This window comes from Dipodomys merriami, unplaced genomic scaffold (genome assembly GCF_024711535.1).
Source record: "Dipodomys merriami isolate MVZ:Mamm:240054 unplaced genomic scaffold, mDipMer1.0.p SCAF_174, whole genome shotgun sequence".
Taxonomy (NCBI): domain Eukaryota; kingdom Metazoa; phylum Chordata; class Mammalia; order Rodentia; family Heteromyidae; genus Dipodomys; species Dipodomys merriami.
The window spans coordinates 308,995-444,883 of NW_027203093.1; the positions used below are offsets into that span (position 1 = coordinate 308,995).

A 135,889-nucleotide genomic window follows, 5' to 3' on the forward strand; every position below is an offset into this window, starting at 1 on the left:
CTGCCTGGCAAAAGTGAAGCCCTGAGATGAAGGGAATGAGAAGCCAGTGTACAGTATTATCATACAGAGAAGAGCTGTAATGGATGCCAAGGCATGGCGTGCGCATGGGGAGCAAGTTGGCAGAATACAAAAGGACAGGCACTTGCTTCAGAGCTCCAGGGAGGGGCGGCCGCGGGCACCTCTCAGGCGGGAGCCCGGCACGCCCCACGCAGTTCAGGGTCTAGCCAGGGCAAGCTAAGGCCTCACAGCAGGGCCCCGTGGCTCAGGCCTATAACCCAGGAGGCTGAGACCCGAGGATCACGGCTCAAAGCCAGCCTGAGCAGGAAAGTCCAATGAACCACAAAAAAGCTGGCTCAGGTAATAGCGCTCCAGACCTGGAGCAGAAAAGCCCGGCAAAAGCACAAGGCCCTGCTTTCAAGCTCCAGTGCTGGTATGCGGACACACGCACACAGAGTGGAGGCTACCTTTAAAAGGTCATCGTACCTGATTTAGACTACTAGAAGCTCCAATAACCAAGATGGTACAGGGCACGCCACCTGCGGGTGCGCAGAGCAGATCTTCCACCCAGGCCTGCACCACTGGCACAAAACCAAACCCCAGGACTGTTCTTAAGGGCCGTTGAATGTCAGCTGGTAACTAACTGCTGCAGTGTCCCCAGGAGGTGGGACAGAGAAGTGCAGTCCTCAAGGGAAGTCACGGGTCACAGGGTCAACCCAGCACACAGGGGCGTCTTTGCAACCTCAGTGCCAACCTTAGAACATGTTAAAGTGGCCGGGTGCCAAGGGCTCACGCCTATCATCCTATTTAGGGGACTGAGGACTGTGGTTCGAAGCCAACCCAGGCAGGAAAGTCCATGAGGCTCTTACTACCAGTTAACCACTCAGAAAACCAGAAGTGATGCTGTGGCTCAAGGGATAGAGTGCTTGTCTTGAGCCGAAGAGCTCAGGGATGGCACCCAGGCCCTGAGTTCAAGCGCCATGACCGACAAAAAAGTGCTAAACAGAAGGAAAAACTGCTTAGAGTTCATTGAGAAAACCGGAGGCCGCACAGCGTGCTCAGGACATGAGTGACTGCGGTCGCGCACATTGTGTGCTAGCGTGGAAAGCCCCTGGTACAATGAATAGACGCTGGTTTTTAAAGACACTGAAAAGGCTTTAGAGTAGGGGAGAGAAGAGGCTGGAAGGCGGCTGCCGGCTCAGAAGGGGCTGCAGATGAGGGCGATCGCTCTGGTGGAAGGCTCGGGCCGCCCCTGCGGGGGAGAGGGCTGGCTTCCTCCACGCCCCCGCCCCCCCCGCCTCACTGGACAGTCCCCCTCCCCTGTTCAGCCACAGCCATCCCAAAGCCCTCCTTGAGGTCGAGAAAGGAACAAAAATGCCATCAGATCCACGTCCCCCATGTTGGTTAAAGATTTCTTGTGCATCACATGGCTTTTGAGTGGCCCCCAGGCCCCCCCCCTCCCCGGCCAAATTGGCACACAAGGCCAACTCCAGCCGAGCGCCAGACGGCTGCCGGCCTGCTCGGGTCCGGTGGAGGTGAGCAGCGGTGAGCTCCGTGCCCCTCCTGCCCGCCCCCCAGTCAGAAACCGGTGCCCGCACCACTGAACAGGCCAGCCAGCAGCCGGCCCTCGGCTCAGCCGCTCACAGGCCATCCGGCAGCCCCAACTGGCGCCGTATTAGAATCCCATGTCAGGAGGGGCACAGGCCTGCAGGTGGTGGGCACACTGCCCAGGCCCTCATGACGCCCCCCCCCCCCCCGGCCGCTGTGAGCCCACTCCTGGTCAGCTTGGTTTCCAGGCATGAGGCCTACGGGCCGTTCGTCGGGGTCAGTCTGGGTCATGGCCTCTGGGCTGGCATGTGGCAGGTGGCAGCCGGGCCACTGCCTTTCTCAGTTCCCGGCACAAGCGTCTTCAGCCAGAGGCCGGCGGGGTGGGAGCGGGCCGGGCTGGCCGGAGCGCAGGCTGAGAAGCTGCCCGCGCCCAGCACACGCCGCCGCTCCTCGCACTCCAAACACAACCTCCCCACTGCCACCAGCGGCAGCCGTGACAAGACCAGACCAGAGAGCTGCCAAGGACAAAAACAGCCATTCTGCTTACACAGAAAATTCAAGTAATTTATTTAAAAAACTGCATTTCAGCTTGAAATATATGTGTATATATATGTGTATATATATATATATATATATGCTTTAGAATGACCATATTGCAGCATGATTCTCATGCATTGTAAAGTTCTATTTAAAAAACACCACGTGGAGGCAGCCGCCGTGTTCACCGGGGCAGCGGCTGCCGCCCGTGCTCTTCCCCTCAGAGCGCCGGCAGGCATGGACCGCCGGTCTCCAGATCCGGTCTCCGGGAAGAGCGGGCTCAAGCGTTGGGTGGGATGTGGTGCCTTGAACACGTTCCAGACAGCGGCAGCTTGTGACGGTTGCGCTTCCTGGAGCCTGAGGTTCACTCATTGGCTGAAGCCAGAAAACGCATGGCGCCAGGCCCTGGCTGGGCCGCGACCCAGACCCAGGCGGCTCTCAGGTGCACGTGCGCTCCAGCGGCCAGCCCGGGAGCCCGGGAGGAAGTCACAAGAGTTCAGATGGGGTCCAGTTCGGATGGGCCCCAGTGTGGCAGAAAGGGAGGCCCTGGCACCCTCGGGCACCCCTCAGAGGCCTCGCCCACCACACATTCGAGGTAGCCTGGAGGCAGGACTCGGGAGCCAGCGCCTGCCTGGAGCTCTGGGCTCTGGATTCCCAGCAAACGGTGTAGAGACAAATCAAAGTGCAACTGAGAGTCGGCGGTGACCAAACGGCTCCCCCGGGGCCTGGGGGGGGAGGTGGGACACTCACAGGCACGCACATGCGTGCACACACCCACACGCACACACCACGCACATTCTGTCCGTGCTTGCTGCTGCCCCTCCCTGGTTGTCTGGAGGTCGCCCTCGCACATGGTCCCTCGCTGCCCACAGCAGCCACGGGGAACTCGCCGGCTTTGGTGCGGCCGCCACAGGCCACCACACCCTCCGAGGAAGAGACGAGACGCTGTTCTTGTAATTAAACAGTTATGAAAAAGAAAACACTTCCCAAATAATCAGAGAAAAACTCTCCAAAAGCGGCAGCACAACTGTGCGTGCCAAGAGGCGCCAAGACCCCTGTGACCACGCCGCCGAGGCCGCGGCCGGCGCCCAGGGGACAGGCCACCAAGGACGGCGCAGGGTTTGCATTTTCAATGACAATTTCAGAAATTCAAAGGCTTATTTTTTCTAAATTGCTTACTGAGTATATTGTAAGCGTCTTACAATTTAAAAACATGCAGAATAATACACCTGCAGAATAGGAGTTGAAATTAAAAGATTTTTCAATTAAAAAAAGATTTCAAATGATTTTTTAATTGTGGAGAAAGTAATGAATGTGATACTTTGCCTAACAGCTCAAACCTACCCTACACCTACGGAGCCTGGCCTGCGCCGGAGAAGCCGCGCGCCCGCGTGGAGAGCCCCGCCGCCTCACACCACGGACTCGGTCTCCACGGGCCCGGGCAGGCCGTCTTTCCGCGACAGCTTCAGGACAGTGGGCTTCTCGCCGGCCCTGCGGCCACCCTCGCCGGCCGCCCGGGAGGACAGGCCTTTCTCCTCGTCCTTGGCGTCCTCCGACACTTTGGGATAGATCACCAGAAACGTGGCTGTGAGGAAGCCCAGGAAGGAGCCCACCGAGGCCACCATGGGGATAACACGGACCGTCCGCACGGCGTCCACCACGCCCCCCAGGGCCGAGGCCACCAGGATCTGCGAGACGTAGACCTGGCAGGAGAGGATGGCGCAGTCGATGCCAAACCCGCGCTTGGAGCTGCCAGGGCTGTGCTGGACGTACTGGAAGAGAAAGAGACAGGCGTGAAGGCCGGGAGGAGCAGCTGTGGAGGGGAGGAGCAGCTGTGGAGGGGAGGAGCAGCTGTGGAGGGGAGGAGCAGCTGTGGAGGGGAGGAGCAGCTGTGGAGGGGAGGAGCAGCTGTGGAGGGGAGGAGCAGAGGCAACTGCAGGGGGGGGGAGAGGGAGGGGGGCCCTCCAGGCACAGGCAGGGTGGCGGGCCCTGGTCTCCAGCAGGGGGCAGGCGAGCAACATGCTTTTGGTTTTGGTTCCATCTGGCCGTGAACCCAGGCAAGTGTGTGTGCCAGGCAGGCGCTAGACCCCTTGAGCCACACCTCCTCCTGCTTCTGAGTTCCTTCTTTTTAAAACAGGGTTTCACACATTTCTGCCCAGGCTGCCTGGACCGTTACCTTCCTGTTCACTCTTTCCACACTGCTGGGGTGATAAGCATGTGACACTGGGCCCCGATCTTTTTATTGGTCAAAACGGTGTCATCAACTCTCTCCTGCCCCCTGGCTAGCCTCAAATCATGATCCTCCTGTCTCTTCCATATGCATAGCGAGGATTACAGGTGTGAAGTACTGTACTTGCCCGGTTTGTGTTTTTTGAACAAGATACAAAAGAACACCAGCGCGGCCACCTCTGGTCTACAGAGACACCAGGCCTGGCTGGGCCTGCTACACAGGAGGCCGGTGCGAGAAGGTAGGCGAGCAAAGCGCGCGTACATGCACATGCTCTCGCACACAGTGCGCCCTCAGCACGGCAGGGGGTTTCCCACACCCTCACAGGATAAGCCCGGGAATAAACAGCAACACGCTAGCTGTGAGCTAACAGCGCACAGGGCACTTTCTCTAAGTACATACATGCTTAGCAACAGCCGTGATATCTGCTCCCCAAAGGGAGCCTCTGTTACCTCCAGGACTGGAAATCCTACCTAAGCACGCTCTCTGGCCGTGAGGAAAGCCTGACCATTGGAAAAGTCACTGTCAGAACTCATCGACAGACTTGTAAGTGATTCATGGTTCAAAATAGAGACCATGAAAAATCCCTTATTTTGCTGAGCCTAACACACATTTGCGGAGTGCAGCTAATGAGGTGCAAAGAGGAAAAATCATAGTTTTATATGCAACTACTAGGCTGAAAAACTCAAGAAACCTGAAAACAGCGAACCAATCCAGGAGCGCTGAGGTAGCCCCAGAAGGGGTGGATGAGGAAATATGCCAGACAGGACTAAGGGTTCCCAAACTACTCTGCACACAGTAGACAACCCTCAGGGAACGAATGCCCACAAAGCAAAGGATGACACGGGCTTGGGGCGTGGCCTGGAGCACCAGCCTTGAGAACAAGATGACACACGACAAGGTGTTACACTGGGCCGTAAGGAAATACTATGAGCAATTCCAAGTCATTAGTCTGAAAGTTCCCAAAGCCCCACCTGTCAGACCCAAGCCCGTCCCACTGCAGTGTAAGAGAGCCAGCAGGCAGAGGAGCCTGGGACCCGAGCCACTCAGGCAGAGATCAGGAGGATCGCAGTTCCAGGCCAGCCAACGGAAAAAGTTAGTGAGACCTTCATCTTTTTTTGCCTTTTTCTTTTTGCCAATCTCAGGGCTCGAACTCAGGGCCTGGGCACTGTTCCCAAGCTTCTTGCTCAAGGATAGCACCCTACCACTCGTGTCACAGCACCACTTCTGGCTTTTTCTGTGTATGTGGCACTGAGGAATTGAACCTAGGGCTTCATGCATGCAAGGCAAGCACTCTACCACTAAGCCACCTTCCCAGCCTGAGACCTCCTTCTTAACCAATAAGCTGGCGTGGCGGCATGTGGGAGGTACCTGGAGGAGAATCTAGGTCCAAGGCTGGTCCTGGGCAAAAAGCATGAAAAATAAAAAAATCTGAAAAATAACTACAGCAGAAAGGACGAGAGGGTGCGCCTTGCAAGCACTCGCATGCCTGTCCACCCAACTCCAGGTCCTGAGTTCAAATGCCGAAAATGCCAAAAGAAAAAAATAAAGCATTATGGATTACAAAGTAAGAAGTGAAACTGCGCCTCCTGCCTCCGTGCTGACCAGGGCTGTCCCTGCCTTCAGAGGCCTCATGCAGAGCCTGGGAGTCAGAGTGCTGGAGGCCGAGGCTCTGGTGGCCAAGGACGGCTCAGGCGGCGTCAGCTGCTAGGTTGGCAGGAGTGGACGGTGGAGGGGCATTCTGTGCCGGGCTAACCCTTAGGTGGGAGGTGCTGGGCCACAGGGGATCAGGCGCCAGCCCCGGGCCCGGGCCCGGGCCTGGGCAGCTGGCTCGGCTCCCCAACCCCACGGCGGGCTGGACGCACCTCTTTGATGTCATGGTAGTGGCCCAGCAGGGCATAGGGGCAGTAGGAGATGCTCATGGAGACGATGCCCATGGTACTGATGGTGACCATGGCCACGTAGACGTTGGGAAACATGGCCATCACGGCCGTGCCCACGGAGAAGCCCAGCGTCCCTAGCACGTAGATCACCCGGATGCTCAGGTCGTAGTTGTCCAGGTATTTCTGAAGCAGGGCTGCAGAGGGGCAACAGACAGTGAGCCACGGCTCCAGCCGGCTGGCACCCTGGCCTGGCCTTCTCCTTCCCTGGCATTGCTGCACTTTGGCCAAGCCGGATCTGCAGGGGCAAGTGCTCCCTCTTTTGATCTACTGTGAGGCGGGGCCCACGTCCACGCCAACATGGCTGCCAGGCTCCTGAGCCCTGGGGCTCCCAAGGGAGGCCACGCCCTGGCCGTTTCTGCAGCCCAGGACCTCCCTGGCCACCGGGGACCCGTCCCCCTCTCCTTGTGGGCGCCTCTGGCCTGGGCGCATCCTCTGGGCTCTGGGAATCCTTTATCAATGGGGTGGTGGTGACCCCCCTGGGCCTGGATGACTGCGGGCTTTCCGCCGGCCATTCCCCTACCCAGTCCAGTCAGGGCCACATCCTCCCTGCTGCCCAGGGTGGAAGTCCGCCAGCCTCCTTCAGGATAAGGGGCCAGCCCCTCCTGCGTGCCGAGACCCCCTGGCTGAGGCCCCTTTGCCCAGCCGAGCGGCAGCTGCAGACGGCGGGCCCGCCACTGCCCATGCTGGACAGGGCGCAGGGGCTCTCGAGACACCTGTTCCCTTGTCAGCCCGGGAAGTCAGGCCACTACCGATGCCCATCAACTGTGGGGTGCACGTTCCCACCTGCTGATGGCTTGGGCTGGGGTGTGGGCTCACGTGACCGGCACTTCTTACCTGAGCAAATAGCACCGGTAGCAGCATAAATGACCAGGCCCCAGCAGCCCATCTTCACCCCGGCGTTGTAGGCGTGCCAGGCGGTGGAGTTGGAGGAGGCCTGTTCCAGAAAGGGGTGGGTGTCAGCAGCACCGTTTGCGCCTGGAGCACAGGTTACTCCGTGCTGAGAGCCCAGTGAGCCGTTCGGAGGCGGCCAGCGTTCTAGTGCAAGAGTCAGCCCTGCGTCCCGTCCTCCCCTCCCGCCCGCACATGGCCTCCGCCTGCCCCAGGAGTCCTGGTCTCTTCTGACCCACGGCCCTCCTGCAGGTGGCGCATGGCACTGGGAGTTGCTACAGGATTCCAAGAGCATGGGAGGAACCGGCTGCACTGCCCCGCACCACTAACAACCAGCTCTTACCTCCATGGCTGGAGCGCTGTCCGGCCCGCTGCTCAGGGCCGCGGTGGTGAAAGTCCGGCTTCCACACCTGACCCCTTGGCTGTGCAGCGGGTGCCCTGGGGTGCATGGAGGCTGTGGAGCGGGTGTCCTGGGGTGTATGGAGGCTGTGCAGTGGGTGCCCTGGGGTGTATGGAGGCTGTGGAGCAGGTGCCCTGGGGTGTATGGAGGCTGTGCAGCGGGTGTCCTGGGGTGCATGGAGGCTGTGCAGCGGGTGTCCTGGGGTGTATGGAGGCTGTGCAGCGGGTGTCCTGGGGTGTATGGAGGCTGTGGAGCGGGTGCCCTGGGGTGTATGGAGGCTGTGGAGCAGGTGCCCTGGGGTGTATGGAGGCTGTGCAGTGGGTGCCCTGGGGTGTATGGAGGCTGTGCAGCGGGTGTCCTGGGGTGTATGGAGGCTGTGCAGCGGGTGTCCTGGGGTGTATGGAGGCTGTGCAGTGGCTGTCCTGGGGTGCATGGAGGCTGTGGAGCGGGTGTCCTGGGGTGTATGGAGGCTGTGGAGTGGGTGTCCTGGGGTGCATGGAGGCTGTGGAGCGGGTGTCCTGGGGTGCATGGAGGCTGTGGAGCGGGTGTCCTGGGGTGTATGGAGGCTGTGCAGCAGGTGTCCTGGGGTGCATGGAGGCTGTGGAGCGGGTGTCCTGTGGTGCATGGAGGCTGTGCAGCGGGCTGCCCTGGGGTGGGGGGCTCTAGAGAGGCTCCATCTGTGAAGGCCCGGGTGCTCCCAGCCCCCGGTGCCGCGGGGCCGTGCCAGCGCCGCCCTGGCCCAGCGCACTCACCTTGGGGTCCCCCTCGAAGATGACCTGGCCCATGAAGTCGGTGTAGAAGACGGCCTCGGCGATGACGGAGAACCAGGTGAGCAGGTGGCAGAGGCAGAGGCGGGTCAGCTCGCGGGGCATCTTGAGCATGGACAGCCACAGCAGGCGCACGGTGGTCTCGCCCTCGCCCTCCTCGCTCTCCGTGTCCCCGCTGGAGGTGGTGGCCCCGCTCTGGTGGCGGCGCCGGCAGCGCTGGCGCTGGCGCTGCTGCAGGTCGTACAGGTCGCTCATGCTGCGGGACGGCTTGATGAGCACCACCGCGTTGGCCCGCCGGTAGCGGTAGCAGTGGGAGCCGATCTTGCCGTAGTAGGAGAAGGTGCTGGAAGCTTGCCGGCGGAATGTGTGCCTGCGCCGCCTCACGGAGCCGCAGGTGGCCGAGGGCTTGGCGGCCACCCGGCTGTGGCTGCTGAGGGCCGGCCTCTGAGGGACGCCGCTCCCGTTGGGGACTTTAGCTTCATTCAAGTGACTGTCCAGCAGCGTGTCCTCCTCCCTGGACTCCCTGAGGAACGCGGACAGGCGGGGCAGCTTGGCCCTCAGGAGCTCCTGGCTGGTGCTGCGGGGGGTGCTGGGGTAGGAGGCGTCATGGAAGATGGAGGGCTCGATGTCGTGCAGGAAGGGCAGCTCGGGCTCCATGTCCAGCGTGGGGTCCGGCATGTGCAGCACCGAGTCGCTCTTGCTGCGCACGATGTCCACGTCCAGGCAGTCCAGGGAGAGCTCATGCTCGGACTGCACCTCGTCTGGGAACGGGGGGCTGCCGTCCTGCAGGCCCCCGCCCAGGGAGTTGAGGCGGGCGGCAGGGGTCAGAGCGCCGCTCAGCCGGGCTCCGGGCAGGGCGGGGGCCTCGGTGGTGCCGCGGTCCTGCTGCGGGCTGTACTGCTCCTCCTCGATGCTGAAGAGGTGCAGGGCCACCGACACTGTGAAGATGATGGCGGCGAAGAAGAAGAGCACCTGGTTCTGTGTCCGGAACCAGCTGCCCAGGAAGGTCTGTGTCCAGTCCAGTCCACCCAGCACGTAGCCGATGGCCCCGCCGAGGCCTGGAGGGAGAAGCAGCGGGTGAGCCGAGCAGGCCTTGTGGCTGGGGCAGCCATTCCCCCTCGGGCCCCGTGTGGAGGACGCCCCACCAACTCACCGGTCAGGACCCAGGCTTCGCTGTGCACCCAGAGCAAGAACCCCAGGGCTGAGTCCTGCCCCCCCCCCCCGCCCCCCCAATCCCCACTTTTTTTGTGTGTGTGTGTGTGTCCGGTCGTGGGGCCTGAACTCTGGGCCTGGGCGCTGTCCCTCAGCTCTTCAGCTCAAGGCTAGCGCTCTACCACTTGAGCCACAGCGCCACTTCCGGCTTTTTTCTTTTTGCTTATGTGATGCTGAGGAATCGAACCCAAGGCCTCAGGCATGCAAGGCAAGCACTCTACCACTGAGCCACCTTCCCAGCCCAATCCCCACTTGTTAAGAGCAAGCGAGTCCCAGGGCCGATGCAACTTGCCCGTGTGCCAATCCCGCCGTGTGCCAACACTGACCGGCTGAGACAGGGGTCAGCGCAGCGCCAGGTCTCAGCCCCCTGGAGAGCAATTCTGACGCTCCCTGTCCCGGACCCTTGGTCCCTTTGTCCTACTCGGTCTTGGTGGTTGGCGAGGGCTGGAAACCCAGGATCTGGAGGGGCTGTGCGGACTCAGCGTGCCCATACACACCCGCAGAGAAGGCGTGGATGTTGAGGGCCATGTCCTGCTCCTCGCTGTCCACCACATCCAGCAGGTAGGCGCGGATGGGCCCCTCGGTGGCATCGGCGCTGAAGTCCAGCACCACCACTCCCAGCACGGTGAGAACGATGCCGATGGGCTGCTGGGTGGGGACATCGCCCAGGGCCAGACCTGAACAGAATGAGGGGAAGGAGTCAGCCTGGCCATGCAGCACCGGGGAGAGAGGGCGGGAGCTGCAGGCTTCATGCAGACCTAGGAGAGTCCCATCAAATTCTCGCTGCCTGCCCAGCGCCCCCTCGCCCATCTGCTTTGAAGCGGGAAGGGGAGCTCCTTTGCAAACCCCTGCCAACTGAGGTCCTGCGGGTCCCAGGGAAAGGGGCAGCCCAGCCCAGCGGGTGCCCCCCGGGTAACTGCTGTGCACACGCAGTCCGTTGCTCAGGGGAGTCGGTCCTAAACCTCAGGATCAAGTATCCACGGCAGTGCCTGAGCAGCCTGGGCCGGGGCTCAGCTTACTGCCCGCACAAAGGGCCTGTAGCACTCACGCAAAGACGCGAGGTGGTGTGCATGGGGCAGACCCAGGACAAGGCCCAAAGGCCCCCCAACAATCAGACTGCACCTGACCCGTGAGGCCCCCAGGGTGGAGGGGTGAGGCGCTTGCTCCTTCACACTGAAGGGTTTTCTGGGTGCTCTCTGGAACACCCCGCTGTCCTGCTCGGGCGGCTGAGGGGGCAGAGCGCCAGGCTTTGTTTTTCCCCAGCTCGGATGGGCGCCTCAAGGCAAACATACTTTCCCACCCAGTCACTTCAATCCAAAACAAAACAACAGAGAAGCAAAACAACACAGGAGCACAGGAACCAGAAAAACAGCCCACAAACTCAGCTCCGGACGCGTTCAATACCACGCCTAAGAAAAGGAGAAAAAAAAACCAAAAAAAAAGGTAATTGCTGGAATGAAGCTGGAAACAGGACGCAGTGTCAGATACGTGCTGGAAACAGCAGCACAACAGGAAGCGTCTCCCTGTGAACAGGGGCGGGCGGGCTGGCTCGCTGGCTCGCAGTGGCCACAGGCGGCCAGGCGGGGGGACGCCTACCTATGGCGGAGCCGTTGAGGAAGAGCGCCACGCCGAAGAGCACGCCCACGCAGAGGGCGAGGATGAAGGGCCGCCGCCGGCCCCAGCTCAGGGTGCAGCGGTCACTGGCAGATCCGATGAGCGGGGTGAAGATGAGGCCGAGGATGGGGCTCAGGAACCAGGTGAGGCTGTAGTACTGCTCCGGGAGACCTGCGGGGACAGCGGGCACTAGCACGCACGGCCTTCCTCCCGGAAGCCACGCAACGCGGGGAGCCATGCCACCGTCGCCGCCGCGAGCAGGAGGCCCGGCCCGCAGTGCTGCACGCGGGGGAGAGGCACCCGATGCGTGTCGAGCTCAGGGCTGTGGCCCCAGTGCTGAGCCTTCCTCACTGCCGGGAGAGGCAGGGCGCCTGAAACTCGAGGTGCCACGCAACCTACCGCACGCCACAGGGGTAACTGGTGGTGGCCCCAGCATTTAAACCAGGGCAGGCAGAGTTCAAAGTCTTCCTTCCCTCACTCCGCAGGTGGCCTCCTTATGACACAAGCCCAATGCATCATGGGTAGGCTGGACAAAAGGTAAGAGCCGCAGAAGCTGCGTGGACAGCTGGCGTGAGAACCACCCCACTGTGCAGAGCAGCCGGGACGAGCGTGGGTGGCAGGGCGTTCCGACAGCGAGGGCTCGGGAAGGACCCGCTGCCACCGCTGGGTGCCGTCAGGCTGGCTGCTCAGGAGGCGGACTGCACTTCTGCGTGCTGACACATGGTTTGCTGAACATAAAGGCTCAGAGGCTGAGATCTGAGGGTCACGGTTCAAAGGCAGCCTGGACAAGAAAATCCAAGAGACTCTTTATCTCCAATTAACCACTAAAAGCCACAAGTGGTGCTGTGGCTCAAGTGGTAGAGCCTTAGCCTTGAGCAAAAGAACTCAGGGACAGCACCCAGGGCCTCAGTTCAAGCCCCAGGACCAGCACAAGGAACAACAAAAAGGCTCAGTGAATTCTGTACCTGTGGGTAGGGCAGGTGGGGAGGGAGATGGGGGAATGTGAAGGAGTGACATGGCCCGAAAAGCATCATATTCATAACCTGACTTCCGGAATGTAGCCGGTTTATATAACTCCTTAATAACACTTTTTTAAACCATGAAAAAAATTAAGGCCCAGGCCCCAGCACCTCATCAGGCTAGCATTTTACACCACTAAAGGCACTGAAAAAACAGTGCTATGTGGAACTGGAAGGAAAAACAACCTGTGGGAGGACATAGCACCGCGTGGAGGAAGCACCTTCCAAAACCACGGCTACACAGCCAGACCTCGAGGCGCACGCCCTGGCCGGGCAGGACAGGACAGGAGCGCGGCAGGACGGCCCAGGGCTCCCCCCGCAGTCAGCGCAGCGCTCTGCGGGCCCAGCTCCAGGCACCGGCACCACTGGCGATTTACCTGTGGCCCTCAGCACAAGCAGGTGTCCTCCCTCCGAGGGAGCTCCCGCTAAAGCTGTCCAGAGGGAGCAACCGCTGCAGGTGCGCTGCCCCCGGCCTTCCACACCCATAGGTGCTGGCTCTCCACAAGCCTCAGCCTCTGAGGGGCGGGTGGGCCCCGTAGCCCCCTCCTGAGTGGCCCTCCTCCCTCAGGGCCAGCCCCCTGCGGCCCAACTCCTGGTGGGGAGCAGGGAAGGTCCTGTTCTGCCCCAGCGCCCACCCAAACCCCAGCGCCGGTCCCCCCCCCCCACTTTCTGCCACCGAGGCTGCCTTCCTGGGTTGGTGGCGCTCCCACTGACCCTCCACCCAGAGAGGGTGACAGGTTTGCTTGTCCTGAAACGAACCCACAGACAATGGTGTCCAATGAGGGCTGGCCTCTCCCGCCCTGCTGGGCCAGACACTCTCCGAACGCAGCCTCTCCTTCGACAGCCCTGCCCGTCCTGCCCTTGCTGCCCACTAGCCCTGGTCTGGGTTAGCCGAGTCCAAGTCCAGTCCTACTGTAGCCCAACCTCAACTCTGGTGCCCCATGCTTGCCAGGCCCCGCCATACCAGAACCTCAGAGCCCAGGCCCCGCCAGGGTGTCTGCCATACCAGAACCTCAGAGCCCAGGCCCCGCCAGGGTGTCTGCCGCCGCGGCAGTCTGTGGTCCTGGCAGATGCGGAAGCCACCGCCACCACACTGTTGCCCGAGTCTTGCCCCAGTCTCACTTCTTCTGAAATCTTGTTCTTTACTGATCACTTCTACTGATTCTGAAGTCCACAGATTGCTCTGTCATCTTCAACCTGCTCATACCTCAATCTAGTTCACTTTTATCTCACAGTGAAATTGTGAAGAATTTCCATTAGTCTAGTTCTTTTATATTTTGCTTTTATTTCCTACTTTTTTCCTTCAGTGCTGGGGATGGAAGCCGAGACACCTGGCCCGGCCAGGTCATCACCGCACTGCTGAGCCACATCCCCTGATGTGCGTGCGTGCGTGTGCATGCGTGTGTATAGGACCTTACTATGTAGCAAAGCCTAGCACTCATGATCTGCTTCTATAAGTGCTAGCACTACAGGAGTGCACCACCACACCTGGCAGCATGCCTTGCTTTAGGTCCTGGAGTTCCTTCAGATGAGATTTGCTAATGCCCTCCACTGAGTGACCATCCTGAGGTCAGTCTCCTGGTGCCTTGTCGTGAGTAAAGGTCATACCATCGTTTCTTCCTTTCCTTTAGTGTCCAACAACGGAGGAGTACCAAATGAATGAGAAGCACTGGGAATGATGTATCAGAGGCTACCTTCTGCTCTTCCTTGGAGGGTCGCTTCTACTAGTGTTAGCCGTGCTGCCCGAGACCAGTCCATACCCATCTGCCTGAGACCAGTCCGTACCCATCTCAGGAGCCAGCCAGAGATAAGCAGTTTGGGAGTGCAGCTATCTATCAAGTCGTAGCTACCCTGTATGGCATCAAGAAGGAAATCTTGAGGCTGAAAGGTGTAATAAAAAACAGAACAGGATTCGGTGGCACATTCCTTTCACCTTGGCACTGAAGCAGGAATATCCCGAGTTTGAGACCAGTCTAGGCTACGTAAGGAAATCCGGTCTGGAGGCTGGGAGGGACAGAAGAGATGAGGGAAGGGAGGAGAGGAGGGCAGGGAGTCGGGGAGGGGAGAGAGGCCCCACATTTTAGGGTGCCAACTTTCTGCCCTGTTTGTTATCATGAAACCTGAAAAGAGAACACGTGTGTCTTGACACCCTGCTGTCCTTCACAAGGAGCAAACCCAGCGAGCCCCGCCCCGCGGTGTCCTCAGCGCTCTGCAGCGCTCCGCCTGCGCTCTAGTTTGGGCTGAGGGTGGAGCGCGAGGGGCAGGCGGGGCAAGCTTCTCACCGCTCAGCAAGATGGGAGGCTGGGGCAGGCACAGCGCAGTGCCTGTGCACCGACGCCCCGGCCCCCATTACCCACGGATGCTGGGCATCTTGTACACGCTCCAGTCTCACGTGACAGACATGTACCTGTTATGGCTCCCACTTCACAGTGGCAGAGGGGTGACAGCTAATTCAGATGACAACTAGTAGTGACAACTCCATGGGCGGAGCCCAGCTATCGCCTGCTATACCCCATGTGCCCTATGATGAATCTGCTGCCTGGGGAAGCCAGCTTCCCGCTCAGTCTCCTCCTTGCTACTGGCTCCATAGCCTACGGGAGGCGACAGTGGCAGTCCCAGGACTGGGGAGGATCCTGAGCTGGGGGAGTCATGGCTTCCTGCCCTTTACCTCACCTGCCCGGCAAACCCTTAGGAAGAGGTTTGAAACTTGCCACCAGCTGGGGCTTGGGGCTGGAAGAGACTCAGGGAGTGGCACGAGGCTGAGGGAAGAGGCCCGGGCAGGGGCTAACTCTGCATTGAGACCACCAAGGACACTCACGCCAGCTCCTGACCCAGTTCTCCTGGGCACCCAGCCTCGCCAGCTCACACACAGAGATGGCCCAGGCCAGCGCGCCCAGCGGCCGATGCCCACCATGAACACTGGCAGCCAGGTGTTAGCTGGTCACAGCTCTGAGCCCGTCCACAGGCGGCGCCTCACCTGGTGCGGTGCTGTACCGGGCGCCCAGCAGGGCCACACCACTGCACAGAGCCCGGGCGCCCAGCAGGACCACACCACTCACACAGAGCCCGGGCGCCCAGCAGGGCCACACCACTCGCACAGAGCCCGGGTGCCCAGCAGGGCCACACCACTCACACAGAGCCCGGGCGCCCAGCAGGGCCACACCACTCGCACAGAGTCCGGGCGCCCAGCAGGGGCTACACACACCACTGCACAGAGCCCGGGCGCCCAGCAGGGCCACACCACACGCACAGAGCCTGGGCGCCCAGCAGGGCCACACCACTCGCACAGAGCCCGGGCGCCCAGCAGGGCCACACCACACACACAGAGCCCGGGCGCCCAGCAGGGGCTACACACACCACTGCACAGAGCCCGGGCGCCCAGCAGGGCCACACCACACGCACAGAGTCCGGGCGCCCAGCAGGGGCCACACCACTGCACAGAGCCCTGGCAGCTGGGCCTGCTGTCCCCTTGCCTCCTCTCCCCACCCTTGACTCCCGCATCCCTGTCTTGGGCTTGGGACTCCGCTCTGCTGACGGCAGGTGCGAAGTACGTCCAACCTGAGGCCTGGTCCTACTGGAAGCCTGGACCCGAGACTACCAGTGGCTCCGTGTTGGGCCTCCTGATCTCACTCACCACCCGGGGCTGGGGTGACCTGCTCAAGCTACCTCGGTACTCCAGAGCCTTCCACAGCTCCTCGCGGTCAGATGCTGTGATTGCACTAATCTATGTGGCAGTACTGGGCTTTGAACTCAGGCTTCTGACCCTGAGGCCACCATCTTAGCCCCAACTTCCCAAGTCCCATGTCCTTGGAAGTCAGCAGCTCCAGTCTCATGCCATCCTTCCTACCCTGCCCTGGGCACTGGAAATCTACTCGGGCCCTGCCTGCTGCAGAGAGGACCCCAGGGAGGCCATGCAGCAGAGCCAGGCGAGGTGTAGATGGCTCACCCAAGGTCACCTGTGTCAACAAACTGAGTGGGCACACCTGCACTGACTGCTGCCACCCAAACGTGCCTTTACTTGGTGGGGCGGGGCCCACGCACAGCTTCAAACTGCCTGTGGCGCCCCTCGGCGCGATGAATGCCTGTAGTCCTAGCTAGCCAGGATCCTCATGGGTACCCACGGCTTCAGGCCAGCCCTGAAATCCCATCTCAAAAACAAACCCTGGCCGGGCACCTGTGGCTCACTCCTGTAATCCTTGCTATTCGGGAGGCTGAGATCTGAGGACTGCGGTTAGAAGGCACCCTGCGCAGGAAAGTCTGTGAGACTTCACCACCAGAAAGCCAGAAGTGGTGCTGTGGCTCCAAGTGGTAGAGACCAGAAGTGGTGCTGTGGTTAAGTGGTAGAGCACCAGCCTTGAGCCAAGAAAAAGATCAGGGGCAGCGCCCAGGCCCTGAGTTCAAGCCCCATGACCAACAACAAAAAAGCAAACCCTGCTGTGGACTTGCAACCAAGCGGTGGTAGTGGCCAACCTTGGCAGTGCCCCGTCAGGCGGTGCCCTGAGCGTGTCCTCTTCCAGGGTCACGTGCCCCCCCCCTCCCCGGTCTGGCTCCAGAGGCTGTGCCTGCCCCCTCCCCCCACGGTTGGGATAGGCCCAAGACCCGGCCACGCGAGCACCCATTCAACTCCTCTCCCTGGCAGCGCTGCGGGGTCGGGGGTAGCAACCACACAGAGCACTGCACACTCTGAGGTGCTGTCCTGCGACAGTGCGAGAAACAGCACGCTCAGCCACGCAGGCTGAGGCGAGCGGGCGCGGCCCAGGGCTCAGCCGCGCAGGCTGAGGACGAGGGCTGGGCCCAGGGCGCCCACAGCACCCGTGGGGCTTCGCGGCCCATTTGCTTCTCAGTCTGCCCAGAAGTTCCTTTAGGTGGCACAGTCCACCCCAGGAAATGAGCGTGCAGTGCTGGGCACCGGCACAGGGGGGGACTGGTGACAGTGCTTCGTTGTGAAATGTTGGCAAGACAAGCAAACACTTCCCCATCACGTCTCCAAAGTGTCGTCCCCCGCCCCCCCCCCCCCCCCCCACGGGCGAGCTGCCTGGGCGCAGACAGCCTGCTACACCCGCTGCTCCTGGGACACCCAGATCGGGCCATTCCCAGCAAAGCGCTAAACAAACACAACACTGGCCCTAGTAAATAATTTTTGTTTTTTTCCAGGCAAAAGTTGAACAACAATGGTGGGACCCGGAAGGCTCCCTGTTCACAGGAAACACTCGCTGTGTCACCACGCGTCCGCGGGCTGTGAGGTCACCTGACGTGCAGGCTCGGCCTCTATTCACAAGGGCATTTTTGATAAAGTGGTATTGAGGAGGAGGGGCAGGGGCTGGGAAAGCGGCCTATAAACGCTTAACAAAAGACCTGGGATGGGAATCGGAGCTCACATTCTTTCTTTCAATGGACAAAGCCAGCCATGTCTAGATATGTTTGTATTATGGGACAAAAATTCATGATAACAGAAACTCGTGAGAATGAGTTCTTCGTGGGAAATGCTGGTGTCCTTGAGTGACCTCTGCAGAGATCCACAAACTCTGCAGTGGGACTTGACTGTAGCCAGCTTGACCAAGCTGTGTCTGTGATGCCAGGGCAGGGCCGTCTCCCCCCGCAGCCCAGTGCATGTCTCCTGGCACTAGGTCTGAGGCGGTGATTGGAAGGGAAAGATGGCTCAGGTTCCTAGTTTTTCACTTTTGTTGTTGTTATTGGTTGTGGGGCTCGAACTCAAGGCCTGGGCGCTGTCCCACAGCTCTTCAGCTCAAGGCGAGCGCTCTACCCCTTGAGCCACAGCGCCATGTCCAGTTTTCTGGTGGTACATTGGAGATAAGAGTTTCATGGACTTTCCTGCCTGGGCTGACTTTGAACCTTGATCCTCAGATCTCAGTCTTCTGAGTAGCTAGGATGACAGGCATGAGCCATAGGCGCCCAGCTCCAAGTTTTTACTTTAAACTCCCACTTTCTGTGGGCTCAGTGGCCATCCTCATGCAAGGTCTTCTCAGGACTGAGGGACGGTGTGGCACCCCCCGGCCTGTCCTTCCATCACTACCATACTGAGCCTGTAGTGTCCTTCATCCAAACGGGGTCTCAGACTGTATGTCACGGTGGCTTGTGGCAGCGGTGCCGGGTGTTTGTGCAGCAGCTCTGGTTGACCCCGGGTCTCAAGCAGCCATAGCAGAAACCTGAGATGGCCTGGCAGGCTTCAGCCTCAGTGCCACCCCACCCGTGTCCACGGGCTTCAACACCTGCGCCCTGCCCCTCCCCCAGCTGTGGCACGATGCTGACCCCCCGCCCCCTTCCAGACACAGCAGCGACTCCCCCAGCACTGGCATGGCTGTCCCCATGGGTGACCCGCCCCCACCCATCTGCCCTCCTGAGAATGGAGGTGCCTGGTGTCCTGGGGGATGTTTCCACTAGGCTCTCAAAGTGTGCTGCGCCTCCGCTCCAGCGAGGGCCGGATGAGAAGCTCAGGAGACCTGCAGCAGCCACGGCTGGGCTTGTTCAAGGTCGCTATGCTGTGACCTTCCCTGACCTGTGGTAGCACCGCTGCGAACCATCTGTGTAAAACCAAGGAGGACACGCTGATAGCAGGAGACCCTGTGCCTGTGCGGCCCGGTTCGAATCCTGAGCGCTGCAGGAAGGCAGGGTGAGTACCCGAGAGGAGGGGCAGCCCCTGGGTGACTCGGGAGGGCCACTGACAGCAGCGGACCACACGTGAGGGGGACGCGGAACTGCTGGCAGAGGCCGGCCGGGCTCAGCTGAGAATGGGGAAACATTTGGGGCTCAGTCCCAGAGGAAGAGGAAGACAGGCAGGCACTGTCCCCTCCCCTGCCCGGCTCCTTCCTTTGTGAAGGAACAGAATACTTCTGCATCTCTCTGGACTGGAGGGCTCCCCAGCCAGCTCTACAACCTTTGCCCAGGGCTGGACAGTGCCCAGCACACGCCGCCCCTCAGCACTGGCCAGCTGTGCGGACTCTGGCCCCATCTGAGCTGTGGAGGGCTATGTTCTCGCTCGCTCCTTCCCCTCCCGGGGATCTGCCCAGGCCAACAAACGAGCCCCACGCTTGAGGCTGCCCCATCATCTCCACACCAGGCACGATGCCCAGCAACAGCGGGCAAACAGTAAGGCTGTGATGTAAGAATAGCGTATCTGATTCCTTGGGAAAAATGACTGGTGAACACTGCATTGTTTGTAAAATACAATGATCTGAAAGGCAAGGAAATCCACACTTCCCAATCCAAACAGCAACGTGCACAAGCGGCTGACCACGGTTTCCACAGCTTGGCCTTTCTCCACGAGCACTGCATCTGTGACCCCAGGTGGGTCTGCCCACCACCAGGGCCAAATGGTGAAAAAAGAAAAGCTATTGGTTAGAAGTGCGGGCACCACCAGAATACCAGGCCTCTCCGGGCTGGACGGCCCTCTGCTGCATGTGCTCACCCAGCCCTCACACCAGTGCAGTGGGGCAAAGATGTCTCTTAAGAGTTCTTTCTAAGGAGGAGGCTACAATGCTTGATAAGAAATGTAATCGTTATCTTGCCCATGTAAGTGTAACCCCTCTGTATGGTATTTTCACAGTAAAATATATAAATAAATTAAAAAAAAAAAAGAGTTCTTTCTAGCAGGGCGCTGGTGGCTCATGCCTGTAATTCTAGCTACTCAGGAGACTGGGGTCTGAGGATTGTGGTTCAAAGCCAGCCCGGGCAGGAAAGTCCATGAGACTCTTATCTCCAACAAACCACCAGAAAACCAGAAGTGGCGCTGTGGCTCAAGTGGTAGAGCACTCACCTTGAGCTGAAGAGCTGAGGGACAGTGCCCAGGCCTGAGTTCAAGCCCCACGACTGACAACAAAAAAACAAAAAGAGTTCTTCCTGCCAAGAAGGAAACTGTCTGGGCTAGCTCTGGGGTCTGCTTTTTCTTTTTTTCTCCATTCTTCCCCCCTCCCTTTATTTCTGAAATGAGGTTCATGTGACTCAGTGACAGAATGCTTTCCTGGTGCACATGAAGCCCTGATTTGATTCCCAGCACCACAAAGACAATGTGAGGTGGGGGTGGGTCCTCTCTGTTGCCCAGACTGGTCTTGAACTTCTAGATGCAAGCAATCCTCCCCAGACTCCTGAGAGGCTGGGACCATGCATGGTGTGTACCCAACCAAAAAACAGAGACAAAATCTGTTTTGGGGGAGCTTTGGGGCTGACACTCAGACCCTGTGCGTGCTAAGCATGTACTTGACAGCTGAGCTCACCCCAGCCCAGGCCTGGGTCATGGGTAAACAAACCAAAGGCTGTTTGGGTGCCTCCAGGCAAGACCAGATCAGTCCCCAGGTAGCCTAAGGCAGGGGCTCTAGGAAGGTGTGGGAGGCGCTGTCAGTACTGCACATACACCTCCAGCAGGGCCCCACCAGGCCCTAAGTGCTCAGCGCTCACAATGGAGCCACAGCATGTAAGTGTGCAAGTGCACACACCTACTGTTGGGGCCACTGCTTTCAGGCAATCATAGACATGTTTCTTAGTTCCCCCTTAAGGCCATCCATGTTTATGGAGAAAGAGAGAGAGAGACACAGACACAGTGAGAGAGAGAGAGAGAGAGAGAGAGAGAGAGAGAAGGGGAGAAGGGAGTGTTACTGGGGTGTAGCTCAAGGCCTTGCACTTGCTGGGCAGGTACTCTAAACTTAGCCATCTCCAGCGGCAGCAGGATAGTCACTTGCACGCGACCATCACCCAGGTGTCTGGAGCGCAATGGGGCATGGAGCTCCTCCCACCAAGGAGATGAGCCAGCTCTGGGCTCTGGTTCTGAAACAGCATGCAGAGTTCCGGTGTCCCCCAGCAGAAGGCTGCTCTGCTAGCCTGTAGGCACCCTGCTCCCAGCCAGCACCTCTCCCAAGTGAGCGTGCCTCATACTAGCCAGAACAGAAGTGGGGGTCCCCATAGGAGCAAAGGGTGGCACCAGGTTACCACACAGGAAGCTGCCACCGAGGGCCATTTGCAAGGTGATACAGCTTTGTTCCTCTACCCCCCCCCCCCCCCCAATAGAGAACAAATCTGACTTCTGCACTGGTAGGTCCCGGGACACCGCTGTCCAGTCCTGGGTGCTAGGGTCAGGACTTCGCAGAGGATGGAGCAGGTAGGATCCCACGCTAACCCAGCCTCATTCATGAGTCAAGCCGAGAGAACAAGAGGCAGGCTTTTCCTCTGTTATCTTTTTCCTTTTCCCTTAAGAGTACTTTCTGAGCCAAGAGGGAAACAATAAACGGGAGTAGGAGGCAGGACTTCTCCTTCCCAAGGGAAAACCATGACCTGGGAACAAAGTACGGGAGGGCACCCCACCGGCTGGCCTGGTGACTCAGCCAGGCTGGCTCTTCACAGGGACATTCCACAGGGCTTGGCAGCCTCCAAACCTTCATTAAAAATGACTGGACCCTTAAAGGTGGCAAAGGCAATCATGGCACTCACTGGACACTGTGTGAAAGTGAACTGTATAACTTGTGGGTTGGGGAGGTGGGGGAAAACCTGAGTGAAGGAAAGGGTGACATTGCCTAAAAAGCCATTTTCTTGTCACCTGACTAGTATATCACCTTTATAGTAACAATAACAAGATCCCATGCCCTGCTCTCCCCGCAGTGACCACATGTAAAGCACCTGCCACTAGCCACTGGAAGGTGGGTGGCAGACACACACACACGTGTGTTCTACAGACCTCGCAAGCCCAGTGCCTCTGCCTCTAGCTGCTTCCACAAGGGGTTGCCATGTACCAAGACCTTTGTCAGCCTGCAGCACTCCATGGGGCCCCATTGGCTCATCTCCCCTCCTCAGCAGTCTTACCACTGAGACTACTCTAGCCCTAAGCAAGGCAAACAAAACCCAACAAGAGGACGGGCTGCCTCTCTTCAAAACTTTGAGCCTGGAGCTGAGATTCCATATACCCTTAAAAGTCTTCCCCAAGTTAGATATGACAAATTATACAGGATTCTAGATACTCACACAGAGGGAGACCAAAGAGGATACTCTTAGGAGAGAATCACCAAGGCATGATGCTTAAGTACTTCTTCATATTTATATAAAATATACATACTGAAATGAACTCTAAGATATGGAAACAAAACTTTTTTTTAAAAATGTGATTCTGCCTTCTTTACCTTATGTATAGTGTATCCATGTGTGTATCATTCGGAGGGGAAGAGCAAGGGCACAGAACTTGAGGGAAAAAGGGTGACAAAGTGCAGCGGTGGAGCTCACTGGACACTGATGAAAGTGAACTCTACAACTCGTGGGTGGAGACGGGAAGGAGGGACTAGGAGAGAGTGAGGGAAGGGAAGACACTGTAATGAATGGAAATGTACTCATTACCTGACTCATACAAATGTAACCCTCTATCACCTCTACAATAACAATAAATTAAAAAAAAATGCTTTCCCAAAAGTTGAGCTATTCAACAACAAGCTGTTGGAAATTGGGTAAGGAAGCCATGAGCAGAGGATCTGAAGGAGAGGGAGCCGCATGCAGGACCTGTCACTCAGCAGGTACAAGACTCTCATCAGTCCCCATGAGCTGGAGGGAACATGTCCTCCCCGCCAGGTGCAGACTAACAGATGGCGGAAGATGCAGTGGACAGAGCAATTTTCTGACCTAATGTGGAGTCAGCTAAGGGTCTGTTGGATGCTAAGAGACAGACACGAAGATGCTTGCATAAAAAATGCTACATGTAGGAGGTAGGAAGAACTAGGACAGAAACTGCATGTCTTTGAGATGAGAGGGACAGACCTCACCGTGTACATGCAGGTAGCTTCTGAACGGAGTGGGCAATACTGTGGAGTTCAGAACACGGCACTGACCTGTGAGCTTCCTCTGCGGGAGGGCCTGGGAAGGGCGGGCAGATGGGCGGGCACCCCACAGGCTGAGCTAGAGCAGCTCTCCTGTGACCACACTGGTGGGTGGTCCTGTGACCAGCATGGTCACTGCTCCATTGGTTGCACTGTCCCTTCTTTCCAGCATCCTGCTCCCCTCTCCAGCTATCCTGGACCCCAGCATGCAGGAGGCTCTCCACAGCACATCCACCTCCTCTCTCCCATCATGAACTCCTCAACACCAGCACAGACAGTGCTGCTACTCTAGGAGCTCCTGTGGAGTCGGAGCTCCTGTGGAGTCAGGGGAGCTGGGCCAGGCAGAACAGAGGGAGCCCCCCCCACTGCCAGGCTCATGAGGCAGCAAGATCAAGTACTGATCCCTCAGGACAAGGAGAGCAGAGTTGGGGTGTTTGGGAAGCTTGGGCTCGGCAGATACCGCCAGATTTCCACTCTAAAGCCAGAGAGAAAAACGAGGTGACCTGCCACTCCTATGTGCTGAGCACACACCCTTGAGCTCCTTCCAGATACAAAATTATGCAACTAAAGACTCACAGGTAAAGTTAATACATATGAGATTTATATACTGCCAATTATAAAACATCACTAGGAGAAACTAAAAAACATTAAGAAGATATACCACAACCAAATATTGGAGGACTCAATATCAAAAGATCAATTCTCTTTAATCCTCACTACAATTGTTAAAAAATAGTTTTTCAACAGAAATTGATCATTCATTCCAATATTTTTATGGAAATGTGAAGGACTGAAATAAGACAGGGACTGAAGTAGAGGACCAGATTTCTTAATTTAAAGATGCACCGTACAGCTAAGCATCATGCAGCTGCAGAACACAACAGAATCCGGACATACACTCACAATGTATGATTAGTTCGTGTCAATAAAGAGCCACAGAAGTAGCTCAGTGGGAAAGGATGGTCCTTTAAAAATGGGTAAACAAGTGGACTGCATATGCAAGGGAGAGGAACTCCTGACTCACACGATGTTCAAGAATGAATTCAAGATGAAGTAGGAGAGCTGAAACTGTAAAACATCTAGAAGAAAACCTAAGAGAAAACCATGACCCTGGGCCAGCAGTTCCAGACTTCGTAGTTTATAAGGAATAAAGGGAAACATTGATATGTCAAGTTTCATCAAAATTACAACTTTCTGACAGATACTGACAAGGAAAGCCACAGAATGGGGAAGACATGTACACACATGAACATGGTAAGCACATCTCACCAGGATGTAGAAGGAGCCCTTAGAACTCACGACGAGACAGCTACCTAACAAGGCGCAGCCAGCAGCTGCCACAGCTTGTCTGTCTCGGTAGGGCAGGGCAGGGTAGGGCAGAGAAGAGGCAATCAGTATTGATCCATCCTGCCATAAATGTTCAGCCATACTCTGCCCAAACTTGCAATCTGACAGCAACATCAGAGGACCAGGCCTTCCGTGCTGGGTTACATGGGAGGAGAAAGCCATCACAGGGTCGGGAGAAAAGCGAAGGACTCTGTGTCAGGGCTTCTGTGGGTACTGGGCCAGCCACGCTGGATGCACTCAGCCTCAGCCCCGCCCACAAGAGGTGCACTTACCAATCTGTAACAGAATAGGTGTGACCAACGCCGTTTCCATGGCGTAACAGAACTCCCTGCCAAACATCACCGCCCCGTGCATCACCCATAGGCGCACGGGGATTCTGTCTATGGACCCCTCACTGATGGTCTCATCGCGGTTCTCCGCCTCCGTGTCTCCAGGTTTCTGCGGGTCTGGCAGGGGCACCGGTAACTCCTGAACTTGCATAGATTCTGAGTCGGCATTCTGCGGAGCCATTTTCATTACCACCAAAAAAATATATATATATTTATTCTATCTATATAAATAATACTATCATCTCTCTTCAATGATAAATTAAGACGTCTTCTTGTTCTGCTTTAGGTGCGTGTGCCCTCCTCGGCAAGTAACACTTGTATTCCTCTTTGTACTTCTCACAATCGCAGGAGATGTGCAGCAAAACAGAAGGGATTTTGGTTGGACTGTAAACATAGGGCTTGCTGGCTCACTGTGAGTTAGAGTTAAAAATCCATAAGTGCCACTCAGTTAACACCAGTTTCGTCATCCTGACTGTGGAGGCGCTGCGGGCGCTTCTCTTGCTACAGAGAGGTGGGGAGGTGACACACACAGGAGGTCCTTGGTGAAGCCCCATCGAGTGGCTGGAGGATCTGCAAGACAGGAGAGACAACCCGGCAGAGTGAGGGGCAGCCTCCGCGCAGCTGCACACAGTCGCCTGACCAGAGCACGTGCGCACCCGGGCCGGCCACTGCCCCAGCGGGCGGGCCCTCTACACTCTCAGGCCCTGCATGGGACAGCCAAGGAAAGCTGAGCAGAGACAAGCGACTCGGCCAAGGCTAATTCTATTGCCTCTTCCTGTCATCTGCATGCACAGGGAGCACCCTTCCTGGCTGGCCGGTATCATGGTGGGACAGGAAGGTGGAGATGGAGGCTGAAAGAGAACCGTAGGAGTCTTTGGTCAGCCCCTGGACCGTGGAAATTCGGTGGAGGGAGGGGAGCTAGGTAAAGGAGGGCTGCACTGTGGGAAATTCAATCTGTCCCGACTCCTGGTCTTTGTCAGCCTCTCTGGCAGTGGTTCTTGACCTGGTCAGAAAATGCATTGATGACCACATGGCGCCACAGGCCCCCAGGGAGTAGGAAGGATGCTCATCTCTGCCAAGCTGTGCCTATAACTCTAGGGGGTCCAGAGACGCCCAGCCCACAGGGGCGCTCCCCAGGGGGCTAGGGCCCTGTAGCACCAGGCCAAAAGTCTATTCTAATCATTCCTGTGCAGCCTGCTGTGACGTGTCTCCACCTGGATAAACACAACACAGTAAAGTAACCAGACCCATCTCCTTAGAAATACCCTAGGAAGCTGGCATGGTGATGCGGGCTGTAGTCCCATCAGACAGGGGGCTGAGGCTTAAATACCAAAGGAGGGAGGAAGGGATATAAAAGAAGAAATGCTCTAAGAACGTGAGGCCAGTGGTCCCTAACTAATACAAGGTAAGATCTGGGAATTGTAGCACCTCATCTTCTTCTGGAAGTGGGCCTCCAAATACTGGGCGCCGCCTGAAGCGCTATAAAAGAAGAGCTGAGAATCCACACTGGGGCTCATATCATATATTAAGGCAGGTCTGGGGCTGATAGCTTAATGGAAGATTTTCAACAGCTTTTGATAAAGCGCGTCCAGTAATAACCACTTCACCAAAGATGAACTCTTACTCAGCCCCGCCCCTCTCTCGAGCTTCCCCGAAGGGCAGGCTTAGCACGGCTCCTGGACAGCGCCTGGTTCTCCCATCCCGGCTCCTCCTATCGCCCCTGAGGTCCAAGGCAGTCAGCAGCCCTAGCTTCACTGGCTCCCACAATTAAAATACTTCCCTCCCACCACTGTCTTTTACCCTATCAGCTCCTCAGTCACAGCAGGCCCTAAACTGCTACCTGCCTACAATCTTCCTTCCACAGACCTCCTTGTCGAATGACTTTCAACTGAGGCCAGATCCATAGTAGAATGCCCCAATCCACTCCACACCCCAGATCCAAGGACACCCCACTCAGTCCACACCCCAGATTCAAGGACACCCACTCAGTCCACACCCCAGATCCAAGGACACCCCACTCAGTCCACACCCCAAATGCACAGAACACCCCATTCAGTCCACACCCCAGATCCAAGGACACTCACTCCACACTCCAGATCCAAGGAGGATACCCACTCAATCCATACCCCAGATCCAAGAACAACACTCTACTTCTTATGTCCCCCCACCCTTGTCTCTTCTGAATCATTCCTGGAAGTGGCATGACCTCCCTTATTGTTACCCTGCTGACCTCACACCACAGTGGTCGTGATTTTATGGCCTTCTCCCACCTGACCATCAGGGAGTCCCACGGGACACAGCCACAGACGCCGGTGACGAAGCAGCAGCCACTCATTGTACAAGAAATCCTAACAACGTGATTTTATGAAGAGCAAACCCTTTCCTCTGCCCGGCCACTCCTTGGTCCTATCCTGTCCTATCCTGGAAACTCACTGAAATGAAGACCAAGCCTCAACTCCAAGGCACAGTTCAGCTACAGCTAAAAATGAAGCAATGGGCCACGGAAGCAAGCAGACCTGGGCTATTCCACGTCAGGGTCCTCAGCCAGGGGCAAATCCGATGTCATAGCTGGAGGAGGTTCAGCCTAGGAACACTGCCAACACTCTGTGCACGCCACAACCCTGCAGCAGAGGGTGTTCTGGCCCCGAAGGCCAACCGTCTCTAAGCTGAGACAGTCTGCTCTAAGGTTTTGTGTCAACACGCTCAAAGCCCTTGGTTCTGAATGTTCTGAACCAGTCCACCATGACCAGCTATTCACCAAGGTGCGTGGTAATATTTTAGGCTCTTTGAGCCTCACATACCATCTGTGCTGTGGACTTTCCTGTCTGGTTGCTTTGTAACCACTTTTACAATCTGCAAAAACTGTCTGGGTATAGGTGGCTCATGCCTGTAATCCTGCTACTTAGAAGGCTGAGATCTGAGGATCACAATTCAAAACCAGCTTCAGTTAACTACCCAAAACCCAGAAGTCAAGCTGTGTCTCAAATGGTAGAGCACTAACGTTAAGCAAAATAGCTCAGGGACAGTGCCCAGGTTCTGAGATCAAGTCTCAGGAGTGGTGTGTGTGTGTAAATATACATTCTCAGCCCGCTGGTCAGGTCAGTCCTGCAGATCCAGGACTCGGAGCTGGGTCACTGGGCAAGCGTGCCAACCTCTGCCCTGGATGAGGGTCAGGCTGCCAAGCAGCCTGAGGACGGCTGGTGGAGGAGGGTGCTGCAGATGTGCTAACCCTACTCTCCACAGGCACCCCAGCAGCTTACTGGAAGGCTTGCTGGGGAGAGCAATGGGCAGTGGTTCCGGCACAGCTTGTGGCCTCTGGCTGCAGCTGCCTTCAGGCCTATGGAACTGGCTTCCGATGTCAGGGAGAAGCCGGAGTTCACGTGCATGTGTGGGGTAGAGCCATAGCAGCAGAAGAGTGTGAGGAAGTAGCTTCTAAGCAGGGCTCCTCTGGCCCTGTGGAATCTCTATGGAAAGTCCAGACCTGGCTGGCCCTGCACCCCAACGCACGCCACATGCTGTGGTCTCCAGAACACCTGGGACTGCACTCTGGGTGCAGCCTCCGAGGCCAAGGGAAGGCTCCTCCTCCACAGGGGGAGGCCTGTGTCCAAGCACTCTCCCTCTTCAGATAGGAGCCTCGGGGCCAAGGGCAACGCCGCAGATGCACGTGAGCCCGCAGGAAATCCTGCTGCAGGCTTCGGTCTGGTCTGGAGCCTGGTCTCCCTCAGCCCCTCCCCATGCCTGGCCTCACGGTGGGACTCAGCCAAGCCCAGTGAAGAGCGGCGAGCCGCAGTGGGGGAGCACACCCAGCTGTCTGCCCCAGAAGGCTATGCTGTCCACCAGAGTGGCGGTGCCGGCTCAGTGCCGGCTCAGGCCTCCAGAGGCCATGTGAAGTGGCCTGCGCGAGGACCGGGCGTGGAGCAGCAAGCGCACGGGACACGTGGACAGACTTCACCTGGCACCTTGGAGTTAGCTACGCAGATGCCAATGACATGCCACTAGCATCTTTTGTGTAAAAGGCCTGCCAGTGCCCCCTTCCTGTGAGAAGCCGCCTGCGGGCATGTGGGTCAAGGTGCTCATTGCATGGAAGTGACCTCTTCCTCCTCGAGGGGCCAGCGGAGCTGAGGCTCACGGCTAGGACAGACTCAGGTGATCAAAAACTTCTTCAAAGACAACAGAATCATCAACCCAGCTTTAAAGGCAATGCCGACCTGCTCATAACATAAAATAACATAAAAATAAACCTTCACATCATACTCCAAAAAAGAATAAAGGTCATACCAGCCCATGGAGGACTAAATACTGGTACGTAAGACCTAGACAGAGCTGGAGAGGGAGAGAGATGCAGGAAGTCTGCATTTTCAAAGGGGGTCAGGACCGGCGCCTGTAGAGTAGGCACATGCCCACCAAGAGATCTTGGCAGCCATGTGTGCACGCATGTGCGCGTGCGCGGGGGGTGCCTACAGTTCCCCGATGGAAGTCTGGTGCATGGTCGTGCCAGTGCACACTAAAGGTTTCCTCTGAAGGGCACGGTGTAAAGTCCCCGAGCCAAAGCAGGACACCATGCGGGAAGAGCGATGGAAGGGCACAGGCAGGTCTGCATTCCTGAGCGCCCCTCCGGGCTGCTGAGAACATGGAAAAGCCGGAGCATGCGGGGGTCTCTTCTGCTCAGGCCGCCGGCGTGGTGTCCTGCACAGGTTTTCCCCAGCACAGAAAAGCGCAAGGCCTTGAGGCCTGCTCCAGCAAGGCCTCAGACAACAAACAAGCACTCAGACAACAAACAAGGCTGTGAGATCTGCAGATGCACTCAGACAAGTGCAATGACCATTGTTCCGACCAACAACTTCCTCTATTGTCCTGTTTCTAATTCGGGGGTGACGGATGCCAAAACACGTGACTTCCTTCGAGCTGCTGTGTGGGAATACTGGCTGTGCACCAATCTCCTCATAAAGGTAACAGACAATGACTGCTGGCCAGCACCCCACGCCCAGGACGGTGGCTGCTGACCAGCACCCCACACCTGGCTACAAGCCTCAAGTGGGCTTGTCATCACAACACCCACGGCCACATGAACTTGCTGCACTCACCAATGAGCCCCACAGCCCGCACACACGCGCCTGCACATGTGCGCAGTTACGTGTTCCACAGCCGGCACGTGTACTCCTTACATACATGCTCCTGCACACGCATCCCCACACACATGCACACTGCTATACACTCCACGGAGGCAGCAAATACTCTGTGGTGACAGCTATGTCACATCAGCATTTAAAGCATGAGGGTATAAATCACCCTCACAGATTCCCCTTGACTCCCAATGGGGGCTTGAAAATCCCATGCTCTTTGGAAAACACATGTCCCCCCCCCCCAACACACACAGCCCACCGGCTCGGCCTCACACTGCGCTGGCCGGCTGTGTCTATCCCTGTGACTGAGACTGTGAAACTACCTGGGGCTCCTGCCCGGCCCACATCAACAGCATCTTACACTGCTATCCTGGAGGTGTGGCTCAAGTGGTAGAGCACTTGCCTAGCAAGCACAAGGTCCAGAGTTCAAACCCCAGTTACCTATCCAAACAAAAAACCCACTCAAAACAAACAGCATCTTACCATGTCACTAGATCACCATTAAAAGTAAAAGACTGTGCCAGGGAGCTGTGGCTCACTCTGGCAAGCCTTGCTATTGCAGCTAAGATCAGAATTGTAGTTCAAGGCCAGCCCAAAGTTAGTAAGACTTCATCTCAACCAATATCTGGGCACGGTGGTGCATGCCTGTGACGTGGGAAGAGAAGGACTGTGGACTAGACTGTCTCAGGGGAAAAAAGAAAGACACTAGCTCAAAAAAAAAAAAAACTAGAGCATCAACAACAAAAAAAGGAGGGAGGGGGCTGAAGATGCTGCTTAAGTGGTAGAGCACTCAACTAGCAAGCTCAAAGCCCTGAATTCAAACCCAAGAACCACCCTCCTCAAAACCCTACAATAGTAAAAGATTGCAAACTGGGTGCATTCCTACAATCCCAGCTATTCAAGAGATGGAGATAGGAGGACTGCAGTTTGAGGCCAGTCAGGAGAACCCTATCCCCAAAACAAGCCAGGTGGCAGGTATACATCTGTAACCCCATATACACTAGAAGCAGTGGTAAGAGGACGGAGGTCTGAGACTTGGCCCCTGGGAGAAGAGTGAGAAGTGCTGAAAGAAACGAACTACAGTCACCTTGCTATCTGCACGCTCATGGCCAGGGAGATGCCACCGAGGGGAAACATGCCCAGGCTGCAGCTTTCAGTGCTGCCTGGAGATGCATGGAGTTCAGGCTGAAGAAGATGCTTGATTCATTTTCCCATAACACTGCCCAACATCCACTAAAGACAAATCCAGAAGTTTTACTTGATCGTTTCAATTAAGAATATTAATTTGGAGCTGGGAAGGTGGCTCAGTGGTAGAGTGCTTGCCTTGCATGCATGAGGCCCTGGGTTCAATTCCTCAGCACCACATATGCAGAAAAAGATGGAAATGGCACTGTGGCTTAAGTGGTAGAGCCTTAGCCTTGAGCTGAAGAGCTGAGGGACAGCGCCCAGGCCCAGAGTTCAAGCTCCAAGACCAACAACAACAAAAGAATATTAATTTAAACCCTGATTCTTGGGTACTATGTGCTTCTGGGGAAGTAGATTTTCATAAGGGTAGAGAGACACACTTAATAGATCAGCACTGCCTGTGATGGAATTTCAATCTTTTTTGAAATTTCTTTGGATTAAAATAAAATTGGAAATACATCATTTACTGTAAAGGGGGAGGGGGTCAAGCGGTCAGCACTTGCCTAGCAAGAACAAGGCACTATAAGCAACAAAATTGATTCAGAACATGGCTAAGTGGAACCATCCTTAGCTGGGAGCTGCCCTACTGCAATTTTCCTTCCCCAGAGGACCAGAGACAGCACAGGACCAATGGAAAGGACAAGCAGCAGCAGAGAGTGCAGAACATCTGCTTGTGGACCAGTAGCACAAAACTCTTAAAATCAGATCAAGAAATTCCCAATTATCCTGGGTAAAAGTAGTATTCTGGCAATTCTATTGAGAATGTTATTCCCTGATAAGTATTTGAGAAACTCTACTGATTTCCATTATAAAATCAAGGTTGAATTTGTATTGGGAAGGAGAAGATAAACCAAAGGTTAAGAAAGAATATCTGCAAAAGATACATCAGGTAAAGACGATCTAAGATGTGCAAAGAACTCTTAAAATGCAACATGCTTAACGCAAGATGCAAAAGATACATCAGGTAAAGCCGATCAAAGATGTGCAAAGAACTCTTACGCAACATGCTTAAAGTCAAAGACCCACAAAGACATCTCACACAAGATCTAGACACGGGAAGATGCTCCACATCACCTGACACAGGGGGACTATCCACTAAAACCAGAGGCCATACTTCATACCTCCTGGTATGGGCCAGTCCCCACACGCTGGCACCAAGTGCTGTGAGGACGTGGAACAGCAGGATGCTCACTCACTGCTGCTGGGAACCTAAGATGGTGCAGCCACACCACCTCAAACACACTCTGACTATCTCTTAACAAGCTAACCATACTGCTATCACACACCCCAGAACACAGCTCCACAGTGTCCATCCACAAGAGCTGGAATTGTCCACACAGAAACCTGTGAGCTCACAGAGAGTCACATGTGTGGAAGCCACCAAGAAGTCCTTCAAGACACGTGGTCCTTAACTGCATGCACACTGCTGTAAAAGAAGTCAGCCCACTGCGATCCAACCCTGGTGCTTTGGAAAAGGTGGGGCCTGGGAGATGTGAGGAACGCAGTGGCTATCAGTGGTGGTGTGGGCAGGCCTGTGGACTGGGGGCAAGGGCAGAAATGGGGGGGGGACGGGACACTACTTTGTATCTGCCACAATGGAGGATCAGACTCACACAATGCACACACAAGGGGAACCAACGTGAATTAAGGACTGGTGATGATGAAGCTGGTTCCAGGGAAGGGCCCCTACCTTACAGGGCTCTTACAAGGCTGCTGATAGCAGGGGAGGGAGAGAGGGACTGTGTGTGTACTGAGTGCAAGTACAGTAACTCTGTATATTGTCTTTTCCATTTTGCTACAAATCTAAAACTACTCTAAATAAACTAAATCTTAAGTTTTTTAAAAAAAATCCATCACCTATCCATATGTGTATTTGTGTGTGTGTGTATTTATACTATATTTATCCTTATAGTTAAATAAGTCTGATTACATACATATAAGCAACAACAAAAAACTGAGGTCCGGAACTGGCAAGGAGGCACAGGACAGCTGCAGAGTGGCTACATCCACCTGGCTGACACCAGTGACAGGTCAGGTGTGGACCTCGGGGTGCTAAGTGGGTTACTTATAGAAAGCTAGGTGGCTTCCTCAGATCACACAGGGCACCCTGTTAGGCGTGTGAGTCTGTGGTCTCCCCAGAATGCATGGCCTGCCCACACCATGACTCTGGAACCTGAGCAGCCGGGGGTGGGGTGGGGTCTGCTCCACTCAGAGGACTCTCAAATGTGGCTAAGCAGGAGTGCTGCATCATGGGAGCAGCGCAGGCTGCATGGCATTCTGATGTGGTGAATGATTGTCACTGTGGATGAAGAGCAAAAACCCTTCTGCTAAAAACGAAAACATTTTCCCTGGTACTGTGACTGGAACTCAGGGACTTGTACTGTCACTCAGCCTTTTCACTCATAGCAGCTCCTCTACCACTTGAGTCACATCTCTAGATCCAGCTTTTTGCTGGTTATAGTCTCTTGCCAGGCTGAGACTGTCCAGGCTGGTTTTGAAGTGAGATCCTGAGATCTCGGCTTCCTGAGTAACTAGGATTATAGGCAGGAGCCACCAACACCTAGCTTTCTTTTTTCTTCCCCAGTAATGAGGTTTGAACTCAGGGCTTCAAGCTCAGCAACCACACTACCACGTGAGCCACACCTCCAGCCACAGACTGTCAAGGACACTTCAGCCCTGGAGGTATGACATCCCTCCTGACTCCAGTTAGCTCAGATATGGACCTGGTGGCGGCGGGGGCGGGGGGGGGGGAGGCCATGGTAGGGTGCGAGGGCTAGACATGTCTGCCTTTTAAACATAAGTAACACAGGGTCCACGGGGGCTTCCAGGTACCCTTATGCCAAGAGAGAGAGCCCTTAAGGGTCTCCACTGCTAGGAGTGGTAGGAGTACTACCTGTCCTTCCTACAGAACCAGTTATGTGGTGTCTCTACAACCCACTGCAAGATGGGACCCCAGCTGCTGACAGAGCTGTGGCCTGCCAAGTAGATTCAGCAGATCTGAGACTGAGCCCATGAAGCCATCTTCCCACTAATACAAACCCCCAGGAGGGGCACTACACAGGACCTACAGACTCCAGCCTAGTGGAAAAGCTTAGCCCCTCTGGGCCCAGCACACCAGCTCCCCATACACATCAGCGAGAGTGGAGTCTTTACTGCATGGGAACATGGGGCTCTGCGGTGAAGGTGACCAGCCATCAGAAGCAAGTCTAGAGACATGTGGGGTTTCGCTGCCAGCTCTTTTCTGAAAGCCACTTTTCCATCTGCAAAGGAAACCAACAAGAATTGCCAACAAAGTGCAGGGATGCTAGTGGAATTCCCAGGGCTTGCGAGGCGGGGCATGTGGCTGCAGGTAGCCCAGACATACCTCAGAGGAGTGGCATCTGCCTGGGCATGGGGTGTCAGTCGGACCAAACAGTAAGCATCAGGTCCAAGGGGCCAAAGGAGGAGCAGAAAACAACTCAGCTCCTGCGAGCAGACGCTGTCCTCTCCCCAAGCGGTGGCGGTGGAGTTGGCTCTGCTGAGCGGGCTGTACATGCAAGTCTAAGCCCACAACTCACCAGCACTGCTCCTCAAGCCACTCAGCACGCAGCAGGCCTGAGTGTACACAGGCTCGCAGGCACGCACAGGTACACACACACATACACATATACACACACACACCTGCACTGGACCACCCTGCACCCTTACAGGAAGACTTGGCTGAAATGCCAGTGTTTCCTTAAACTTTTTCATAGATTCCCATGGCTGCCACAAGATGGTTATGAAGGCCGTTAATGCTGACAGGGAAGTCCTCAAAGCACTAAGGCCAGACTCTCACCTGGAGTTCACTTGTGACTTGTCAATCTGCTCACTCCAGGGCCAGTAGTCCAGGCCCTGTGGGGCCCTGTCTTCTAGTCACCCAGAATCCTACGACGCCCACCATCTGTTTGACTTTGCCTTTCCATTCTACACAGCATAACCAGGGTGAGCCTTTGAGATAGATACCAGGCTGATTCCATTGCTGGCTGCCTCTCCCCCTCTCCCGTAGTCCCTCCACAGAGCCCCATAGCTCTCTAGCTACTCACTCCAGCCTCACCACTTGCACTTCTGGCCAAGCATCTGCTTCATCTTTGCAGCTGCCCTGCGCAGCAGCCCATCCTCAGCACAGGCACTGGCTGCCAGGTCGAGAGTGAACGCAGAATGTACACATTATCTGACTTATTTCAGTGAACTGCTTGCATCAAAGTAGATACTTCTACTATGGAGTCAAACCCAAACACTTACTACTCTACCTTTTCTTCTTCTCCTTCTCCTTTTTTCTTCTTCTTCCTTCTCCTCCTCCTCCTCCTCCACTTCCTCCTCTTCCACCTCCTCCACCTCCTCCTCCTCCTCCTTTTCCTCCTCTTCCCCCTCCTCCTTCTTTGGCAACTTCTGGGACTTGAACTCAGGGCCAGGACACTGTCCCTGAGCTTCTTTTGCTCAAGGTTAGCGCTCTACCACTTGAGCCACAGTACCACTTCTGGCTTATTCTGTGTATGTGGTACTGAGGAATAGAATCCAGGGCTTCATGCACGCTAGGCAAGCACTCTTACCACTAACCCACATTCCCAGCCCTCTATCTTTTAAATTTCAAGACAAGACAGGTGCAAGCTGCACATATACCTGTGCTCCCAGCTACTTGAGAGGCTCAGGCAGGAAGCTCACTTGAGCCCACAAATTTGAAATTTTGTAACTTTTTTTTTTTTTTTGGTTGGTCGTGGGGCTTGAACTCTGGGCCTGGGTGCTGTCCCTCAGCTCTTCAGCTCAAGGCAAGCGCTCTACCACTTGAGCTATAGCACCACTTCCTGAGCCCACAAATTTGAGACAAGCCTAGGCAACACAGTAAGACTCCATCTCTCAAAAATAACAAAAACAAAAAAAAACTAGGCATTCAAAAAATGTAGAAGGCAAGGATTTAAAATGAAAATTCCTTTTTTGAGATAGTCATGCTAAGCAGCACAGGCTGGCCTTGAACTCACAATTCTATAGCTACAGCCTCCCAAGGATGAAAACATCTTTTAAAATGGAACCCTTTTCATATCCTACTAAAACAGCCTTTGAAATATCAGGGGAGCAAGGTGGCACCCAGGCCTTCGAGAGCCTGTAACAAAAGCTGACTTAAGAAACAACTACAGGAAGTGGCTCTGTAGCTCAAGTAGTAGAGCGCTCACCTTGAGCTGAAGAGCTGAGGGACAACGCCCAGTCCAGAGTTCAAGCCCCACGACCGACAAAAAAAAAAAAAAAAAAAAAAGAAACAACTACATTGGAGCACAGTCAAATGGCCCCCAAAACTACTCTGCACCAATGAGCTTCCTTACCTCTGATCTTCTCATTCTCTGCCACCCCAGCAATCACTGAATAAGAACTACATTGTTGTTTAATTAAAAGGCAGTGAGGGGGGCTTTCCTCACCTTTCCAACTGTTCCTAGCACCACTGCTTTTGCTGTTTGGGCCACGGGAGTCAGAATGCAGTTTGGGCTGCCATGGAAACAGCAGCAGGCTTTGAATCCAGGCAAGCCCAGGAAATGCATGTTACCGCTTCCGTTGAAAACCCCAGTGGCCACCTCAGCCTGGGTCTTCGGCCCAGCACTGCTCTGTAAGGCCTGTTACCGCCAGGACGAAGATCAGACTGAGCCTCTCTCATCCTTCACACAGTAGCCATAGGGGCAGACCACAAGCCACCGGATACCCGGAACAACCTCAAGGTGCTAAAAACGAAACAAAAACTCCCCACCTTGCACATAAACATTCACAGACTGGAGCAGGACTGTCAAAAGGTAATCAAATCCTTTGATGGGGGCTCATGTGTAAAATACAATCAAAGTGGTTTCCAGGTCCTGAAGGATTCAGGGCTACCAAAGTAGAAACGGAGATGGAATTATCTAAATTACCAAGCACAAGATGCATTTAAAGAGGGAAAATCTGGGGTGTATACCGGTCCCTTGTCATCAGAGGACACATCCCAAGACCCAGGGTTCACAGCTGAACCCAGTGTGCACCTGACACCTTTCTCTCCTCACCGTGAGCACCCACCACAAATGGTGCTGTGCTAACTTGTGCATGGTTCTTTCCTATTAAGATGGACACTTTCACCTTCTAACCTTTCTCTGGCACATCTGAATTGCCAATATGACTGCCTATGTTTTGGGGCTATTGTGAAGTAAAATGAAGCTCACATGATCACAAGCGCTGTGGTACTGCTAGTCACTGATGATCACTGAGAAAGCTAGGTGACTCACAGGTGGACAGCTCTGTGTGTACACACTGGATGAAGAGGGACGCGAGGCCAGGTGGGAAGCAGGGGAAGACAGAAGATTCCACTGCTACTTGGAAAAGTGCACAATGTAAAACTTAAGAAGTTTTGGGGGGCTTCTGTGTGTGGGTTTTTTTCAGCACTGATCCTGGGGCTTGAACTCAGGGCCTGGGTGCTATCTTTTAGGTATTTTGCTCACAGCTAGTATTCCACCACCTGAATCACAGCTCTACTTCTAGCTTTTGGGTAGTTAATTGGAGATAAGAGTCTCATGGACTTTGCTGCTTGGGCTGACTTCAAACCAGGATCCTCAGATCTCAGCCTCTTGAGGAGCTGGGATTACAGGCATGAGCCACTGAATGAGCTTATGAATTGCTTATTCTGGAATTTTCCCTTCAGTATTTTCAGTCTTTGGTTGATGGCAGAGCGCTGAATGCATGGAAAGTGAAACCATGGAGGATGGGCACTACTGTGTTAAAGAACTGTTAAACTCATATAGGTTGAAAAACAAACAAACAAACAACTCAAGTGTTCTTTTCAAGACCTAGCCTAGGGCTATGTCTGTTCTCACTTCCTTGACCAAAAACAAACCACCAACAAAAACCAGCCACCAGCTCCTGCAGCATACTCCTGACATACTGCGACTTCAGCTGAAACCCGAGGCCCGTGAGTGAGGACAGGGACCAGGCAGCATGGCACTGCATGTCCAATACAACAGGTTCCTACTGGGTAAGTCCCTACAGCCCTTCCCAAGTCCAAGCTCCCCTGCTTCCTCACAGCACCCCTTCACCCCTCACCCCGACCTCTGGCCCAGATAGCCCACTGCAGCTCTTCAGAACAGGCATATTCCCTGCCCTGTGGGCAGTGGGACTCGCTAAGACTAAAGGTCCAGCCAGGACCTGCACAGGTTTCATTCCCTGGACTTCCAGGAAGAAACAAGACTGCCCGGAGCCATCTAAGGGCCCACTGGAAACTAAACTGTGGCATATCCATATGCAATCAGGCTGAAATGCCAGATACTAGATGTAAAAGGCAGGTGTACATTATGACCATATTAGTGGAGTTTTAGAAGCATCAATGCATAAAGATGCGATTTGGCAATAGGAATGTAGCTAAGTAGGAAAGCACTTGCCTCATCTGTGCTGTGTTATTTCTGCATGCTTCATAGTTCTTTCTGCTTCCACATGACTCAACTACTTTAAAGCAAAACAGTACATTATTTTTAAATAGATTTCTGTTTGGTTGCGGATTCAGTCCTCCTCCAAGGCCCAGATGTGAGATGACTCTCAGGAGTGGCGAGTCCCTTAGCAGACTCTTGACTAGCCTGAAGCCAGCACTACACTACAACCCTGCTCAGAAAACAGCTGGTTCTGCCCTAGTAGGGGGGCACTCAGTCTCTCTTCCACGAGGCCAAGGGGCTGCTCAGAAGGACCCTGTGGCCCTGACTGTGCCCTGCTCCTTGCTTTTCCCTAGACTGATGGCAGTACCCCACTGGCTTGTTCTCCACTGCATACTTACCAGATTTTCCCACAATGCCCTACACTTGTGAATATCCAGGGTCAGCCTTGAGTCTATCAAAGAGAAGCCACCACCCACCTCTCTCCTCCTGTCTAGTATGCAGAAAACAGGGCAGAGGAGGCTGTAGCTCCTGCGTCCTGGACAGACTACCTGGAGTCAAGAAGCACTGCTCACCCTGGAGGGGGAGGGGGGGGAGTGTTCAGCCTGGAACCTGAAGCAGTGACATCTTCTGGGCCATCCTGAGCTACATGCCTAGGCCTTATCTCAAAGGAAAACAAACAAATACAACAAAACAACAAACAAAATCCAAAAATGCAGCCCTACTTGTTTGGGTGCTGTTCAGCTTACTCCTGGCCTGAGGCCCAAAGGTGGATTAGGTTTCTCAGCTAAAGACATCAATAGGCCCTTTTCCAATTCAGTAATTCATGGGCACTGCCTGGTAGGATCCAATTTCAGCCTAGAAGCCAGTAGAATAATGCCACCTCCCACCAGGCCAGCCAGCAATGAGGCCAGAATGCTCAGCCACCTCCAACACCAGGTGGGCACAGGTGGCAGGGCCTTCCACAAAGCACATTAGGAATGTGAAACCACCTGTCAACCACAGGTGTGGAAACTCTTCTTCCACTGTTCAGGAAGGCTGGGCCTGCTATCAAACTGTCCACATCTGAAAGCTTTATGTAGATCCAGTTATGTATCAGAGGGCTGGAGATGTGTCTCAAGCGATCCTGCCTAACAAACACAAGGTCGTGGGTTCAAACCCCAGTACCACCAGCAAGTAAGTAAGGTCATGATCCATTTCAAAGAACACCAACTGAGTTTTGTCCCTATATGACAACCTTGCTCCTTCATGAAATGGAAGCAAAAGAGTTCTTAAAACCCAGAGGAATGGGTGATGCAAGCTGCTGTGGGCATGGCAGGCCCGCTCGTAAGTACGTTGTGCTTTATGTAAACATTCACACAGACACTGAGTGCTAAGGTGAACATGAGTGAAGCTGTCTGCACTTAACTCTTCTGCAAGCAAAGGGAAACCCACTGAGATGTCACTGCCGTCAGATACAACACTTCTGCTGGTCCCACAAGACCCCTGGGCACAGGCGTAGCTCTGGCAACCCTTCCTGGGCAGCGGGCCCAGTATGCTGCCGATGGCCTGTCCCATGCGGGGAGGGTCATGCTTTCCCAACTGCAGGAGCTCAGTCAGTGCACCCCAAGCACGCTACCAGGAGTTTTACACACGGGCTGTGGTCCCACACAGGGCTGTGGAGACACAAACACCTGAGGGGGGAGGGCGCAGCAGGCCTCTCAGGCAGCCCCAAGCTACAGAACACCAGCAGTGAGCAGGCCACACCCGTGGGACGGGAAGAGGGGAACTGCAGGCTCAGAAGAAAGTGAAGTCAGCTGATGAAAGAGGAAGTCCTGGCATTTCTCACCAAGGTCTCAGCAGGGCACAAACACATTCCACACTCCCAAGAGTCCAGATAGGGCAGTTGGGGCTACTTTGCTGCACCAGGCTGGGCCAAACCCCTGACATTTCACAGGGCCAAGGCACTGAGGGGGGACACAGGAGGAGGGTTCTAGCCTCCAGCACAGCCACCTGGGCCCTCCCTCACCCCTTCCTGCACCCTGAGCCTAGAGAAGAGGGGGGACGCTAATGAGCGGAGGAGGGTGGGCTGCGGGCACTGAAGGCAGGAGGCAACCTCTGCTCCACACCTACTCTGAAAGTCAAGGTGCAGCCAGGTGAAGCACAAGTTTTGGAAGAAAGCCAGAAGTGGCTCCTTGTTCCAGAATTCAGAATTCTCAGCCAGTACTTTCATTTGCTTTATTGTTGTTTTGTGGGGTTTGTTTTTGTTTTGGAGACAGGGTCTCACTGTAAACCACAGGCTGGCCTCAAGGTAACAGCCCTCCTGCCTCAGCCTCCAGGGTGCTGGGATTACAGACAAGTACTACCACACACTTGTTTCTAAAGGAGCAAGTTGACTACCAGTCTCTTTTTGGCACACACTCAGGCGACCCCAGCACCCCCCCTTCCCTGCTGTGGCCACCTGCTCTTTCCTGCTCCTCTGGAGGGAAGTCCTGCCAGCTTTAGTGCGGGTCATAAAAAACAAATCAGGGGCTCCCAGCACAGAAAACCTGCATTCTTGAATGCCTACCAGTGAGAAAGGAGTGATACCTGACGGGCCTATGGAGGACCATGCCTGATCCTTGCGCACAGCAAAACCCAGGCGAAGAAAGAGGCTTTTACAAGAACAGCCAGAACAATCCCATCTGTTAACAAAAACTAACTGTTGAATTTAAAGGCTGTGAGTTCAAACACAATCTGGCTATTGTAAACAGGGCCTTGGTTTATCAAAGTAACAATAATCCTCTTTCAAAGACTAATGAAGTTCTGCACAAGTACTTTGCATGCCAGCATTTTTAGGATACTTCACAGCATAAATATTAGCTCAGGACTTGCCTACATGGGAAGTGAGAGCCGCCAGAGCAGCAGTTTTAGAAAGAAACCCCCCGAAGCTGCAGCAGAACTGCAGGTCAGGGTGGGCTGGCTGGGCTGATCACAGCTGCTCCAGGAGGGGACCTCCTTGCCTCCACACAGTGCCGCCCCCCGACTCATCCCTGTTAAAGCTCAGCTCCCTGCAGACAGGGGGGGGCCCCCAAACCCCTGCCCACACAGTCACTGCCGCTGTCTCCTGGGGTGAGCTCAGCGGCAGGTGATCAACAAATAAACCAAACAGGAAGAGTGGAAAATGGAGGTCATTAAAAGGAGAGATTTTAAGATGCTTGGGGGGATCAAGGGAACTAGGGGCCTCCAGGCTTTTTGTTGCAGGCAGGTTATTCTTGAAGGGCATTTGGTGGCATGGTGACCAAAGGGAGGCAATACCCCGATGGGGAGTGCCAGCCTGGCCCATGCACCGTTGCTGGGGAGGGAGCCCCCCTCTGCCGCCTCAGCAGCCCCAGCCTTGCCCCCACACAGCCAGGCTGGCTGGCATTGCCCTAGGCTGACTCCAGAGCTCCACTCAACCTCACCCGTGAGTTCAAAAAGTAGCTAACAACTCAAGTGGGAAATGCAAACAGCCAGGTCAGACTTGGCTCAGTGGACCAGTGGGTCAGTGTGCTGAGAGCAGCTGACCTGACCTGGGCGGCCCAGGCAGGTCCTGTGCATGCAGCTTGCATCTCATCAGGAGGAAAGACTCCGGGGTGACTTCTGAACCCTGTTCTCCCCACACCACACTGCTTTCTCCTACACACGTGCCTCCTGAGACCAGGTGGGCTCCTGAGAGTTACTATGGAACACACTGAACATAGGAGCAAACGGGGACCCTGTGCATGGGCCACAACAGCTGTGGCCCAGTCAGACCCAGTCTTCCGTGACCAGGACCACTGTAGGATGCCCTGAGAACCAACTAATGCACTCTTGACCACGGCAACAGTGCCTGAACTACTTGGCCTTGCAGCCACTGCAGAGCTAGAGCACAGACGGCGCCGCCGGCTTCTGACGACACAGTCGAGCTAACTCTCCAGAGGCAAGTCAAGCCCCAAGAGATACATCTAGATGAAAAGGTTAACAGTTACTGTAATTGGTCTAATTTTTTATTTAAATGGCCAAAAGGAATGAAAGAGTAACAATGGTAGCATTATTGGTTGTATGAGGCTTTTTACCCAGCGCTCTTATCAAAGGTATGTTTCTGACTTGAAAACACCGAAGCTGACCAATTACCAGAAACCAAGTGCAGGTGAAGTCACTGAGGCCACGGAGGCTGCAGCGCTGCCCATGCTTGCACTCTGTCCTTAAGTCCATCAGGCCCTGTGCTGCCAGCATCTCCTTCCTCGGGGCAGGGAAGGGGTGGGGCAGGCTTCTGCAGGAAAGCCACCCATCAGCCAAGGTGCCCCAGCCCAGAACTGACAAAGAAATGACGTAACTCCTGCTCCAGGCACCTGGCACTGTGGGAGGCCCATCCCTCCCAGAACCTGAAGAAACAGCCTGCCCTTAGTTAACTTTTGCTACAAACTACACAGTCTGAGCTAGGTGCTGGTGGCTCACACCTGTAATCCTAACTATTCAGGAGACTGAGATCTGAGGATCATGCATCCAAGCCACTGTGGGTGGGAAAGTTCATTACTCTTTAAAAAAGTTTGTGACTCACCAAAAAGCTGATGTGGAGCTGTAGCTCAAGTGGTAGAACACTAACCTTGAGCAAAAAACTCAAGGACAGTACCCAGGCCCTGAGTTCAAGCCCCAAGTCCAGAGCACATGCATGTGCGCGCGCACACACACACACACACACACACACACACACACGCACGCACATTTCAGAACCTCAAAGTATATTTGGAAGTGCCAAACCACCTTTTCAGGAACAGGAACAGGAAGAGGAAGAAGAGGAAGAGGAGGAAGAGGAAGAAGAGCCTTTTCAATTCTATCTCACCCTCACTCCTCAACCCTACATGAGAACATTCAACTCAATACTTCTCTTTTTCTCCACCCAACAGTAATCTTGTGATCCATGGCCCAGGTCACATGGACTTCTAAGAGACCATCATGTCCCCAGGAGGCAGCAATGGGGGACTTGGAGCAGTGTCACAAGCCTGCCATATTCCTCTGGGGCCTGTACCAGCTCCCTTTCCCCCTGACCTCATGGCTACTTCTCCAGTGGGCAAACCTAATGGGTCTAGCCTCAGTTTACCAGGAAAGTGATCCCCAGGACAGGGCTCTCACAGACCACAGGCACGGCTGCCAAGGCCAAGTCAGGGACAGAAGAGGCAGGGCCAAGCCTGTGGGTCTAAGGGAGCAATAGTAAACCACCCACCTCCTAGATTTGTGTTATTTTACAGCTTACTGTGTCCCAAACCACACTGTTCCTGCTTGTCTTATCCCATGACCTTCTCTAAAGGTTACCGCGTGTCCCGAGCTGTGTGGAGAGCCTTTGAAGCACAGTGCTTCCAGACACCCCGTTGTAGGTGCTCTGTGCTGGAAAGAGCTGTGCTCAGTCCTTCCTCTGTGGGGAGCTGGCTACAGTGCCCACTGAGCTTGTGCCTGGCCTCCCATGAGAGGACAATGCTCCTAATCCTGAGGTCCCAGACCTGTTTCTTTGCTTTTCATGCAGGGAAGGCAGAATGGAAAAAGATGAAGATGCTCTTGAACACTGCATCCTCCGGTGTCTCAGCCTGTCCAGCAACTTCCATATATCTATGTTGGCTCCATCTCAGCCTTGCTTTAGATGGTCCCAGGCCAAGATGCACAAAGGGCACCAAAAGGGACTGCAGCTCCCTAGCTTTCTGCCACCAGGGTGCACTGCCTCAGGACTGACCATAATCACTGCCAGACAGCCTTAAGGCACAAAAAAAGTTGGCAATAAAGTCACAGGTGACATCATGTTCCCACTGGGGTCAAAACAGATCATACAAACCCCGAGCCAGCTTCTCTGGTGCACATGCCACTGAAAGAGCCTCAAAAAGTCAGAGATGGGCTGTGTGCCAGTGGCTCACACCTGGAATCTTAGCTACTCTGGAAGCTGAAATCTAAGGATCACAGTTTGAAGCTATCCTGGGCAGGAAAGTCCATGAGCCTCTTACCCACAATTAACCATCAGAAAGCCAGAAGTAGAGCTGTGGCTCAAGAGTAGAAAAGCTCAGGGACAGCACCCAGGTCCTGAGTTCAAGCTCCCAAACTGGCACCAAAGAAAAGTCAGAGATGAACCTGGACAGTGTGACTCCGCTGTCACACTGGGCAAAGTAACAGCTCTGAGTGCACCGTGACACCTGCCTGCGGCTGGCAGCATGGTGCAGTCTGGGCAAGCAGACTGAGATGCCAGCACATTGGCGTGTTGGGGCAACAAGGACAGCCTAAGTCCTAGATGCCTGCAGCTCTTCACGCCAGCCCAGGACGCACTCCAGGCCCCTCAGGATGGAAAGCTGGCCAGGGCTGGCGAGGCTGTCTGGTGTCTATAAAAATGTTCTTCCCGGGAGACTACTGGAAACAGACACTTCCAAATACTTTCATTCTTTACCTTATTTGCCACTCTGAAAAATAAGCCATTCTTCCTATTCTGAAAGGGAATACAGGTCAAAACCTTCTGCAGTGAATAGCAACCCAAAGAGAAAGATCACCAAATCCAAACTATTCCTAGTTTGGCCAGTGGCCCAAAGTAACCCAATTCTGTTTACTTGATGAGAGCAGAACTCGCCTGGGGGTAACACCTAATCCCATCCCCCGGTCAGCGCAGGGCTGAGATGTGCCAGAGACAGGCTCCTGTGTGGGCCGATTCCCTCCTGTCCCCCGCCCTGCCCCCCAAGAGCTGCAGAGGAAAATAACCACAGGGTCCCTACCCCAGTCTCTTGATAGCCATCCCTCAAGAGTGCTGGCTCCTGACCCACCATGGCACGCAGATGCCCAGCTCCTCCCTAGAACCCAGGCAAGGCCACCAGCAAGGTTGACCCATGATGACAAAGGTCAAGGCGGAGCCACGCAGAGCCTGCCTGCTCCAGGCGGGTGCCGCCCATAGCAGGGTGCTCCTAGGCCCCTCACTTTCCCTGATGAGAGAGGGCTCCTCCTGCCTTTGCCACCGGTGGTCACCCCTCTTCTCTGTGACCACAGCCACGAACCACCCTCCTTGTCCACCAGGACAAGGGAAGCCACCTCCACCTCTCTGGGCCATGCTTGGGTCAGGAATCAAAGCCCCCAGCTGCCACTGCCGTCCCTAGAACCTGTGCCCAGTGAGGTAAGCACTGGAGGGCAGGACGGCAACCAGGACAGAGCAGGCATATGCGCGGGGTGACCAGGCAGGTCTCTCCCCAGAGAAGTGTAAGGAGGCTAAATGGGGGCTCATGCCCGTAATCCTACATGTCCCCCGACATTCCCAGGGCCAGTGCAGGCTTCCGGACTACAGTGCGCTCCCTAGATGGTAGGCGTTGGCAGACTGCGCAGGTCAGTGAGCAGGGCACCTTGTGGCTCTTCTGGCTGACCACACACACTGACTTTGGTAGCCAAGCCAACTAGGAGCTCCCCATCTGGTCCACCCTGATGATCTAGTGATGGCAGCTTCCAGGAGTGACAAAGGCATAAGGACCACAACCCGCAGGAGCCCACTGGTCTCCAGGAGGGTGGGTCAGAGCTCACAGCTCCATTCCCCACCTTCCTGACCGAACCGGGAGTAGAGATCAAATGGTGGGGCATACGGCCTATTCTGGAAAGCCCGCTTCTACATACTGTACCTCCAGTGGGGTACAGGACTGAGGAATGGGCAGAGCCCCTGTGCTCTGCCAGTCCAGAGGTAACCTTAGTGAATAGGAAGCCAAGGCCACACAAGGCAGCGCACAAGCCTGCAGACATCTCCCAACTGGACCCTAAAAACACTTTTAGGGGACTGGGGATGTGGCCAGTGGTCCAGAGCTTGTCTAGTATGTGTGAGGCCATGGCTTTGGTCATCGTCACTGCTCCAAACAAAAACTTTATAAATGCTCCAAACAAAAACTTTATAAAGAATGCCTTTTCAATAGATCCTCTACTCAAGCCACCTGCTTTTTGAGACAGAGTCTAGCTATATAGCGCAGGATAGTCTTGAATTCCTGATTCTCCCACTTCAGCCTCCTCAGAGCTGAGATTGCAGCTGTGTGCCACCACTCTGGCTTACGAAAACCACTTTCAATCCTCCCCAGAAAATCCAAGTCCTGTTTCAAAAGCAACCACTTTTTCACACAGCACAACTCAACACAGAGGACATCGACTTGCACTGGTCCTCTGTCCCCGCTCAGGAGTCTTCAGAGACTCCTTCACACACAGCTCCTTTGCTTTCCCGGAGCCGTAGGTCAGGAACCCCTCTACTCCAGCACCCTGCCTTGGCCTCATCCACCCTTCCCCAGGGGTGAAGAGCTAGTGCTCTTTTCAACACCCGTGTCCCCACCCTCACCCCGGCCCAAGCCAGGCCAGGCCAGACCAGCAGGACAGCCAGCAGGGCCTGTAGCCTCTGCAGACCTGAGCAGGGCAGGTTCAAGCAAACAAGCAAAGTAGCTCTGCCCAGGAGCGACACACAAGGCCTGATCTTCCCAGCTGGACCTGCAGGGCTAGGCAGCAGGCCTAATAGACAGTTGTAAACTCAACACCTCACTCTCTCCTCAAAAGACTAATTTTAACAGGGAGAAAACATGACCACAACTAACAAAACCTTCCTTGGCAGATCCTGGTTCATACCAGAATGACTCAGCCACCCTGATGGCTTGACAGGTAAGCTCACCTAGGCAAGGAAAGGGCTTTCTAGGAGAAAATCGCCTGTCAGGACAGAAGAGCTGAGTTGTGCCTCCCACCCAATCAGCCCTCTGCAGTGAACAGCCCCCACAGGGCCAGCAGGCGGCTGGTTGTCTGGTTTAGGCGGTGGACCAGCCAGTTAAGACAGTCAATTACTTATTTATGTCTTTGGTAGAAGGATGTCTTTGAAGGCATAGTAGTAAAGGTGCTTTTCACCCACTACCCTCCCTAAGGGAGAGCCTCCTGTGGGGCCAAAGAACACTGGCTGGGCACTTAAGACTGATGGCCAGGTACTACTGACCTCTACAGGCTCGATCCTTGGCCCTGGCTCACAGGCCTGTGAAGGCAGGTGGGCCTGAGCGCCAGCCCTCCCTGGGCACAGCCTCCAAGGCTTCAGGTAGTAGTACCACCTAAGCTAGGGATGGAAGGGGGATCACAAAGAGAGACTGCCTAGCAACAATTCCCATTTCCTGGCCCACAGGTGGGTTCCTCCAGCCACCTAGCCTCTTCTCTATGGCCCCCCTCCCAAAGCCCTTGTTATTTTAATTGCTCCCAACTCCTCCCCCCAGAATCTCCCTTATCTTCCAGGTAGGGTGGTCCCTCCACTGCTCCTGCACCTGGCTCTGGCTCTGAACAGGAGGGGCCCAGTGCACAGACGATGACCCCAGTACCACACAGCTCCCGCCAGACAGGCGGCCACCATGTCCTCCTCGCTGCCCACCTACTTCTTCACCAGCCACACACTGGGCCCAGCCTGCCACTCCAAGTCACTCTGAGACACCCCAGTTCAGAATGCTCAGTTCTGCGCAGGCTATTCAACAGCCATTCAGAAGAGAGCTCAGCCCACCTTCAGTCACAAGCTACTCCAGGTCTCACGCTTTCTGCTGTGAACAGCAGAGCCTTGTGTTTGGGTATGTGTCTTCAGCAATTTGTAGATACCGCCTATTAAACTGCATCAGGTGGGTGTTCAGCAACTGTAGCTGAACCTTGCAAGGCACTTCCTATGAGCCAATTTCTATCCTAGAAACTGTATCCATATTGACGCATTTAACAATCCAGTATGGGGAAGGGAGTCTTAGCATTACAGATGGAGAAACTGAGGCAGGAAGGACCAAAATCACTTGGCTGAAAAATTCAAGATTAGAACCAAGGCAGCTGGCACCAGAGCCCCCTCCCCCCACGTGTCTCTGCTACTTTAGCAGAAAGACAGGCAGCCTGACAAGTGCAGGAGAGAGAACGAGGGGGAAACCTTCATTCAAGCCATGGCCTGGCCTGGGTTCTCCAGCAGCCTAGTTTATGGGTGACAGGACCAGTGTTTCTAAAGCATGTCTGAAAGGATAACTAAGAAGGGCGGGGAGTGTGGAGAAAGAGAAGGGATGGGTAGTCACGGAGCTGGGCCCCTTCTAGAGCTGTCAGGATGTCTTGGCCGGCAAGCAGTCACGGTGCACACAGGAGACAGACGGCCACAAGCAAGAGAAAAACCAAGCAGACCCAAGAGGACTTGGCTGGGTATAGGGGTCTGCCACCCTAGAGGACGCTGTCATAATCCCCAGCAGAGAAACCCCCTGGCTGCTCACAGCCACCACCAACAGAGGCCACCAACACCCTTAGCCAAAGCAGCATCCACAGACAAACTGGGAATGAGCCCGCACCACCTGCCTGCAGGGCAGTGGGCACTGGCTAGACGCTCTCAGGAAAGGCTGAACCAGCCAGGGGCATGGAGGAGGAGCAAGCGCTCTTAATGATACGTACGTAAACCTGGGCTACATCAAGGTTCCATTTTTCATGTGCCCAGTGACCCCACCAGGGTAACAAGGCTTTGTCCAGGTGCTACAGCTCTTGATGGAACTGTTTGCCAGGGACCCCCACACCCTTCTCCTGCCTTGCTCACCCAGCAGATGTCCAGCAGGACCACTTGTAGGTACCCCTCTGTTCTCAGCACATCAGCAGCTGTGAACTGTTCACAGTTTGTTCACTGTGTGCTGCTCATAGTTTACTCCTGGACCAAGACTAAGACACCTGGCCCCAATCCTCCTCAGAGCAGCATGACCGCTATCCAGGCTGTGCACCCAGCAGGAGCTGAACAGCAGTTCTATCCCTGCGGACTCCATCTAGCTAGTCACAGTGCCACTACTGGGCAGGGAAAGGTGGTAGGAGGGTGGGACAACCAGGCAAGGTGACTGGGCGCTGGACACAGGCACAGAATGTCAGGAAGCACTGTAGCTGCAGTGAATAATCTGACCAGTGACCTGCAGATGCCAGTCCTGGACAGAATGAGCAGAAGTCAGAGGGAAGGCATGGCAGGACATCACAGGTGGCAAGCAAGGAGACACCAGCAGGCTGTTCTCCGGAGCCTGGAGACACTTAATGATCCCAAGAAAGGTGACTTCACAGGGTGGAGGGCACAGTGGTCAAAGGCAAGGGCATGGAGGGTGCAAGGATGTTCAGGGCCTGTGCATGATGCTTCTGAGGTGGGTGACCATGCAGCCGGCCAAGGCTGCTAGTGGGGTCATACTGCTAAGGCAGCTAGCTGTGCTTTTACTGTCTCGTAGAAGACCTTACAGAGCAGGGTCTGGATGCAGGAAGACTGAAGACACAGAGTACTGTGTCATCACTCAAACCAAGCTCCACACACTGGGCCACAAGCTGGGCCAAACTGTGCAAACCCCTGACTGCTCCAGCCAAAGACAAGAATGAGCGCAAAACCTTTTTTTTTTTTTTTTTTTTTGGCAGTACTGGGGCTTGAACTCAAGAGACCCAGAGCAAGTACTCTACCACTTGAGCCATGTTTCTAGCCCTTCCTGCTTCAGTTATTTTTCAGAGACTATCTTTGTTTTGTCCCTTGGGCCTTGATCTTCCCATCTGCTGTCTCCTGCACCACTGGAATTACGGCTGTAAGCCCCCATGCCCAGCCCTGGAGAGGAGAGGCACCTCAAGGGAGGCTGATGGTCAACCTGGTGAGAACCAACAGCCCAGCCAGGGAAGCGGCCACAGGAAGCAGCACCATGCATCTTTCCAACTCCTCACTGTGGGAGCCAGCTAAGTACCACCTGTGCCCTGCAGGCTGGGGGCCTCCAGGCTTGGAGGGTTCAGACTCCAGGTCAAAAACCTTGGTGAGGGCTGGGAATGGTAGAGTGCTTGCCTAACATGCATGAAGCCCTGGGTTCCATTCCTCAGTACCACATAGAGAAAAAGCCGAAGTGGCGCTGTGGCTCAAGTGTCAGAGTGCTAGCCTTGAGCAGAAAGCAGCTCAGGGACAGTGCCCAGGCCCTGAGTTCAAGCCCCAGGACTGGCAAAATAAAAAAAAAAAATTTAAAAATTAAAAAAAAAAAACCCCTTGGTGAAACCCAGAAGCCCTCCCCCGCCAGCCCTCCACCAAAATGAAAATGAGCTACTGCAGAACTTGAACTCTGACAGCCAGACATCCCCCAAGGAACTTCTTAATACAAGATGCATATTGTAATCATGAATTATACTACTTAGTGCGAAAGACTATATGTAATGGATGCAATTACACACATGTATATAGTACAACTTAGTGTACAATGTGAACAGTAACACAGGAATGTAAAACAATCTACATCTTCTGTGGTAACATCATCTTCATCATATGGTATCACACTGTGTATAAAGGGGTGTTTGTACTGTCAGCCCTCCATCCACATTCACCAACGACTGACAGAAAATATTCAGAAAAAATGCAGAGTACTGCGGCGTCTGCAGGGAGCAGAAGCAGGACCTAGGTGGGTTACACACACCACACCATTGTACCCAAGGGACTTGGGGTCCAGCATGCTCTGTGTGGGGTGCACATCTGGCAGGGGCTGGCATCTCCTGGGCTCCTCTCCTGGGGCAGCAGCTCCAGGCCACCTCCCACCCAGCCTGGCTCAGCTGCAAATTCCACCCGCGGTGTCTTTGCTGCCAAGTCTTATCTCCGCCACATTTTACAATGTGACATTGCCTAGTTCTTTTGGACAACCTTGACTTTCTGTGGCACTCACTGCTAATTTTAACTCCTCTACTTTTCCCGGCAAAGTAAGCTTGAGACACCAAAGTGGCCAGCACGACAACCGCCGGCAGTCATGCTGTGCTGTGGCAGATGCGAGCGTGCCTGGCACCAATGCCAGTCAAGACAAGGACAGGAAGACAAACCCTCACAAAAAGCTGTGAGGTCAGCTGCCTAGGCTTGAGCAGAGCCCGGGCCCAGCACAGACCCTCCAGTTTCTCAGCAGGCAGCTTCAGCAATCACCAACAAACAACCCAGCAGGACCAGCCCTGGACACAGAGCGTTACCAGCAGTTCACTGGGCCCAGAGAGGGGGTAGGAGGCTCCTCCCTGGTGGGCACCAGGAGACAACCCCCTAAACTGCACCCAGAAATTATGTGACCACACTGCTGAGATGGGGCATACAGCTTTTAGCAGAGGACTCCACCTGCCTGAAGGAAGGCCAGGCAATTCAAGGCGTTTTTGGTTGCAATTCAGTTGTGACATAATCTTCCTATAAATTTGGTTACGTGGGTCTCCCTTTTGTTACTTTCTCAGGACATACAAAAAAACAAAAAGGGACCAAAAATGGCAGGAGAAGCATGCCATTACACCTGAACACTGAGGGGACACTTGATTTCAGGAGCTCAAGACAAGACCCCAGGCAACATGAAATGGCATCAGAACGGAGAGCCCCGTCACTCAATGCACACACTTGGTGATGGTAGATTATTGGGTGGGCCGTATTTTCTAGAACTGACCCCAGAGGGAGGAATGATCAGCCAACTGCCAGTAGAACAAGTGTCATTCTGTCAAGTAAGACAAAGACAGTAGGGCCGGCAGGAGAACTGTTATGGGCCCTGGTGGAGGCTAACTGCTTGGCAAGCGGGGTGATGGTGACCTGCTTTGGGGTCTGTGTGTGGCATGACCTCCCAAGGTCTGAGCAGAAACCTTGCACAGACCCAGCTGAGGAAGACTGAGCTAGCAAAAACAGGCTCAGCAAAAATCTGCTTTCACATTTCATAATCAACATGAAACATCCATCTAATCAATACATTTAAGCAAGGGGTTTGACACCACCTCCTTCCCGATTCCAGAAAGCAACGCTTGTCCTGTCCTGTTCAGAGAGCCCTGAGCCTGCCTGCTCAGGTCCACACAGAAATCCTCCCAACAAGTGCTCCCACATCCCCTGGCTCTCACTGCCCAGCACTTCCTGAGATGCACTCTCCCAACACACCCGTGGTTGGAACCCACCACCAAACCTCCTCTGGGCTCTTCTTTTTCAGCTCTGCTGGTCAAGGAAGTTCCCTTCTGTCCTTCCCAGGACCACGAGCGACCATCAATACAACTGGCAGTGGAGACAGCTCCATCAGTCAGGAAAGCCACGGAGAGGCTACAGGGCAGAGTTCACCCGTACCCGTCCAGGCAAGGTCACCCCACCTCACCACACCACCGCTGACAGCCAAGCCCTTGTCTCCTGGGTGCATGGTGGGAGCTCGCTACTGCTGGGCACAGCCTGAGCTGCAGTCTTCCTGACCACATCCCTAATCCGTTCATCCCTTCTCCTGCTCCTCCATTAACTTTCCTTTTCATCCTTCTACCTGCAGGTGTCCTGTGCATCCTAGAACTGCCAGGGGCAGTATGACATAGCAATAAACAGACCCACCTCCACCATACTTCCCACACAATTTCTACTGATTAAAAACTACAAATAGCTAGCTGTGGGGATGCAAGCCTGTAATCCCACCACGTGGGAGGATGATGAGTCTGAGGCCAACCTGGGCCACTCAGCAAGACCTTGTCAACGTTAGACAAACAGAAAGGAAGGAGAGAAAGGAAGGGAAGAAAAGAAAGAGCTGGGCGCTATAATTCTAGCTACTTGGGAGAGTAGCTGAGATCTAAGGACAGAGGTTCAAAGCTAGTGTGGGCATTATCTCCAATTAGCCAGCAAAATGACAGAAGTGGAGCTGTGGCTGAAATGGTAGAGTACCAGCCTTGGGAAGAAAAAGCTAAGCAAGAGTGAGAGGCCGTGAGTTCAAGCCCCAGTACAGACAGACAGACAAACAGACAGACAGGGAAGGAGGGAATGAGGGAAGGAAGAAGGAAGAGAAAGAAAAAGAGAGAGAGAAGGGAGAGAGAAAGAAAAAGAAAAAAGGAAGGGAGAGAGAAAAAAAGAAAGAGAACAAGAAAAGGAAGGGAGGGAAGGGAAAGAAGGAAGGAAAAAATGGAAGAGAGGAAAAAAGAGAGAAAGAGAAAGAGGAGCTGGGTGCTGGTAGCCCACACCTGAAATCCTAGGTACTCAAGAGGCTGAGATCTGAGAATCATGGTTTAAAGTCAGCCCTGGCAGGCAAGTCCATGATACTCATACCTCCAATTAACCACCAGAAAACCCGAAGTGGAGCTGTGCCTCAAAGTGGTAGAGTGCTAGCTTTGAGTGAAAAAGCGTAGGGACAGTGTCCCAGACCCCCCATGACTGATGAGAGAGAGACAGACAGAAAGAGACAGGGTCAGGTGGGGGGAAATATGGGAAGGGATGGGAGGGGAAACAAAGGAGGAGGCAACAATGCTTGATAAGGAATGTACTCAGTATCTTGCCCATGTAATTATAACCCCTCTGTACGCTATTTTCACAATTAATAATAATAATAATAATAATAATAATAATAATAATAATAATAAAAAAAGAGACAGAGAAAGACAGAGAGAGTGAGCACACTGCTGGCTCACACTGGTAATCCTAGCTACCCAGGAGGCTGAGATCCAGAGGATCATGATTTGAAGCCAGCCAAGGCAGAAAGTGATTCATCTCCAAAATAACCAGCAAAAAAGCCAGGCTGAAGTGGAAGGACACCAGCCAAGGGAGCAAGCCCATCAAGCACAATGACATGAATTCAAACTCCAGTACCAAGTAAGTACTTTAAAAAATAATAATAAATAAAACTCCAGGTACTTAAAAAGAAAAAGGAAAAAGAAAAAACATCCAGAACTTAGAAGTCATCCTCTATTGGCAAAGAAGAGGTCTGACATTCCCAAAGATGGCAACCTGTCCATCTGGGGTAGGGTGTGGGCCATGGGTAGGTGCAGGGCCTCAGGTCAGAGTATAGGTGACCACCAAAGGCCCAAGGGTGGCAGAGTAGGAATGCCTGGCCATAGGCTGTGCTTTCTGAGTGCCAAGAATTGAAATAGCTTGGCCAGAAACAGCCTCAGAGGCCTCAGGGAGAGGCACCTGAGCCCAGCTGCTTCAGCCCTCCGGCCCTGTGAGCACTAATGGGCATGCCCAAGGCTCAAGTCCAGAATTCCCAGGGCCATCATTTAGGGGACAGTCCCTAATCCTGGGCACAGTAGTTCATGTTTATGCTGAGATGCTAGCACAAACTGCAGCTGCTTGTAATGTAGGCGATGCCCAGGTGATGCAGAGGTACAGTGACACTCTGTCTGCAGACCTTCCACCTGCTGGATGCATGGAACCAAAGACACAGACGCTGTATCACAGCACCCTGTGACACTCAGAGCTCTGTCAGCAGCCCTCCTTTCAGGTCTTGTCTCCTAGCTGCCTGGGGGAGACCATGGCACGGGGGTGAGGAGGGAAGCAGCACACTCGGTGTATGGATCACAATGCTGGGGTGCACTTGGAGCCAGGCAGGCCCACAGGGGTCCAGCTCAAATTGGGTTTTGGTTCTTTTGAGCCCACAATTCCGAAAAGCCCTCCCTGGCTGGCCTCACCACAACCAAGAAACAAACAGATCTCGTCCACGTGTATCCTCAAGGTCAGGGCTGCTTCCTTACTTCCACAGAAAGGGCCTTGCACCCTCCCCTCCCACAGGCCATGCACTGAGCAGGGACAGTCAGGAGTGCAGTGCCGTAAGGGCGCTGAGCCTGTTTTCTCATTTAGCAAGTGAGTACACCCAGTCCAAAGTGTGTTCAGCAAGCTCACAGGTTCATTGTAGCCCACATGGCACAGGAGACCTGCTCACAGAGGCCCTTACTTATCAGAGCCAGCTGGAGCTGCACAGGGATTTCTGAAGGGCTCCATCCAGGAGAGAGAGAGAGAGAGATAATTTCAAGGTATACTCGCCCTCTAAGTGCAGCACCAACTGGGCTAATGGTAATTAAATCATCACAACTGGTAATTACTGAGTACTATAGACTGAGTGTGTCCCCTCCAGCCCCCATGCTGAAATCTCACCTCCCAAAGTGGAGGAACTGGGAGGTGATTCAATACTGGGGACCAGAAGGGGACCAGCACCCTCACGAAAGCGGTGGAGAGAATGCCCTGCCCAGGCCACCACGTGCAAGCCAGTGGGCAGCAGTGTCAGTGAGCCAGAATGCAGGGTCCAAAAGGCCTTACAGCCTCCAAGCCCCCACTCTATGGCGTGCTGAGTTGCCGCCAAGCTAGGCATGTGCACTGCTGCAGAAATGTGCCCGGCTCAGCCGCAAGGCGCAAGGCCTCCGTAGTAAGAATCTCTCACAATCGCCAGGATTCTGATCACAAAGGGACAGAGGGACAGGTGGCACAGGAACAGCACCGCCTGGCAAGGAGCAGCAAAGGCTCTGAGGGGCAGGCCGGCTGGGGGTCCCAGCAAGGCCAAGGGGCCCAAAACTAAAGCAGGACCACAAAGGCAAAGACAATCCCAGGACGTATGATCACTGAGGACAGTACAAGAAAGTCCACATTAAAATGTACGAAACCTATTTCCCAAAACTGTATCATGTCCAGGGAGGAACCACAGCCTGCTCTTTCTTGGCTCCCAGACTCACACCCTAGACCCACAGAACATAATCAAAAACCTATCTGAACTTGTCACCACAAACCACAGACACCCTTAGGAGCCTTATCAGCTCCCAGCTTCCCGGCTGCAGAGATGGCACAAACCGTCAGCCTGACCCGATAACTGGCCAGACACAATGGCCCAGGCCGGCCTGCGCCCACCACTGCTCCCATCAGAGAGGCCACAGAGGGCCAGGCTTGCCTCCCTCCCTCCTGCTAGGGCCGCCACTGGCTGCCTCCCATGTGAAGAGCATTACTCCTCAGCCCAGTGGCTCTCACACACACACAGTCAGGGTATGAAGAGTGACACTTCAAACTGTAAGCACAGGGCTGGGGTGAGGCTCAGTGACAGAGCACTTGCCTAGCAGTCCGGAGACCCTGAGTTTCAAGCATGGTGGCACATGTCTGTAATTTCAACATTTAGGAGGTGGAAGCAGATCTGAATCCTGCCTAGGCTATAAACTAAGACCCTGTTGTCCCCCTTCCCCCTCAAACAAACAAACAAACAGGTAAGAACTCAGGGTCCTCCACACTGCTGGTCCCACTCCAGCCCTGGGAAGAGGTATCCCGGCGGGGCTCACAGCCTGCGCTCTGCAACATGGGAGGTCAAGGCCCAAAGGGCTGCCAAGCAAACCCCGTCTAGCCTAACCCTTGACGAGCCAGTTGAGACTCACAGCACGTGTACAGAACTGAGAGCACTGGGCAAGAAGTGTGGGATGAAACCATCTTACCCCATGTCTGAAAAGATCTGTAATACCAAGTTTCAAAACCCTCTTAGTGCAAGTTATCACCTGCATGGCATCTTCCAGGACTGGCCCGGAGTACTGGGGAGCCACTCCAGAGCACAGTGGGGCACAGCCCTCCTCCAGCTCACAGCCTGACTCCACAGCAATGGCCAGCAAGGCCACTGACCCAGGACACACCAAAGCGGGGAACTAAACAAGCGGCAGTGCTGCTTCTCCCTGAAGCTGCAGGGACCAGAGGAACCAATTTCAGTGCTGAGCCAGCTGCAGGCTTTGTCCGTTCATGCTCCTGGCTTGGGGGAGGGGAAGCTGAGGGTTGGGGAGCTAGGGACAGCTGTCTGGGGCAGAGCCTCCAGCAGCCGAGCATCTTCAGTGACTCCCATCCTGCATGGACAGTAACTACAGAGGGGCCTCTGGGCAGGATGTGGAGCTGAAGGACACTTCCACATTTCTCCAGGCATTTGTAAGGAGGGGGGACAAGTTGAGCAGTGTAGTCTGTGCCCTGGGTGCGCTGCAGGCTTGGACGCCTGCACATGGCTTTGGGTACAAAACCCACCTGCCCTTGTGAGTTGTCCAAGAGCTCAGCACTGTGTGGGTGGCTGTAGCCACTGTTCTTCAAGAGCCCAGTAAGGGCTGGAGACAAACACCCATTGTGCTGCTCTATCTTGCGAAGGCTGAGGCTCAGGCAGTGGCAATTTCTAGGCCAAGGTCACAGAGCCAGGAATGCTCAGCGGAAGTGTACCGCTCGCACCCTGCATTCCTCCCACAGAGAACTGGAACCTCTCTGCCTCCCCTATCCCTGCCCACCAGTCCTCTTAGCATTAAACTCAACTGGCTCTTCGGAGGCTGCCTGCAGCAGCACTGCCCTCCCTAAGGCCCTGTACATGCTCCCCTGCAGCCCACCCAGGCACCAGTCCTAGGGTACCCACTGCTGTCTGCACATCTGGAGTCAGGAATAGACTGGCCTCCGCCTCCGGGGCCCATGCTCCCTTCACCTGGACTTGCTGGGCAGCTGTGGGGGGAAGGAAGGGTATTTGGGGCCTGATGGGGCCCTGCCTACTCCAAGCTTTTAATGCAAATGCTTCTACGCAAGCGCTATGAAAACCAGCCTGGGCTATCCCAGGATTCCTGCCCCATTCCACCAAGCTGAGAGAAGATTTGCATGCTAGTTATTTCTAACCAAGCCCCTGTGCTGCTCTTTCAGCCCAGAGCACTTCTAAGAGTCTCCTGCCTGAAGCTATGACTTCACACTGCTGCCCAATGCCAAGGAAATGTAAGCAAAGGAGGGAAGGCAGCACTGCAGGACCAGGACCTGCACCCTGTCATCCGGTCTGTTCTCTGTGGTCCATAGACATCACGAGCTTCCCCAAAAAGCCGAGACTGGGCTCCCACCTCCAACCCTGCCAGAACAAAGGCCCAACCGGAATTCAAGGATACATCTCCTCCTTTCCCACATACTTTCATGGCCATCCTGCCCAAGCCCACTGCCTGACCTCTCTTCACCGTGTTCCCACCCTCCAGAGGACAGGTGGAAGCATCAGGGAGCCATACTGCCCACCCGCAGAGGAGCTGGCTCTCCTGCCCACAAAACTGGACACTACCAGGGACCCCTGAATCCTTCAAACTTCCCTTCAGTCACAAAGTAATAGCAAATTCTGCTCTCCATCCTCAGCAGACTGTTTGAGGGTGAAGATAGGACCATTTAATTACTAAACTTTCTTACCAAATTTCTTTGGTTTCTAATCTAAAAGTAGCCAATGTGAGTGGCTCAGACAGGACATTCAGAACTGAGGAGGCCGCCAAGTGTGTGCTAATGCCCTGGGCTTTCAGAGAGAAGCCTCCTCCCACTTCCCAAGACCCTCACCCAAGCAGATGGATGACCTCGGTCTGTGCCTGGCTGGGCCTGGGAGGGAGCAGCAGCACTCTGGCTTCTTACACATCCTCCTGGAAAATTAAAGTTTAACTCAAGGCACAATTCCACAAGCTTACATTTTAATCCAACCAAATAAAAATGCACAGTCCCAACTAAACCAGGCCTGTTCAAGACCTCTATCATCTTTTTGCTGTTTCACAGCACATTTAGAAAGCAACCAATAAAGCTAAGATGGAGCACCTGTGGTGTCGCAACTTGGAAGCACAGGGCTCTACCATCCAACCAGGCAGACCAGCACCCAGACACACACACACAAGCCAACAGTGACAGCTCAGGGTGCCACACAAGACGCCCCAGAGGCTCCTAGAAGCGGGTTATGTGCAACCCTGAGCTCCCACGCCACTGCGCACACAAACTTTCCTAAAACTGAACTAACTGCCTGAGAAGTCACTCTGGCCAAGTGCCAGTGCCTCAGAGGTCCCCGCCCCAACCCAAGGTCACCTTCACTGGCTTTCTCTACCCAGATCTAAGGGCAGGTTCCCTACTGGGACAGTCCTGAACAAAGGCGTGCTTGCTCCTAGAACAGGTCAACAATACCTTTATCTGAGCCTGCTTAAACTGACCCCACAAACGCTGGAGAACCCCTTAAAGTGCATTTTTTACTCTGTGCTTTTAATAACAATTTATCCAGATCAATCTCCTAAGAAAAATTCTGAACAGATAATAATTATAATGATAAGACCATTTTTCTAGATCAAATTAGCATAGCCTAATGATTACAAAAACATTGTAAATTGTAATTTTGATATTCTTTTGTTACAGAAAAGAATGAAGAATAACCAATAAAAATTTTTCAAGCCAGTGGCTCATGCCTGTAATCCTAGCTACTCAGGGACAGAGAGCCCAGGCCCCAAATTCAAGACCCAGAACTGATACAAAACAAAATAAAACAAAAGGCAAAAGAGCAGTTATTTTTTATTGATTTAACGGTTACTTTTAAATGCTTATAATATTCTAGAAATATAAGTCTTCAGGGGAGGGGTGTATTGGGCTTGAACTCAAGGCTGGTGCTTTACTACTTGAGCCACACCTCCACTTTCAGAATTTTGCTTGTTAATTGAATATAAAGGAGTCTCAAGCACTTTTCTGTCCAGGCTGGTTCCAAACCACAGTTCTCAGATCTCAGCCTCCTGAATAGTTGGGATTACAGGTGACCAGCTAGAAATTAAATCTGCACAGTTACTTACAATTAGGACGAAAAGACTGAATGTGCCCATAACTTTCAATATGCCTAGAGTGCTTCAAAGTGACTTTATGGAACACATGAGCCAAAAATACTGTAAAGCCTTAACAGACTAACTCTAGAGCTTTCCTATTTAACCCACTAAGGCTATGCTAATTCAGTTCAGAAAAATGGCTTGTCATTGATAAGAGCTGCCCCTTCTGGCCCTTAGCTAGTCCTCCCCTTATGTCTAACACATTTCTGAAAAGTGATTTTATCTTCACCTTCAAATTCAAAAAGACAGACAGAGGCTTACAGGTGTAGCCCAGTGGTAGAGCACACGTTCACCATGTACAAGTTTATCCCAACCCCCAACCAGAAAAACAAATTGAGGGGAAAGATTCCCTTTCCACTACAAAGCAATCACATCCTTCTGAATTAATACATTTCCCCCAAATGACAGCTATAAGAGCGAGCTTACTACCAGTGCCTTTTTTTTTTTTGGCTTACAACATCTAAGTGATTGCTTAGAATATGCATTGAGATTTGTGACCACAACATCAGACCAAGCACCCAGGCAAATGTCTCCAAGTCTCCCCATCCTCTACTGCAGGGTTTGCTACATAGTTTGCATCTGAGGTTTCCCTTTGAAACAGGGAAGATGTGCTTGCCTACCAACTCAAGTGGCTGAGGGTTCAGAGGCTGAACATAGGAGACCCAAGCCACAAAAGTCAAATAGCAGGGGCTGGAAAGGTGGCTCAGTGGTAGAGTGTTTGCCTTGAATGCATGAGGCCCTGGGTTCGATTCCTCAGCACTACATAAGCAAAAAGAAAAAAAGCCGGAAGTGGTGCTGTGGTAGAACACTAGCCTTGAGCTGAAGAGCTGAGGGACAGTGCCCAGGCCCAGAGTTCAGGCCCCACGACCGGACCCCCCCCCAAAAAAAAATTCAAATAGCAGTAGAACCCCAGGATGCAAGGTGTTTCCCCTCCCCAACTCCGGGGCTGGGCTGGGCTGGGGTTCAGGAATGCAGCTTTCTCACTGCCAGCACACACCCCCCACCCCCCCCCACAGGTCTAGGATGATGGAAACAGCAGGGTCTGTTTTCAGCAAGGTCTCCCTGACACTGGGGTTAGGGTCTGGTCAAACTTAAGGCCTCAGAAGGGTGCACAGGATTCCAGGTCCCCACTTTGGACTGATTGGCACCCTTGGACTCCTGCCCAGGGGCGGGGCAATGCTCAGCACAAAATGCACCCTCCTGGCAGCCCCCTAAGACTCCCTCCCTCACAGTAAACCCATGTTTTGGTGCCCTTACTAGGTAAGAAGGTGAAACTCAAATCCCAGCTATGAAAGAGGCAGAAATGTGTAATAGGTGAGACTCTATCTCAGAAAACAATCCAGCCACAATGATGAATGCCTGGTAATTCCCGCTACAGAGGCACAGTAGGTAGGTAGGAAGACTGAAGACCAGAGCAAAGGCTGCCCAGATCAAAAACACAAAACTCCATCTGAAAAATAAGCGAAAAGGGCTAGGAGCACAGCTGAAGTGGTGGAACACTTGGTAATAAATACAGGCCCTGAGTTCAAACTCCCGTACTGAGAGAGAAACAAGAAACCCCTCTTTCTCACTGAAGGACTCAAAGCCACACAGCAGCTGAGCGAAACTGAACTCAGGCCTGTCTCCCTAACCTCGGGTCTGTGATGTTTCCTACCACCTCTCTCCAAAACCAAGCAGTGGACCTCATTTGAGATGGGCATTCAAGGATCCAAGTGTTCTGTGCCTTAACCCCCAAACCCTGCAAGCAGTACAAAGTGGTTGGGCCCACACTACTGCTCAGGATCTCCGGAGAAGGCAAGTACAAGAGGAAAACGCCAACAGGGGACACTGCTGCCCCATCCCCCACCACAAGTCTCGTTTTCTTTTGGAGGGAATTTTTTTGACAATCTTTCAACGTAGCCCAGGCTGGCCTTAAAACAAGCTATCCTCCTGCCCCAATCTCCCCGGCACGCTTTCATCTCATTTAAGTGCCACCTGTTAAGTCACGCCACGGAAGCCACTCTAGGAACATTACAGGCTTCTACCCCCAAGGCTCGGGGCTTGGTGGTGCCTAGGGATGGGTGCACATAGTCTTGTTTCTGGGCAGGGCAGCCTTTCAGAAGCCCAGGACTCTCCAGGTTCTTCCCATGTGTGCCCAACTTGGAAGGGCTCAGAATCTGATACTGAGAAAAAGGGCCACTCTGAGCAGGTCTTAGAAGCCCACATCTTAAAAGCTCCTTGTTCATTGATTTTGGTGGAGCAGCTCTGCTAATCCAGACAAGGGGCACTTGTCTGGGAGCGCATGGGGGAGGTGCACATCAGCGGGGCAGACGCCTGCCTGCGGGTCCTCCACCCCCTAGGTGGCTGCTCTTCCACAGCACAGCAAGGTTTGTTCTTGCCCTGGGTTTTCCCTGAGCTCCTGGCTTGCAGTCTAGGAGCCCCTCTAACGGTGTCTTAGTGCACCCTCACCGATGTAATTAGTCGAGATAAAAAAAAAAATCCAAGGAACCACAGGAGGCCAACACAGAGCAGTGTCTTTACCCATCCTTAACAGGAGCATGACTTCTAGCATGTTCTGGCTCCACAAATTGCAGGCACAGCTCTGCCAGGGTGTTCCCTCCCAAGGGCACTGGCAATTTGGGGGCTGTCCCCTACAGTCCCCTACAGTAGCCTCACCCTGTGCCAGGCAGGAGGCTGTCACAAATGACCGCTGATGGCTACCCAGAGCTAGTCATCAGGGCTCTTGGGCTGCGGGAGAGGGCAAGGGAGGGGGGGTGCGCCTGTCAGAAAATGAAGATGGCAGCAGCCAGAACCTCAATACTGTCCTTCCCTGGTCCTCCCCACCTACACTCCTGACACCATGGATGAAGGCAATTCGGCACCCAGAGATGTAAACGCTGGCCCAACTACCTTGCCAGGCTTCCTTCTTCCATGAGGGAGGGGAGAGCCGCTGCTGTCGCTGCCTCTGTCACAGCCGCTGCCCCACCCCCCCTTGCAGATCCGCACGGAGGCGGGATCTCCCTGCTCCAGAAAGGGCAGAAACTGGTTTACTGCTCTCCTCGGCCCCTCCCCCTTTTCCTCCCTGCCAATGAGCAAGTTAGAGGGTGTGAAACGTGCAAGCTACCTTGGAGATCACCCAGTCCAATCTCTGATGTGCTCTTACCATGCAACCCAAGCCAAAGCTGCAGGCACAGCATCTCCGCAAACAAATCTCCAGGGCCCAGGGAGCTGGCCCTGGACAGCTGCCCTCTTCCCACCAGAGGCACAAGCCAGACAAACCGACCTCCTCACACCAAAATACTGCTCAAGACTTGCAAACGGGCACCCACAAAAACAATCAGCCGGAATGGGACCGAAAGTTCTGGATTTTAAGAGGATGACCTCTTTCCCCGGAAGCACTTGATTAGTTATGCCAGTCTCCTTCCACCTGGTGCCCACATGGCTTCAGGCCACAACTGGCACGGCTCTCCATTCTGGGGCTTCTACAAAATCTCTCCAGAGTGTTAAACTCTACTCACTCTAATTTAATACAAATTGAGACCTAGTAGATAATGTGAGAAAATTATTCAAGGCTGGTGTGTGTCCTCCGATGTCCATTTGTCATACTTCTTAATTCATAAAGCAGTCCCTCAGCTTTTTAGGGGGGCGGGCAGTGGGGGAGGGTGGAGAGGACGGTCGTGGGGCTTGAACTCAGGGCCTGGGCGCTGTCCCTGAGCTCTTTTTGCTCAAGGCTAGTGCTCTATCACTTTGCTACAGCTCCATTGCTGGTTTTCCGGCGGTTCATTGGAGATGAGAGTCTCAAGGACTTTGCTGCCCGGGGCTCCAGCTTCTATGCTCTACTTTTCCCACTACAAGAACAAAATAGGCGAGGGAAAGCTTCCTACCGCACCCCACACGCGCGGAGACAGCGCAGGGAAGAGCGCTGGCACTCCTGCAGAGCTGGGAGACAGCCAGTGAGGGGGCTTGCTCCCCAACTGCCGGGGTCTCGGGACCCGCGATGGTCACTCGACCGGTCAGTAACTGCTCACCCCGGAGGCCCTGCGGCTTCTCAGGACCACCCCAATCTCAAGGGGCGGCCAGCTCTGTCGGCTGAGGGACCAGATGGGGGGCGGGGCTCAGTCCTGGCACCTGGAAGCGGCACTGCAGCCGAGACCCCATCGGGAAGACCCAAGTCCCAGCCTCCCTCGAGACCCGGTGCCCCCTTCTCCCTTCCAGAGTATTGGGGTGAAGGAACGAGCAGGCTGCGGGCCCACTGACCCAGGCCGCCCCGGGCCGAGCCCTCGCAGGAACGCGCTCCCCCCCGCGCGCGCGGCGCACCTTGGCGAGGAAAGGGTTAGGCCGGAGGCCCGCGGCGGGCGGCGGGCGGCGGGCGGCGGGCCGCGGAGCGGGGCGGGCGTGCTCAGGTCCGGACCACCGCGCAGCGACGTCTCCGCACCGGAGGCTCCGGACCCCGCGGCGCCGACCGTCCGGCCCCGGCGGGGACAAGGACGGCCACGGGAAAGACGGGCGTCTTCAAACGGATTCCCTGGAACGGAGCCCCGGCCCCGAGGGGCCGGCGGGTGGGGGAGGCCGCCGAGGGGGCGCGGGGGGCGCCGCGGCCCCACTCTCCGAAGTTGGAGGCGGCGGGCCGGCTCGGGGGCAGGACGGAGAGGGGCGCCGGGACGCGGAAGGGCAGGTGCAGCCGGAGGCCCGGGGCCGGCGTGGGGGGGGGGAGCCCGCGCCAGGGGCCCGGGCGGGGGAGACCCGGGGAGCCCTCCCCGGGGGACGTGCGGGCCGCCAGTTCGAGGCCCGGGCCGCGCGGGGCGTGGGGGGGGGGCGCCAGGTGCCCGGGTGCGGGGCCCCTCAGGTGCGGGGCCCGGCGGCCGCTCACCTGTCTCCTCCGGCCGGGGCCGCGGGCGCGGCGGCGGGGCGGCGGACCGGCCGGGCGGGCGGGCGATGGGGGCGCGGGCCCCGGGCGCACCGGGGCGGCGGCGGGGCGTCCGGGCGGCGGCTGCGCCCCTCGGCGGCCGGCCGGGCGGACGGTCCGTCAGTCAGCGACGCGGGCGCGGAGAGAGCGCTGCGAGGCTGCGGCCGGCGCGCGGGGACAACGCCGCTTTATCGGGTCGGAAACAGCCGCTCCGCGCCGCTTCCGCTGACGCAGCGCCGGCCTGCGCCTCATGACTATGCAGCGGCCGCGGGGGCGGGGCTCGAGCCGCGCGCGCCGATTGGCCGCATCCCGAGAGGCCCCGCCCACGTCCGAGCAAACCCCGCCTCTTCCCCGCCCTCCCCCGGGGGCGTCCGGGACGTGCGTTTCCCCCCCCCTTCCTACTCGGCGCTGCTGGGGCACCCGAGCCCCCCCAGATCACGCCCGCGGGTTCCTGTTGGTGGGTGGAGCGTCAGCCTGCCAGCTCGTCCCGCCCCTCCCATCACCCCCTCCCCACCTCTCTCCAAACGCCTGCAGCCCTCCTCCCGGAGGTCCGCCTCCTCCACACCGGGTCCCCGGGCCAACACCCCCCCTCCGGCCCCCGCCCCCTGCTGCCCCGACTCCCCCAGGCCCTGCCTCCACCTCCCCCCACACTCCCCCTGCCTGGCTCCCTTTTCCACACGCCTGGCTCACTCAACCCCGCGGCCGCTGGGCCAGGCCCAAGCCTCCCGGACAGACCCGTGCCCAGGGGTGCGGAGCCTCCTGTCCCGTTTCTCCCCGTGTGCAGAATGGCTTTGACCCCTAGGAAAGGTGGGGGGAGGGAGTTGGACGGTTGATGGACAGGGGTCACACAGCCCTGTTCGGATCCCCGCCTGAGCCCGCCAGGGTGTAAGTGGCCCTGGACAAACTACTTCATCTCTCAGAGCCCTGATGACCTATAAAACGGAAACCATAAGATGCATCTCAGACTGCCCTGCATAGCCTCCTGAAAGGGGAAACCTGACAATCCCAAGTGTTGACAAGGACTTGGACAGGGAACTCTCTCTGCTGGTAGGATGCCAGGAGCACAGACACCTAGGAAGTCTGCTTAAAAGGGACTTGAGGAGGGTAGGGGACCGCAGTGAGCGGCGCACTCCTGTAATCTTAAATTATTCCGGAGGCTGAGATCTGAGAAGTGCAGTTCAGAGCCAGCCTGGGCAGGAAAGTCTGTGAGACTCTTATCTCCAATAAACCAGCCAAAAGCTGGAAGTAGAGCTGTGACTCAAGTGGTAGAACACTAGCTTTGAGTGGTAAAAGCTGAGGGTCAGTGTCCAAGCCCTGATTTCAAGTCCCAGTTTGGTCCCACACAGCACTTCTCTCCTAGAGGCATAGGTAGCATCACCTTCTGTTCATAGCTGCACTGTATCCTCAAACTAGAAACTACTGTTGTAAGTGTGCAACAGCCTGGAAGGGATACACAAAAATAATGCATTCACTAGATGGAGTGACAACAGTGACAATTGTTGACAACTTCGTCAACAGTATGAATGACTCACACAAATGACCTTGTGCAAAAGACATCAGACACACACACACAAAACATGGACACTTCTACATTTGTAAGGTGACCAGTGTGTGTAGCTGCTGTTAGGAGTTAGGACAGCTAATCTCCAGAAGGGAGCTGGTCCAGGAAGCAGATGTAGAGGATATGTCTAGGGGGTTGGTTGGTGTTCTGCTTCCTGGTTTGGGTGCTGGTTACCCAGGGTGCTGAGTTGTGACATTTTCTCTAGCTATGCAGTCAAGATTTGTATCTTAGCACCTTAACGCAGGCTAGACGTAAGTCAGTAGTGTGTACACAGAGCCTGGAGCAGCACCTGACAATTGTAGACACTCATCACTATCTGTCTTCTGTGGGTTTTAATTTTGTTTGTTTTGTTTCTTGATTTGTTTGTGTGGTGCTGGAGATGGAACCCAAGGTCTTGTGCTACCATTGGGCAACACCCTAGCCCTGGAATTTGTTTGTTTGCTTGCTTGCTTTTTGAAATAGGGCCTCACACCATAATGAGGCTGGCCTCAAACTCATGATCGTCTGGATTCAGTTTCCCAAGTGCTGGGGTTATATGTGTGAACCATCATGCCTGTCTCTCCCCTGTTGGTTTTTTATTCTCATGGCCCAAAGATGGAAGCAGAACAATGCAAATGGGGCAGTGTGTCAGCTATGTGACCCAAGCACCTTCGTGAACTTTCTTGAGTCCCCATCTGGAAGCAAACCTTGTTTTTGTTGTTTTCCTGTTCCTGGGCTTCAACTGAGAGCCCGGACACTGTCCCTGAGCTTTGTCACTCAAAGCTGGAGTTCTGCCACTTGAGCCACAACTCCATTTCCAACTTTTTGGTGGTTAATTGGAGATAAGAGTCTCACAGACTTTCCTACCTGGGATGGCATTGAACTATGATCTTCAGATTTTAGTCTCCTGAGTAGTTAGGATTGCAGGTGTGAGCCACCAGAGCCGGCACACATTCTAATATGCCTAGTTTGGGTTGTCATGAGGACTCAATAAAATAATAAAATAATGTCCTTTATGGGGCTGGGAAGGTGGCTCAGTGGTAGAGCGCTTGCCTTGCATGCCTGAGGCCCTGGGTTCGATTACTCAGCACCACGTAAGAAAAAAGCCGGAAGTGGTGCTGTGGCTCAAGTGGTAGAGCCCTAGCCTTGAGCTGAGGAGCTGAGGGACAGTGCCCAGGCCCAGAGTTCAGGCCCCACGACCGGACCAAAAAAAAAAAAATGTCCTTTAAACCGCACACAAGAAGGAGCATCAAGTATGGGCTCAGTGATGTTTAATCATTCACGAACAGTTTGTATTGCTGGAAAAATGTTTTCCATTCTCATTCATCAACAAGCAGCTAGTGAGGGGCATGCGTGTCACCTGTGCGGTGTGCCCTGCTGGCCTCCAGCACTAGAGCCGGGATCCCACTGTGGAGTTGCCAACACATCAAGAGGTGGACTGTGTCACTAGCCGCCGAGACCACGGAGCCCAGGGGAGGATCTGACTCGTGGTAGGTGCTCGGACACATTTCTCCAGGAATTCATGAAAGCACACATACGTGTATGCCTCAGTTTTTAATGTGAATGGAATTTGGAAGGGCGTTTGTTAGCCTGGCTGTGGGAACCTCTGATTGATTTATTTCTGTCATTTGAAGTTAGACTCAGAGATCAGACATGAGTCAGCTTAAGGAAAATGATGTTCCTATCCCACAAGCTGTTCAGCACTAGGTGTGTTCCTGTGTGTGTGTGTGTGTGTGTGTGCGCGTGCGTGCGTGTACGTGTGCCTGTGCGTGGGTGCCTACAAGTACCTATGTGCGTATATGCACGAGAGGGCTGACTCTGTGCCAGCCTGGGCACCCGGGGCCTCATCCCAGACATGGTCAGCAAGAGGAGTAAAATGTAGCAGTGGGCTGCATCTGGGAATGGGGTTCTCAGTCCCCAGATGGCTCTGCTTCCTGGTCCTCCTCCTCCAGAATGGCTAGGCCTCCAGTCATGAGAGGAGAGACTTTGGCACGGGGCAGCCATCTTGCCCAGAGGTCAGAAAGCCCTATATCTGGCATAGCTTCAGAGCAGGGCGTGCCCAGGCTCTTGCCTGTCCGGGGTGTGCACCTGAGCAGTTACACAGGCCCTGTAGCCAAAAGAGCTCCACATTTGGTTAATTGCTCTGCTGACTTCAAATGCTCAACAATTTGTAACCAGGACGCCACATGCCAGGTAGCAAATCCCCTGGTCTGGTTTGTAAGGTACGACACTTCTCTGATGCTGGGGAGGAACACCGGGTCTGAAGATGGCTCCTTCACTGCCTCGGCCCGGGGTCCATCTTCCCGCTCACCTGGGGACACCTGAGCAGCTGGGTAGATCTGTGTTGCTCTCAGCCCTGGCTCTGCAAGCCTCTGGCAGCCTGCTGGCCTTCCTGAGCTGCTCTGTGTTGACAAAAATGTGACTTCCACCTCTGGATCCCATGGGAATCCCACCTGTGCCACGGCAGGTAGAGGGTGTTCAGTACACCACACGGGTGCAACGGGGAAGGGGAGCAAGTGAACCCCACTCATCAGCCCAGACCCTGCCCTCAGGACTCCATTGGCCTCCGTAGTCCCAAGATCATCCCATTCCACAGGGAGGGAAACTGAAGCTCAGAGGGGCAACTGTCTTGTCCCAAACAGCAGTCTGATTTAAGAAATGAAGGCTGGGGAAAAGGGTTAAAAGGTGACTAGGAGAAGCAGCACCTGTAGCCTTGGCTCATATTATCTATTACCCCCTCCCCCAGCTTAACTCATCTCCCCAGCACCCCCCCCCTGCACCCCAGGCTCTCCCTCCCAGATACATAGAGAGCTCAGCTCATTCCCTCCCATTCCATCCCATGACCCCACACCACACAGAGAGCTAAGAGTCCTGCTAACCTTCTGAATCCACCTCTGGACTCTCTTCAGGGACTGTCCTAGCCTCTGACCTGCTCTGCAAGTTCTGATCAGCAATGACCTTGGAGTTGCCAGTGTCTGAAAAGGGAGGAAGGCAAGGAGCTCCACAGCCCCACCTGGCTGTGGCTTCAACACTTAAAAATACTTCTTAAAGGCCAGGCACTGGAGGTTCACGCCTGTCCTCCTAGCTACTCAGGAGGCTGAGATCTGAGGATCACAGTTCAAAGCCAGCCCAGGCAGGAAAGCCTGTGAGACTCTTTATGTCCAATGGACCACCAGAAAACCAGAGGTGGCGCTGTGGCTCAAGTGGTAGAGCACTAGCCTTGAGCTGAAGAGCTGAGGGACAGTGCCCAGGCCCAGAGTTCAAGCCCCACAACCGACCCACAAAAAAACAAAAAAAAATTCTTAACAAAAATTACTGAGGGTTGGAAATGTGGCTTAGTGGTAGAGTGCTTGCCTAGCATGCATGAAGCCCTGGATTTGATTCCTTAGTACCACATAAACAGAAAAAGCCAGAAGTAGAGCTGTGGCACAAGTGATAGAATGCTAGCCTTGAGCAAAAGAAACACAGGGACAGTGCCCAGGCCCTGAGTTCAAGTCCCAGGACTGGCAAAAAATAAAATTAAAATAAAAAATAAAAAATTACTATGGCTTGAACCCAGGGCCTTTCAAATGCACGCTGTGGTTTGAGCCATGTCCATACAAACAGCTTTTTGTTTGTTGTTTGTAAAGCCAGTCCTGGGGGCTTGAACACGGGGTCTAAGCACTGTCTTTGAGCTTCTTTTGCTCAAGGCTAGTGCTCTACCACTTGCACTACACTCTACTTCTGACTTTGTGTGTGTGTGTGTGTGTGTGGCGGGGGGGGGGGTTATTGGGGGGGTAGTTTATTGGAGATAAGAGTCTCATGTAGCTCAGTGCTGATAGCTCACACCTAATCCTAGCTACTCAGGAGGCTGAGAGCTGAGGATCATGGTTCAAAGCCAGCCAGGGCAGGAAAGTCTGTGAGACTCTTATCTCCAATAAACCACTCAGAAAGCCAGAAGTGGTGCTGTGGCTCAAGTGGTAGAGCACTAGCCTTGAGCTGAAGAGCTAAGGGACAGTGCCCAGGCCCAGAGTTCAAGCCCCATGATCAAAAAAAAAACCCCAAAACAAAAAAAGTCTATGTACTTTATTGCCTGAGCTGGCTACAAATTGCAATCCTCAGATCTCCTGTATAGCTAGGATTACAGGAAGGAGACAGTGGTGCCCCACTTACAAACATCTTTTCAAAGGACCCAGGTATATTGGTTAGTGGGATTCTGTATGTGTGAGCGTGTGTGTGTGTGTGGGTGTATGTGTGTGTATGTACATGTGCGGGAGCTTGCACGTGTTCATGAAGGCCAGTACTTGAACTTAGGATGCTCTAACTTAGGATGCTCTTAACTTAGGATGCTCTTGCTTAGCCTTCTTTCTTCCTTCCTTTCTTTTCTTCTTTCTTTCATTCTTTCTTTCTCTCTCTTTTTTTTGCTAGTCTTGGGGCTTGAATTCAGGGCCACGGTGCTGTTCCTGATCTTTTGTGCTCAAGACTAACTCTCTACTCCTAGCTTTTTGATGGTTAATTAGAGATAAGAGTCTCACAGACTTTCCTGCCCAGGCTGGCTTTGAACCACAATTCTCAAATTTTAGCCTCCTGAGTAGCTAAGATTACAGTCATGAGCCACTGGTACCTGGCAGGCTTAGCTATTTTTAAAAAATATATAATTTTATTATTATTATTAAAGTGTTGTATAGAAAGTTTATCATTTCATAAGTCAGGTAATTGGTACGTTTCTTTTAAAATTGTTAAGATATACAGAGAAGTAATGGATACATGAGTCAGGTAGTGAGTTCAGTTCTTTTTGGATAATATTACCCCTTTCTTCACTTTCCCCCAGTTTCCTCTTCCCATCCCTGCCCACAAGTAGCCGTGGGTTGCAGTACAACTCCCATTCTGCACAAGGAAGCCACAGTGGATGCCCCTGGAATCCCTTTTCTTCTCCAGGGCTCTTCTGGTACTCAGCACCTTGGGCAGCAATTCTGCCTTACAGCTCCTCCTGCTTCACAGTGCTCCTCATCAGATCATAGGAATAGCTCCTTGGCCTCTGCCTGGCCAAAGATACCTCATAAGCCAAGTGTGGTGGTTCATGCCTTTAATCTCAGCAATCAGGAAGCAGAGGCAGGAGGGTTGTGAATCTGAGGCCACCCAGGGACACATGGTGAGGCCCTGTCTCAAAGCAATAATATCATCTCCATCTGCCAAAGGGGAAACTGAGGCAAAATAGAGATGGTAGCAGGCCTGGGATCACGCAGAGGGCAAGTGGACAAGCTGGGATTTGAACCCAGGTTACCTAGCTCTTGAGTCTTCAACCCAGGGTGGGGAGCTAGAAGGTTCTCCCCAGCTGTGTGAGAGGGGATGGACCACCTGTCCAGATACCAGGGGTCAGGGACAGGGCCACCTCAGTGTGTCCGGGCACTGGAGCTGCAGCCATGAACCAAATGACCAGCGTGACCTGGAGAAGAGGCAGGGAGCCAGGGCGTCAACCAGGCAGGCAGGTCCTAGGGTGTGTCCCCTCCGCCACGTCCCTGCGAGGTCACCATCCTCAGCCAGGAATCTGTCTCCAGGCTCCCGCCTGGGCCTGGCTTGCTGGCAGCCCCCAGCCCTCAGAGCTGGCTCTCCTCCCTGTGGCTTTTGCTCACATTTCTTCTCCCTGCAATCCCTGCTTTTCCTTTGAGCTTTGCTGCTCTGTGGGTATCTCCTCCAGGTAGACACCCTGCCTCCCCCTTAGACGACCTCAGCCATGATCATTCCTACCTCCTCCAGCACACAGCAAAAACAAGCCTGGGAATGAGGTATACTGGAGGACAGACCACGGACAAGGGGGCCAATGGATGATGAGAATGTGAGTCAGAGGATTCCGGATGCCTGGGCAAGGAGGGCAGGAGGTGCTGGGGCCCTGAGGCTGTCCTGCAACGGGGACTTTGGGCTGAGGCCTAATGGAGAGGGAGACCAGGCACAAGGGGGGGGGCATCAGAAGTCATATCAGTCTCCCTGTGGACAGCCCTCTCACATGCCCTGTCCGGCACACAACTCCTCAGCCCTCTCCCCTCCTGTGCATCTGTCCTGTCTTCAGCCCTGGGCTCTGTGTGGGTTGGGCCTCAGCCATCTCCTTTCCCCCTGGTCCCCGGTGTCCAGGCTGGGCTCAGCACATAGTCCAGAGCTTACACAAGAACGGAGGAGAGCTAGGCATTGGTGGCTCACACCTGTAATCTTAGCTTCTCAGGAGGCTGAGATCTGTGGATTGAGTTTCAAAACCAGCCTAGACAGGAAAGTCCATGAGACTTCTTACCTCCAACTAACCAACAAAAAGTCAGATGTAGAGCTATGGTTCAAGTGGTGGAGCACCAGCCTTGAGTAGAAAAAGCTAAGGGACAGAACCCTGGTCCTGAATTCAAGCCTCAGTAGTTGCACGCGCGTGTGCACACGTACACACGCGCACACACACACACACACACACACACACACACACGAGGAGAGCATGGATGAGAATGGAGTGAAGGGCAAATGGAGGGCCTGGCCTCCTTCCCTGGCCAAAAAAAAAAAGGAAAGAGCACTGTGGAGACGTCTCCAGGATGCAGCAGGCCAGGCTGCCGCCCCCTGGCTCAACCCCACACTGGCGTGACCATACCGACAGCGGCTCTTCTCTTCAGCCAGCAGCGCAGGTGGTGTGAGGTGCCAGGCCCTGAGTGCAAAGCAGACCTCAAGGGCCTTCAGCAATAACTACATAGCAGAGACCAGATCGCTGGGGAGATGAGGGAGGGGGAGGGGGCATGGCTGTCTGTGGTGGGGGTGGGGGGCGCTGGCCAAGCCCCCGGAGCAGAGGAGGCACCCTGGCAATGTGAAGCTTCAAGGGGTCCTGCAGGCTGGGGCAGGGGGAGAGCTTCCTGCTGGTGCCTGACTGAGGCTCATGGGAGCACCAAGCAGCCACGGAGAGAACTGGGCCGGGTCCTTGGTGAACACCAAGGCCGCTGGTAGGCCACAGCCAGGGCGCATTGCAAACGCTTTCCTGGCCTTCTGTATTCTCACCTGTGAAGTGTGTGTGTGGGGGCGGGGGGAGCGGTGGCGACAAGCCTCACTGCTCAGACTGTAAGAAGCAAGCCAGGGGAAGGGTGGAGCCGAGGCAGCCCCCACTGGGTCTGCACAGCCTCCACCGGCTCCATCTGTGCTGGGCCAGGGCTCCCGCCCACCCTGGGGACACAGTACCCCACAGGTGCCAAATATATGATAGCTTAAAAAACAACAACACACTAGGCTCTGGTGGCACATGCCTGAAATCCCAGCTCCTCAGGAGGCTGAGATCTGAGGATCCTCATTCAGCAAGAAGCTGAAGTAGAGAGAGGTGGTTCAAGTGGTGGGGTGCCAGCCTGAGCAGAAAAAGCCAAGCAAGAGTGCAAGGCCCTAAGTTTAAGTTCTAGTGGTGTGCACAGATATACACAATCGCACAGACAGTGAGGAAGAGAAACTCTGGACCTCAAGGTGACAAGCGCATAGAGAGTAGATGGACTCAGAGCCGTTGGCCTTCACCGGGTGGTGCGTGTTAGCAGGGTGCACACCGTCTGCCCCAGAGGCAGGACAGAAGTTGCCGTGGGCACTGAGGTCTGGGGCCAAGAACGGCAGCTGTGGAGAGGGTTGACCCTGTTCCCCGGGCAGTGGTGCCAGCCTGTTTTCCATGGTGACTACAGAGCTCCCAGCTCCAAGGAGCTCCGAGCGTCTGGGCCAGGTTCCCAGGTCACCCCCTGGGCAGCACGCTGGAGGTGGGAAGGGCCAGCTGGGAAGTGTGGAGGCTGCCAGCTGCCAGTCAGTGGGATGGGCTCAGCCCTCCTTAATCTGTGCCCTGGGAGCCCCTCCCTGGCCCACCTCTGGCTTGGGCAGAGCTGGGGGCTGGGGTGGGAACTGAACTGAGTCCTTTCTCTAGACTGCCTGTGGGAGATGGGAGGAGCAGAGAGCAAAAGGATGACAACCTGGTAAACAAGGGCAGGTTTTCCAGGAGAGGACAGGGCAGGGCTCTGTCTGTAAGAGTGGAGACAGCGTCAAGTCCAAAGAAGGATCCGGGTTTAGTGGATAACCAGGGTCAGATCTCAGAACCAGAGCAAGAATCAGGGCTTTGTGTGGATGAAGGCGGGTCTCAGAGGGCACAGGGTCAGGCTCTGTCCTAAACTAGGGCCAAGGCTTAGTCTGTGACCAGAGCCAGGGCTAAATATTTAACCAGGGCCTAGCCTGTGTCCAGGACCAGGGCTTAAGTGTGTAAAATGGATCAGGGCTCAAAATGTGAGCAGTACCCAGGTTCAGTGTGTGACCAGAGACAGGGCTAGGAGTGTGACCAGGGCTCAGTGTGTATCCAGCTTTGGAGCTCAGGGTGTGTCTAGGTTCAAGGGTGAGGGTGTGTCTAGGATCAGACCTAGGATATATCTAGGATCAGGGCTCAGTGTATGTCTAGGATCAGGGCTCAGGGTGAGGTCAGGCTCGGAGCTCAGGCTGTGACCATGCCAAGAATTCAGTCTCTAAATCAGGGCCAGAGTTGAATATATGACCAGGCTTGGAAATAAGAGTATGAGCAGGGCTCAGTATATCACCAGGACTGGAGCTCAGAATGTGAGCAGGCTCAGGACTCAGTTTGGGTGCTCAGTGTGTAAGTAGGCTTAGGACTTCATGTGAGCAGAGACAAGGCTCAGGGGATGAGGTCCAAGAATCTCTGTGAGAACAGATTCAGGGTTCAGTGTGTGATCAGGAGCAGGGCCTGGTGTGTGAGTAGACTTGTGGCTGAGTGTGTAACCAAGCTCAGGGCCAGTGTTGTGACCAGGGCCAGGACTCAGAGTATGATTAGAAGCAAGGCTCGGAGCAAGGCCAGGGCTCAGTGTAATCAAGACTAGTAATTGTGTGTGTGTGTGTGTGTGTGTGTGTGTGTGTGTGTGTGTGTGTGTGTGTTCAGGCTCATGGCTCACTATATGAGCATGCTCAGGGCTTCGTATGCATCTGGGCCCAGGCCCAGGGCTCAGTGTGGGAATGTGCTCAGGGCTCTGTATCTGTCCTTAGAAAAGCTCTGTGTGAGCCGGGTTAGAGCTCAGCCTGTGACTGTGCCGAGGGTCTGCAGTTCCATGTGGAACTGAACTCGTGCTGTTAGGGCTAGCGTGGGTGGGATCCAGGCTTCCTCCACTCAGCATGAGGCCAAGGTAGACAGTCACAGCCCTAAGGTGGCCTCGGGGTACACTGGCGTCTTTTCTTGGATCTGGTGAGCCCAGTCCATCTTTGTTTTGTTTGGCTTTGTTTTTGAGACGGTCTTGCTCTGGGACCAGGCTGGCTTGGAACACGTGGTCCTCCTGCTTCCCCTCCTCCGTGCGGGGGTTAGAAGTGCATCACCACGTCCTGCTCCCTTCCCCTCTCCTCTTTCTATTTCATTAAAGAACCATCTCCTCTCAGCACTGTTCTAGTTGCCTGAGGGTTTTCTTTGTTTGTTTCCTGTTTTCTCGGTGCTGGTACTGAGGCTTGAACTCAGGGCCTAGGCTCTATCTTTTAGCTTTGTCTCCCAAGGCTGGTGCTCTACCACTGGAGCCATACCTCCACAGTCTTCAGATACTAGCCTTCAGGCAGCTAGGATTACAGGCAGGGACTGCTGGGACCTGGCACCCTTGGGCTTCTGGCCAGCCTCCCTGGCTTGGGAGGCCTGGCTTTCCTTGGGCTCCAGATAGCCCTAGTTAGTTCCCACCACCGGGCAGGGATTGCCTTAGGAGCAGGTGGGCACTCCCTGGCCCAGAGGCTGCCCACTTTGGGTGGGACAGCATTGGAAGACAATGGGAAGGAATGAGAGTGCGTGAGGGAGACAAAGATGGCTGGTGGGAAGGGGGTGGAGGCACGGCGGGTGGGTGGAGGCCAAAGCAGCCAAGCAGGTGAGGGCTGGGAGTGCCCTGGGCGGAAAAAGGCCATCAGGGGCATGCAGAGTGGCCGCACGGAGGCCAGCTTGCGGCTGGCTCTCCGCTGACGTCCGTCTCCTGCAGCCTGGAGGCCGAGCTCCGGGTCTTTAGCTAAGAGGGTATGGAGTCTGGTGGTGGCTGCCAGGAGGACATAACTGCCTGACTTTGGGCTTCTGGGGTGTAGGCTTCACAGCTACTCCAGACTTCAGCCTTGGCATCCAGCCTGGTCCTCCTCCTCAAGCTCACCTTCACAGAGCTTCCAGAATCTTCTTTTTCAAGTATGTCAGACCACATCTTACTTCTGCTGGAAACCCTCTGGTTCTTCTGCCCTGGGTTCTGGACCAGGTGACTTGGCTCCATTTGTGGGTCCCTCTGGCCCAAACACCCCCCCCAGCCCCACCCTCCCCGGTTTCCTACCCCAACACCACTGAGGCCTTAGTGGTGAGGGTGGGGTGGGGGCTGCTAGGGAGCTAAGGACAGTGGGTGGGACTGGCTGGGACTGTTATGGCAGTTCAGAAATCCCAAAGAACCCATTCCATTGGGCCAGGGGCTTCCATCAGTGCCTTTGCTTGGAGGGGGAAGGAGACCAGAGCAGTCAAGCACCACCTCCTAGGCCATCCAGCCACCTGGGCAGAGCCAGAGCTAAAGTTCAGGCTGTTGACCCCCGAAGTAGACCATCTGAGGGGAGCTCGGAGGCCCAAGAACACCAGGGCTTGAACTCAGGTGATGACCCGCACTTGTAATCTCAGCACCCAGAAGGCTGAGGCAGGAGATTGTGAGTTCGAGGCCCACTGGGGTTATGTTGCAAGACCCGATCTTCAAACAAGCAGACAAGATGAACTGAGTCCCCGTGTTGTCTCAAGCACCGAAGGAGGCCCTGTGTCTGAATCCAGGGGCGACTAATGTCGGGGGAACAGAGGGTCTGCCCAGCATCCTCCCAGGCCCATGGCCCCATAGCCTGCCTGGATGTGCTCCCGTCCTCCTGCGCAGCTGCCTTTCTCAGAGGCCCCGTGAGCCTGACAGTCTGCAGTGGCCCTGACTGATCACTTACTGGATGTGTGCACACACGTGCACACGTGCTGACAGCAGCTCCAGCTTCCGGGCCTGCGTGCAGCCAGGGCATGGGTCCTCTGTTCACTGCCCCAGGCTGTCCTCAAGGCTAAGAATAAGGTCACCTTGGTCCCACAGAAGTGGGGTGCCCAGATGGAATGAGGCCCACCCAGTTCTTGCTCAACCTGCTAGGTTGGTTTGGCCCTGTCAGCACCCCACACTTTGGGGGGGGGTGCTCCAGGCTACGCCCTTCCCACCACCATGTGGAGAGCAGGGGCACAGGCTCTGGGCTGCCCTCAGTGGTCTCTGTAGTGCACTGGGTTCAAGAGCCAGGCCTGGCTCCTCCAGCTGGCAGTGTGAGCCAGCCCCAAGGTTGGGGCGGGGGGAAGGGTGGGAGTCAGGCCTCGTTTCCACATCTGTAGCATCAGGCTATGGTTAAGTTCTCCTTGCTGGCACCAAGGGGAGTTTCTAGGTCAGGCTCTGAGGCAGCTGATCTCATGGCAGCCACATACCTGCTCCCGGAGCTGCTGGCCACGCGGGGAAGTGACTCTGAGGCTCCCTCCCTGTCCCCCTGTGGGGAGGGTCAAGGGGCACTCTACCTTCCTCTACCCTGTGGAAGCTGTGTGGTCTAGGCTCTGCTTCCTCCCCCCACGCCGTGCTTTCCCTAAGTGTATAGCATGTGGCCTTGGCATGGATTGTTGCAGGTTTACAGTCTCCACAAATGCCAAGGTCCTCATCTCTTCCCATTCTCCGTAGGGAGTCCTTCACAGAAGGCCAGGGCCAAGCAGCTGAGCCCAGCACCCTGCCAGGCCTCAGCAGCCTAGGTGAGGGACCTCCCTTTCCTGGCTCAGGTGGCCCCAGGACCCTTGTCTGGCTTCAGAGCTAGTGATGGTGCTGAAGCCACCTAAATGAGGTCTCTGCCTGTTCCTTGATGCCGCTTTGTGGATCCGGTGCCCCTCGGTGCTCCTCGGCAGTGGAGGGGAAAGAGGTCACACCCGTAGCATGGCTGTGGCCTTTGCCCTGCCCAAGCTTCGGTCTCCTCTTCTGTACATTGGGATGCTGAACAACCCAATGAAGACAGAGGGTTGGTATGCAAACTCATCCCAGGCCTCCATACCCGGAGACACAGATACTTCTGGAAGCTTCTCAGATACCCTGAAATTGACGAAGAAGGTGAAGTGCTCTGGGCAAGTCACATAGCATGGCACCCTGGGTAGGCACCGCTGGCGGCTTGGGCTGGGTCTGCACTCCTTGGAACTTGAGGAGCACTGTGTCCACATAGGAGGCCTTGGAGAACAGAAGGCAACTCACAGGGAAGGGCAAGAAGCCTGGCCTCAAGCCCCAGGCACCCCAAGGCTGGCAGGAGACCCAGGGCCATGTGCTGCCTGCCACAGCTGGCTCTGACTCACCTGGCACCGCAGGAGCCCCCAGTCCCAGAGCGGGGTGTGGGGGGGCTCATGAGGAAGGGGAGCCCCATCAATCCATGGTGGAACTTGGCTACCTCTAAAAGTGACATGGCAGTCAGGGTCTCAGTTTCCTCATCTGTGAAATGAGACGGTGCCAAAACACCAACCATGGAGCCGTCCTGGGTGTGTGTGTGCAGAAGCCTGGCGTGGCAGAAGTTTCCAGCGTGGACTCTGCGCAGGGCTCAGGGGGCTTCTGGCTGCAGATGGTGTGGTGTCAGAGCCAGGAGGCTAGGGATGCTCCTGTGGTGGAGGAAATCACAAAGCAGGGACAACGTGTGAAAATGCCAACAGAGCTGGGTATGGTGGTATACACCTGGAGTCTCAGCCCCGGGGAGACTGCCATGGGAGGAGACAGCTGGAGGCCAGCTTGGGCTCTACAGACCCTATCTCCACAATAAGTAAATAAACCACAAGGTCTGGAGATCTGCTCAGGGCCCGCAGACGTTGGGGAGAAGGGATACGGAAGGCCGGCAGGAGGGGGCAGATCCCAGGGAGACTTGGGGTCCAAGGGCAGGCTGCCCGCACCTGTGCTTCGTTCCTCCCACGTTCTCCACTTCCTCCAAAGGGAACTAAAGCAGCCCGAGGTGAAGGCTTCCTCCACCAGGAGCAGGAGGGAAATCAGCCCCAAACTCAGGTGCTGAGTCAGCCTGGCTGCCCCTGCTTCCCTTCCCTGGGAATGTGACTGGGGAGTGGGGGGGGGATGTTGGAGCCAGGGAGGACCTGGGGGACCTGGGAGGAACACCAAGACAAAGTGCCAACCTCAAGTCAGGCCTGGGCCACCAGAACCGCCCTCCAGCCCTGCCCTGCCCGTCCCTGCGGTCTGTCCCCTCTCCAGGACGGCTGCTTTGTCTCTGGCAGAGTGAGTGTGGGATTTTTTTCCCCCTTAGGTATTGGTGAAGCCTTTTCCAAAATTCCAGCCCCAGGAGGACTCAGCAGAGCAGTGATGACTTGGAGAGTTCTAGTAGCTCACCCCGTGCCCCTTAGAGCTCCTTCTGGGGCTCAGTGCAGTCGCCTCCTTTGGGAGTCACTGTGGCGGGCACTCCCTGGGCACTTGCTCCTTACCACGCCCATTTTACAGATAGGTAAACTGAGGGGAGCTGTCTGCCTGGGCCACCTGTTTGGACAACCGTGGGCTGAGCTGCTGGAGGAAAAGTAAGTCCCAGGCCTGGGCCCTGGGTGGGGTGGACAGGCTGGGTGGGGCCTGAAGGAGGGATCTCGATACCCAGTGGGCGCCCACGACCAATTAGCGGAGGAGGAAGAGGATGAGGAGGTTGTCGCAAGAGCCCAAGGTTTTGAAATTTGGTTTTGACAACCACCCTGGTGAACTTGATTCACCCCAGCAACCGGGACCCACCTGCTCCTGGGGCTGTGATGGCAGGGACCCAGCTGCTCCCAAGCCTACTGAGCCTAGTGCCTCGCTGTGAGATGGGTGATAAGCCGTCTCCTTGGGGTGGAATCTCCCCCGCTTCACCGGGCGGAGGGGGGTCCCAACCCCCAGGATGTCAGGCTGATGTTTGGAGACAAGGGTCTTTCCCAATGCAGGTTGCTAGGAGTGGGCCCTGATCCCACATGACCCGTGTCCTCATTAAAGAGGAAGAATGGAGACAGAGGGAGAGATGGCCACGAGAGTCTGGAGACCCACAGCCTCCTGCAGGGGAACCAGCTCTGGGTCCCCCGCGGGCACACCCCACAGTGGACCATCCCCGATACGCAGGGGGATGTCTACAGGAGCAGTGTGGTGCAGACGTGAGCCTCCAATAAGAATGCGTGCATAGCCAGGCGCTGATGTCTCACGCCTGGAATCCTGGCTACTCAAGAGGCTGAGATCTTGCGGATCGTGGTTCGAAGCCAACCTGGGCAGGAAAATCTGTGTGATTCTTTTTTTTTTTTTTTCCTGTGTGATTCTTGTCTTCCATGAACCACCAGAAAACTTGGACCTGTGGCTCTAAGAGCTCATCGTGAACAAAAAGAGGGACAGAACCTAAGCCCTGAGTTCAAGCCCCCATCACACCACTAACAACAACAAAAATATAAGTAAAAACAAAAAAGGCGTGTGACTGCGTTGACATCAGCAAGCGCCAGGGGGCCTCCCCAAAGGAAAACAGGGCCGCGCCCCTGGGCTGGGCCGTCTGCAACTTCCAGGCGTCCTTTTCTCAGCCAAGAGCACCTGCGCAGGAGCTGTGAGGGTCACCCGAGGCAGGGTTGGAGAACTTTCTGGAAAGGGCCAGGAAGTGTAGCAATACCCCAGCTCTGAATGCAGCCTGGAGGTCATAGAACCCAATGGCGGTGGTTGAGAGCTGATGCAACTTATGAACACTGAGGGCTGAATTTCACATCATTTTCATGGACGCATGGAATATCTTCCTCCTTTATATTTTAAAAAATAATTTTAAATGGGAAAACAATTCCTTTTCTCTCTCTCTCTCTCTCTCTCTCTCTCTCTCTCTCTCTCTCTCTCTCTCTCTCTCTCTCTTTCTTTCTGTCGTGGGGCTTGAACTCTGGGCCTAGGCGCTGTCCCTCAGCTCTTCAGCTCAAGGCAAATGCTCTACCCCTTGAGCCACAGCACCACTTCCAGTTTTCTGGTGGTTTATGGGAGATAAGAGTCTCACAGACTTTGCTCCCTGGGCTGGCTTTGAACAGTGATCCTCAGATCTCAGCCTCCTGAGTAGCTAGGGTTACAGCTGTGAGCCACCAGCCCCCGGCTGGGAAGCAATTCTTGACCCATGTTTTCTATACAAATAGGGGGCTGGAGAGATTTGGTGCGTGGCTGGTGAAGGGGGCTCTCTTGTGCAGGCAGAGAAGCAGTGGGTTCTTCTTCTTCGTTACCTTTGAGCTGTGGCCAGGAAACATACCTGAGACTTACCAGCTCTATGCTGACTAGGTGATCTTCCCCAAATGCACCCCTCAAACTCAAGGTACCCAAGAACCTAGCAGACTGAGCCCTAAATGAGCACTTTTTTTTTTTTTTTTTTTTTTTGAGGGAAGGATACCAGAGTTTGAATTCAGGACCATATACTTGCTCAGCTTGCTTGCTCCGATGGTCTTGTACTACTTGAACCATGTTTCCAGCCTGACTTTTTGCTGGTTATTTTGGAGATGAAGCATAGTGAACTTTTCTTCCCAGGGCTGGCTTTAAACTGGGACTTTCCTGATCTCAGCCTCTTGAGTAGCTGGGATTACAGGCATACGCCACCAGTACTATTTGATAATCACAAAATAAGTTTACAACATTAATTGGTATAAAAATGTACCAAATACAAACAAACCGGTGACTTGAGATGACATTTTCAGCAACTATAAGTTAAACACGGTAACATTCTCTCTTTGCTGCTGCACTAGCCCATCCAATCCCATTTGGGGCACTGATTTTTGTAGCAAATGTTTATAAACACACAGAGACATCAGTTTCTGGAATCCCGTGGAGCCAGTGTGGGCTACAGTTCCCCTGGTTCCCCCCAAGGTGGGGACTTAAAACTGCTCCGGCCTGTTCCAGAGACTTTCTTCAAACAAAGTGTTTGCAACAGTATTTTTATAAATGAGTATTCTGAAGCACAGTCCACCTAAAGGCCTTAGCGTTTTATGTAAAAGAAAAAAAAATGTCTAAAGCAGAAATCACACACACACACACACACACACACACACACACACACACACACACGTGTATTTTGTTCTTTTAGAGGACGGACACTGCTTTGACTATAGTCAAGCTGCTTTTGTGTTTTATGGGATCTTGCTATATAACCCAGGTCAGCCTCAAGCTCTTGGTCCTCCTGTTTCTGCCTCCCATGTGCTGAGATTGCAGCCTGACCTGAATGGACCCTATGCTGACCTTGCCTAAGCTGCACTGTAACCGATCCTGTTAGGGTCACTCCTGCTTTTGTAGATTAGCACATCACAAATTGAAGCTCAGAGGTAACATTCAACATCCTGGCACCTCATGGGGCCACACCAGCGGAATAGAGGAGGGGATCGATGGAGATGGGGACCAGGGAAGTGACAGGGAGTCAAAAGAGACTAGAACCAGGCCCTGGAACCTCCCACCTGTAATCCCAGCTACTCAGGAGGCTGAGATATGAGGATCATGGTTGGAAGCTAGCTCAAGCAAGAAAGTCCATGAGACTCATTTCCTGTTAGTCACCAAGAAGCTGGAAGTGGAGCTGTGGTCACATTGGTAGAGTAAAAATACTCAGGGACATTGCCAGGCCCTGAGTCCAAGCCCCAGAGCTAGTGGGCAGATGGGGAAGGAAGGATGGATCTGCATTGGGTTTAAGAATCTAATTCCAGGGGCTGGGAAGGTAGCTCAGTGGTGGAGCGCTTGCCTTGCATGCATGAGCCTCTGGGTTTGATTCCTCAGCACCACATAAGCAAAAAGAAAAAAGCCAGAAGTGGAGCTATGGCTCAAGTTGTAGAGCGCTAGCCTTGAGCTGAAGAGCTGAGGGACAGCGCCCAGGCCCAGAGTTCAGGCCCCACGACCGGACTCCCCACCAAAAAAAGAATCTAATTCCAACCACTTAAGTAATTGTGTGTGTGTGTGTGTGTGTGTGTGTGTGTGTGTGTGTGTGTGTGTGTGTGTGTGTGTGTGTGTGTACACATATATTGCTGGTTGGTCCTGGGGCTTGAACTCTGGGGCTCTGTCTCTAAGCTTCTTTTGCTCAAAGCTAGTGCTCTACTACTTGAGCTACAGGGCCACGTCTGACTTTTTCTGTGATTAATTGGAGATAAGAGTCTCATGAACTTTCCTGCCTGGGCTGGTTTCCAGCCACAATCCTCAGATCTCAACCTCCTGAGTAGCTAGGATTATAGGTGTGAGCTACCAGTGCCCGGCTTAATAATATATTTTCAGCCCACTATATAAAAAATGTTATTTCAACATTCAGTAATAAATGAAGTCATTCATGAGATATTTTGCATCATTTTTATTTTTCTCAGTCGTGGAGCTTGAACTCTGGGCCTGGGAGCTGTCCCTATGCTCTTCAGCTCAAGGCAAGTGCCCTACCACTTGAGCCACAGCACCACTTCTGTTTTTGTGGTGGTTTATTGCAGATAAGACTCTTACGGACTTTGCTGCCCGGGCTGGCTTTGAACCGCGATCCTCAGCTCTCAGCTTCCTGAGTAGCTAGGATTACAGGCGTGAGCCTCTGGCGCCCGGCTTATGTTATTTTTTAACACTAGGCTCTAGAAAGTAGGTGCCTGGCTCCCGCTCTCTCCCCGTCAGTGGCACACTAGTGACTGCCATGTTGGAGGCTCTGCAGTTGTGGGGTGGAGGCAGGGAGGTCAGTGGAGGCCATTTTCCAGGGAAGACCGCAGTGGCTGGCATGGAACTGGGTAGGGCTCTGGGCTGGCCCTGGCAGGACCTGCTGGCGTGGGTGGTGTGCAAGGCCGGGGTTCAGAGCAGGAGAATGTCCCAGCCCCATGGATAGGTGACACCCGCATAGTTCTTGTCCCCAGCTTGCCACACCAGCCTCCCCGTCCTCCCTCTCCACGCTGCAGACTAATGGACTTCCTGTCCCATCTGGAGGGTGACCTGAGACCTGACCCCAGGGCCCTGGCGGCGGAGGAGCCGGAAGGAAGGCCTCCTGTCCGCCTGCCTCCAGCTCGGGCAGGCGCCTGGCCGGGCCTCCCTCGGGAAGCACTTCACACCCAGCTGGGCAGCCAGCCAGCGTAGCCCCCGCTGCAGCAGGAGCCCGGGCTGCTGGGGCAGGACATCCAGAGCCCTGCTCCTGGGCCCTCCAAGAGGGCCCCTCTCCGTCTGGGGCCAGGCCAGGGAGCCCCAACGGTCGCAGACCTCTCTCTAGACTCACAGAGGCTGCAGGCCCCCTCCTGCCCTGGCCAGGCCCGCTCCCTGGCCCAGTGCGTGTGTGCAGGGTGTGGGGTTTGGGCATTGCCAGCTACTCCTCTGTAAAAAAAATGCCCTGGGTCACCAGGGCCTGTCATCCTAGCTACTCCAGAGGCTGAGATCTGAGGATCGCAGTTGGAAGTCCTTGAGACTCATATCTCCAATAAATTACCAAAAAACTGGAGGCGGAGCTGTGGCTCCAGTGGTAGAGTGCTAGCCTGAGCAGAAGAAGCTCAGGGGCAGCGCCCAGACCCTGAGTCCAAGCCCTAGGACTGGCAAAAGAAAAAGAAAAAAAGAAAATCCTGTGTGTCTTCCTCCTCTCGGGGCCCTGGGAAAGATGGCATGGCGGGGGGAGGGGGAACATGCGCACAGGACAGCTACCGGGGAAGTTCCAGTCAAGCTCCTGGTCTCTGGGATGTGGCCTCCTCTCTCCTCTCCCCTGAGCTGCTCTGCTCTGGAAATTCACTCATCCCCCTTCACCGTATGGTCTGGGATCCACCCCTCTCCTTCCCTCCCTCCTGCCTTATTTCTTGCAAATGTTTATTGAGCACGTACTATGTGCCAGGCACTATGTGAGGCACTGGGGCACAGCTGAAATGAGAGACAAGCCTGGCCCTTCTGGAGCAAAGTGGTAGCTGTCTTCAGCCACAGAGTCCTGGCTAGCATTGTGAAGGGTGGGGGGAGTGGGGAGGGAATGGGGGGGTGGAAGTGTAGGGATGGAGCCAGCAGAGAAGTGAGGGACAAGGACATTACCATGGAGACTAAAGGTAGGAAAGTGGTCAGGCATCCATGCAGGCAGGCTTTGTAGGGTCAGCCAAGACACTCATCGGAGAGCCATGGGAGCCCTTGGGACAGCTTTGGAGGGTGGCAGGATGAGGCTGGAGCTCAGGAGCAGAGAGGCTGCGGCCAGAGGGCCTGGGAAGGAGCCTCTGTGGTAGGAGTTGAGGTGAGGGGGTGGAGCTCACTTCCCACCAGGAATTCCCTCCTCTGTCCCCTCCTGATTGGTGAGTTTGTGAGCAGGTGGCCCGTCTGACTCTGCCGGGCACCACCAATGGGCCTCAGCCCAATTCAGGGGAGACAAAGGACAAAGAGGAGACCCAATGCAGGGGCCCAACAGAGCACCCCCAAACATTCACCGGCTCAGAGTGTGTGTGTGTGTGTGTGTGTGTGTGTGTGTGTGTGTGCACTTCCTTGGGTCTGGGTGGGAATCCAGGCACATAGCACAATTGAGCCGCCCCTGGTGTGTCCCTGGGCTTTCAGTTATGCCATCCTGCTCCAGCCCCCGCCCACCCCCCCAAGCTGTCAGCTGCCTTTGGAGGCGAAGGAAAGGGCCTGGGGCGTGGTGGGGCCAGCCAGAGATGAGGGAGGAGCGCTGTCCTCCATGCCTGCTGAGCGGCAGCACCCACTTCGCCCTGCCAGCCCTGACCAGGACGGTGTCCAGCTTGCCCAGCAGCACCTCCACAAAGCCAGACTGGCTCCACCAAGCCCAGGTGGCAGGACCTGGAGCTTTATTTAGGGGCTGAGTTGCCCAGCACTGGGGTGAGCATGAGGGGGCAAAGGGGAGGAGGGAAGGGGAGGAGGGAGAAGTGGGGAGAGATGAGAGGCAAGAGATGCTGCAGATCCACATGCTGTGACCCTGAAGGTGGTAGCGATTGTAGCCAAGGTCTGGGCAGGGAGGCAGAGCCCAGCGGCGAGCCACGCCAGGCCACGCCAGGCCATGCCAGGCCACGCCAGGCCACACCACAAGGTTGAGATGGCTGTTTTCCTGTGTATCTTGTTTATGTAGGCAACAAATCCTCTGAATGGCCTGTCACAGACAAGGAAGCAGCCCCCGAGAGGTCGGGTAGATCACCATGGTCCCCAACCCGGCTGGGAGCACCAGCACAGGGCAGCAGCCAGTCCTGAGGGGGGCTGCGCCGGCCAGATGGAGGAGACAGAGTGTAAGGTTCCAGTCCAGTCCTGGATTCAAGTTTCCCTCTGCCTGGAATGAGCTGTAAGCCCGGAGTCCCAGCTTCCACCCAGGGTACAGGAAGGGAAGGAAGAGCTGACAGCCTGGAGGTGTTTATCTATTTTCATAATAGTGTTTTCATTGCTCTAGTGTTTCCAGTAGCTGCTGGCTTGGAAAGAGGCTACGCCTCTGAGCAGGCGGGGCCTCAGCCTGGGGCCTGGCTCCCACCCCAAAAGAGACTCTGACCCACATCTCCCCTTTCCTAGCTCAGATGGATTGCCTGCCCTTCCTCCCTCCCTCCCTCCCTCCCTCCCTCCCTCCCTCCCTCCCTCCTTCCATCCCTTCACTCGTGTACTAGGACTTGAACTCAGGGCCTGGGCGCTGAACCTGAGCTTTTATGCTCAAGGCTAGCACTTGGCCACTTGAACCACAGCTCCACTTCTGACTTTTTGACGATTCATTAGAGATACGAGTTGCATGGACTTTCCTGCCCAGGCTGGCTTTGAGCCATGATCCTCAGATCTCCGCCTCCTGAGTAGCTGGGATGACAGGCGTGAGCCTCCAGCGCCTGGATGGGCTGCATTTCTTAATCACGGCCCCATGCTCCAGCCTGGCCTTTGAGCTTGGAAGGGAGCACGTGGCTGGTCCGGCCTGTGGGCTGTGAATGGAGCGCCTCACACTACTGCCAGGCTGCAGTGTGTGTGTGTGTGTGTGTGTGTGTGTGTGTGTGTGCGTGCGCGCGCGCCAGTGTGAAGACTCTGTGTGTGCTCTCACTGCCTCTGGCAGCTGTGCAAGGGCCATCACCCCTCCCTGGGTATTGAGGCCCTGTATAGGAGTCAGTTACCTTTCATAGTGGGCAGGACTCACCATGAAATTTGCTTTTGCAAGGAATAAACCGTTGCTCTTCACCCTGTGCCCTCAGAGCTTCGTGCTGTGGGGAGAAGTCGAAGACAGATGCAACTTCATGGCCCAGCAGGGGCCCATGAGGTCGGATGCATGTTACCGTGGTCTACAACCTGTACAACTCTACCTGTGTCTCTGGCTGTCAGGGTCCCCCAGATACTGCGTGGAGAGCGAGGGTAGGGGTAGAAAGCAGCCCCGGGGCAGACCTCCTTACCCCGGGCTCCAGGGACAGGGTGGTGCTGCAGATATAGTCCGGGCCCTCTGTGAGCTGCAACCACCTCCTGCCTGTCCCCGCTGACCCCTCAGCGCTCCCCTGAGGACCCGCAGCTGCCCACACTGACCACGTTCTTGCAGCCCACACTGTGTGGACCTGGTACCTCCATGACTGCCCTCTCCTGTCCCACAGGCTGAGTGAGAGGGAAGACAGGAGTGGCCCAAGATCACTGCCCTTCTGAGGCTTGGCAAGTCTTGATGCTGCACTGACCAGGCCAGGCTGTTAATTCACGCCATCACACAGCATGTGGGTTCTAGCACCCATGACCAAGGCTTCCATGGACCAGAGGAAGTGAGGACAAAGAGAGGGACAGAGCTGGGGCTAATGTCTGTAATCCTAGCTGACAAGGAGGCAGAGATCTGAGGATCATGACTCCAAGCAGCCTAGGAAGACAAGAACCCATGACACCCTTATCTCCAGTGAAACACTAAAAAAAACAGGAAGTGGAGCTGTGGCTCAAGATGGTAGAGTGCTAGGCTTGAGAAAAACAGCTCAACACCCAGGCCCTGAAATCTAGCCCCAAGATGAACAACCAAACAAAACACAAGAAACCAAGTGACCAACGTGTGATCAGGGTCAGGACTCAGTGTGAACAGGGTCAAGGCTCAGTGTGAGAAGGGCCAGGGCTCAGAATGGGAGTAAGGTCAGGACTCAGTGTGAACAGGGTCAGGGCTCAGTGTGAACAAGGTCAGGACTCAGAGTGTGAGCAGGATCAGGGCTCAGTGTGTGACCAGGGTCAGAACTCATAGTGTGAGCAGGGTCAGGGCTCAGTGAGTGAGCAGGCTCAGGACTCATAGTGCTCAAGGTCAGGGCTCAGTGGGTGAGCAGGCTCAGGACTCAGAGTAATCAGGATCAGGACTCTGTGTGTGAGCAGGGTCAGGACTCAGTGTATGAGCAGTATCAGCACTCAGAGTGTGAGAAGGGTCAGGTCTCAGTGTGTGAGAAGGGTCAGGACTCAGTGTATGAGCAGTATCAGCACTCAGAGTGTGAGAAGGGTCAGGTCTCAGTGTATGAGCAAGGTCATTTTTCAATGTGAGCAGGGTCAGGACTTAGTTTATGAGCAGGGTCAGGGCTCAGGATAAACAGGGTCAGGACTCAGAGTGTGAGCAGAGTCAGGACTCAGTGTGAACAGGGACAGGACTCAGTGTGTGAGCAGGCTGAGAACTCAGAGTGTGAGCAGGGTCAGGACTCAATGTGAACAGGGTCAGGACTCAGTATGTGATCAGGGTCAGAGCTCAGTATGTGATCAGGGTCAGGGCTCAGAATGAGCAGGGCCCAGTATGAGCAGGGTCAGGAATCAGTGTGTAAGAAAGGTCAGAACTCAGTGTGAGTAGGTCAGGATTTAGTGTGTAAGCAGGCTCAGGGCTCAGAGTGATCAGTGTCAGGGCTCAGTGTGTGAGCAGTCTCAAGACTCAGTGTGAACAGGGTCAAGACTGAATGTGAACAGGGTCAGGACTCAGTGTGTGAGCAAGGTCAGGGCTCAGTGTGTGATCATGGTCAGAACTCAGTGGGTGAGCAGGGTCAGGACTCAGGGAGTGAGCAGGGTAAGGACTAAGAATGATCAGGGTCAGGGCTCAGTGTGTGAGAAGACTCAGGACTCAAGAGTGTGAGCAGGGTAAGGGCTCAGTGTGTGATCAGGGTCAGGACTGAGTGTGTGAGCAGAGTCAGGGCCAGAGTGTGAGGAGGGTCAGGACTCAGGGTGAACAGGGTCAGGACTGAGAGTGTGAACATTGTCAGGACTCACTGTGTGAGCAGGGTCAGGGCTCAGTGTGTGAGCAAGGTCAGAACTCAGTATGTGATCAGGGTCAGAACACAGTGTGTGATCAGGGTCAGGGTTCAGTGTGTGAGCAGGCTCAGATCTCAGAGTGTGATCAGGGTTAGCTCTCAAAGTGTGAGCAGGCTTAGGACTCAGAGAGTGAGCAGGGTCAGGACTAAGTGTGTGAGAAGGCTCAGGACTCAGTCTGTGAGCAGGGTCAGGACAGAGTATTAGCAGGATCAGGGCTAAGTGTGTGAGCTGGCTCAGGACTCAGAGTGTGAGGAGGGTCAGGACTCAGTGTGAACAGTTTCAGGACTGAGAGTGTAAATAGGGTCAGGACTCAATGTGTGAGCAGGGTCAGGGCTCAGTGTGTGATCAGGGTCAGGACTCAGAGTGTGAACAGGGTCAAGACTCAGAGTATGAGCAGGGTGAGGACTCAGTGTGATCAGGGTCAAGGCTCAGTGTGTGAGCAGGGTCAGGACTGAGTATTTAATCAGAGTCAGGGCTCAGTATGTGAGCAGGCTCAGGACTCAGAGTATGAGGAGGGTGAGTGCTCAGTGTGAGCAGGGTCAGGACTGAAAATGTGAACAGGGTCAGAACTCAGTGGGTGACCAGGATCAGGACTCTGTGTGAACAGGGTCAGGACTCAGTATGTGATAAGGGTCAGAACTCAGTGTGTGAACAGGGTCAGAGCTCAGTGTGTGAGCAGGCTCAGGACTTAGTATGAGCATGGTCAGGGCACAGTGTGATCAGCATCAGGAGTGAATATGAGCAGGGTCAGGACTCAGTGTGATCAGGATCAAGGCTCAGTGTATGAGCAGGGTCAGGACTCAGTGTGTGAGCAGAGTCAGGTCTCAGAATATGAGTAGGGTCAGAACTCAGTGTAAACAGGGTCAGGACTCAGTGTGTGAGCAGGCTCAGAGCTCAGAATGTGAACAGGGTCAGCACTCAGAGTGTGAGCAGGCTTAGGACTCAGAGAGTGAGTAGGTTCAGGACTCAGTGTGTGAGAAGGCTCAGGATTCATTCTGTGAGCAGAGTCAGGACAGTGTATGAGCAGGGTCAGGGCTCAGTGTGTGAGCTGGCTCAGGACTCAGAATGTGAGGAGGATCAGGACTTAGTGTGAACAGTGTCAGGACTGAGAGTGTGAACAGGGTCAGGACTCAGTGTGATCAGGCTCAGGACTAAGAATATGAACAGGGTCAGCACTCAGTATGTGAACAGAGTCAGGGCTCAGAGTGTGAGCAAGGTCAGGGCTCAGTGTGAACAGGGACAGGAGTCAGTGTGAGCAGGGTCAGGCCTCAGAGTGTGATCAGGATCAGGGCTCAGAGTGTGAGCAGTGTCAGGGCTCAGAGTGTGAGCAAGGTCAGGACTCAGTGTGAACAGGGTCAGGAGTCAGTGTGAGCCAGGTTAGGACTCAGAGTTTGAACAGTGTCAGAACTCAGTGATCAGGGTCAGGGCTCAGTGTGAACAGCATCAGGAGTGAGTATGAGCAGGGTCAGGACTCAAAGTGTAATCAGGGTTAGAACTCAATGTGTGAGCAGAGTCAGGGCTTAGAGTATGAGCAGGGTCAGAACTCAGTATGAGCAGGGTCAGGACTCAGTGTGATCAGGGTCAAGGCTCAGTGTGTGATCAGGGTCATGGCTCGGTGTGTGAGCAGAGTCAGGGCTCAGCATGTGATCAGGGTCAGGGCTCAGTGTGTGAGCAGTGTCAGGGCTCAGTGTGTGAGCAGGGTCAGGGCTCAGTGTGTGAGTAGATTGAAGTCTCAGTGTGTGATCAGGTTCAGAACTCAGTGTGTGAGTAGAGTCAGGGCTCAGTGTGTCAGTAGACTCAGTACTCAGTTTGAACAGGGTCAAGAGTCAGTGTGAGCAGTGTCAGGACTCAGAGTGTGAACAGGGTCAGGACTCAGTGTGATCAGGTCAGGGTTCTGTGTGTGAGCAGGCTTAGGAGTTAGTGTAAGCAGGGTCAGGACTCAGAGTGTGAACAGGGACAGAGCTCAGTATGTGAGCAGGGTCAGAACTGAGTATGAGCAGGGTCAGGACTCAATGTCATCAGGGTCAAGACTCAGTGTGTGAGCAGGCTCAGGACTCAGAATATGAGCAGGGTCACTACACAGAGTGTGAGCAGGATCAGGACTCAGTGTGATCAGGGTTAGGGTTCAGTGAGTGATCATGCTCAGGACTCAGAGTATGAGCAGGATCAGGACTCAGAGTGAGAACAAGGTCAGGACTCATTGTGTGAGCAGGCTCAGGACTCAGAGTGCTCAGGTTCAGGGCTCAGTCTGTAAGCAGGGTCAAGACTCAGAGTATGAGCAGGGTCAGGAATCAGAGTGTGAGCAGGGTCAGTACTCAGAGTGTGAGCAGGGTCAGGACTCAGTGTGTGATCAGGATCAGGACTCAGGGTATATGAGCAGGGTCAAGACTCAGAGTTGAGCAGGGTCAGGACTCATTGTGATCCAGGTGAGGGGTAAGGGTATGAGCCGGGTCAGGACTCAGTGTGATCATGGTCCGGGCTCAGTGTGTGAGCAGGGCCAAGACTCAGTGTGATCAGTGGCATTGCTCATTGTGTGAACGGGCTGAGGGCTCAGAACGCTCAGGGTGAGGGCTCATTGTGTGAGCAGGCTCAGGATTCAGAGTGCTCAGATCAGGGCTCAGTGTGTGAGCGTGTTCAGGACTCAGTCTGAAAGCAGGGTCAAGACTCAGAGTATGAGCAGGGTCAGGAATCAGAGTGTGAGCAGGGTCAGGCCTCAGAGTGTGATCAGGGTCAGGACTCAGTGTGTGAGCAGGATCAGGGCTCAGAGTGTGAGCAGTGTCAGGGCTCAGAGTGCGAGCAAGGTCAGGACTCAGTGTGTGAGCAGTCTCAGGACTCAGTGAGAACAGGGTCAGGAGTCAGTGTGAGCCAGGTCAGGACTCAGAGTTTGAACAGTGTCAGAACTCAGTGTGTGAGCAGGGTCAGAACTCAGTATGATCAGGGTCAGGGCTCAGTGTGTGATCAGGCTCAGGACTCACAGTATGATCAGGGTCATCACTCAGTGTGTGAGCAGGGTCAGGACTCAGATTGTGATCAAGGTCTGCAGTGAGTGTGTGTACACAGTAAGGACTCATTGTGAACAGGGTCAGGACTCAGTATGTGAGCAGGGTCAGCGCTCCGGGTGTAAGCAGGGTCAGGACTCAGAGTAATCAGGGTCAGGGCCCAGTGTGTGAGCAGGGTCTGGGCGCAGTGTGTGAGCTGGGTCAGGACTCAGAGTAATCAGGGTCAGAGTTGAGTGTGTAAGCAGGGTCAGGATTCAGAGTGTGAGTAGGGGAATTTATATGCTTAGAATAAGGAAGCTTTTTCATTGGGCGTAGCAGCTGCAGGATGCTTGCTTAGGGCAATGTGAAAAGGTGGTCAATATCGGCTACCTGGTCTTTGTTTGGGGCAGGATGCAAAGACCAGATTCTGTAAATAGCCTCGAGAGATGTTCCAGCGAGATAGTCAAGCTTATCATGCAGAGAGACTCCCTTCAGGGCTCTCGACAAGGGTCAGGACTCATTGGGAGATCACGTTCAGGAGTCAGAGTATGAGTAGCGTCAGTGCTCAGAATGTGATCAGGGTCAGAATTCAGTGTGTGAGCAGGGTGAGGACTCAGAGGGATCAGGGTCTGGGCTCTGTGTGTGAGAAGAGTCAGGACTCAGAGTATGAACAGGGTCAGGACTCAGAGTGTGAGTAGGGTCAGGGCTCAGTGTGGGAGCAGCATCAGGACTCAGTGTGATCAGGTTCACTGCTCAGTGTGTGAGCAGGGTCACGAGTATGAGCAGGCTCAGGGCTCAGATTGTGAACAAGGTCAGGAGTGAGCGTGTGAGCAGGGTAAGGACTCATTGTGAACAGGGTCAGGACTCAGAGTATGAGCAGGGTCAGGGCTCAGGGTGTGAGTAGGGTCAGGACTCAGTGTGAGCAGGTTCAGGACTCAGTGTGGTCAGAGCCAGGGCTCAGTGTGTGATCAGGCTGAGGACGCAGAGTATGAGCAGGGTCAGCACTCAGTGTGATCAGGGTCAGGGCTCAGGGTATGAGCAGGGTCAGGACTCAGTGTGTGAGCAGGCTCAAGACTGAGAGTGATCAGGGTCAGGACTCAGTGGGTGATCACGCTCAGGACTCTGAGTATGAGCAGGGTCAGCACTCAGAGTGTGAGCAGGGTCAGGACTTATTGTGTGATCAGGCTCAGGACTCAGTGCTCAGGGTCAGAGCTCAGTGTGTGAGCAGTCTCAGGACTCAGAGTAATCAGGTTCAGGACTCAGTGTGTCATTAGGGTCAGGGATCAGAGTATGAGCAGGGTCAGGACCCAGTGTGTGAGCAGGCTCAGGACTCAGAGTGATCAGGGTCAGGGCTCAGAGTGTGAACAGGGTCAGGACTCAGAGTATGAGCAGGGTCAGTGTCCCGACCCGCAGGACTTCAACCAGGGCAGTGAACCTAAGCGAGAAGCAATGAAGGGACAAGAGACACAAAGAAGGACAGCAAGACAAGGATTCTGATCAAGCTGCCAAATTTTATTTTTCACGCAGGGGTATTTATATGCTTAGAATAAGGAAGCTTTTTCATTGGGCGTAGCAGCTGCAGGCAATGTGAAAAGGTGGTCAATAGCAGCTACCTGGTCTTTGTTTGGGGCAGGATGCAAAGACCAGATGTTCCAGCGAGATAGTCAAGCTTATCATGCAGAGAGACTCCCTGCGGGGCTCTCGACAAGTCAGGACTTAGAGTATGAGCAGGGTCAGGACTCAGTGTGTGATCAGGCTCAGGAATCAGAGTTTGATCAGGGTCAGCAGTCAGAGTGTGATCAGGGTCAGGACTCATTGTGTGAGCAGGTTGAAGGCTCAGTGTGTGATCAGGTTCAGAACTCAATGTGTGAGTGGAGTCAGGGCTCAGTGTGTCAGCAGGCTCAGGACTCAGTGTGAACAGGGTCAGGTGTCAGGGTGAGCAGGGTCAGGACTCATTGTGAACAGGGTCAGGACTCAGTGTGTGAGAAGGGCAAGAGCTCAGTGTGTGAGCAGGGTCAGGACTCAGTGTGATCAGGTTCAGTGCTCAGTGTATGAGCAGGGTCAGGACTCATATTGTGAACAAGATCAGGAGTGAGTGTGTAAGCAGGGTAAGGACTCATTGTGACCAGGGTTAGGACTCAGGGTGTGAGAAGGGTCATGGCTCAGTGTGTGAGCAGGGTCAGGATTCAGTGTGTGAGCAGGGTCAGGGCTCAGTGTGTGAGCAGGGTCAGCACTCAGTGTGTGATCAGGGTCAAGACTCATTGTGTGAACAGGGTTATGACTCAAAATAATCAGGCTCAGGGCTCAGTGTGTGAGCAGGGTCAGGACTCAGAGTTTAAGCTGGTTCAGGACTCAGAGTTCGAGCAAGGTCAGGATTCAGTGTGGTCAGGGCCAGGGCTCAGTGTGTGAGCAGGATCAGGACTCAGTGTGTGAGCAGGCTCAACACAGAGTATGAGCAGGGTCAGGACACATTGTGTGAGCAGGCTCAGTTCTCAGAGTGCTCAGGGTCAGGGCTCCGTGTGTAAGTGGGCCAGGACTCACAGTATGAGCAGGGACAGGACTCAGATTGTGAACAAGGTCAGGAGTCAAAGTGTGAGTAGGGTTAGGACTCAGTGTGAGCAGAGTCAGGACTCAGAATGTGGTCAGTGCCAGGGCTCAGTGTATGAGCCGGGTCAGGACTCAGTGTTTGAGCAGGGTCAGGGCTCAGTGTGTGAGCAGGTTCAGGACTCAGTATGGTCAGAACCAGGGCTGAGTGTGTGAGCAGGGTCAGTACTCAGATTATGAGCAGGATCAGGACTCAGTGTGATCCGGGTCAGGGCTCAGTGTGTGAACAGGGTTAGGGCTCAGTGTGTGATCAGGCTCAGGACTCAGAGTATGAGCAAGGTCAGCACTCAGAGTGTGAGCAGGATCAGGACTCAGTGTGATCAGTGTCAGGGCTCAGTGTTTGAGCTGGGTCAGGACTCAGTGTGATCAGGGCCAGGGGTCAGTGTGTGAGCAAGGTCAAGACTCACAGTATGAGCAGGGTCATGACTCAGATTGTGAACAAGGTCAGGCGTCAGTGTGTGAGCAAGTTTAGGACTCATTGTGAGCAGGGTCAGGACTCAGTGTAATCAGGGTTAGGGCTCAGTGTGTGATCAGGCTCAGGACTCAGAGTATGAGCAAGGTCAGCACTCAGAGTGTGAGCAGGATCAGGACTCAGTGTGATCAGTATCAGGGCTCAGTGTTTGAGCTGGGTCAGGACTCAGTGTGATCAGGGCCAGGGGTCAGTGTGTGAGCAGGGTCAAGACTCACAGTATGAGCAGGGTCATGACTCAGATTGTGAACAAGGTCAGGCGTCAGTGTGTGAGCAAGTTTAGGACTCATTGTGAGCAGGGTCAGGACTCAGTGTAATCAGGGTTAGGGCTCAGTGTGTGATCAGGCTCAGGACTCAGAGTATGAGCAAGGTCAGCACTCAGAGTGTGAGCAGGATCAGGACTCAGTGTGATCATGATCCGGGCTAAGTGTGTGTGCAGGGACAGGACTCAGTCTGATCAGTGTCAGGGCTCAGTGTTTGAGCTGGGTCAGGACTCAGTGTGATCAGGGTCAGAACTCAGTGTGTGAGCAGGTTCAGGGCTCAGTGTGTGAACAGGCTCAATACTCAGAGTGATCTGGGTTAGGACTCAGTGTGTGAGCAAGGTCAGGACTCAGAGTATGAGTAGGGTTGGCAGTCAGAGTGTGATCAAGGTCAGGACTCATTGTGTGAGCAGGCTCAGGACTCAGAGTATGAGCAGCATCAGTACGCAGAGTGTGATCAGGATCAGGACTCAGTGTGATCAGGGTCAGGGTTCAGTTTTTCATCAGGCTCAGGATTCAGAGTATGAGCAGGCTCAGCAATCAGAGTATGAGCAGGGTGAGGACTCAGAGTATGAGCAGGGTCAGCATTCAGAGTGTGGTCATGTGTGATCATGATCCAGGCTCAGTGTGTGAGCTGGGTCAGGACTCAGAGTTTGAGCAGGGTGAGGACTCCGTGTGATCAAGTCAGGGCTCAGTGTGTGAGCAGGTTCAGGACTCAGTGTGGTCAGGGCCAGGGCTCAGAATGTGAGCAGGCTCAGGGCTCAGCTAATCAGGGTCAGGACTCAGTGTGTCAGCAGGGTCAGGACTCAGTGTGTGAGTAGAGTCAGGGCTCAGATGTGAGCAGGGTTAGAACTTTGTGTGTGAGCAGGCTTAAGATTCAGAGTGATCAAGGTCAGGACTCAGTGTATGAGCTGGGTCAGGACTCAGAGTTTGAGCAGAGTCAGGACTCAGTGTGATCATGGTCCGGGCTCAGTGTGTGTGCGGGGTTCAGACTCAGATTGATCACAGTCTAGGCTCAGTGTGTGAACAGGCTCAGGACTCAGAGTAATCAGGGTCAGAACTCAGTGTGTGAGCATAGTCAGGGCTCAGAGTGTGGGTAGGGTCAGTACTCATTTTGAACAGGGTCAGGACTCAGGACTCAGAGTAACCAGGGTCAGAACTCAGTGTGTGAGCAGAGTCAGGACTCAGTTTGTGAGCAGTTTCAGGACTCAGTATGAGCAAGATCAATACTCAGTGTGAACGGGGTCAGGATTCAGTGTGTGAGCAGGGTTAGGGCTCATTATGAGCAGGTTCAGGACTCAGGGTGAGCATCCTCAGGACTCAGTGTGTGAGCATGGTCAGGGCTCAGTGTGAGCAGGGTCAGGGCTCAGTGTGAGCAGGGTCAGGATTCAGTGTGAGCATGGTCAGTACTCGATTTTTCAGCAGGGTCAGGACTCATGTGAGCAGGGTCAGGAGTCAGTATGAGCAAGGTCAGGAGACTCAGTGTGAACAGGGTCAGGACTCAGTATGAACAGGGTCAGGACTCAGTGTGTGAGCAGGGTCAGGTCGTAGTGTGAGCATGGTCAGGGTTCAGTGTGTGAGCATGGTCAGGGCTCAGTGTGAACAGGGTCAGTACTGGGTTTATGTGAGCAGGGTCAGGACTCATGTGAACAGGGTCAGGACCAAGGTTAGGTCTCATAATGTGAACAGAACTAGAGCTCAGAGCAAGACTTAGTTAGATCTTGTTAAGTATCTGAAACGGAGGGAGGTTAGGCCTTCCGGCTTGGTAGAAGATGGCAGCTGTGGCTAACTCTAGCAGGGCAGGGTGGGCGCGGGAGCTGTGACGCAGTGAGGCCCTATCCTCCATCCAATCAGGCAGAGGCCTGGAACCAGATGTACAGGGGGCTCAGGAGAGACCGCAACACTGGGCTGTAGAGCCGTTGTTTTCATTGTCTCTCTCACTTTCAAACAAATCTGTTCTAACTGGCTTAGACATCTTCCTGTCGTTTAGTTCTTTAATGGACAGAGAAGATGAATGGGAGTCCCAGAGGGTATCAGAATCTCTGAGCGCTCAGAAGGTCCACCTGTGCCAGTCCCCTCCAGCTGAGGTGTGCCTGAAGCTAGATGTTCATCTCCACCCTGTGCCCTCTGCTGGGCCCTCGAGGACAAGGTCAGTTACACCTGCACTCAAGAGGATCTGGAAAGAGATTGTGACACAAGTCTCTTTCAAACTCAGAGCCCTTCCTGCCTGTCAGCTGTCCTGCTTGTGTCGCTGCCCTGCCCATGTACCTGCCCCTGGCCTGGTCTAACCTGGAAATTCTCCACCTCCTTCCAGTACTGCCCATCACGCGCATACCTGTGCCAGGATGTGGGCAGACAATGAGAGGCTGTTCAGGGAAGCTGGGAGGTCACTGGAGTACACGCACACACCCGTGTGCCTGAGTGCTCACATCAACTTGCTTGCATGCGGGTGTGTGGGGCCGTGCGTGGGTCCTGTGTCCTCAGCTTGGTGCTGGCGAATGGGGCCTCAGGAGACGTGAGGCATGCTACGACCCACCCTGGCTGATTACTTTGCCTGGTATGACCATGGCGGGTCGCCTCTCTGAGCCTCAGTTTCCCCTCTGTTAGTACTCAGTGGTAGGAGCGTGAGGGAGGTCCTCATTGGCTGACCCCCACCCCTATGTCCCGCCTGCCTCGCTTCCAAGGAGTTCGTGCTGGCGGTGCCGCATCAGGTTCCCAAAGGCCCATAGAGTAGCCCCGAGTTTGACCAGCCGGAGGGAGATGAGCCGGCCCCGTGCCCGCTCTGACGGCGCTCACAAGACCACAGGAAGGACAGGCGGGGGCTGCAAGAACTACCACCCAGCAGGGCCAGTGCAGTAATGGTAGCAAGGACAGGGATCCTGGGGCAGGGTGGCCTACGACGGGAGGAACTTCACAGAGGAGAAGATGGGCCGAGCCATCCCGAAGGGTGGATAGGAGCTTGTTAGGGGAAAGGTGGCACAGAGGAGGCAGCAAGTGCACAGGCCCAGGGCACCAGCGAGACCTGCCTGCGGTAACTTGAGGGAGGGAATCAGAAGGGAAGCATCAGGCAGAGGCCTGAGTCCCCGCTGCAGGTGGCTGTCTCCATGTCGGGAGAGGGCCAGCCAACCCTCACCACACAGCAGGGGGCTGCACGCTATGGTGAAGGGAAAGAGCACGCTGCAGCCCACGCCAGACGCGGCCCTCGGTGCTTCCAGCCACGCCTAAGTTGTGAAGGGTCTCGTGCTTTGCCCTGGACTACTTCTAGGTGTGTGTGTGTGTGTGTGTGTGTGTGTGTGTGTGTGTGTGTGTGTGTGTGTGTGTGTGTGTGTGTGTGTGTGTGTGTGTGTGTGTGTGTGTGCTGGTCCTGGGGCTTGAACTCTGAGCTTTTTTGCTCAACGTTAGTGCTTTACCACTGGAGCCTCAGCTCCACTTCTGGCTTTTTTTTGTGTGTGTCCGTTTATTGGAGATAGGAGTATTATGGACTTTCCTGCCAGGACTGCCTTTGAACTGGGATCTCCTGAGTAGTTAGAGGCCGCCATTGCCTGGCGCTACAGCTAGTTTTTAAAGGGAGGGCAGCCCTTCTCCTGGGTCAGGCCCTGTCCAGCTGGGACACGGCGCTGGTTCTTGGGCTGGATTGTGCCGGGCTGCGCGTCTGTTTACCGGCCTCCCGTCCCTTCCCTTCCCGGCAAGGCTTGCCTGGGCAGGGCAGAGGTGAGGAGAATTAGAGATAAAGAGCACCTTGGAGCCTGAACAATAGCCAGGTCTGTAATTAACATTTCAGCAGCTGGATACCATCACTTCCCATCTCCACAGACTCTCCCCAGGCCTCGGCCGGCTGCTGGGAGCCAGGGGTGTCCTTCTTCACACTGAGCGGGCAGGGACACCCTGGGCCTTCTCTGTCCGCGTCCCCAGATAAGATTGTTACAGAGCGCAGCTGTCTTCTAGGCTCCAAGCCTAACTCGGGCCCCTGCCCTGTGAAGTCAGCGCACTGCTCCTGAGCCACACCCCCAGCCCTGGATTCTGCCGGACAGAATGTCATGATGCAGCCCAAGTAGAAGCCAGGCCGGGCTCACGCTCCTCCTGCCTCAGTCTCCCGAATGCCTCGATTGCCTTTGCACCACCACAGCCCGGAAGAAGGCGTGAACCTAAAAAAATCCAATTTTCAGTCTGCAAAGTGTTGTGAAAGCATTGGGGCTGGCTCGCCGTGGCATCCGAGCCCAGGCCCGGGCTTGGATGCTCATGGGATCACGGGGACAAGAGTCAGTGCCTGAGCCGAAGGAGGGCCCTGCAGTGGGGGGCCCAGCCCAGGCCGTGGGGTACCCCTCCCCTCCCCCTGCTTGCAGAGTCCTGTCTCTGCTTATCGAGTAGGAAGACCTCAGTGTGGATCTGGGGGTCTGCTTACCACCCCGCCCCGGCATCCTCCTCTTTTTGGAGGCTGGACACTAGGGCCTTTGCCCACCCTGGCACAGGGCCCGTGGGGGGGGGGGAAGGAGGGCCCGAGGGGTCCAGGGCACGGGAAGGTCTGGCTCTGCTTCTGGCTCTGTGTCCTCCTCTGCCATGACTGCTGGTGTGGCAGGGGGCGTGGGGGGGGGTCCAGGGGTCTGGCTCACAGGTGGAAGGGCCACCTGATCCTTGGGGTCTCCCAGGTCCGGGACTGTGTGCTGAGCCCCCACCCCAAGTACACGCAATTAGGGGTGGGGGGGAGCTTGGACACCAGTTCTAGGCTGGATGCCCGCTCAGGGAGCAGCGCCAGCTGGGAGAGAACTTGAGCTGCGTGCCCTTCCCCTAGAGCTCGGTCTCCTCATCCGTGGAGGTGGGGGTCCCTGCCTCCTCCTGGAGTGTACATGAGGCCGCAGCCCGGAGACCCTGACTCTACACCAGAGACGACCCTAGCATAGCCCAGACAGGTGGGGGCAGTGGGCGGGGCCCGGGCTGGCAGCCCCGGCTGGGCCTGCGGGTGCAGGCGTGCTGCCTGGCGGGCTGGGGGTGGCAGCCCCTGGCACAAGCCCCGATGTTCTCATCTGTGAGTCAGCAGAGATGGGAACATTAATTTATATGAGTGCTGGCGTGGCTGGGACTCCAAAGACCCGGAGACTTGGCCAAGGCTGGGCCTGGGGACCCTGGGCGGGGATGGAGCCGGTGTCCAGGGATGCGTCTTCAAGGGCATCTGCTGGACAAGCAGGGGTCTGCTGGGTATTATGGGGGGGGTGGCACTTCCAATGAGCAGCAGTCTGATGGAGGAGAAGGAGGAAGGAGTCCTGGGTGCAGCACTGAGCGACTCTTCCGTGTGTTTGGCGGCGGTGGCCTGAGGGGCTGTGGCTGGATGAGGGGCCCGGGCAGGGTGGCCTGCAGGAGTGGGGGACTGCTGGGTGGAGCAGCTGGGGTGCGGGGTGGGCCTGGACAGCCGGCAGTAGGAGGTCTGGAAGCGGGACTGGGCTGGGAGGAGGGTTCCGGGATGGAAGGCAGAGCCTGGATCCAGGGCGCCGGAGTAGCGCAAGCCCTGTCCAGAACAGGGCTGGGAGAGAGGAGGAGGCCTGCAGGCGGCCGACTGACCCTTCCTCACACCCCAAGGGTGCTAGTACTCACCTCCTAGGCCGGGCTCCCCGGGGTCTGTGTAGCCACAGGTGGGCCCCAAAGAGTACGCATGGATACCCACTCTTTCCTCTGCCAGTACCTGGGATGGTGTTGGACGTGAACAGCCCGTCCTGGCTCAGCAACAGAACAGGACAGAACGGCCTCTGGCTCTGGTCGCGTTTCCCCCCCATCCCCCTTCTTACCTCCTGCCTCCCCCCCTCCTCGCCTGGCTTCTAGAAGAAGCAGCCTGGCCTGCCCCAGACTGACCTGGATGTGACCGCTGGGACTGTGCAGGGTCATGGTGGGATCGAGCCCTAGCAGCAGCAGCAGCAGCAGCAGCAGCAGCAGCAGCAGCAGCAGCAGCAGCAGCAGCAGCAGCAGCAGCAGCAGGGGAAACGTGTAGAGGCCTTGCTGGGGCCGGGCCCTCCTGAGCCCCGAGCCCCGGCCCCGCCCAGCTACCCTGGCCCAAGCCCTGCTCAGCTGCTGCTGCTGCTGCTCTGTGTGTGTGTGTGTGTGTGTGTGTGTGTGTGTGTGTGTGTGTGTGTGTGTGTGTGTGTGTGTGTGTGTGTGTGTGTGTGTGTGTGTGTGTGTGTGGCACAGGTCAGGGCCAGAGGGCCATGATGGTTGCCTGGCCTGGAGCAGTTGGTCTCTCACCTATAGCCGGAGGTGGGGGGTCTGGACCTGTGACGCCTCCACACCTGGCTCTTTCCCAGGGCAGCTCTCTTCCTCATCACAGTGCAGAGCGGGGCGGGGGGGGGTGTGTAGGCAGAGGGCAGGAGTGGAGCACACTGCTCACCCCCTGAAAGAAATGAGCACTTTCCAACCATGATGCACAGATCATTGCACTTGGCGGGGCCACTTCCAGAGAGATGGGGCCGGCAAGGGCGGGAGGAGAAGGGGGAGAGAAAGAGAAAGCAAAAGAGGGAGAGAGAAAAAGAGAGAGGGAGAGAGAGAAGGAGAGAGAAGGGCAGAGAAAGGAGAGGGAGAGAGAGGAGAGGGAGAGGGAGAGAGAGAGGAAGAGGGAGAGATGGAGAGAGATGAGAGGGAGGGAGAGAGGGGGAGAGAGGGAAGGAGAGTGAGGGAGGGGGAGAGGTGAAGAGAGGGGAAGACGGACAGAGAGAGAGGGAGAGGGAGAGAGAGGGAGAAGGAGAGGGAGAGAGACAGAGAGAGAGGCAGAGGGAGAGGGAGAGAGCGAGCAGGCGCAGGGACAGCTCATCATGAGTGCATCACAATCTTCTTGGTCAATCTTCACCCCCAGGGCGTTCTCAGATCAGGCTTGAAAGGCAGCAAGTCTGAAGTTTCTATCCACAGACAGGTGCTGTGCATCTACCACCATTAAGAGCTTGGAATATTCCCACCAAGAAACCAACACCCGAGACCAGCCCTCCTCACCCTCCCCAGCCCTCCCCAGCCCTCCCCAGCCCTCCCCAGCCCTCCCCAGCCCTCCCTAGCCCTCTGCAGCCCTCCCTGGCCCTCCCCGGCCCTCCTCGGCCCTCCGCAGCCCTCCCCAGTCCTCCCTGGCCCTCCTCAGCTCTCCCCAGCCCTCCCCGGCCCTCCCCGGCCCTCCCCAACCCTCCCCAGCCCTCCCCAGTCCTCCTCGGCCCTCCTCGGCCCTCCTCAGCCCTCCCCAGTCCTCCTTGGCCCTCCCTGGCCCTCCTCAGCCCTCCCTGGCCCTCCCCAACCCTCCCCAGCCCTCCTCAGCCCTCCCTGGCCCTCCCCAACCCTCCCCAGCCCTCCCCAGCCCTCCCCAGCCCTCCCTGGCCCTCCTCGGCCCTCCTCAGCCCTCCCCAGCCCTCCCTGACCTTCCCAGGCCCTCCTTGGCCCTCCTCAGCCCTCCCCAGTCCTCCTTGGCCCTCCCCGGCCCTCCTCAGCCCTCCCCAGTCCTCCCCAGCCCTCCCTGGCCCTCCCTGACCCTCCTCAGCCCTCCCCAGCCCTCCCTGGCCCTCCCCGACCCTCCTCAGCCCCCCCCCCCGAGTCCTCCTTGGACCTCTCCGGCCCTCCCTGGCCCTCCCCGGCCCTCCCTGGCCCTGAAAGCCCCCATGCCCCCAGACCCTGGTGTGTAAGAGCGCACACCCCCACCCGCCCCGCAGCTGGCTTCCTCGGTGTCTCCTCTCTGTGGCCTCCTGTGCCATGGCTGGGGAGTGCCCATGGCAGGCTGGGGGCGATCCTAGTGGTCGTCCACTGGGCAGTCAGGGGGCCTGCCCAGGCCCGGGACCCTGGCCTCCGGGCCTGTCCTCCCTTTGGCGCTGGCACTGACTTGTGGACGCTGGCCTCCCCAGGGCGAGCTGCCCCCCTGAGAGTCGGTGGGTGTGGTGGGCCCTGCCTGAGGGGCTGTGCAGGGAACGGTGGCAAGAGAGGGCAGTAGATGGCAGGTGGCTGTGTTGGGTGGCCTCGGCCAGGCATGGCTGCGAGGTTCCGGGGCGGGGCATGAATGCAGATGCGGGCTGTAGGGGTCTACCCGTCCAAGCCCTACAGGGGGACAGCCGAGCAGCTCTCAGAGCTCCTGGTGCTCGCGAGTTAGATGGGAGACGGGTCAGGGGTCAGGAGTTTTGTAGAAGTACGCCTGACCTCTCCCTGGCCCAGTCTCCTGGAAGACAGCTTGCTTCGTGGAAGCCACTCAAGCCAGACTCCCCAACCTCCTTTCCAGGTTTAGCACCAATGGGAGGGGGTACCTGGAAACTGGGAGGCTGGAAGGAGTTGGGGTCCTGACTGGCTGCGGTGATGGTGGGAACATGGTTGGGTGACCTCCACCACCACGCTGACATCATGTGGGCTTTGGAAACCAGGCCTGGGCGTGGCCTGTGGGCCTGCGTCCTCACCCCGGGCCTCCCTGGGCGGGCGCTGGGCCCGGCCTCCACTCCAGCACCAGGGCTGCAAGGCTCTTCCCAGGAGCAGGGCTGCTTCTGCACCTTGTGCCACTGCCGCTGCTCCCGTCTCCCACCTCAGCCTGGGAGAGGGGAGTGTGGCTGGGGCTCAGCTCTGTCCTCCGTGGGAAAGAAGAGCTCTGGGCCTGCAAATAGCCCAGGATGGACAAAAATAACCCCGGCCTCCAAAAAAGAACATGGAAAATTAAATAGGGGACACGAGCATCAGCCAGCGCTCTCCAGAGCCAGCCTCTTATTTGGGAGGTGGGTGTTGACCTCTTCCTTTAGAAGCAAGGCAACTGCGGTCCAGGGAGGGGAAGTGACCCCGCCTGAGACATTCTGCCAGCCAGCCAGGCTCTGGTCACCTATGCGCCCCCGAGTGGCCCATCTACCTCCACGGTGCCTGCTGCTACACACACCTCGCCTTGCTTCCCCCAGATGAACACTCCTACACTCCCCTCAAAGCCCAGCGCAGCGTCCCTTGCTCTGCAGAGTCCCTCCCGGGTCAGTGCAGAGCTTGGCCAGGACCCTTCTCCTTGTGAATTCTGAGCTCTTTGTGGGCAGAGGTGACGCCTCACTCATCACGAGCCCCTCCTCTCCCCCTTCCCCCTCCCCCCGTTCCACACCAGGGTTTATGGCAGATGTGCAGTCACTGTTTGCTGGGTGACTAATCCAGGGCCCAGTCATGTGCGTGCTGCTGACACGAGGAACTAGCAGCATTGCTCCTGTTTTCGTCACAAGGAAATGGAGCCTTAGGGAGGCAAAGTCTCCTGCCTGTAGGTCACACCACCAAGGGCTGGGCCTGGATTTGATCTCAGCCCCCTGGGCTGTCTGGGTCTACCTGGAACCAGCACTGGGCTCTGGGGGCGCTGGGCAGCCTCTGCCCCTTCCTCTCTGTGGGCAGGCCTGGTCTCTGTCTTCTGCATGAGCTCAGAACCGCCCCAGGCCTGGGGACATTCTCTGCCCAGAGCCTCGGCAGGGGCTGTGTGAGGGGCCGCCGCAGCCGCCCGTCCTGCCCGACACACAGACACATGGTGCACAGGCACTCGAGGGCCCTGGGGGGTGAGGCCAGGACAGGGGTGGGCAGAGAGGTGGTGAGGTGGCTCGGGGATTTGGGAACGCTGAGGGCCAGGTCTTGTCCACCCCTTTCTACCCCTGGCTTCCCAAAGTCGGGCTGATCAGGGCAGAAGGGAGATGGAAGGTTCTAGAGCCGTCGCAGTGAAGCAGGGATTTCGGGTGTGTTGCACAGTCCAGGTGCCGGGATTCTGGCTCCTCCATCTCTGCTGTCCCCGCAGGCTCAGGCAGCGGGCGGATGAGAGGTGTTCTGTGAGGATAGTGGGGCCGTGGCAGGTGGATGGAAGGAAGACAGAGAAGGGGGAACCGGGACCCAGGACGGCTGGCTGGCTGCCGTCGGGCAGGTCTGCTGGTCCCTCTGTCCCGACAGGTGAGCCTCCTCTGCCTCACCTCGGAAGCCAGGGCCTCTGAGTGATTCACACTCTGGCCGTTGACTCCTGGCGTCTGTCTGTCCATCTGTCTGTCTGCAGCTTCCTCGCCGTCTGGCTCGGGGCAGGTGCCAGCGCGCTGTGGTTAGAACGGTCCAGAGCTGTTTGCCAGCTCAGCCCAGCCTTGGCGTTTCTCTCTTCTGCCCACACAGTGGGCTCAACGGCCAGGCGGCGACTCAGTGGCAGGCCCGCGGCTCTGCTGGGCTCTCCGGGAGATGGTGAGGGAGGTTCTTCGCCAGCAGACCCAGTGGCATCCTAGGCCCACGGAGGCCACAGTCCCCACCTGTGGGGGCCTCAGGCCACGCGGCGAGGGGTCCCCCAACTCCTCCTCCTCCCTGCCATCACAGCGAAGATAATCCTGGCCCAGCAGGGCAGGGCAGAGAGTGGCTCTGTCGTGTCCAGCTGCTAGCTGAGGCTCAGAGGGGCCCGGCGAGGCTGGAGTGAACTGACCAGACAGAGGCAGGCATGGCCCTGGAGGTGGCCAGTTCCAAGGGCTTCTGTCTTCTTGACTTGGTGCCACTGCTCGGCTGAGCAGTCTCCGGGCTGGGCATGGACCCAAGGCCTCTGCTACCTCTTCCATACCAGCGGCGCCACCTGCTGGCGACAGCTCCGTGCAAATGGCATTGCCTGCCTGGATGCTGAAGCTGGGGTCCATGGGCAGCCTTAGCCAAGGTCACTCAGCTCCCCGTGGCCAGGGGAGGCCGAGAACCTGGGAATTCTGCAGCCAGGCTGGAGCCTGGCTGAGCTCTGTCCCTCTGCCCCGTGTACGTGCAGAAGCAGGACCTATTCACGCTGAGGGATCGGGGTCTACGCGGTCTCTACCATTGTGGTCTGTCCCAGTGCATGTGCATATGTGTACTGGTGTATGCACCTGTGTGTGTGTGTGCGTGCACAGATGTCCCATAGGGAGACCTCAGACTGTGTCAGGCATGGGGTAGGTGGAGGGACATGGCTAAGCAGTGAGTGAGTAAATGAGTTAGTGAACGGAAGCCATGCTTTCCTTATTAAGCTCAGATGAGTAAGTAGTCACTAAGTGATCACCAATGTTAGACACACACACACACACACACACACACACACACACACGCATAGACCTATATAACTATACAACACACAGACATATGCACATAGACCGCCCCCACATCTATAGACTTACACACTTGCATATGCTCAGACCATATATGTAAAGTCCACCCCCGGGAGACCGGGATAGATTCCTCCCTCCTCTTGGCTAAGTTTCTGCCCAGTACCTGTGTCACCTAGGTAACTGGCACACCTGGAAGCTGTCACTTCCCCCTCCTGCCAGGCCACACCCTGGGCCATCGACCCTGGGAGGGTCCCAGGCCCTGCGGTCACATGCCCATCAGGTGTGGCCACACCTTCCCTCACCTGGCCACACCTTCTCCCCTGCCTGCGGCCCCTTCTTTCCGCCTCGTGCGTCTCCACCATGCACGGTAGGGGCACAGGGGCAGCAGTTCGGTAATAATAAAACTTCTCTTCCTACCTGAATACCACGTGGTATTCTCACTAATTGGCTACCTACTTTAAGTTATCTTATGTAAGGGATATTAAATAGGTAGGTTTCATTAGGTAAAGAGAACACCATGTGCAATTCAGGCAGGAGAAATTTATTTACCGAACTGCTGGTCTGGCGGTGCATGGTAGAGAGGACACCCACCCCTGGGCCAGGACTGATCTAGGCCAGGGACAGGAAGAGGTGTGGCCAGGTGGGGGAAAGATGTGGCCACACTGGATCCAGATGTGACCTCAGGGTCTGGGACCCTCCTAAGGTCAGATGGGAGGCATATGACCAGAGGTGGCCCAGGATGTGACCTAACAGAGGAGAAGATGACTGCTCCCAGGTCTGCCAGTTACCTAGGTAACAGATACTGGGCGGAAACTTAGCCAAGAGGTAGGGAGGTGTCCCTGTGCAGACCTTACACCTTACAATATACACACACATACATAGGGACAGACTCACAGACACCTAGACCCACACAGGTGATAGGCACACATGCGCAGACTGTGGTAAACATATACGTGCCCCTAAATACACACACATTTACTTCACAACTTCATCTTGGGGCAGAGTGAGTCAATTGTCCCCCTGGAGAGAAGGGGACACTGAGGCTCAGGAAGACAAGTTACCTGGCTGGAGGTTGGGGAAGCTGGGTGGAGGCTGGGGCGGGTGCCACCCTGTCACCTGGGTCCTGAGCGCCCACCTTTTGGAGGCCTGCTGAGGTTCCAGAAGCTGTGCTGTGGAAAGGACAGGATGGAGCAGAGCTTGGCCCCCATCCCGCTGCACCTGCTTCTAGGAGGAACACTACCGGTGGGTGGGGTGGGCAGTCCCTCACAGCCCCCCACCCCGTCCCAGGGCACTGTTCTGTCTGCACATTTGCAATGTGTGCAGCTGGACACTGGAGCCGGGGCACCTCCGGGCCCAGGCCTGGGCTCTCCCGCTCACTGGAGCCGGGGCACCTCTGGGCCCAGGCCTGGGCTCTTCCGCAGCAGGACGTCCACCACTACGGAGTACAGGGGCTTTCTCAGAGACCCAGGGTCTCTCTGGGGGAGAGGGCAGGCTGGGTGTGGGCGGCTGGCAAGGACCGAGCATGTAGCAACTCTCCCTCTCGCCCCCACCCAGCCTGCCCAGGCTCTGGTGGTCCCCACCTGTCCCGCGGGCCCCTTGGTCAGCAATCTGTGGACCCAGCCATAGAAAACACAGAAGCCGCCAGGCCCGGCAGGAGCGCGCCCGCACGGGAGCCCGCAGCTGCTGGCATTTCCCGACTTGGCTCCGGGTCTGGCTGGGTCTCTCATGGGTGGCTGTGCAGCCAGGGGTCTGCAGTGTGGCCTGCAGCGTGCTATGAAGGGGCCGGTTACACCCTCAGAATCCTGTTCTGAGCAGGGCGCATGCCCACCCTCCCCAAGTTCAGGCCCGGCCCTGTCGGTGGGGCGGGCGCCTGGCGGGCCCCTGCGCTGGGGGGTGACTGCGCCTCGGCACCCGGTGAGGCCTCGCTGCACTCGGAGTGCGCCCAGCTCTACTTGCGGAGGGCTGCGGGCTCCTGGGAGGTGGGTGAACAGACATTTCCACCTCATCTCAGACGTTGACTGGCTGTGAGGGCTGGCGGCAGGTGTGACAGGCATGGAGAGGGGGTCGGGGTCCTGGGCAGGCAGGGGGCCCCAGGACGCGACCCCTGCCAGCTTCTGCTGCCCCCACGTTAGTATTTCTGGCCTTGGGGTTCCGGGGTACCTGTGGGTGCTACACCTTCTCCTACACAGGATGAAGCTGGGACAGTCCAGCAGGCAGCTGACTTTGGCCCCCTGTTTCTCTCTCTCTCTCTCTCTCTCTCTCTCTCTCTCTCTCTCTCTCTCTCTCTCTCTCATAGGTTGTGGGGATTGAACTTAGGGCCTGGGAGCTATCCCTGAGCCTCTTTGTGTTCAAGGCTGGCTCTCTACCACTTGAACTATAGTGCCATTTCTGGTTTTCGACCGGTTCATTGGAGATAAGAATCTCACGGGGACTTTTCTGCCTGGGCTGCCTGCGAACCATGACCCTCTCATCTCAGCCTCCCGAGTAGCTAGGATGACAAGTGTGAGTCACCGGTGCCCTGCTGCCCTGCCAGCCCCTTCTCGTGTAAAATGGGATGAGGGCCCTTGGCCCTGCCACCTTCCGTGGGAGGAGCTGGAGGAGCGGAAGAGTCCTGCCCTGGGCAGTGGTCCCTGTCTCAAGGGACGCCCAGCCAGGACAAGGACGGGAAGCCCCAGGTGAGCCAGGGAGGACAGGGGGAGGCCTTGGGGTCTTTGAGGCCCAGCACTGGGCTGCTAACTTGGGTAGGACTGTCTGGATGGACCTGAGTCCCACCCAGCTGTGGTGCCAGGCTGCCTGGCCCGGGGGGCGGGGCTCAGAGGGCTGCCCAGACAGGGTGCTGCTGGCCACGCTCTGGGCATTGGTCTGTGTAGAATGTGATGCAGGCTGCCTGGAGCCCTCCCTGGGCTGGCTGGGAGAGCTGGGGGCTCCGGGGGTAAGGAGTCCCACGGAAACAGGGTCAGGGCCATGCAGGGGCCCAGGAGGGGCAGGAGAGCCTGTGTGGAGGAGCCGCCACCTGCCCTGCCCTGCCCTGCCCTGCCCCCCTCGTGCCCTTCCCCCCTCCCCTCCCACCCTGGACTGGACCCCTCTGGGGCCGGGGTCCTAGCTGACATTCCCCAGGGCTCTGACCTTGTGGCCCACAGCCTTCAGTGGCTCCTCTTTTTGGGTGGGAGCGGCCTGCACCCCGGGTGGGGAGGTCTGGTGGGGGGCCCCAGCTGCAGCTTTGGGTAGCACTGGGCGGGGGGGGGGTTGGGGGTCACGACTCCCAGCCTCAGTTTGCTCCGTGAACTTGAGCAGAGCCAGGGGCGTGTGTGTGTGTGTGCGTGTGTGTGTGTGTGTTTGTGCATGTGTGCACGCGTTAAGGGGAGAGGGCCATGGCGTCCACTTCACCGCAGTCCCCTTACATCCTGCTGGCCTCTTCCAGAGGTGTAGAGGGGGGTTCACGGAGCCCCAGCACCCAGAGCCTATTTGGAGGAGGTGAGAGGGTGCTTGGAGCCCCAGCAGTCAGGCCCTGCCTCCAGGAGGTGCCTGAGAGCAGGAGGAGCAGCGGGGGACTGGGGGAGGGGAGGGGAGGGGAGGGACACAGCGTGAGCCTGGGAGGATCAGATCGTACTACGCATCCAGATCCAGCTCCGCCAGGGCCTCAGCCGTCCAGGCCTCCAGGAAGCCGGGGCAGGCGCCGGGGGTGACATTTCCTGCTATTAATGGCGGTGAATCTAAACAGGCCCTAATATTTACCTCTAGACGCCTCCGGCCTCCGAGGGTGCCAGACTTCAGAGTGATGAGCCCTGTCCAGCCAGAGCCTCTCCACCCGCAGCCTCCTCACCCACAGCCTCCCCAGCCAGGGCCAGAGATGAGCACCAGAGGCCTGGGTGGAGCCCCTCCAGGCTGACCCCCCCATCTCTCTGGCCTCCTAGGGCCTGGGGGGGAGGGGTGGCAAGCCCCTCCCCACCTCCAGACCCCACTTGGTAACAGGGATGGACACAGTGGATGACGGGCATGGGACGAGGGTCTGCCGCTCAGCTCTGGGCCCTTCCCGTGCCCAAGATGTGGGCTGGAGTGGGGGCCACGCCCGTCCCTCCTCCCCAGGCCGCACCACCAATGCCGCCTGGCAGCCGGAGCTTGAGTTGTGAGCACAGAGTGGTAAACAGCGTTGATTCAGAACCAGAACTTGTGGTGAAGGGTGTTGTTTACAGCAGATATAAATACACGCACCATTTCACGTCACGCTGGCCTTTTGAGAATCCAGGCTGGGAGAACATAGCCAGGGAGAGCCAGAGACTCACACCCTGGTCTGTGGGACCCAGCAGGGCCTGGCCTCACCTGCCAAGCTCTGGGGCCAAATGGCTGAGGGAGCTGTGCGGCCTAGACAAAGGTCCTGGGGTAGATGCCTCGACCTCCAGGCACTCGGCTGAGGACTGGGAGTGGCTGAGGGGAAACCCAGGCCCAGCTTGTGCTGGAAGAGCCATGGGAGTCCGCGGGAGTGTGGAGGTGCCTGCGCCCTGCCCCCTGGAAACATGGCTGCTCCCGCCGGGGCCCAGGTGTCCTTTGCCTGAGATCCTGCCCTTCTAGGCCCCACGAACTCAGGCCGAGCGGCAGCGTTTTATGCTGGGGATGGAAGTGTGTGTGTGTGTGTGTGTGTGTGTGTGTGTGTGTGTGTGTGTGTGTGTGTGTGTGTGTGTGTGTGTGTGTGTGTGTGTGTGTGTGTGTGTGTGTGTGCTGGAACTGGGGATTGAACTTGGGGCTGGGAGCATCCTCTAGCTTTTCTGCTCAAGGTTACCACTCTACCACATGAGCCATGGCTACACTTCTGGTTTCTTGGCAGTTAATTAGTGATAAAAGTCGCACAGACTTTCCTGCCTGGGCTGGCTTTGCGATCTTTAGATCTCAGCCTCCTGAGTGGCTGCGATTGCTTGGCTCATCCTCGTTAGAAACTCATCCTAAAGGAATTAGTTGCAGAAAAATGGCAACTTTTCCACCTTCAGGCCTAGCGGCAGCCATTTACCCTTTAGTGTGAATCAGAGTGCTGACCAGCAAAGAACCGGGATGGGGGAGCTGTGGAGGGATGCAGAGGGAAAGGCGGTAGAGGGGCAGGTGGGGCACAGAACACTGGCAGAGGACGGGCGTGTGCTGTAAGGGGGGGCATGAGCCTGCACGTCAAGTCAAAGTAGCTGGTGCACCTGGTCCCTTACTGGCCCCCAGAGCCGCCTGGGGCCGAGGCTGCTCCTTGCTCTGAGCATCCCTCCCACTGCCCCCACCTCTCTATGCATGGCGGCTCTCAGAGGTCACAGGGGTCATCATGGCCGCTTGGGTGGGCACGGGGAAGCTATGGTCAAACTCCGGGGCCTCGAGACTCCCCTAGGATGGAGCAGAAAAAGGCAGAGCCCCTGACCCATGATATCCAGGCTCCTCGGGGAGCACGGGCAGTCAGACCACGAGACCCCTGATTCTCACCCCTCTGGCTCTTCTGAGTGGGGATGTGAACACAGGCAGCCCTGGGAAAGAGCTCTGGGCTGGGGCCTCCGTGCTGTGAGCCCCTGCGAGGATGCTCGGTGGGCTAGCAGAGTGTCTCCAGCTACCTCCTGCCCTGAGGTCCAGGGGACTCCACCCTATGGGGCCCAGAGCCCCATGAGCCTCGGCCCCTCTGAGCTTCCCTGCGTGGGTCGGGGATGTGCAGGCAGGAGCTGCTGACCGGTACGTCCACCGCTCTTCAGCACCCAGGCCATGACCGGCACAGGAGGAGGCTCCTGGACGCTTGACAACGTGAATGGAGGCGTGTGGGAGGCAATCCTGGAGTCCAGCCCAGAGGAAGGGATCGGCGGCCAAGCCAGTGCGATGTCCCTTGCTGTAGAAGGCACAGTCCAGGTCAGAGCTGGCCCGGTCCCCCCTGCTCCTGGAGGAGACGAGGAGGGGCTCCTTGGCCGGCAGGCCTGGGTTTCAGCTGCTATGCATCTTAGTTTCTGGTTTCCTCGTCCACAGACCAGACGTGAGCCCCATCCTCGGGGGAAGGAGGGGCGGTCTCCGTACCCTTCCCGGGCAGAGGTTGGGGGCCCAAGCAGTTTCCACAGAAGCTGCAGGAGGAGGCGTCTGGGTGTTCGGGGAGGTGGGGAGGGGTTTGGTTCTAACCCTGTCCCCTTCCAGCACCAAGAAGCGAGCAAAGGCAGCCTGTCCCTGGCCAGGTGCTAGCCCAGCGCCCCGCAGCGCGCCTGTGCTGTCCTGCTCTCTGTGCGGCTCCCAGAGGCCCGCGGGCTTCAGAGAGGGACCTTCCTCACTACACACAGCTCTCACATCACCCGCAGTTCTCTTTCTGTTCTTGTCCTCCCATCTGTCTGTCTATCTGTCTGTCTGTGCGTTAGGGTAGGTGTGGATCTCCAGGTTGCTTTTTGTGGAGTCCTGAGAAGATAGAATCTTTATTCCTTTGCCCGAGGGGCTTCTCCTGGGGACAAATGAGCTGGGTGAGGGGCAGCTCTTGGGTCAGCTCCTGGCTGCCCGTCTGCATTTTCACTGGACACTACATAGGCACAGGGCAGGCAAGGAGTTGGCACTCTGACCACTCCACCCCATCTGGGGCCCACAGCAGACATTGCTAATCAACCACAGCTCTGTGGCTTTAGGATGTGGATGCAGTGGCACAGGGGAGCTATCCCCAATTGATCAACGGTGCTGCCCCTGGCCCACCAGGTGTCTGGGCTAGCAACCAGAGCCTCCAGCTCTGGCCCCGGCAGAGTGCAGTTACCTATGGCTCAGGCCCGTTGGTCACGGGCTGGGTGAGGGCTGGAGGGCCGGCGCCGGGCACGTGACGGGAGCCGGAGCCCTTGCGCATGCTGACCGCGTCCACACTGCAGGGCTCCAGCTCGGCTGCCTGCCGCTGGTGGAAGAGACCACGGACCGTGGCCTGGAAGCCGCTGGTCACGAAGCAGTAGACGATGGGGTCCATGCAGCTGTTGAGGCTGGTGAGGGTCACGGCCACGTGGTAGACCACGAGGCTCGTTGGGTGCGGCACGCCGGGCCACAGAGCCACGGCCACCTGGTGCGCGTGGAAGGGTGTGAAGCAGACGAGGAAGATGATGAGCACGGTGAGCAGGAGCTGCACGGCACGCACGCGGCGCCGGCGGCCCTGGCTCAGCAGGCCGGGCCTGGAGAGCGCGCACACCATGCGGCCGGTGAAGGCGCCCAGGACGAGCAGCGGCAGCAGGAAGGCCAGCACGGTGAGCGCCAGCATGCGGCAGCAGGGGCGCGGGCCCGCGGCCGTGCCCAGCACCGCCAGCGTCACCGCGCCCACGGCCACCCACACTGCGGCGCACGCGGCCCGGGCGCAGGCGGGCTGGCGCCAGCGGCGGGCGCCATCGGGCTGCACGATGGCCAGGTAGCGGTCCACGCAGATGCAGGTGAGGAAGAGGATGGAGCAGTGCATGTTGAGGAAGTAGCCGAAGACGTGCGGGAAGGCGCAGCGCACGCAGCCCTGCGCGCCGTAGAACACCGCGAAGCGCGTGGGCAGGGACAGGCCCACCAGCAGGTCCGTCACTGCCAGGTTGATGGTGTAGGTCACCGAGGGCGTCGAGGCCCGCGTGCGGCAGCAGAAGACGTACAGCGCCAGCCCATTGAGCACCAGCCCCGCCAGGAAGATGACCCCGTGCGCCACCATCAGCGCCAGCCACAGGCGCGGGAAGGCGGCATGCAGCTCCTCGTCCAACGCCGCAAACAGCTGGAACAGCGGCATCTCCGCTGTGCTGCCATTGGTCCAGGCTCCTGCCGTGGCATTGGGGGCTGCTGCAGGCCAGGGCCCCGTGGGGGCAGCGGAGGGCATGGTGGTGGCCAGAGCACCGGGACCTAGAGCAGGAGGAGCGGGGACTGGGCATCAGCCTGGCACTTGGTGTGCCCACCCCAGCTTGATCTACCCACTCTCTCCTGTTACCTGGACCTGTGCTTGCTGTGGGTGGTGTGTGTGTGTGTGTGTGTGTGTGTGTGTGGCACAAAACACTAAGATTTCAGCCAGGTGCTGGTGGCTCATGCCTGTCATCCTAGCTACTCAGGAAGCTGAGATCTGAGGATTGTGGTTCAAAGCCAGCCTGGGCAAAGGTCTCTGAGACTCTTATCTCCAAGTAACCAGAAAAAATACCAGATGCTGGAGCTTTGATTCAAGTGATGGAGCACCAGCCTTGAGCAGAAAAAGCTAAGAGACAGCGCTCAGGCTCTGAGCTTAGGCCCCAGTAGCAGTGCATGCATGCGTGCGTGCGCACGTGCACACCCACACACCATTCCGGACTGTCCTTGCTGGCCAGATGGACACACACGTGCCTCTCCACGCTTTCCAAACAAGTCCATGGGACCTGCAAGTGTCCTCAGGACGGGTGCCAATCCTGGCTCTTCCCCACACTTGCTGTGCATTCTCAGGCAAGTCAATTAACTGTCCTGTGCCTTGCTCCCCAATCTGTACTCTGGGGTCCCCTTGTTCCTGGAAGGGGACTCAGCTCCATGGGGCGACCAAGGGGGCAGTGATGATTGGCTGACAGATGGTGTCTGGAGAGCCATTTTGGAGGGACAGAGCCTGGCCCGCCGGGGGCCTCCAAGTGGCTTGCCCCGCTTTGCCCACACCCTCCAGGCTGCTTCTGTTCTCACCTCCTCCTGGGGAGGCTGGAAGCTGGGCATGGGGCTGGAATGGCTCTCAGCACGCCCGCCCCCCCTCCGTCCCTGGAGCCCCAGGTCTTCATCCCCCGTGCCTTGCTGGGGCTGGAGCCTGGAGCCAGGCCTCAGCCGGGAGCTGGCCGGGCCAGCTGCTGTGGTCAGATAAACATGGGGCAGAGAGGCTGGCGGGGCGCGGGCCAGGCGGTGGGGTCCCGGGCTGGGCCCACTGTTTATGTTCCTGCTGAGGCGTGTTTAACTCGGCCCAGATTTATTCCTTTATTTACAAAGGAAGGGTTAACGGCATCCCACCCCCTCACAGTGGGTTCACCCTCCAAATAAGGACATTTCTGGCTTTTTCAAGAGAAAGGAGCCTCTGGGGCCAGGCAGCCAGAGGGGGGCACACGAGAAGGCCCGGGGCTGGGTGCCCCTCTGCCCTGCCCTCCCCACATTCTCCATCTCATGAGCCGCCGAGGGGCAGCGAGCAGGACCTGCCCCCTCCCGGGTACAGGCTGTGGGGCTTCGGGCAGCCAGGCCCCTCCGGCCTTCCCACTCTGTTACAACGAGACTCCGAGTTCTGCCTCCTAGAGGTCCCGTGCCTGCCTGGAGAACAGGGGATGCCGGAGGGCACCAGGCAGGCCGGGCGGGCTCAGAGAGGTCCATCTGCTGAGGCCACCAGCATGGCCGGTGCCGCTCTACACCCCTGCCCTGATGTCCGCCACCTGAGGCTGCTAGAGGCGCTCAGGCCGGCCCCCTGCCGCCTCCCCCGCCCCCAGCCCCAGGGCTCTCCACCTCTTACCCTCAACCCCACAGACAGGGTTGTTGGGTGGCTGCTCCGTTCTGCCTCAGCCCTGGCCTGTGGGCGTGAAGGGAGCTGACGGCTGGCACCCGGGGCTCTGCCTTGGCGACAGGGGCACCCAGGGGGCCCCAGGGGAGAAGGAAGCATCCTGCAGGTCTCTGCTCAGTACTGACAAAGTGCTGGAGGGAGACACGGGGGAGGCACCGAGCGGGAGAGGGACACCAGCTCTGTGGATTATGCAGGAGACTTGGTTTTCCATCTTGTCTGCCCTGGCCCAGGGGAGCGTCACCAGCCGTGACAAGGCACACACATCATAAACCAGTTCCTGTGAGAGCCAGGCCCACGATGCCCTCCTCCCGTGAAACTCCTCATTGCTGGCCAATTGTGCATCAGCAGTGCCACCAAGATGCTGTGGCTCAGGCCAGGGCAGTGCAGCTATGGGGTCTCCCGAGTTGGGATGGGACATCCGGACATCCCAGAGGCAAGACAGAGGTGGAGAGGGGATCTGGTCCCCAGCTCCAAGAGACTGAACCTTGATCTCAGAGCTGACCCCTGACCTGAGTCAATGAAGCCTGAAACTGGTATGTGGAGCCATGATCCTACGAATTCCACATACCTGGATCCCTTTCATGCTCTAAACCTGGACTATGGTCAGGGACTGAGCTCTAACCCCAGCCAGACACTAAGCCCCAATCCTGGCCACATACTGATCTCTTATCCCATTACCATGTCTTGATCCCTGTCATACTCTGAGCCTTGACTCTAGTTATGGACTTTGACTCTAGCACTGAGCCCTGATCCTGGTCACACACTTACCCATGAATGTAGGAACATAACAAACTTTGATCCTCGTCGTGTGTGTGTGTGTGTGTGTGTGTGTGTGTGTGTGTGTGTGCGCGCGCGCGTGCACGCACATGAACACGCGAGTTGATGGGCTTGAACTCAGGGCCTGGGCACTGTCCCTGAGCCCTTTTGCTCAAGGCAAGTGCTCTACTACTTTGAGCCACAGCACCCCTTCTGGCTTTCTGGTGGTTCATTGGAGATGAGTTTCACAGACTTTCCTGCCTGGGCTGGCCTCGACCTTTAAGCCTCAGATCTCAGACTCCTGAGTAGCCACAGACACCTGGCTCCCTGTCACATTCTAGTTACACACCAAGTTCTGACCCTGGTCACACAGATTCCCCACCCACCAACACAGTGAGCACACAGCCCGGATCCTGCGTCAGTGAGCCCTAACCCCTGTCTCTCTCTGGACCCTGATCCTCCTCCTGCATGGAGCTCTGACCCAGGATGCCCAGTCCAGTCCATACCTGCTGTCTTGCTCTGTCTGCTGAGCCTGGCTCTCTCTGTCCCTCCCCCAGCCCTAGCACTCCTGTCATTCCTCAGTGTCCCTCTCAGTGGCTGATGACCCTGATTTAGTGGTAAGCACCCATCCTCTGGACTCAGGAGCTCTTGCTCTGGAGGAGGAGGAACTCCTGGAGGGGCCCTGGGGAGGCCTGGCGGGGGAGGAGAGGCTGCTCCTGGGCCCCCTGCTGCTCCCTGGCCCCCCTCCGCCTGCCTGTGTGTGGGAGGCAGGGGGCGCAGACCTGGGGTGGCAGGTGTGAGCAAGCAGGTCTCAGACTCTGACTGCCACCCTCTCCCCTGGGACGCTGGCCTCTCCCCTCCTTTGTCAACTGGGTCTTGTGCCGTCCACAGCCGGGTGGAGGCAGGGTTCCTGGAGCGGCTGAGGTCAGACCTGGGGCTGGGCACAGGCCCTGTCCCCTCTCCCTTTCCTGGCAGGGGGCCCTTGCCCCATACGTGTACCCTTCCTGGAGGGGGCAGGGGACCGTCAGAGGGGAGGGGAGGAGGGGCGGTGAGCTTCCGCCATCAGGGCCTACGCCTGTCAGCGAGGGCAGGAGGCGGGCCGGTCTCCTCGCGGGGACTCTGGGCGCCCTGTTGGTGGCATGGAGGAGGAAAGTGTGTAGACGGCTGTTGGATGGCTGCTGGTGTTGGACAACTCAGTGAGAAGCACCGTGCACGCCCCGGCGGCCCTCAGCAGGCCCGGCACACGGCAAGAGGCGCGCGGGCCTGGGCATCGGTGAAGCCCACCACCCCCACGCCCAGCCCCGCCCCAAAGCCTGCTGGGGCGCAGCCTCATACCCCACGGAGGGCGGGGGGGGCAGGAGCAAGCACCCTTCCCGCCCCTCCTGGCTGGGGAGGGCAGCGTGTCCTGGCTGTTGCTCAGGCCCCTCTGGAACCCACTCCACTGCCCTGCCTCGGGCCTCCTCTTCCACAGCCTCCCCTCCCCGAGTCCCCTCTGCCCCAGGACCCTGGGTGCTGCCCAAGTGAGTGCCAGGGTGGGAGGTCAGCACGGACAGCTGGCCAGGGGGAGGGGACGCGCTCCTGTGAGCCCACAGGCAACCCGGCTGCCCGGAGAGGCTGGGGCCCCACCTGCAGGGCATGGCGGCTCCTGGGTGGGGGGATTAGGCCCCACCCCCAGTTCTCTGTGTCCTCCCTCCAAAGCCACACCCTGAGCTGAGACCCTGCCTTCCCTCGGAGGACACTGCTACACCTGGGGGCCTTGGGGGTCCCTAGCCCACCCTGCCGGTCCTCCTCAGCTCTACCCTGAACGCCCCGGCTGCCGTCGCAGCCTCCTTAGAGCCCACCAGGGTGGGCACTCCGTGGGGCACAGCAGCCTGGCCTCGTCCTGGGCCAGGAAGGTGCTCAGCCGGGTGCTCTTGGCCCGCACACACGCCATTCCTCCCACTGGGCACACTGTTCCCTCTGCCTGGTGAGTCACCCAAGGCCAACAGGCAACCTCAGGGCTCCGGCAGGTGTGTAGGACCCGCCCTGCCCTGGGACGGAGCCCTGCCTGTGTGGGTAGGCCTGCCCGGAGAGGGGCGGTGAGGGGCGGCACTGGGGGGAGGAGGCCCCTGGTGGTCCGTTGAGGACAGAATAGGGGCAAGGGGCAGGTCCAGCCTCCTGCCCCAGGCGGAGCGCCCCGCCGCCGCTGCCTTCTGTCCTCAGCTCTGCCGGAGGCCACCCAGCTGCTCCCGTCTGCCCCGCCAGGCACCCTGGCCAGCGGCCAGTTCCCATCCCGCCTGCCCCTCGGGACCCTGCTCTCGCCGCCTTCTCACAGGGCGGCTCTGCTCAGAAAGCCATGCCTGGCAGCGCCAGATCCACGGTTCTGCTGCGGGCTGAGCAGACAGCCTCCCCCCCGCCATGCCTCAGTTTCCCCACCCCTGAAAAGGTAAGGGCTGGGACAGAGGCCCTGAGCCACAGGTGGGCAGGCGTGGGCTTCCCTGGAGCCCAGCCTCCCACATCCCTCAGGCCTGCCTCGGTCCCGGGCTCCTGTGGGTGTGGAACTCACCCAGTGCCTCAGGGCTCCCACTGGGCCTTGCCCTGGCCGTGCCTTACAAGTGGGGAAACTGAGGCCCGGCGCCATGGCCAGCAGGTGTGGACTGAGAATAACTGGATGCATGAACAAGATCAGAGCTCCAAGGAGGCCCTGTGAGTGAGGGGGGGTAGGCATGTGGGGAGCAGGGGGATTCCCGAGCCCCCGGCAGCCGGACCCCTCTGCCTGCCATTGGTTCAGTGGCCCCGCGGTGGGAGGGGCGGGGGCTTTGAGCGCTGTTCTTTCCAGCGTGTGGGGGTCAGCTCTCTTCTTCTAGGACCCCACTCAGACGCCCGTCTGGGGAGCGGGAGAGACCAGCCCCCTGGGGAACTCACCACGCCTGTGCCTGGCCGGAGCCGCTCAGCCTCCGTTCCTTCCCCGCTGAAGGCTGAAGCACCGGGACAGGGCGGACCCACTTCCCGGCCTGACGTCAGTCAGCCTGCTTTTGGGCAGAGGCTGTGGGGTGGGGGCGGGGCCGCTTCTTCCCCGCCCCCAGGCCAAGGTCCCCCCTCCAGCCCCCTCTGGACTGGAGGAGTGAACTGGATGCCTAGGAGGTGTGGAGGGGTGGGGGCTGGGGTCCTGGGCTGCCTGGCAGACTGTGAGTAGAGCAGGGGCTCTCCCCCGCCCCGTCAGAGGCCTCTGAGCCAGCCTGGGGGAGGGCTGAGGGGGGCTGGGCCTGAGGTCCAGCAGGGCTCTGGTCACAGCTGCTTCCTCTGCCCCTCTTATCCTTGCCTGGTCTAGAGTGTCACAGTCATCCATCAGGCTGGTTGCTGCTGTGGAGGGGTGCAGTTGGCGAGGCCCCCCCGGGGGAGGCAGGCAGCCTGGGGGGCACTTCATGGAGGGCCGCTGCAGGTCCAGGGTCCCTGTGGGTACTGCTGGGGCAGTGTGCAGGGCGACCTCACATTGAGTCTCAGCAGCCCCTATGGGTGCCGGCGGACCATCAGGAGCTACTGAGGGCCCTGGAAGAAGGAGGTCCGGCACTCTGGAGCAGCCTCTCAGCACCCAGACTCCCCGGAGCGGCAAAGCTGGGCTTACAGCTACCACTATGTCCTTAGACCATAATGGGGAAACTGAGGCTTGCCCGGCTGCCTCCAGGCCAGCACTGGCTCTTGGCTCTGAGGGCTGAAGGCTTTGTGGATTCCATCTCATTTTTGTGGGGTGGGCCTGGAGGAGGTTGGGCGGGAGATGGAGACCCAGCCAGTGGGGCTCACGTTTCACAGCTTGACCTCCAGCCTGGCTCCTTCCGAGATCTCAGAGTCACAGACACAGTGGACACCGTGGATCCCCAGGGAGGGGGTGACAGTTCAGGTAGAGCTCCCTCCTTGGAGGATCTTTGTTGGGAGCCTAGGATCTTTTGGGGTAGCAGTGAAGGGGTGGACATAAACATAATCACCTTCCCCAGGTGTGGCTGGTGGGCTATCTATGGCTGGCATCAGAGATCAGAGAATGGAGGACCACCATGACTTCATGGTGGCCACTAGTTGAGCTGACCAGGCCACACTGGGGAGGATATAAACTCTTCCCCCTGGGGCCCAGGGTACCCCACCCCTGGTCTTTCCATAACTCCGAGGCCCTCTCCCACAGCCCCAGTGATCCAGGGAGCGTCTGAGAGCCGGAGCTGGCAGGAGGGTGGATCCCTGGACCTTGCTTCTCCTGCTGGAGCTGAAATTCCCAGTGCTGCATTCAGAGCTCAGTCTCTGCCACTCACAGGCCGGCAGGTGCTGGGGTGATGAGGCCACGAACAGCAGAGCCTTTTGGGGTGTTGAGGGACACAGGGCCAGCAGACCCTAGTCACTGGCTGAACAGGTCCTTGTAGTACTTGTCCTGGTACCTGAGTCTCCAGCCCTCGTCTGTCTTTGGTATCATGAGAGCATACAAACACCCTGCAGGTGCTGGCCCAGGAGCCAGAGGGAGGAGGGTGCACAGGCCAGCCCTGCATGAACCCTAGACCTGTGGTGGGAGACGGCAGGGGGGCCATTGGAGCCTCCAGGGGAGGGAGGCAGAGAAGGCTGAGTCCCTTCCTCAGGGCGCAATGCCCATGTTTTGGACAGTGGCTAGACAGGCAGGCACCCACCAGAGGCCAGGCTTGGAAAGGCCTTTCTCTGTCCCCCATGGAGCCCTGGCTTGAGCCTGGCTCCTCTCTTGCTCTGTCCCTACATGGCACGGGGACAACACCTGCCCTGCGGCACTGCAACAGGGGACAGCTGCAGACTAAAGAAAAAAGCTGGGCTGCAGGGGTGCAGGCGCCAGGCTGGTCACCAGGGTGGTGAGGGAGGCTCTTAGACCCAGGCCACTGTCAGGCCTGGCATTGTGTGTGTGTGTGTGTGTGTGTATGTCTGGCCTGGCATTGTATATATGTGTATGTGTGTGTGTGTGTGCATGTCAGGCCTGGTGTTGTATATGTGTGTGTGTATGTGTGTGTGTGTGTGTGTGTGTGCATGTCAGGCTTGATGTTGTATATGTGTGTCTGTGTACATGTCAGGCTTGATGTTGTATATGTGTGTGTGTGTGTGTGTGTGTGTACATGTCAGGCCTGGTGGGGTGTGTGTGTGTGCATGTCAGGCCTGGGGTTGTGTATGTGTGTGCAGTGGGCCTGGAGCAGGGGGACACTCTCCAGAGGGACCTCTGCAGGAGGGGCTGGGGGGTGCCCAGCTCTGGCCACTTTGGGGGAAATGACCAACCCACCTGCTGGGGAGACAGCCTGGAAGCCCAGTGTGGTGTCTGCTGCAGCTAATGGCCCTGTGCAAGGAGGCTGGCTGTGGGGAGCCTGCCTGGCCCTGCCTCCAGGCCCTGTCCCGGGCCTGGAAATTGAGTCCCCGCAGGGAAGGAGGCCTGGATTGGGCATGTCAGCCCCCGGGCTGGGAGAACATGGGGTTTTCAGTGGCTCACTCAAAGGATCAGCCAGCATGTCAGTTCCCCTCCAAGTCCCCTGGGTCCTGAGGGGACTCTGCTCTTGGCGCAACTCCTCTGAGACCAGCAGGCCTGTGGTTGTGGCCCAGGGCCAGCGCGGGGCATGCTGGGCAGGCGTGGGTTTCCTAGGTAGGGGAGACGTGGGGCACAATGGCAGCTTCCTGTATGGCCCAGGCCAGGCCAGAGCTGGAGTAGAACATGTCATCCTTTCACCTGCTGGCGGGGCTGCGTGCATGAACGCGTGTGCCTGCTTGTGGGAGCCCGCGCACACGTGCACATCACGTGACAGCATCCTGGGGCTGTGTGCCACGGTGTGCAAACATGCCTGTGCACACATGTGTACATGTTGCATGAGCGTGTATCTCTGTGGGAAGGCATGCCTGTGCATGTGTGTACATGTTGCACACACGTGTCTCTGTAAAAGCACACAGTGCATGCATGTGATGAATGTGTGTCTACATGCATGGATGTGCGTGCTAACACACATGTGCCTTGCATGCATGTGTGTGTATGTGCACCTCTGTGTACACGCATGCAGGTGTGCATCTACGTATGTGTGCAAGGATGCCTGTGTGTGTGCACACATGTGTGTGTATCCCTCCTGCCCCAGACTTGGGCCCCTGCTGCTTCTGGGTGCTCCACTGCCGCCCCCTCCTGCCCCCTCCCTCCCCACCCAGCGTTCTCTCTGGGGAGAGGGAGGAGTCCAGGTCTAGCACCTCTGGAGCCCCTAGCAAGTGGGGCAGGGCAGCAGCGGGGCCACAGGGGGCAGGGCCAGGGCCGGGGCCCCCAGCACGGGGGCTGCCATTTCCATACTCCAGCTGCTGGGATACAAAGCAGGGCTGGATGGGAGACCCACCGGCCCGACCAGCGCTGGTGCACCTGCCCTCTGAGAGCGAGGTCCCAGCACACAGGGGAGGTTTGGGGTCCTCCTCCTCCCTGGCCACCACCACAGGCTGGCGGGGTGGCCAGCGGAGGCAGAGCCAGCCTCCGGGGCCAGGAGCCTGCTGCGTCCCCGGCAGGGCTGGGGCCTGCTTTCCATTTCAGATGGCCCCTCGGGACCGGAGCAGCCGGGTCAGTCTGTGCCCAGCAGGCCTCAGCTGAGCCCGGGCACCGAGCTCCCAGTGACCTTGACCGCCTCGGGGCAGGAGCAGGGACGTGGGGTGTGCCGCAGTGACGAGTGCTCCCTGTCGGGCAGCCACAGCCGCGGCTCTCTTGTGCCCAGCCTGTCTTCCTCCTTCACAGGGGTGGCGGCTACCCTGGGCCTACTAGGGCCAGAGCAGCCTCGGCCAGCACGGCCCCAGTGCTTTGGTGTGGACAGCAGGCCCGGCGGGCAGGCGGGCGGGCGGGCGGGCGGGTGGGCCCTCCGGGCAGGGTGACGCAGGGACCTGGGGCTGCGCTGCTCAGGTCCTGTGGTGCCACGGCTGTGGGATGCGGACGAGCAGCCTCTTCCCATCCGGCCTGATCCTTAGCCAGACTCGGTGATGCGCACAGCCCCACTTCCACACCTGCCTGAGGTTGGCCAGCCTCAGCCCTCAGTCTGTCCCTGGCACAGACCTCCTCTGACTCCGCCCCCACGGTCCTCCCTCCCCTCCCTGTCTCCTCCTTACCCCTTCCTTCCCCCCTCCCTCCCCCTGTGCCCTGGGGGCCATTAGGTCCTCTGGAGCTCTGTTGGGCAACAGACCTGGGTAGGGACTTATCTTTCCCACCTGGAAAGAAGAAAAAAGAGGCCTCAAGAGAAGGATGAGAGATCAGCCCAGAACTAGACTTCGCATTGTGTGACCAAGGTCAGGGCTCAGACTGAGACTAGAAGAATCAAGGCCCAGTATGCCAGGATCAGTCCCAGACCACAGTTCTGTGTGTGACAAGAATCTCGGCTCCTTCTCTTGTTAGAGCCGCCATTTGATACCTGTATTTCTTAAGAGAGGCTCCGGGGACCTTTCCTGTCACCTCCGAGCCCTTCCTGTCCCACCCCAAGGAGCACTCTCTTTCTCATGAAGAAGGAGTTTTGAGTTCCTCCCCCTTCCTCCTCCCTGCATTGCAGGGGTCTGGGACCGGCAGGGCCTGTCCAGTCTGCCTGTCCAGGCCCAACAAACTTCCTGCTTATGAGGTGAGCCAGGAGGACAGAGGGCAGGCAGGCTGGGAGGCCAGGAGTGGGTGACGCCGGGGAAGGAGTGGGAACTGGCTGGGAGATGCGTCTCCGGCCTGTCAGTGGTCTGCCCGTAGTGAAGGCTCCTTTTGATGGCCAGCCACCTCTGCCCACAAAGGACAACTTCTGGTGGCTTGTGTACATCGCGACCTTGCTTGAAATCTGCGATGAGCCTCTTCCCTCTAAACACCCCCACAGAGTCCTCAGGGTCACTAGAGAACAGCTGTCCCGGGCCCCCCAAAATACGCTGGCCACACTCGCCAGCCTGGGGATGGGATTGAGATGGAAAGCAGGAAAACGAAATAGCACGATTTCCTCTTTCTACTGCTCTGCAGTTATTATTAACTTGAAAATACATATGTGAATGTGGAGACGTTCTCTGACCCCCGGTGAGCTCACCTGTACTCCGGTGGTCAGGACTGGTGGTGATGGGGAGGAGGACCTGGATGTCCAGGGAGGCCGGTCCTTCCTCATGTCCCAGCCGGGCATAGGTACTCCCATGCCCCAGGCAGCCGGCCCTGTGGCCCAGTGTAGACGAAATCGGATCGGGGTGAGTCTTGAGTGCTAATTTTCTGGTGGGAACCCAAGGCTAGAGGTGTGGGCATCACCAAGTCCCAGAAGACTGAGAACAAGGGTGTCCTGCCCTCCTGGACTGTGGCCCTGGGCTCCCTCGCCTCTCAACTGGGCGACTACAGGCCCGGCCCTGAGCCATCTGGGGATGCGCTAACCTGCGTGTCATCCTAGCTGGGTGGCCCAGGAGCTAGCCCCCGAGCCCGCACGGATCCAGTCCCATCGCAGCCAGCTGTAGCTTGAGCTGAGCCATGAGACCAGGCTGTGTGGAGCACCCCTGATGGGCCCACTCCAGGATGCAGCCCCTTCCCATAGGATACAGGTGGAGCCTGCTGGACTCTTGGATCTGATGGGGGCAGCCCCTGTCCTGGGCATCCTGAGCTGACAGAGGAGGCTCTCATGGGGATGACAGACTCGGTCCAGCTGCCCCTGACCAGAGGCAGGTCACGCAGCTCCCCTGTGCCTCAGTTTCTCCTCATACGTGATAAGGAGGACAGCAAAGTCTGGGGCTGTGTGTGGGGCGTAGAGATGACAGGTTGTTCACACAGCGTGGGTCACCCTCCCCACTGCCTCTGCCCATGGCAGGTGCCTGACTTGGCCTGGGAGTGGCCTGCGGGCCGCCCAGGTCCAGTGCATTCACAGGGCCCCGGAGACGCTGCTATGCAGCAGATGCAGGTGACGGTCCCTGAGTCTCCACACGATCGATGCCTGGGGGAACTGGGTGACCCCCGCCGACTTCCCAGATGCCAGTCAGACACACAGAAACTGGCCAGTGCTGGCTTCCACTTGGCCATCCATCCGTCCATCCATCCATCCATCCGTCCATCCATCCGTCCAAGGACAAGCAGGCTGTCCTGATGGCAAGCCTTGTAGATAATTATTTTTCTCTCTGTAAACTCAGCAGGACTCAAATCCCCCGTAAATCCTCCTGCCTGGGCCTGGGCCTCATCTCCGGAGCAGGTTTGTTTAAGGCAGCTGACACCTCTCGGGTCAACCAGGCTGTTTATGCAGATGCGGTGGAGAAACTGGGGGACAGGAAGAGGCCTCCAGGGCGCCCCTCCACCCCGCCCTCAGGAGCCTATCCCCAGCCCTGTCTCGGCTCTCAGGTGAGGCCCCGGGAGTCACCCAGGGCCAGAGCAGAGTGGCGATGAGGAGGTCCCAGGCCTTCCGGTCCCCGCTGGCGGGAGGAGGGTGGAGGCAGGCTCCTTGGTGGAGGTGTGGTGTACAGCGTTATCTGTCCAGCCCAGCCTAGCAGTGGCTTGGCCGCAGGGCAGACCACACAGGGCGTGGCCCAGGGGGCTCAGGTTGTCACAAGGGTGACTATAGCACAGATGAGCACAGGGGTGTGGGCTCCTCCCTGCAGGCGGTAGAGAGCTACGGCAGGTCCTAGAGCAAAGGTTTCTGAGGCTTTTCAGGGTCTTTTCTTCACAGGGTGGTGGTGGTGGTGGTGGTGGTGGTGGTATATGGCTCCTTCTGGCCAGTCACAGATCATGTTTGCTCCATGCTGGCCAATGGCTGGTCGGGGTGGGCAAGCTCAAACTGATTTGTGCCAATAAGAGGAGATCAGAGAGACTTGCCTATAGGTTCTGTGCTCATTTGTCCGCTGGTTGCCAGGCAGCCCTCTTGTGACCAGGAGGGTAAGGCAGGTGGGGGGAGATGCTCAGGGCAGCGGGGTTGGAGCCCGGCTGTCCTGTGTGGGAGCTGGCATCCTTCTGGACTTCTGAGGCCATGCATCTGCTTCCGGGGAGATCAGTGGAGTTCAGGTTTCTGTCAGCCCTTGCTTCCTAAGATGTCCCTTCTCCTCGTAGCCCCGGGAACATCTTCCTGCAACTTAAATCCCACTGACTGCTTCCTGCAGACAGCTGTTAGGGGCACCAACCCCTTTTGGTGGCAGTCTAGTGCTCCTCAGTATCCTGCAGGGCCTAGAGACTTGTGACCCCCACGGTGTCCCCAGCCCTGACTCGGGGCCCCATGCTGTGCCCCCTGGCCCAGGGGTGCCCCTTCCTCAGGCTGTGCTGGCTCCCCTCATCTCAGGAGAGCCCCACCCAGATGCAACCCGACTCTAGCTGGACAGGATCACCGGCGCCATGCCGAAGCAACGCGGCTGTGACCCAGGGAGTGTGGGTCTGCACGTGTCCTTGCAGGGCAGTTGGGGTGGCCTGGGGACCATGACAAAGGTTTGGTCACCGCGTCACTGCTGTCTGGACTCGAGGCGCTGGGGTCCTGAGCGGTGGTGCTGGGGCACCGAGGACAGGTGCTGACAGGAAGCCCTGCCCACCCGCGTGTTCACGGGGCAGGCGTCCGGCGTGGCCATCTCCCGCGTCTGGGCTGTGCCCTGAGCCGCAGAGGCCCCTCCACCCTCCTGCCCTTGCTCAGGAAGTGTTCCCATACACAAACCCTGACGCTCAGTGCACCGAAGGCCAACTCCCCCATCTACCTCCAAACAAGATCCGGGGCCACTGAACGGTGACCCCCGCTTTCCCTGTCCCAGCCCCCGGCGATCTGTTAGTCTCAGCACCTCGGCTGGTTCCGGACAGTTTGTATAAATGGAGTCGGATGACTTGGTGTGTTTGGTGTCTGGATTCCTTCACCGGGCTGTCACACTGCAGCGAGTGGCAGACAAACTCCTTTTTACAGTGGATGACACTGTGTGTGTATGTATGTGTGTGTGTGTGTGTGTGTGTGTGTGTGTGTGTGTGTGTGTGTGTGTGTGTGTGCACGCCTGTGTGTGCACGGGTGCCTGTGCCCTGGGGTTTTCCTGCTGGTTTTGCAGGCAGGGGTCCAGGGCCAGGATTCCCATGGACTCCCTTCTCACGCTGACCACCGTCCTGGTCACTTGTCCTCACCACAGCTTCCCAGTTTGTGACTGGCCCCTTCAGGGCCAGAGGCACCGCACAGCCACCCCTGCGCGCCCGCGTAGCCCGGCCCGGGACACGGCACTTCTTGGCATCTGAACACGCAGGATGTGTCTTGCTGATCCTTGTGAACACACCGTGGGTTTAGAACTTGCGTGGACTTCCCCAGGGGTTTGGTTTACAGGAAGAAACATGCTCATCAAAAGGAGTAACTGCCAGTTGGGCACTTCAACTCCTGCCTGTAATCTTAGCTACTTAGGAGGCTGAAATCTGAGGATCACCATTCAAAGCCAGCCGGGGCAAGACAGTCCATAAGACTCTTATCTCCAATTAAACACTCAAAAGCTGGAAGTGAAGCTGTGGCTCCAGTGGTAGAGCGCTGGCCTTGAGCAGAAGAACTCAGAGATGGTGCCCAGGCCCTGAGTTGAAGTCCCAGCGCACATGTACACACACACACACACACACACACACACACACACACACACACACACACACACACACACACACACACACACAGCAAGTGTGAAGAAGGTTCTGCCCGCTGAGCCCGCTGCTGGACACTGCCAGGGCCTGGGGTCAGGAGCTGGGCCTGCCACTGGAGTGCGTGGGGCTCTGTGTGCCGGGCGGCAGCCCCGTGAGGGCTGGGGGAGGACGGGGGTGCCACGGTGGACCCAGGGGAGGTGGGCTGCTCCAAGCCGGCCCTCCCGTGCCTCGTAAACACAAGGAACATTCCCCAAAAGGACTGCTTCTTTCTTTCCATTTTTGTGTTTTGTTTGGGATGGGCTCTCACGCCGTAGCCCGGGCTGGCCTTGAGCCCGTAACCCTCCCCCAGCCGGGCCTGGCAGGGCCTTAGATGCTGTTGTGTCCGGGCTGACGGGCGAGAGTCTCGGCTCCCTCGGCCCCGGGGGAGCCTGGTGGGCCGCTGCGGCCAGCACGCAGCCCTGTCGCCGGGAGCTAGGGCAGCTTCCTGCTGCCCCCGGAGATCCAGTGGGAGCGCAGGGCCGCTCCCTGCACGCAGCCCGCCCGGCGTCCTGCTCCTGCTTCCCTTCGGCCAGGCCTCCCAACCCCGTCCCAGCCCCGCTCACAGTGCGACCCAGCGCGTCCACCACACCTGGACAGGTGGGGGCAGAGGTTGGGGGTGAGAGGGGTGACCCGTGTGTCCACCACACCCAGACAGGTGAGGGTAGAGCTGGGGGGAGGGAGGGTGACCCATATGTCCACCACACCCGGACAGGTGGGGGCAGAGCTGGGGGGAGAGGGGGGTGACCTAGCATGTCCACCACACCTGGGCAGGTGGGGGCAGAGCTGGAGGGGTGACCCGTGCATCCACCACACCTGGGCAGGTGGGGGCAGAGCTGGGGGGGTGACCCGTGCATCCACCACACCCGGGCAGATGGGGGCAGAGCTGGGGTGCCTCTCTTGCTTTTTTCCTGTGTTTGGTGTTGCAGGTCCTCCCTGCTCCAGGCTGTTTTCTCTTTTGCTGGATAAAGATACAGAGGGTGAGAAATGTGAGTGATCCAAGCACACGACAGCCTGGCACATCACGGCCTGGCACACCACAGCCTGACACACCACAGCCTGACACACCACATCCTGACACACCACAGCCTGACACACCACACATCCTGACACACCACAGCCTGACACACCATACATCCTGACACACCACAGCCTGACACACCACACAGCCTGACACACAACACAGCCTGACACACCACAGCCTGACACACCACAGCCTGACACACCACACAGCCTGACACACCACACAGCCTGACACACAACACAGCCTGACACACCACAGCCTGACATCTCACACAGCCTGACACACCACAGCCTGACACACCACACATCCTGACACACCACACATCCTGACACACCACAGCCTGACACCCCACACAGCCTGGCACACCATGGCCTGACATCTCACACATCCTGACACACCACAGCCTGACACACCACAGCCTGACACACCACACATCCTGACACACCACACATCCTGACACACCACAGCCTGACACACCACACAGCCTGGCACACCACAGCCTGACACACCACAGCCTGACACACCACACAGCCTGACACACCACAGCCTGACACACCACAGCCTGACACACCATAGCCTGACACACCACAGCCTGACACACCACAGCCTGACACACCACGGCCTGACACACCACAGCCTGACACACCACAGCCTGACACACCACAGCCTGACACACCACACAGCCTGGCACACCACACAGCCTGACACACCACTGCCTGACACACCACAGCCTGACATCTCACACAGCCTGACACACCACAGCCTGACACACCACAGCCTGACACACCACAGCCTGACACACCACGGCCTGACACACCACACAGCCTGACACACCACAGCCTGACACACTACACAGCCTGACACACCACAGCCTGACACACCACAGCCTGACACACCACAGCCTGACACACCACACAGCCTGACACACCACACAGCCTGACACACCACAGCCTGACACACCACACAGCCTGACACACCACACAGCCTGACACACCACACAGCCTGACACACCACTGCCTGACACACCACACAGCCTGACACACCACATCCTGACACACCACACAGCCTGACACACCACACAGCCTGACACCCCACACAGCCTGACACACCACAGCCTGACACACCACACAGCCTGACACACCACACATCCTGACACACCACAGCCTGACACACCACACAGCCTGACACACCACAGCCTGACACACCACAGCCTGACACACCACACAGCCTGACACACCACAGCCTGACACACCACAGCCTGACACACCACACAGCCTGACACACCACACAGCCTGACACACCACAGCCTGACACACCACGGCCTGACACACCACGGCCTGACACACCACAGCCTGACATCTCACACAGCCTGACACACCACAGCCTGACACACCACACAGCCTGACACACCACACAGCCTGACACACCACAGCCTGACACACCACAGCCTGACACACCACGGCCTGACACACCACGGCCTGACACACCACAGCCTGACACACCACGGCCTGACACACCACAGCCTGACACACCACAGCCCAGGATCCGTGGGTCCGCAGCCTAGTGTGGGGGGAGCTTCCGCGCTCCAAGGAGGTGGCCTGGGAGCCCCGCTCTGTCGAGCTGCGCTGCCCCCTGGTGGCCACTGCCTGCGACGACGAGGCTCCTCTGCTCATCTCTGCCTCTGGTCTGCCATTCTCACTCTGCTCCTGTCACATCCACAGCTCACGAGATGGGGACAACAGTGGATCTCAGGGCCTGGGACAGCCTGGGCCAGGAGAGCAGTTGCCAGGCTCACAAGCTGCCTCCTCTGCGTCCTGATTTCCTGCAGCCATGTCCTGTAGACAGGGCGCCAGGTTTTTTGCCTGTCTGTGCCAGGTCCTCAGAAGCACCTGGCCTCAGGGATTGGGGTCACCTGTCCCATGGCTGTTCTGTTTCCCCATTGGGTTCCCCTTACCCACACATGTGCAGAGACCCTGTCCGATGTGCCTACTGAGGAGGCTAGTGGAGTCCCAACTCAGGGACCTGGCAGCTGCCTGCTTTGCTCCTGAACTGCTGGGGTGATGCTTTTAGTGTCTCGCTGGCGCCTTTGAACTGTTCCGTCCACTGAGGCGCAGCAGGGGTGAGGCCCGGTTACCAGGTCCCTCTCTTATCCCCCTCCCCTGTCTTTCCTTCCTCAACCCCAACTCAGAGACCTTTATTTAATCTGGGGAGAAGAGCAGAAGGCAACCCAATCACAGATTCTCCCTCCTGCTCCCTAGTCTTGGAGGGGAGTGGCCAAACCAAAAACCGCTGAAGTCATTCTCCGTCTGAGGACTGGGGTCTTCAAGGTCAGTAGAAGGCTTGCTCCCGGTTTGGTGTGGTGTGGTCTCTGAGCCTGGCCCAGTCAGCACCCAAGCCCAGAGGTGCACAAGAGGTGGAGTAAGTGTAGGGAGGAGGCAGAAATGCTGCGGGGCCCCCAGCCCTGTGATCTTTGTGCTCTCAGTGATTCTTCTGAGTACAGGGCTGAGGCCCGGGGCTGGCATTACTGTGGAGAAGGGAACATTGATTTATGGTGTTTTTCTGAGTATCTGTTGGTAGAGTAGGGTTGGACATGTTCATAGAAGCTGTCTCAAGGTCTCTGGCAACCGCTGCCACCATATATGTTATTTTATTTTGTCCTGGTATTGGTGCTTGAACTCAGGGTTTGGGTGCTGTCCCTGAGCTTTTGTGCTCAAGGCTGGCACTCCGCCACATGAGCCACACCTCCATTCTGGCTTTTTGCTGGCTAATTGGAGAAAAGTCAAGGACTTTTCTGCCCAGACTAGCTTTGAACCATAGTCCTCAGATCTCAGCCTCCTGAGTAGCTAAGATTACAGATGTGAGCCACTGGCACCCGGCATTACCACCACATTATATAGAAAAAACATGAAAGAGAAGAGGTGTCCTGGCCAAGGTTGTACAGCTGTGCCTGTAGCCACATGGGAAGAGGGGCCCTGCGGGGGGGGGGGCTGTGACGATGGAGCCCTGAAGGGTTGAGGGAGACAGGGCACAAGCAGCTTCTGGGCCTGGGTGGGCAGGTAGAGGACCGGGGTGTCCCTGCCTCTGTCGCTGACCCCTAGGACCTGAGGGAGGTGCCCCTTCTGGTGGGACCCCAGTCACTCCTGCTCTAGCCCGGCCTGCACCCCCAACCTGTGGCCCCCTTCTGCTTCTGTCAGGCTGTAACTTCTGAGCAGCTGTAACCCATTCTTCTTCCGGGGTCCATGGTGACTGTCTGCATCCGTGAGCCCCTCCTGGCCTGCTCCCAGGGCTGACATTCCTCCCCACCCCCCCATCAGTGCTGCCAAAGACCCTGGCCCATGGAACGGGCACTTGGTGTTACCAGCCTGGGCCTCTGTGACTGGTGAGGTGAGTAGTACCAGGCTGTGCCAGCAGTGGAAGGGTTGAGGGATGAGTCTCCAGGGACATCTGGGGAGCTCCGACACCCAGGGGCCCGGGGCTGAATGCCCCCTGGCTGGTGGGTGCAGCCCACTGTGGCCTGCCCTTCCCACAGGCACCACAAGGGGGCGCCCACATGGCATGTCTGACTCGGCCCTGGGCCCTGGGCCCTGGGAGATCCAGGGCAGGACTGTGGGCTCGCCCGGCTTCCTCACTGAGGTCCTCGGGCACTAGACTTGCAAAGGCAGTGGCCGCTGCCGCAGGGGCCCAGGGCCAGCAGGTTGGATGTGGCCCCCCTGGAGGAGACTTGCCAGCCCTGGGCACTCTGATCGCAGGTCCCCCATGACCCCGGCAAGCTCTGAGCTACCTGGGCAAGCGTCTCCCTATCTCTGATTGGTGCCCCCACCTCAGGCAGCCTGGTACGCGGCTCAGGAGCCCGTGGCAGTGGGAGCTGCAGCTGGACTTCCAGGCGGCCTGGGGATCCCTCCCTCCTGGCTCCGGCTCTGAGCCACCTCCTCTGGCAGTCACTAAGGAGTCCTGACCGTTTCTGAGACCCAGGGAAGTCCTTTGGCCCCTTGCAGGGATCAGCCGGTCCATCCTGCACAGGCTACACCTGCCCTCCCTCCACCAACTGCGACCCGCGCTGCCAGCTGGCTGCTGGGACCAGGGGCGGCAGGAGCGCATGCCAGTGACACACTGCCCACACCCTAAAGCTGTCTTGCCTTCCCCGATGGCATCACCTGGGGGTTCCCGGCCCCCTGTGGTAGGGACACACACAGGCTGGTCATGAGAAGGCAGCAGCCAAACCCATGCGAACTGGCCAGCTGGTAACCCAGAGCCAGTTCAAGTGGCCGCTTTCATTCTAGGCAGCTACAGGGCCGCTGTTGTCTGCAGCTCCCCTTGAGTCTAGGCCAGGACCCCTGGCCAGGGACACTCAGAGGACTAATGACCCAGTGTGACTGACCAATGCATAAGGAACACACAAGTGCCACTTTACCGTCCCAGTGGCGTGGCTGTGTCCTGGCGGACATGAGAACTCACATGATGAACGACCCCTGCAGCATCGCCCCCATGCTCTGCCCAGACTTGCTGCCCCCACCCCCACACCCCACCTCATGGCCACGTCGTGTCTGGGCCTCGGCTGCTCACTGAGTCTCCTTCTCGGTACAGCCTGCAGTGCAACTTGGCTGAAGGTGGCGGGTTATGGTGGGAGGTGATCTCCAGGAAGATCAACACACAGGTGTATGAGACCGGCTGCTTCTAGAACCTTCTGGAAGATACTGCAAATGCCCCCGGGTGGCTGTCTGCAGGACAGAGGCTGGAGTGTGTAGCTGCTGCTGGGCCCCTCCTCTTCAGGACTAGGCAGTGGCACTACTGGGTAAGGCTGGTATGAGGAACAGACAGGAGGAGCTGGCAGCCTAGAGCCGGGGTCGCACAGCTGCTCTCCATCAGCTCATGTGGTCTGCACCTGATGTAGTGTTCAGCGACAAGCTCTTCGTTCCTTTGCTCATGCCTGGCTCTCGTGGCTTGGGGGGTTCTGGAAGGACACTCCGCATGGATGTTTACAGGCGTACACTCTGTGTCGGCCAGAAACAACTGAGCATGCAGCCAGCACCAGCCAGCCTCCCTGGCCTTCTTGATGGTTCTAGGGGTCAGACTTGCTTCTTGGACATAGTTAGAGATCAGGAAAGGGAGTCAAGTCAGAGGTTTAGTCCTGCAGCTCAGGGATGGGGAGTCAAGAGCGGCCACCAGTGCCACTGACTGCCCCCCCCCGGGGCTGGGTCCTGGTGTCCAGCCGGGACCTTGCCTTCACAGCTCTGCTGGTCTGGGGCCAGGCCTGCTGACCAGCAGCGGCTTTCCCGAAATCCACTTAGCCTTGACCTTGTTGCCGTCCTCCAACCAGCTAATCTGAGGATCTGACCTCCCCAGTGGGCGGGGCTGTGGGGATCCGCTGTTCCCTAGTCAGGGCCTCCCCTGGCCTGGCTTCCAACTGGGGTTGAGGAGATGGGCTGTCTGCAGACTCAAAGCGGTGGGGTTGGGTCCTTCCCGTGGGACACCGCCGGCTCCCCTGGAGGATTCTTGGTCTGGAATTTGGGATAGCAAGCCTGGATTCTGTCTCTGCCTTTTCCTAGCCCAGCCATCCCCTCTCCTGCGCCATTTTCTCCTTTGGAGCCCCATCCTGTCATGAAATCATGGATTCCTTTTGCTTCTATAGCCCTGGGCGCTGGCTTGGCTAGACCTGGGTTCCAAGCTCCTCTTTGGAACAAGGTGGCAGTGTTTCTTCTGCAGAGCGGCGTGGGCTGGGTGTGGACCTGGGGTGGGGGACAGCATTCGGCAGAGGCCTGAGGAACTCATGGCGGGCGCAGAGGCAGAACTGTCCTCCTGGCTCACCTCTGCTGGGTGGACCCCAGGAATGTGCTGAGGGGAGAGCAGCGAAAATGCCTGGGATAAGGATCCCAGAGGTTTTGGCAGGAGAGCAAGACAAAGTAGAAGGGTACCGTGTGGCCTGGATTAAACTAAATATGCTGAAAACAGGGATTCAAGGGGACCCACAGCCCCACCACAAAACAGAAGTGAGCTGTGCAGGTGCTCAGCCCCAGGAGCGGGCAACTCTGATGAGTGTGGGGTTCCCTCAAAGCTGGGGTGCAACCTGCAGGATGCTTCCTCCAGCTCACAAAGGGGCCTGACTTGGTGGGTGCACATGGGAGTCCTGGACTAGCTCCATCTCTCCCCCCTCTCCCCGGCTTAGCTGGGAATAGGTCTCATTTGCAAAAGGGGGCCAGGCAGCAACAGCCTAACAGTCCATGGGCAGTGTCAGAATGGGAGATGTCCTCAGATGTCACCCTATAATCCCACTCAGGAGACTGAGATCTGACAATCAAAGGTTCAAAGCCAGTCCATGTGGAAAAGTCGGAGGGGCTTTTACCTCCAATTAACCCCTGGAGACATGGCTCAAGCAAAGAAAGCCAAGGGCACAGGCCAGAGTTCAAGTCCCGGTACGGGCGTTCACACCGGTCAGGAAGGACGTGGGGGCCTCGGGCACCCTCCTCCGGATGCCCGGGCTGCTCTATGCGTGCCAGTCTCGGGCAGGGGCACAGCTGGGGCCAAGCCGGGCTTATGCAGGGTGCACGCAGCGGCCTGG

The 135,889-nt window shown here is 56.7% G+C and overlaps 2 protein-coding genes across 4 annotated transcripts; both read right to left on the bottom strand.

Annotated features, from left to right (window-relative positions):
- Positions 1 to 2,094: 2,094 nt before the first annotated feature.
- On the bottom strand, positions 2,095 to 64,676 carry LOC138829575 (solute carrier family 45 member 4-like). 3 transcript variants are annotated; one of them, XM_070025929.1, is made up of 9 exons: positions 64,461 to 64,676; positions 24,577 to 25,203; positions 11,116 to 11,304; positions 10,017 to 10,196; positions 8,293 to 9,365; positions 7,087 to 7,186; positions 6,175 to 6,386; positions 4,783 to 4,812; positions 3,827 to 3,854 (listed from the first exon to the last, which is right to left on the bottom strand). In XM_070025929.1, exons 2-8 carry the CDS (start codon positions 24,818 to 24,820, stop codon positions 4,783 to 4,785), a joined length of 2,028 nt encoding a protein of 675 aa, XP_069882030.1. In that variant the 5' UTR covers positions 24,821 to 25,203; positions 64,461 to 64,676; the 3' UTR covers positions 3,827 to 3,854. The 3 variants fall into 3 exon arrangements, with proteins under 3 accessions (XP_069882027.1, XP_069882028.1, XP_069882030.1); XM_070025926.1 differs by lacking the exon at positions 4,783 to 4,812 and having other exon boundaries at positions 2,095 to 3,854; positions 64,461 to 64,675; XM_070025927.1 differs by lacking the exons at positions 4,783 to 4,812; positions 64,461 to 64,676 and adding an exon at positions 63,908 to 64,091 and having other exon boundaries at positions 2,095 to 3,854.
- A 48,014-nt stretch (positions 64,677 to 112,690) lies between these two features.
- On the bottom strand, positions 112,691 to 119,685 carry LOC138829533 (G-protein coupled receptor 20-like). The gene is made up of 2 exons (XM_070025878.1): positions 119,645 to 119,685; positions 112,691 to 114,345 (listed from the first exon to the last, which is right to left on the bottom strand). The coding sequence occupies exon 2, from the start codon at positions 114,320 to 114,322 to the stop codon at positions 113,252 to 113,254; it is 1,071 nt and encodes a 356-aa protein (XP_069881979.1). The 5' UTR covers positions 114,323 to 114,345; positions 119,645 to 119,685; the 3' UTR covers positions 112,691 to 113,251.
- Between the last annotated feature and the right edge of the window lie 16,204 nt (positions 119,686 to 135,889).

Bases quoted from the DNA above. Each gene is read 5' to 3' on its own strand.
- LOC138829575 (XM_070025926.1), bottom strand. From the start codon at position 24,820: ATGAAAATGGCTCCGCAGAATGCCGACTCAGAATCTATGCAAGTTCAG. The intron at 11,305-24,576 runs GTAAGTGCACCT...CTGTCCCCGCAG, and splicing joins ACCTATTCTGTTACAGATTG to GTCTCCCGGAGCAGTACTAC. The intron at 3,855-6,174 runs GTGCGTCCAGCC...TTTCTCTTCCAG, and splicing joins ACTACCATGACATCAAAGAG to TACGTCCAGCACAGCCCTGG.
- LOC138829533 (XM_070025878.1), bottom strand. From the start codon at position 114,322: ATGCCCTCCGCTGCCCCCACGGGGCCCTGGCCTGCAGCAGCCCCCAAT.